Source organism: Phyllobates terribilis, unplaced genomic scaffold (genome assembly GCF_046119375.1).
Source record: "Phyllobates terribilis strain yellow unplaced genomic scaffold, ASM4611937v1 Scaffold_7__3_contigs__length_470593459, whole genome shotgun sequence".
Lineage (NCBI taxonomy): Eukaryota > Metazoa > Chordata > Amphibia > Anura > Dendrobatidae > Phyllobates > Phyllobates terribilis.
In genome coordinates, this window is record NW_027362767.1 from 134,488,810 (window position 1) to 134,632,988 (window position 144,179).

Sequence of the window (144,179 nt, forward strand, 5' to 3'; positions counted from 1 at the left end):
GATCGGGAGTGTGCACAGACCGCGCTGGAGGGCCTCGCACGGAGGATGGCCCGGGTGCAGCGAGAGACGTTGGCGGAGTGGAGCCGAGAGATGGCCCAGCAGACAAGAACTCATCAGCGGAGCACGCCACCCGAGACGAGGAGACAGACCGCCTCTGAGGATGGCGCAGGAGGACTGAAGGCCGGAGACGGCGCCGAGAAGGGAGCCGAACGAGTGGAGGCAGGTAAAGGGGACGTCTCTACCCCAAACCGGGAAACCGCGTACCTGCCCCAGCTCCCCGTCGCAGAGCCCGAAGTATCCCCTGCCGTGCCCGTCGCTGCAACGTCACCGCCGCAGACTAGGCCTCAAACGGGAGCCGCGACCCCTGTGACGTCACACGCCTCGACCCCGAGCGTGACCAAGCAGGAAATACCATCGGCCTGGTCGCAAGGCCTAGTACCCCCGGGCGCCGCAACACCAACAGCGCCCCCTACCTCCGCGGAGCCACCGGCCTGGTCGCAGGGCCAAGTAGCCCAGGGCGCCGCCATCCTTGCGGTGCCCTTCACCTTCCAGATACCCCAGGCCTGGCCGCAAGGCCCGGGCAATCCGGGCGCTAACACCACCGCGCCCATAAGACCAAGAGTGCCGCATCTGGGAGAGGACCTGTTTACCCAACACACGTGCCCGGATGGGCAGCCTTTCATCTGGCCCCAGGAATATCATGAACTGGAACGGCAGAGGAAGGCTGGGGCCATGTGTGCACCCCTGATCCCGGCTCCACAGCCCGTAAAGAGGATCTCGCCCCCGCTAGAAGAGGCCCAATTTGAGTGGGACCCCACCGGAGAAGATCTCATGGGGTTCACTCAGGAGACTCGGGCAGCTGCAGCGGAGCGTGCTGAGTGCTGCCGCCAACAACTCGAGGTCTTTGAGAGGGAGCGGAGAGAGAGGCGGGTCCGGGAACAGCAAGCTCAAATAAGGAGCGCGGAGCAGAAGAGCCGGGCCAGGAGAGACCCCCGTGCAGCGCATAGTCCCCGCACCACCGGGACTGTGATCAAGTTTAACATGCAGCATGGGTGGGGCTTCATCCGAGACCACCGCACCCCAGGCGACGTCTTCGTGACCAGGAGAGACGTTGAGTCCCACCTACCGGAGGGACACAGAGGACGTGACCTGTATATAGGGGACGAGGTCACCTTCACCCGGCACAAGTGTGCCAAAGGACCCTACGCCCTCCATGTGCATCGCCTGACGGAGGAAGAGCTGCGGTGTGAGGAGGAAGAGCAAGAGGACCCGGACAGGTCTGAAGCTAAAGGTAACCACAAAGAAAGAGCAGGAGGACGTCGTCGTTAAGTACGGCAGAGTAGAGGCTGTACATAGTTACCCGTCGGGGTACCAAAGAAACTGTTGCTGATAATATAGTCCCCGTTGGGACCAGCATGTGTGAACTGTTTACCCGTTTATCCCTTAAATCCCACTGACCGAGAACTGAGAGCGGTCATTCCTCCCTTATACCTGGCCGAGGACTGAGAGCGGCCATATCCCCTGTATATAGTTGCGCGTCCTAAAGCGCTCCCTACTGGTTTTACAGGAAAGCCACGAGTTTTTCAAGAAAAGACTGTCGCACTTTACCCGGTCACACGTTGCACAGTGACCGGAGGAGGAGCAGAGGTGACGAGAATGTTATTTATATGAAAAGTTTTCTGATATATATATGATATTTTATATGTTTTTACTATGTTGTTTATATGAAAAAATTTGTATGTTTTGTGGTGTTTTGTTCTTACAGCCCGAGGACGTGCTGTGATTTACCAGGGGGGAATGTAGCACCCTGAGGATTCGGCTGCTACAGGGGTATTGCACCTCAACCCAGAGGTGTGATATTCCACTCCCGGGTAAGGATGGAGTGTGGACCTGAGCTCGGTAGGCTGCATGCACTACACACATCCCATTTCCGAGGAGCAGACCGACGGTACTCCCACTTAGAAATGTGCAGGTACGACCGAGTCTGTTCCTGGCTGGAGTGGGAGGGGGGTGGTACATCCCAAGTAGTGTAGGGGCAGATAGGGGGAGCAGCCTGGGTAAAGATAGGAGCTCATTGGGTGCTGGTCACCTGAGCTCACACATAGAGGGAGTATTTAAGGTGGGCACCATCTAAGATCAGGGTCAGTCTGTCAGAGTCAGTAAGAAGCAGAGGTCCAGATGAGCCTGCAGAGAGAGAGTGGAGCAGAGAAGGAAAGACCCAGAGGGGGGAAAAGAAAGGACTCTGAGAACCCAAATTCAATCCCCGGGTGAAGAGTCGGCAATAGGGTACCGGATCCCAAACTGGTGGGGGCAAAAGCACACCCTAGCCAGAGACCGGAGGCCGTGGGCAGCGTCTGCCACGGCCACCCACCACATCCACCCCGAAGGCAAACCACGTGGAGGGTCAGGGAACCCAAGGCCAAGGGTCTCCCAACAGAAGGCCCGAGGGAGCTGGACCTAGGTGGATCACTAGTGGGGACGGCCAGAGGAAAGGACAGAAGGAGAGCTCAGGGTCACGCTCCGGACTTGTTTGGGGGTTTGCTGAATCCAGGACCTGGTGGACGCAGCACGGCTCGGGTGGTCACTTGAAGCTGGAGTGACCGGAACATCAGCAGTGAGTAAATACCCTAAACTGCACAACCCGACTCTGTCTTCACTTAACATCTACGCTGCACCACCACAACCCCCATCCTCTGCACCTGACCCCCTGAGGCTATACCCCACCCGTTGGGGGTTATACTACCAAAAGCTGCACCAACACCAACAGCCTCAGCGGACCCTGCTGCAGCGGCGGCCATAGTGACCGCAATACAACGGGTGGCGTAGTCGACAATAAAGAACTTAATAACATCTGTAGGACTGCCACATACAACTGAGTTTGACACCCTGGGCACGGACCGGGTCACAGCCACTCGGCGACTACAACTCCCATCTGATCCGGCTCCGGGTATTCCCCCTAAAGAATATGGCCCAGGGGGTGCGTCAATAGCACAGGGCACTATTGTGGAGGCACCGATAGCACAAAGCACTGTTGTGGAGGCACTGATAGCACAGAGCACTGTTGTGGAGGCACTGATAGCACAGGGTACTGTCGTAGAGACACTGAAAGCAGAGGGCACTGTCATGGAGGCAGTGATAGCACATGGCACTGTCGTAGAGGCACTGATAGCACAAGGCACTGTTGTGGAGGCACTGATAGCACAGGGCACTGTCATGGAGACACTGATAGCACACGTCACTGTTGTGGAGGCAGTGATAGCACAGGTAACAGTTGGGGAGACACTGTTAGCACAGGGCACTGTTGTGGAGGCATTGATAGCACAGGGAACTGTTGTGGAGGCACTGATAGCACAGGGAACTGTTGTTGAGACACTGATAGCACAGGGAACTGTCATAGAGACACTGATAGCACAAGGCACTGTTAGAAAGGGGCACTGTCATGGAGACATTGATAGCACAAGGCACTGTTGTGAAGGCACTGATAGCGCGGGGCACTGTTGTGAAGGCACTGATAGCACGGGGCACTGTTGTGGAGGCACTGAAAGCACGGAGCACTGTCATGGATACACTGATAGTACAGGGCACTGTTGTGGAGGCAGTGATAGCATAGGGCCCTGTTGTGGAGGCACTGGCAGAACGGAGCACTGTCATGGAGACACTGATAGTACAGGGCACTGTTGTGGAGACACTCATAGTACAGGGCACTGTTGTGTAGGCACTGATAGCACAAGGCACTGTTGTGGAGGCACTGATAGCACAGGGAATTGTTGTTGAGGCACTGATAGCACAAGACACTGTCGTGGAGACACTGATAGCACAGGGCATTGTCATGGAGACACTGATAGCACAGGGCACTGTTGTGGAGGTACTGATAGCACAGAGAACTGATGGGGACACACTGTTAGCACAGGGCACTGTTGTGGAGGCATTGATAGCACAGGGAACTGTTGTGGAGACACTGATAGCACAGGGTACTGTTGTGGAGGCACTGATAGCACGGAGCACTGTCATGGAGACACTGATAGTACAGGGCACTGTTGTGTAGGCTCTGATAGCACAAGGCACTGTTTTGGAGGCACTGATAGCACAGGGCACTGTTGTTGAGGCACTGATAGCACAGGGCACTGTCGTGTAGACACTGATAGCACAGGGCATTGTCATGGAGGCACTGATAGCACAGGTCATTGTCATGGAGGCATTTATAGCACAGGGCACTGTTGTGGAGACACTGATAGCACAGGGCACTGTTGTGGAGACACTGATAGCACAGGGCACTGTCGTAGAGACACTGATAGCACAAGGCACTGTTGTGGAGGCACTGATAGCACAGGGCACTGTTGTGGAGGCACTGATAGCACAAGGCACTGTTGTGGAGGCACTAATAGCACAGGGCACTATTGTGGAGAAACAGATAGCACAAGGCACTGTTGTGGAGGCACCGATAGCACAAGGCACTCTGGAGGCACTGACAGCACAGGACACTGTTGTGGAGGCACTGATAGCACAGGGCACTGTCGTGGAGACACTGATAGCACAGGGCACTGTCATGGAGGCACTGATAGCAGAGGGCACTGTCATGGAGACACTGATAGCACAGGGCACTGTTGTGGAGGCACTGATAGCACAGGGAACTGTTGTGGAGACTCTGTTAGCACAGGGCACTGTTGTGGAGGCATTGATAGCGCAGGGCACTGTTGTGGAGACACTGATAGCACAGGGCACTGTCGTAGAGACAATGATAGCACAAGGCACTGTCGTGGAGGCACTGATAGCACAGGGAACTGTTATGGAGGCACTGATAGCACAGGGCACTGTTGTGGAGGCACTGATAGCAAAGGGCACTATTGTGGAAACACTGATAGCAAAAGGCACCAATAGCACAAGACACTGTTGCAGAGGCACTGACAGCACAGAGCACTGTTGTGGAGGCACTGATAGCACAGGGCACTGTCGTGGAGACACTGATAGCACAGGGCACTGTTATGTAGGTACTGATAGCACAAGTCACTGTTGTGGAGGCACTGATAGCACAGGGGACTGCTGTGGAAACATTGATAGCACAGGGCACTGTTTTGGAGGCACTGATAGCACAGGGCACTGTTGTAGAGGCACTTATAGAACAGGGCACTGTCGTGGAGACACGGTAGCACAGGGCTCTATTGTGGAGGCACTGATAGCACGGGGCACTGTTGTGGAGTCACTTTTAGAATGGGGCACTGTCGTGGAGACACTGATAGCACAGGGCACTGTCATGTAGGTACTGATAGCACAAGGCACTGATGTGGAGGCACTGATAGCACAGGGGACTGCTGTGGAAACATTGATAGCACAGGGCACTGTTTTGGAGGCACTGATAGCACAGGGCACTGTTGTAGAGGCACTTATAGAACAGGGCACTGTCGTGGAGACACGGTAGCACAGGGCTCTATTGTGGAGGCACTGATAGCACGGGGCACTGTTGTGGAGTCACTTTTAGAACGGGCACTGTCGTGGAGACATTGATCGCACAAGGCACTGTTGTGGAGGCACTGATAGCACGGGGCACTGTTGTGGAGGCATTGATAGCACAGGGCACTGTTTTGGAGGCACTGATAGCACAGGGAACTGTTGTGGAGACACTGTTAGCACAGGGCACTGTTGTGGAGGCATTGATAGCAGAGGGCACTGTTGTGGAGGTAATGATAGAACAGGGCACTGTTGTGGAGACACTGATAGCACAAGGCACTGTTGTGGAGACACTTAGCACAGGGCACTGTTGAGGAGACACTGATAGCACAGGGCACTGTTGTAGAGGCACTGATAGCACAGGGCACTGTGGTAGAGGCACTGATAGCACAGGGCACTATCGTGGAGACAATGATAGCACAGGGCACTGTTGTGGAGTCACTGTTAGAATGGGGCACTGTCGTGGAGACATTGATAGCACAGGGCATTGTTGTGGAGGTACTGATAGCACAGGGCACTCTTGTGGAGGCACTGATAGCACAAGGCACTGTTGTGGAGGCACTGATAACACAGGGCACTGTTGTGGAGGCACTGATAGCACAGGGCACTCTCGTGGAGACACTGATAGCATAGGGCACTGTCATGGAGGCACTGATAGCAGAGGGCACTGTCATGGAGAGACTGACAGCATAGGGCACTGTTGTGGAGGCACTGATAGCACAGGGAACTGTTGTGGAGACACTGTTAGCACAGGGCACTGTTGTGGAGGCATTGATAGCACAGGGCACTGTTGTGGAGGCACTGATCGCACAGGGCACTGTTGTGGAGGCACTGATAGCACGGGGCACTATTGTGGAGACACTGATAGCACAGGGCACTATTGTTGAGACACTGATAGCACAAGGCACTGTTGTGGAGGCACCAATAGCACAAGACACTGTTGTGGAGGCACTGACAGCACAGGGCACTGTAGTGGAGGCACTGACAGCACAGGGCACTGTAGTGGAGGCACTGATAGCACAGGGCACTGTCATGGAGGCACTGATAGCACAGGGCACTGTCATAGAGGCACTGATAGCACAAGGCACTGTTGTGGAGACACTGATAGCACAGGGCACTGTCATGGAGACACTGATAGCACAGGGCACTGTTGTGGAGGCAATGATAGCACAGGGAACTGTTGTGGAGACACTGTTAGCACAGGGCACTGTTGTGGAGGCATTGATAGCACAGGGAACTGTTGTGGAGACACTGTTAGCACAGGGCACTGTTGTGGAGGCATTGATAGCAGAGGGCACTGTTGTGGAGGTACTGATAGCACAGGGCACTGCTGTGGAGACACTGTTAGCACAGGGCACTGTTGAGGAGGCACTGATAGCACAGGGGACTGCTGTGGAGGCATTGATAGCAGAGGGCACTGTTGTGGAGGTACTGATAGCACAGGGCACTGTTGTGGAGGCATTGATAGCACAGGGCACTGTTGTGGAGGCATTGATAGCAGAGGGCACTGTTGTGGAGGTACTGATAGCACAGGGCACTGTTGTGGAGGCACTGATAGCACAGGGCTCTGTTGTGGAGACATTGTTAGCACAGGGCACTGTTGTGGAGGCACTGATAGCACAGGGGACTGCTGTGGAAACACTGATAGCACAGGGCACTGTTTTGGAGGCACTGAAAGCACCGGGCACTGTTGTAGAGGCACTTATAGAACAGGGCACTGTCGTGGAGACATTGATAGCACAAGGCACTGTTGTGGAGGCATTGATAGCACAGGGCACTGTTGTGGAGGCACTGATAGCACAGGGTACTGTCGTGTAGGCATTGATAGCACAGGGCACTGTTGTGGAGACACTGATAGCACAGGGCACTGTTGTGGAGACACTGTTAGCACAGGGCACTGTTTAGGAGGCACTGATAGCACAGGGGACTGCTGTGGAAACACTGATAGCACCGGGCACTGTTGTAGAGGCACTGATAGCACGGGGCACTGTTGTGGAGTCACTTTTAGAACGGGGCACTGTCGTGGAGACATTGATAGCACAAGGCACTGTTGTGGAGGCACTGATAGCACGAGGCACTGTTGTGGAGGCATTGATAGCACAGGGCACTGTTGTGGATGCACTGATAGCACAGAGTACTGTCGTGTAGGCATTGATAGCACAAGGCACTGTTGTGGAGACACTGAAAGCACGGGGCACTGTTGTGGAGGCACTGATAGCACGGGGCACTGTTGTGGATGCACTGATAGCACAGGGTACTGTCATGTAGGCATTGATAGCACATGGCACTGTTGTGGACGCATTGATAGCACAGGGAACTGTTGTGGAAACATTGATAGCACAGGGCACTATTGTGGAGACACTGATAGCACAGGGAACTGTTGTGGAGACACTGATACCACAGGGCACTGTCGTGGAGACATTGATAGCACAAAGCACTGTTGTGGAGGCACTGATAGCACGGAGCACTGTCATGGAGACACTGATAGTACAGGGCACTATTGTGGAGGCACTGATAGCACAGGGCACTGTTGTGGAGGCACTGACAGCACGGAGCACTATCATGGAGACACTGATAGTACAGGGCACTGTTGTGGAGGCACTGATAGCACAGAGCACTGTTGTGGAGGAACTGATAGTACAGGGCACTGTCATGGAGACAGTGATAGTACAGGGCACTGTTGTGGAGGCACTGATAGCACAGGGTACTGTTGTGGAGGAACTGATAGTACAGGGCACTGTTGTGGAGGCACTGATAGCACAGGGCACTGTTGTGGAGGAACTGATAGTACAGGGCACTGTCATGGAGACACTGATAGCATGGGGCACTGTTGTGGAGGCACTGATAGCACAGGGCACTGTTGTGGAGGAACTGATAGTACAGGGCACTGTCATGGAGACACTGAGAGCATGGGGCACTGTTGTGGAGGCACTGATAGCACAGGGCACTGTTGTTGAGACACTGCTAGCACAGGGCACTGTTGTGGAGACACTGATAGCACAGGGCACTGTTGTGGAGACACTGCTTGCACAGGGCACTGTTGTGGAGACACTGACAGCACGGAGCAGTGTCATGGAGACACTGCTAGCACAGGGCACTGTTGTGGAGACACTGATAGCATGAGGCACCCAATGTCATTGCAAGATCAATAGACCAGCTCCCGCAATGTGACTAGGCGCCCATTGTGTATGAGCCACTCCACCTGATGAAATGAACCTGGGCAATGACAGATTCAGGGCAGGGGAGACTGGACCCTGAGACTGACCTGTCAATCACAAACCGGAGGCTGGAAGTGGGTGGGGAAAAGGGAGAGAGCACAGCAGAGCTGGAAGAGCAGTGCCCGCTCCGCTGCACTTGTGATCACATCTTCAAGGACGGATTTATCAAAAATGCCCCAACGAAATACTACAAACAAGATGGGACTGTAATCAGCATTAAAGGGGCTCTACACTCATGCCTTTAGTTAGGGGTTAAATGTCCTGCTGACAGGTCCTCTTTAAGGATGGAATTCTGAAAACAGCTGTAAATAGGGCACATTTTTCCCTTCTGAATACCAAGGAAAATCTTAAATTAGGGGCTGAGCAGTGATGTGCACATCAAGAGGTGATAATGTGTCCAATGGACCTGAGTAATAGTAATCCAGGCAGGGTGAGAATGAACCTACCTGTCAAGAGGAGACTGCGTCCATCAACACAAGAAGATACAATTAAGCTTCATTATTCCAGGCACGGTTCCAGAAACCCCCAGACAAAAGCCAGTTATTCTAGCTAATATTTGCACAACGTAATTTGACGTCCTCATGGCAGCTGCCGGGCTAGGAACGTGTAAAAGTAAATGATGAAAAGAGCTATTTATACAGTAAAATATCAATTTGTTACATGATCGTAAAGTAACACAAAGAGACATTCGAGACAAGTAACTGGGGAAGTCCAGTGACTGCTCGAATCTGCGTCCGTCATAGACCCGACTGTCCAGTCTGGCTGCGTGATAGGAATACGTGCGGATTTTATAAAGCCAAGAGTGCAAAATGTTTTGGATGACACCATTCATTTTACTGTATTATTTAGTGAAAAAATCCAAGTGCGCTGAAATTGTGAAAAACAAAACAAAACAAAAAAAAACTGCAATTTCGCCATTGTTTTCTTTTTATATGTTGGTTCTGAAAAAAAAAATATTAAAATTCTAAAAAATAATTGTGGCCATTTTCTGAGACCCATAACTTTTTTTATTTCATATATTGTTTTTTTTATTGGAGAGCGACGGTCACTGAAAAACTGCAAATCTGGCAATTTATGTTCGGTATTCGACGTAAGAGTTAAAGAATTTTATAACTTGAAAAACTGGACTTTTATGCCGAATATGTTGATTATTATTACTCTTTTATTTATTTTAAAACTGAGGAAATGGAGGTGATTTAAACACTTCTATATTTTTTTTATAAACTTATTTTAATTTTTTCCTTTTTTTTTCCTCGTGATCGTATCGTGATGGTTAGATGGGGATCAGTGAGCATGCGCTCTGGCGATTGTGCTATGAGAATACTGCTGTCAGAAATTGACAGCGGAATTCAAATAGTTAAGCAGCAGTGATCGTTGCAGTCATGGACAGATGCTGGTTATGTATTACCGCTGGCATCTGCCCTGTATGGAGCGGGCACAGCTCTTGAGCCCGCTCCATACACTCGCACTCTGACTGTGCTGTACATGTGCAGTAGGGTGGATGAAGGGGTTAAAAGGTGCAAGAAGGGGTTCAAACCCAAGTACAGGCGCTCAGTGCACCCCTGGCATGGACAAACATTTAAGTGCACCTTCCCACCTACTAGTTTTCTATTTGTTTCCACCATTTTCTGCCGCTATAAAGCGAGAGCTGTCAATCACAGAAGAGGGAGGGAGTGGAAATTGAGAAAAAAACGGTAGGTGGGAAGGTGCACTTAAATATTTGGCCACACCAGGGGTGCACCGAGCGCCTGGGCTTGGATTGAACAGTCATTCTGTGGTGGCAGACTCCATTAAGTTGTCAAGGTTTTGCTTGTTTCGCCTTTGTTGTATTTGGCGCAGTGACTATTGGTGATGGTTGGTTGATGCTGGTGATAGTTATCAGGGGTGAGGATTGTTGATGCTAATCATATAATTGGTGGCAGCGATGGGTCAGGATTTTTTTTGCTGGAGGTTGTTGGCGATTGTTAATGGTGGGATCTATTGACTTGGTGTGGAGTTGCTGGAGGTTGTTGGCGATTGTTATTGGTGGCACTTATTGACTTGCTATTGACTTGGAGTGGACTGTTGATTTTGCTGGAGGTTGTTGACGATTGTTAATGGTGGTATCTATTGACTTGGTGTGGACTGCTGTTTTTGCTGGAGGTTGTTGGCGATTGTTATTGGTGGCACCTATTGACTTGGAATGAACTGTTGTTTTTGCTGGAGGTTGTTGGCGATTGTTAATGGTGGTATCTATTGACTTGGTGTAGAGTGCTGTTTTTGCTGGAGGTTGTTGGCGATTGTTAATGGTGGTATCTATTGACTTGGTGTGGACTGCTGTTTTTGCTGGAGGTTGTTGGCGATTGTTATTGGTGGCACCTATTGACTTGGAATGAACTGTTGTTTTTGCTGGAGGTTGTTGGCGATTGTTAATGGTGGTATCTATTGACTTGGTGTAGAGTGCTGTTTTTGCTGGAGGTTGTTGGCGATTGTTAATGGTGGTATCTATTGACTTGGTGTGGACTGCTGTTTTTGCTGGAGGTTGTTGGCGATTGTTATTGGTGGCACCTATTGACTTGGAGTGCACTGTTGTTTTTGCTGGAGGTTGTTGGCGATTGTTAATGGTGGTATCTATTGACTTGGTGTGGACTGCTGTTTTTGCTGGAGGTTGTTGGCGATTGTTATTGGTGGCACCTATTGACTTGGAATGAACTGTTGTTTTTGCTGGAGGTTGTTGGTGATTGTTAATGATGGTATCTATTGACTTGGTGTGGACTGCTGTTTTTGCTGGTTGCTATTGCTGGTGGTAGTGGGTGTGGATTGTTTTTGCTGATGGTAGCTGGTAATGGTTATTTGCTGGTTGTAGCAGGTATGCATTATTGCTGGTGATAATTATTAGTGGGGACTGTCAGTTGGATGCTAGTTATAGTGACTGTGGAATGTTTTTTTGTCCTAAAGGTTGTTCTTGTTGATGGTGGTTAATGGTGGTGGCCATGCTGTTAATTGTTAGTTTTAGCAGCTGTTTGATGTCAGCAATTAGAGGTCGTTGACCTCTAATTTGTTTCTTTTGTTTGTTTTTTTATTAGTGGTCATTCCTGGTGATAGTTTTTGGTTCTGACCAGACACTGGTGATTGGCTTTTGTTGGTAGTAGTCACTGATTGTTGTCATACATGACTGATTGTTGACTACTTCTGCTGCTCGCTATTATTGACAGAGATGGTTATTGGTGTTGCATGTCTTTTTGTTCATTTTGTTACTGATTTTGCAGGTGGTTATTGCTAATGATGTTTATTAGTTGCTTGTTGGCTGATCAAAAATGAGGCAGTGATTGTTGCTTTAGCAGTGTCATAAATGTAATGGTAAAACAGAACCAACCTTCCAATCACCGTATTTACTCTGTGGGAGGTGCTGATGATGGAGGGGATGTCATGGCCAATATCAATGGATAGCGCATTCACTCTCCTGCTAGGAATGCTGGTGTACCTGGGACCTATAGTGCTGCCCTGCCAGATAGAATGGGTATGTGTGCTCCCAGCAGAAGTAATCAGCTCCCTGCAGTAACCAACTGGATAGTACCAGACCCTACTTGCCTCAGGCTCGATGCTGTGTCCAGCAGCTACTCCGTGGATGCAACCTAGGGTGTCCTATTTCAAGTCCAATTCCCTATATAGGTGCTAAGGATGAAGGCTGGGGTTCCTCTGGGATCTGCTAGATGGAGTGGCTAGTGCAAAGTCTGTCCGAGGTAGCCTTTTTTGGGCTGACGACCTAAGACAGTGCAAATTGGTTGTTTCTTGTTTTTGTTTTATTATTTTGTTCTTCTAAAAATGATAATACAATACCTAAAAATGCCAATAGAGTGGGCACAAGCGATATTTTAATAGAGTGCTAACCAAAAAGCGGGTGTCATTTAAAAAGGAAGAAAGACCCGTATAAAAGATTGTTTGCTATATAATAAAGATTTATATTGTTAAAATGGAAGAAGTGCAAACACAAAAACTTAGACAAGACAAATAAACACATTTACAATGTAACATTGCGCCAGTATCTGTTTCCTAAGTAAAAATTCGGGTACTGGGATACAACACTCGGTACACTGATTCAATGGAGGTGTAGTGAGTGTCGCGGATCACAGCCGGAGGGGTCACGCAGATCCCACCGTTACCACTTTGTCACAAATGACATCAGAGAGATCACACAGATTCCACCACTGCCACCAGTTGTCAAGGGAACGCACTCTGCTGCCTCCAATCGTCAGGACAATTACACAATTCCATGCGTTTGATTCGGAGGTGTATATACCATACGCTCTCTGTGAGTTCACCAATAACCGGTCTAGGAGTGCTTCCACTACTAGACCGGTTATTGGTGAACTCACAGAGAGCGTATGGTATATACACCTCCGAATCAAACGCATGGAATATACAGTAGCGAAAATAGGTATTTGATACACTGCCAATTTTCCAAGTTTTCCTACCAAACAATGAAGACGTCTGTAATTTTTATCGTAGCTACACTTCACCTGTGAGAGACAGAATCTATTGTTGAGCGAGTATGAATTGTCAACCCCTTCGGCCAGCACACTCGGGTGCTCGCCGAGTATTTGCGGCGTGCTAAGCTTCGATGAAAGTGTCGCCGCGCCTGCATGTGTCACATCTGTCATACACTTGTGACACATGCAGGGATTGCCTGTTTGTCAGGCAATCCATGCATGTGTCAAGGCTGTCTAGAGGTGAGTTGCAATGCTTCTTTCATGTGGTGTTGGTGCAGTGTTTTGGCCATTGTTGCTGTGGTTTTGTGCTTGTGGGGCTGCGTAGCCTGGAGTCATGGGGACTCAGTCTTGCAGCATGGGTGCTGTGAGGCACCAGGCCGCCATCCCTGCTGGTGCATTGTCGCTGCGGCTGTGATTGGCGCACGGCGCCGCTCCTTTAAGGCAGGAAACTTTAGGACCCACTAAGAGGTTTGGCGTGATGTGGCAGTGGGCTTCATACAGTCTGATCAGAATATTAAACCAAGAACCTCATGTTCAGTTTTATATATTTTTCTGAGAGGCATTAGATCAACGTATGTTTTTGGAGGTGCAGTCCATTCTCTTTTTTCAGACGTGAAACTTGCAGCCGCGACGAAAGTAAAAGAAATGCCGAACATGCCAAAATACTCGGCGAGCACCCGAGCGTGCTCGTTTAAAGAGTTAAACGAGCACGCTCGCTCGCTCATCACGAACAAAATCTAAAAATAAAAACCAGAAAATCACATTGCATGATTTTAACATAATTAATTTGCATTTCATTTTATTGCATGAAATACGTATTTGATGCAATAGAAAAACAGAACTTAATATTTGGTACAGAAATTTTGTTTGCAATTACAGAGGTCAGACGTTTCCTGTAGTTCTTGATCAACTTTGTACACACTGCAGCAGGGATTTTGGCCCCCTCCTCCATACAGATCTTCTCCAGATCTTTCAGGTTTCGGGGCTGTCGCTGTCGAGATGGTTTGGGGTGAGCTGGACCGCAGAGTGAAGGCAAAAGGGCCAACAAGTGCTAAGCATCTCTGGGAACTCCTTCAAGATTGTTGGAAGACCATTTCCGGTGACTACCTCTTGAAGCTCATCAAGAGAATGCCAAGAGTGTGCAAAGCAGTCATCAAAGCAAAAGGTGGCTACTTTGAAGGACCTAGAATATAAGACATATTTTCAGTTGTTTCACACTTTTTTGTTAAGTATATAATTCCACATGTGGTAATTCATAGTTTTGATGCCTTCAGTGTGAATGTACAATTTTCATAGTCATGAAAATACAGAAAAATCTTTAAATGAGAAGGTGTGTCCAAACTTTTGGTCTGTACTGTATATATATATATATATATATATATATATATATATATATACCCCGGTTCGGTCACTGCCAGCTCCACAATAACAAAAGAACTACTAGCTGCCACCACCAATCACTTATACAGGTCGATTAGACACCTGTTACAGGTAGAGTATGGCTTCAAGGGTGCGATTTACAGAGCAAGAGGAACACAGCTATTACATTTTTGTATACTTAATCCAGAAAGATAGGCAGTGTTTATTAAAAATATACAAGATGATACAAAAAGCAATACGGTATATACAGTTACATAAGATAAAAAGGAATAACGAAAGAAAATTACTAACCCTGATATCATGGAAATGGCTCAGAGCTCAGCGGAGGGACGCACTCCGATTGGAAAGCGGACAGAACCTACAGCAAGCTGTACCTTCCAGAACTGACAAATGACCCAAACCCAAATACTGCCTTTTATTAGCTCAAGGTTATGTCCACATATCTCCCCTTGATGAGCTCATGTGGGGTCTGATTGTGGGAGGTTCTCGGCCCTTCAGAATTTTATGAGATCTCCAACTTACAGGTTATCTTTGCCCCTGGAGGACCCAGTCGGTAGATATTGTTGTCATATTTTTTATCTTGGTTTTACCTTTACATAGGGATCAAACATGAGCTGGATAGCATCATCTATCGGTCTGTTATTAAGTTGGAGGGGTTAAAATGGCCCCACAGTAATTTGAGTAAATGCGCCATGTTTGTCCCTTCGCCACAACGCCAAAAATACATGTCCCATAAATATAGGATTGATGCAAACCATGATAATCCTATTTGGACCCCGGAGATGGACTGTCTAGGTGCAATTGTTCAGTTTTCCTTTGAAGAGAACAAGAGTTACCTCTGAAGGTGTAAGATTTTCCACTTCTCTGCCATTTGAACATACATATCTCAGGCTTTGTCTTTTTCCCCAGCAAATATCCTGTTTTAATCACCTGTTTAAGGTAGGGGTCTCTGCTTCAAAGGAGGCTTAAGTGTCAGAGGAGGATGGAGTGTCAGCTTCTCTCCAGTTATAATTAGTTTTCTCTCTTCCCCATATGTTCAATGTGAGGGGGACACGTCCCCTCCCTGGAGATGACTTATGGATTTTAATTTTTCTCTATGACAATGAGTAACCAGCTGCTGCAGACAGGAGAAATGTATGTGTGCGCACCTGCTCGGCTCCTGCATTGACACTATGTGCGTTGAGTTTTTAGTTCAGGCAGAGCTTGCTTTGGTCATTGACAGCCATCAATCAACAAGAAGGGAGAGACAAAATGACGCACAGCGAATTTTGGCCACGCCAATGGTGCACCTAGCAACCACATTTGCACCACTTTTTTGCACCAAAATGTAGACAAGTCACTTAGGACAGATCCTTAGTACGACATGATTTTCCTTTCCTTTGTAATTTTGTATCTTGAGTGCAGACATTTTGACATTAAGTGTACATGAAGGAAATTGCTATGCATATTAACGCTCACAGTTTTGTAACACATGTAAACCTTATGTGTCGTATTCGAGATGCGGTATAAGACATTTGGCTACACTTTAAGTCACACATCAGGTTTAAATATAAAAAGATCTATGAGATCATGAATCAGAAGGTCAGCCAAGAGTGGGATCTGCCCCGATAGGTAATTGAGTTGGTTCTATTTAAACATTCAAATTATTTCGATTTGGATTTACAGCCTGACTCCTGGTTGACCAAAGTGCTTCCCCCATCAAAACCTGAGGATATCCTACCAAATCTGCTGTAGACTGAGTATCTAATTTGCCTATCGCTGGCATTTTTCCTATTCTCGCAGCGTAAAGAATCACACCCATTTTTTTTTATAACTGAATTCCCTTCTCGTGCAGATGGTCTATCACACTCCGCACTTCTCTTCTATACAGTGCATTTATTTCCATGGAATTCAGTCTCCTGTTATCTTCCCTTCAGCCTGATTTCTAGCATGTTATTCCTGTAAGAATGCATAAATTCCATGTTGTATTAGCACAGCATCGCATGACCATCTCCTGGGAGGTCACTGGGATTACCCTTCCTTCCATAGTCTCTCATAAAAACTTACAATATCTAAGTATACAGTCTGGGAAGCTTAACTGTGATCTTCTACATTATAACTGTGTGACAAGCACTGTGCAATCATCATCATTACCTGTGATATAAGCTTCTGCCTCCTCCATCACATCACTGATGCATACCATGCAATTGCATGATACAGGCAGTTCTGGCAACCCCCTTTAGAAAACATAAAGCCATGTAATTCCCAGGGCGGTCACCATGTGATCACATGACCTAACTGAAGAGAAGTATTCCATTAATTTCCAGATAGAAAGAGACAACTAAATAAGGTAATCATGGATACTTTCCCATAGGGAAAGATGGAGCAGTGGTTAGACATCTGAACTGCCACTCCATTTTGTGATGGGGATAAAAGTGCCACATTAAGGATAAAAATTCCCTATTCTGAATATCAGTGCAGGTCCCAGCACTCAGACCCCTACAGATCAAAAAGGGGAAGGTGATAGCTTGTTTTCACCAGACAACCCCTTTAAAGTGAAGAGTTCAGGACTTGGACAGAACGTTTTCCACCAGTAATAACTCTTAAGACATGAGCACATAATAGCACTAACCCTTTTATTACTTTCCTGCACCAGACTGAACTGTTCATTTTAGGGTAGCAGAATATGAATCTTGTATACCATGAATAAGTATTCACATTGTAAAGAGGATTTATGGATCAGCCACTTCTACGTAATTGTGCTGCCTTGGGCAGTCAACGTTGGTACACTTAAATCCATAAAAGTTATTTTTCTTGACAACTGAACAAAGATGAGACACATTCTCCTATCAATCACTGTCAAAATATCAAAAATACCCGACCAAAGTGGATGAAGGAATAGAGATAGAGGACAGAATGTCCCAAATTGCCATATTCATTACGGAAGGATCATCAAAGATAAGATCAAAGCAGGAATGGGAGAGTCATTCAGAGAGCTGAGATCAATCTCTTTGTGTCCTTCAAGTCTTCTTCTGATCCAAATACAAAAAAAAGAAGTCTTCTACCAGAATACAAAGAGTGGGAATGGTAGCCGCACAGATCACACTATATCTAAAATCTTAGATCATACACCAAACCTCTTCTCGTAAGAAAAATGAACTTTTTGAGTTCGTCCCGGTCGCTTCACCACCTCACTGTGACACTTTTATGGAAAGGTAAAAAATTGAAAAAGAAATTCCATGCACCACATCTTGGAATATATCTTTATTCGCTAGTTTTCCAATTCCACTTACAAATTTCATCATCTTATTTTTCTTATATGTTCAATCATTTAAATTATTTTCTCCACTATATTACATGGTCAAAATATTCACATGTGGTCGTTGGCTATAGCTTTGTTGACTCCAGACGTCTCCCATTGTCTATTTTATCACTTTCCTTGTTACTTGCACCAACAACTTGCACTCCATGCTATAATACTTGTTTTCTTTCTTTTTTCCCTCATTTTTCTTTTTCTATCTTCTTTGCAATCTCATTATCAGTCTACTCCTCAATTTCCTCCCCTCTCCCTCACCTCTCCGACCCTTCACTCCTCCCTCTTTTTCAAGTTTTCTTGTGGGGGTTTTCTTCAGTTTCACCCTTGAACACTTGTTATGAATTTTTTTTTTCACTTGAAAAAGGCAGTAGTCCAGCATTGAAACGCGTTGTGGAAATACAAGCCATTCAATTCATCTTGGTCCTAATCTTAGATACACTGAACTGCACCGAACTGCTCATTGTGGGAGTGAGAAAAAGTGAGAAGCGGACTTGTTTTTTTTTATATGGAGGCAGTAAGGGGCATTATTAATATATTGGGGCCAGAAATGAGGGGCTATGTTAAAGGGAACTAATGGGAGATTCATGCTGCACAAAATAGGGGCAGGATGAATCGGACACTAGTTGCATTATTGCAACTGTGTATCTTTCACTTTGGACCACTGCAGTGTTTCAGGGTAAAATATACATGGCAGAAATTACACAGCCAGTATCTGATTCATGCTGCACATTTCAGGCAGTATGAATCTCCTGTCAGGTTCACTTTAATTTTTGGAGGCCATAAAGTGGGGTATTATTAATGTATGTAGGCACAAAGGGGGAATGAACAATGTGTGGGTCCACAATGGGGGATATCAATGTGTAGTGCACTATGGGGGCACTATGTAGTGGGGAGAGTGCTGTCAAGGGGTTACCACGACAGGTTGGAGCCAGGAGACCTCAGCGCTGGAGGGCTCCTGCTCCAACTCCGAGAAGAAGCACTTCTCCGTCATTTTAAATGTATTTATTTCTTCCAGCAGAACAAGGGTTAAGCAGCCAAGTTGGATTTCCCTGTGCTTACAGATGAGCTCAGTTAGCCACTCCCTTTCCCTTTATAACCTGGGCTCTGATGCTAAGTCCTTGTAAGAGCTAGCATTTGCTGCATGGCTAAGGAGAGTGAGGAGTTTTATGAGAAGAAGTTTGGGAGGAATAACTTGTGACTGTTGCCTGGTTTGTATGCGTGGTTATTCCTTATCCTTCTCCATTCTGGTTTATTCCCCCTACCTAGACACCCCGGTGTTTCCCTCTGTTATATGTGAGTGAATATTTTGTGTGCCTCGAGTTTTCTTTTTATCCCTGTATGTGTTGCTTTGTCGGGTGGGTGCACTTCGGTGCACAGTAGCGCCCCTCTTCCCCAGGTGGGGGAGGAAAACAAGCGGAGGGCTAACTCAGGAGTTAGGGTGAGGGCGGAGGCCTCAGCATCCTCACCTTCAGAGGTATCCTGGGGAATAAGGCGAGCTAGGGCGCCCCCTAGTGTAAGGGCCAGGGTAGGAGCCCCTGATCCCTGGTCACCCGACAGCTGTGTCGCGACAGGTGCTCTAAAAGTGATCAGCTGTACAGGTCTTTGTTTTACATTCGGCAGAGATCAGTCATAGCTTGAAGAAGTCATAGCAGTCTGTACCGGATGAAGAAGAGAAAATGACTTTGGAGACATCACGGTGAGCCACTGCATTTACCTGTACTGTGTACACTTATACAGTCTACGGAGCGCCTGTGTTTTAGGTCTCCTTCAGACGTCAGTTTCTCTTATATGAGTGCTGTCCGTATTTTACAGATGGCTCTCGTACCACACAAAAAGCAGGGATGCTTGTCGGATATTGATCTAAGTGTCGGATCAAACTCGCCAATTCAAGTCTATGGATCTGTGAAAAAAAATCAGCTAGCACTTGTATGCCATTCGTGTGCTGTTCATTTTTCATGTACTTTTTGATCGGAGAAGCTTAAGAAACCTATCAGTTTTTGGCTTTTTTTTTTTATTTTTCAGAAAAACAGTTTATCCCTTGTATGTGGTGTCATTGGTAATAACGGTCTTGGTGTAGCTGAATTTGTACAGTAACAGTGTCTGAATATTACCATCATACTATGTGATAGTAATATATGGTAAAGGTTTGCCAGCATTATTTTACCTTTGAATTTATTTATTTAACGGCCTTCGGCTCAATCTCGAGCCATGGTGACTTGATGCTTGAACGCGCTGCAGGAAGATTGATCTTGTGCAAGCCTAGATAGGTCCACTATGGTCTTCTCTGTCGTTATCTTGATAGTATCAAGCCATCAGGTTGATGGTCTTCTTCTTTGCCTTGTTCCTTCTATTCTTCCGACCATGATGTTCTTCTCCAGTAATTGCTCTATTCGTATGATGTGTTCAAACTAGGCACGTCGTAGCTTGGTGATCTTTGCTTCGACATGTCTGGCTTGATTTGTTCCAAAATTGATTTATTTGTTCTTTTTGCCATCCATGGTATTGCAAACATCTTTCTCCAGCACCATATTTCAAAGGCGTAGATTCTTCTTCTATCTTTTTATTTTTTTTTACTGTCCAGGTTTGGCATCCGTATATTACTACAGAAAAGACGAAACTATGTAGGAGCCATGTCTACGTCGCCAGGGAAATGTTTTTGATTTGAAGACCTTGTCCAGTGATTCATTGTTGGTTTACCCATAGCTATTTTCCTATTGACTTCCGGTTTCGTTGCTGCATCTTGAGTTATCATCGATCCAAGTAGGTTGAAGTATTTTACAACTTCTAGTCCATGGCCGTCCATCTCAAATGTGTCTTGGTCGTACCTGGCCATAATCAATAGCTTTGTCTTCTTTGTGTTCAGTGGCACTCCCATGTTCGCGCTTTCCATCCTGACACTCCGTAATAAGTCCTTCATTCCATCTAAGCTTGTTGCCATCAATGTTGTATCGTCTGCATATTTAAGATTGTTGATGATTCATCCAGCAATTTTGATTCCTTCTTCTTTTTCGGCAAGTCCAGCCTTCCTGAAAATAGCTTCTGCATATAAATTGAAGAGAAATGGTGACAGGATGCAGCCTTGTCTGACGCCTCGCTCTACTTTGAACCATGCCATGTTGCGTGCTTCTTCGTTAATGTTGTTCGTCACATCCACCCATATCCTATGTTTCTGGTGATCAACACAGTTCACAGTAAAGGACAAATTGAAAACAAATCACAGAAAAGAAAACAGCCTTACCAACACCAGGTCAGATTACCAATGCACTAGCAGGATGCAGCAGACCCCATGATAAAGGTGGGGGCAGCACAGGTGCAAAATACTGATGCAACAGTCACTCAGAAACCTACCAATTCATGGAGGTGTTGGCTGTGTAGTATTGAAAATGCACACAGATGAGGCTTGCATAGGATGTCAGTCACACAGATACGTGTGATGCACAGTGTCTGGCTTACAGCCTATTGATGATGCCGATACTATTAGATCAAGTGGGCTGTCTACCACTATATACGTGCACCCCACAAGACAGATGCCCCAATACTCCCAACCAACACTAAATGGCCTGGGTGCATCCTGCATAAAAATGAAAAATGTGCAATAAAAAGTTGAAAAATAATCTAGAAGATAAATACATTACATGAGGTATTGGTTGATATTTTGGCCAAAACAAGCGAGCTTGCTGCCCATACCAAGGGTCCTCATACTTGCGAGTCCCTATTCTAAAATTAAAAATGGCTCAAAGAAAAGGACAAATTCAAAACTAATCACAGAAAAGAAAACAGCCTTACGAACACTAGGTCAGATTACTATTGCACTAGCAGGATGCAGCAGATCCCGATGATAAAGGCGGGGGCAGCACAGGTGCAAAATACTGATGCAACAGTCACTCACTAATTTACCAATTCATAGAGGGGGTGGCTGTGTAGAATTGAAAATGCACACAGATGTGGCTTGCATAGGACGCCAGTCACACAGATACGTGTGATGCACAGAGTCTGGCTTACAGCCTATTGATGACGCCCATACTATTAGATCAGGCAGGCTGTCCAGCACTATAAACATGCACCCCACAAGACTGACGTCCCAATTCTGCACATTTTCCATTTTTCATCATAGGTGTTACATTTTTAACATGACGGACATGTTTCCTGCAGAATTGCCTATTATGAGGCAATAGCACTTTAAAAATGTCAGCGATAAATCTCCCATGCAAGGTTAATGAGATTCTCAAAAACGTATAATCTAGTTTATTTGCAGGATGCACTGTGAATGTCCGGTAGATGCCAGTCCTTACCACCAGGACCTGCAGCTATGTCGAGAAAACTGCCCTGCCAATTCATAATCGCTCATCTTTCCAATCTCTTCACTGGCTGCCATGCTTTTATCTTCTTTCCAATGTCGCACGCCGCATCATCGACCCCGTCGGAGGTCAATGTGCATTGTAAGGTCGTGGCTAGATGATGTCTAGAAATGTGCTAAGACGTTATGACACACAGTGACCACTGAGGCCTGGTCGCATATGGAAGTCTTGGTCTACAGTAAAGAGGCAGGAGATGCGGTGCCAGACGGTGGAAAGATGACTGGACGGCATTCAGTGAGGCAGTCGTAGAGGTGAGCAATGAGGTGAACATTGGTAAAGAAATAAGAACTCATACTCATCTCCACTGCCTCCAGGTCCTCTTCTTTATGTCGCTGTGCGCTGCAACTCTGGGCTCTTCATTTGGGGCCAGAACGTTCGGACGCGTTTAGGCCTCAGAGGACACTGTGCGTCATAAGGCCATGGCACATGTCATAACATCGTGACCTTACACATGAAGTGACCTCAGAAAGCCTGGAAGTGTCCATAAGTTCTGGCCTATTGTGAAGAGGTGGGAGATGCGGCGCGCAATGGAGGAAAGATGACCTGACAGTATTGAGCGATGGCGACCGTAGAGGTGAGCAATGAGATGAGCAATGGTTAAAAAAAAAAAAAACTAATACCTCTCTGGCCGCTGCCGTCAGGTCCTCTTCTTTACTCTGTTGCGCATTGCATCTCTGGTCTCTTTACTAGAGGCCAGGATTTACAGATATGTTTAGTAGCGATGAGGGCAAGTGCTCGTTACTCGAGTCCGCCTAAGGTGTTCGGGTATGCACCGAGTATCGCGGGTGCTCGAGTGACATGTTTGAGTTCCGGCATGTTTTGCGGCTGTTTGCCAGCCACAAAACAGGCGGGGATTGGCAGACATACACTGTCAATCCCCGTATCAGCCGCGAAACAAGTGGCAGCAGGGACTCAAACATGTCCCTCCAGCACCCGTGATACTTGGTGCTTACCCGAGCACCCTAGGCAAACTTGAGTAACAAGCACTTGCGCTCATCACAAATCTTTAGGCTTCGGAGGTCATAGTGAATTATAAGGTTGTGGCGCATATCTTGACCTTACTTCATGAAGTGACCACAAAGGCGTAGACAGAGCCAGAAGTCCTGACCTGTAGTGAAGAGGCCGGAAATGCGGCCTGCTACAAAGGAAAGAAGAAGAATGGACACGGACGTCCGCGCTGAGGGTTTTTTCTTTTTTTTAAATTGCTGGCCCTGTTCTAACCTGCATACAAATTGTAGCCCGTAGACTGCCTGTAGTGGAAAAAAATCATCAAGAATTATAATGGTGGTCATTAGTAGTTGTCAACCGGCATCTGTTTTCCGCATAATAAGCTGAGAATTAAGTCAATAAGATATTAACAAAAAATAATTTAAAGGTTTTTAATTTCCGGTTTCTTTATTAATTATTCATAAAAGAACAATATACTTTCCTTTTTGAAGACAGCTTGATTCTCTCGAGAGACGCTTTGGAGAATACTATCTGCCAACTTTAGGGCTGGAGTTATTACAATCACCATTTCTTTTAAAACCGCGTTCAGTCTATAGAGACTTGGATCTCTTCATCTGGTTGCTATACAGCAGATGTTTCCATTAATGTCCATGACGTAACATCGTCTGGTGATATGATTTTGGCTCCTTGCTATCTGAAGTCATTCGGTATGAGTATTTCCCACACCATTATTCTGTATACAGCCAAATAAAGAGTTGTTCTGTAAGCATTCCATGGAGCTTCCGCTGATTCATAGCGAGCGGGTCAAACAGAATTTATTTGCTCATTAATACAACTATGTAGGAGCACATAATTCTCATAAGACTCATCGGTGATTTCTGCTACTTCTTACTATGTATACTTTTTATTAAGCGAAATAGCTGGAAAATTTTTGGTGATTTCTAAAAGGGATTGTCCACTTTCTGGATAAATTTCAAAAATACTGATCTGTACTGGTCTAAGTAATTACAAATAGCCACATTTCATAGTGTAGAATTATGAAGTCAGTGGTTTGTGAAACCTGACCGACTACCAGGTACCAGATGCAGCCCTTCATCTTGGGAAACAGTGGGAGACTAGCCCCCTACTTGTGCTTTCTTTTGAAATGTAGTCTTTGACAATAAGGCACAGAAAACAGAGAGAATTAGGCAGGTAATCTAAAAATTAACGCTTTAGAACTGCAGAGATTACTACGCTATAATAAATTTATAGAAATGTGATCATATTCCATTACCCATATATTCCATTTCCCATATATTCCTTTGAAACGATCATTTTCTAACCCCAGAGGACAAACAACCAACTTGTTACTCGCCTGTCCTGACTCCGGCACCAGGTCTTGCTCCCTTTGTAATGGTCCACTCCAGGTTACTCTAGTAATCCAGCAAACACCTCCGACATCATCCAAGACCTTTTAAGGCCAGCTGATCAATGATCAGAAAAGTATAGCACGTTGCTACCAGGTGATTTTGCAGGAGTTAGGCCACGGCCCACTATCAGTATTCGGTCAGTATTTTTTCTCAGGAGTGGGAGCCAATACCAGGAGTGCAGAATTGGTGACTTGTTTCTATTGTACCGTATTTTTCGGACTATAAGAAGCACATTTTTCCTCCAAAATTTTGGAGGAAAGTGGGGGGTGCGTCTTATAGTCCGAACCTTCTATTCTATACTGTCTTGTTGCTGTGGGTGGTGGGGTTATGGGGGGGCAGCAGCGGCAGAGGAGCAGGATAAAGGAGGCAGCAGCGGCTACTGCAGCCTACACTGTCCCCGCTGCTTAAGAAAATGAATATTCACTGCTCCCCACGCCCATGCAGCGCTCGGCAGTCATTTGTGCCTGCTACTAAAGAGCATGAATATTCACCCCCTCTCCATGCCCATGGGAGTGGAGAGGGGGTGAATATTCATGCTCTTTAATAGTGGGCACAGGCAACAGCCCGGCAGCAGGAGCCGCGCTGCGGCTCCAGTGTGCGCCCGCTATCAAGGAGCATGCAGTCACTGCTCCCCACGCACAGAGTCCCAGCGTGGGGAGCAGTGACTCTTCCGGCACAGCATTTCCCTGTGTGAGCACGCATGTCAGTTACGTCATGCGCGGCTCACACAGGGAGATCTGTGCTAGCTGCAGAGGAGGACACAGCGCTGGAGGAGAGAAGAAAGGTGAGTAGGAGTGTTTATTTTTTTGTGTAATGGAGATGGAGGTGCCAGGCATACCAGGATGTGGGGGTGCCAGGCATACCAGGATGTGGGGGTGCCAGGCATACCAGGATGTGGGGGTGCCAGGCATACCAGGATGTGGGGATGCCAGGCATACCAGGATGTGGGGGTGCCAGGCATACCAGGATGTGGGGGTGTCAGGCATACCAGGATTTGGGGCTGCCAGGCATACCAGAATGTGGGGCTGCCAGGTATACCAGGATGTGGGGGTGCCATGCATACCAGGATGTGGGGGTGCCATGCATACCAGGACGAGGAGGGGCATGCATACCAGGATGAGGGGGGCCATGCATGCCAGGATGAAGGGTACCAAGCATACCAGGATGAGGGATGCCAAGCATTCCAGGATGAGGGGCGCCATGCATACCAGGATGAAGGGGGCCTTGCATACTAGGATGAGGGGTGCCATGCATACCAGGATGAGGGGTGCCAAGCATACCAGGATGAGGGGTGCCAAGCATACCAGGATGGGGGCTATTAGAACAGAATTAGGGGATATTACCTCTATAACAGTGTCAGCAGCAGACCCTCTCCCCCCTTAACAGGGCATCATTACCACAGTTTTTGCTTACATTTTTTTTCCCTATTTTCCTCCTCTAAAACCCAGGTGCGTCTTATAGTCCGAAAAATAGGGTACCTTTTCTATGATTGTTCCTCACCTGGTTTAAGCTCCCGCTCCTGAGAAAAAAAACTGATAGTGGGGCAGTGGCCTTAGTCTCATCAACCTCAAGACTGCTCCAGTCAGCTGGTTAATTATCTTCCCATGAAGTCCTACCTGCTTTTAGCAACTAACTCCCATTTCCTGACTTAGACTTGTGAATCCTCTCTCAGATTTGTTGATTCAAATGGCTAGATCATTTCTGCTATCAAGGTTCCTGATTGCATATACATCTCTGCTATTAACCATATCCCCACTGCAAGTTCCTTATTACATATACATCTCTATTAACCATATCACTGCTGCAAGTTCCTGATTGAATATACAGTAGTGTGCAAAATAATAGCCGTGTGTTCAAAAACGTGAGTTAAGCACAAAATCTTTCTACTAGTTTTTATTTCCAGCATTGGGGACATTGCACACTGTTTTCTAATTCACAACATGAAGAGAAATGTATATAATTCTTAACTACTTTACAGAAAATAACAAAAAAATGAACATTGGGATGTTCTATAAAATAGCAGTGTCGGCATTTGTCTTTACAAACTCACAATATGTACTCTCTCTTTTTTAAAGATTTAGCATTCCAGTGAATCACTAACCTAATATTTAGTTGTATAGCCACACTTTTTTTTAGAACTGCTTCACATCTATGTTGCATAGAGTCAACCAACTTCTGGTCCCTGTCAACTGTTATTCCAGCCCAGGATACTTTGACTACATCCCACAATTTTTTGGCATTTGTTGACTTTGCCTCAGAAACGGCATTTTTGATGTCACCTCACAAGTGTTTTATCAGATTAAGGTCCGGGGATTGGACTGAACACTCCATAACCTCCATTTTGTTAGACTGGAACCAAGATTTTGCTCGTTTATTGGTGTGTTTAGGGTTGTTGTCTTGTTGAAACGACCATTTTAAGGGCATATCCTCTTCAGCGTAAGGCAACATGACCTCTTCCAAGTATTTTAATATATGCAAACTGGTCCACGATCCCTGGTATGTGGTAAAGAGGTCCGGCACCATAGTAAGAGAAACATGCCCATATCATGATTCTTGCACCACCATGCTTCACTGTCTTCAGAGTGTAATGTGGCTGAATGCAGAGTTTGGGGGTCGTCTGACAAACTGTCTGCGGTTCTCGGACAAAAAGAATAATTTTACTTTCATGAGTTCACAAAATGTTTCTCCATTTCTCTTTAGGCCAGTTGATGTGTTCTTTGGAAAATTGTATCCGCTTCAGTACATGTCTTTTTTTTAACAGTGGGACTTTGCAGGGACGTTTTTGCTAAGAGATTAGCTTCACACAGGCGTCTTCTAACTGTCACAGTACTCACAGGTAACTTGAGACTGTCTGTGATCATCCTGGAGCTGATCATTTGTTGAGCCTTTGCCATTCTGGCTATTCTTCTATCCATTCGAATGGTAGTCTTCCGTTTTCTTCCACATCTCTCTGGTTTTTCTTTCTATTTTAAAGCATTGGAGATCATTTTAGCTGAACAGCCTATCATTGTCTACACTTCTTTATAAGTTTCACCCTCTACAATCAACTTTTTAATCAAAGTACGCTGTTTTTCTGAACAACCCTTATTTTTCAGCCTTTCAAGGAGAAATGCATGTACAACATGTGCTGGCTTCACCCTTAAATAAGGGCCACCTGATTCACACATTGATTGACCTCACTAATTGAACTCCACACTGCTATTATTTTGAACAAACCCCCGTACAATTAATTATTCAAATACACAGACTTAAAAACCTGAATCCTGAGTGTTGGTTTTCTTAGAATCTACTGCACCAACTGGTAAACTGTTTGACATGTGGTAATATCATTTATACCAAAAACAGTGATTAGTCTGGTTAGTCATATTGGACTGCTATTATTTTGAACACTACTGTACGTCTCTGCCCTGCTGTTAACCATATCCCTGCTGAAAGTTTTTGACTGCACACACATCGTTCTCATTAACTATAACCTTGCTGCACATTCCAGACTGCATATACTTCTCAGCTGTTCCTGCATGTGATTGCTCTCCAGCAGAATCTAGTGTGTCCAGTATCCCTTGCCCATCTGCTGTAGTAGTCCTCACCGATTCCAGTGCTGTCGTTTTCCACTGTATCATCAGTCCTCTGGTCCAAGCTGCTCAACTTGATCTATGGCTTAGAGAATCCCCCTCACCAGGTGAGCCCTTAACACAACTATTACATCAGTATAGCCATACTGGTTCTCCTTGCAGAGATCTAGGTTAAGTAGGGATTATTCCAGGCTATGCTCTCTGGTGAAAAAAGTATGCAAATTACATCTCCTCTAGAAGGATGAAAAGGGTCTTCTGGTGCTCGAAATAGGTCTATACCCTGCAAATCAATGTCTCCTTTTTAAAAAGAGCCAAACAGAAGCAGCATGAAATCGGGACAGGAGTCTTCATTATAGAAAGTTATCTTTTATCTTGAAATCTTGAAACATTGTGCCATTTTGGTGAAAATGTAGCTTGAGTAAAGAGAAGGGCAGTGGAAGAGTAATCTGTTGGGAGGCTCCTCATCACCCAACTTGGCTTAACTGACCGGCCTCTCCCTATTTGCTTCTAGGTAGAAGCCTGTCAATGAAGCCAAGTGGGGTGAAGCCAGAGGGAAGTGCCAAGGACTAATCTCTTCCTGTGCCTAGCTCTTTTTTTCCAAGTTTTGGTTTCTCCAAAATGTTGAAGTGTGGAACCTGTCTTAAAGTAATGAGGGAATCGGTCTGTATTTCCGACAGTTCAGAAAGCATGATACGGCTGAAATATGACAAGGAGTATAAGCCAAACCAGAGACAGCCATCTCTAGGCAGCTGTTTCAGATTTCTCTCTCCTGGTGAATACAGAGTAGGGTCCTGGTCCGCTGGACGGGCTAGATCTAGCTATGCCTGGTCAGCACTTTACAGCAAGTTGGTTGAAACATCAAATTCAATATTCACTCATTCACGAGACTATGACTTCATAACTCAAGTATTCTACTTCCCGAATGTAACCTGCTTTTTTTTTATATTCAACCTCTGAATCATAGATAGTAACCAGCATTATACCACATAACACTTTGTGGTTGACTAAGTAAAACAGAGGCCACCTACAAAGTGTGGTATTCTGTAGAACATTTTTGAAGTAACCTCAAGAACCGATCGTTGCACACGAGTAGCCTTCTATCACTGATACTGATGCTTATGGTCATTATTTTCGAGGTCAAAGGTGCATTAGGTCTTTTTTTCTTAACTTTCTTCCCATTTTTTTTTTATATCCATTACCATATTTTCGACCATATTTAAAATGGAGTTGATTATTTTCGTATAGATGAAATGAAAATCAGTGCTCCCAGCGTGCTTATGTAATGCGATATGTAAGAGTGGTGTTAGGAAGTTTGTGAACCCTTCGAGTTTTCGTAAAAAAAAAAAAAAAATTAAACAAACAAATCAGATAAAAAGATGTATGATTTCATTGTTTTATTGGTCAGGCAATTCGGTAATGCAATGATTTTTTGCGTTCGTGTTCTGACACTCATCATTGTTATCAGCTAATGATGTACGAATACTAAAAATACTAGCACCATAGAGCTAAACCTGGTCTAATAAAATGTTCATTTTAGGATCGGGCATTAAAACTTTTATAATAGGATTATATGGCCACTCTGACATGGATTCTCAAAGTAAGTACACCAGCCTCATCTGGTCTGAGATTTATTTGATAATTTATGACATTAATATTGGGAAAGCTGGTCCATGTTAAACAGTTTGGAAAGACTGTGAATGTAATAGGCAAGCATTGGTTAGGGCGGTGCGAGCTGTGCGGCTACACAAGGTACATCCGCTGTGCATCCAGAAAGGAGTGTCACTGAACATGATGCCCTGGGGCATCATAACTTTGAAAACTTGGTTCCAAAACTTATTATAGGGCAACTCTTCTGGATCCAGCCAGGGACATACAAACAAATTGAGGGCCCAATATCAAAGTTCTAAAATAGGGCCCCAATCTACCATTAAACAACGCATTGAGTTGAGGGGGCACAACAGGAGTAAAAAAAAGTCCCACCATCTAACCACTTAGATGCCATGGTTGCTATTCATCATGGCATCTAAGGAATTAATCTTCTGCGCGCAGAGCTCGCTCCAATCGCAGCAGTTATTGGTGTGTGCCTGCTCCGTAGAACAGCCGTCGCCTGCTCCATGCATATTGTCCTTACTTCTGCTGCACAAATATGGCACATGGGGGGGGGAGTGTCCGGGTGTTAGGTCGGGGATGGGGCTCCATACGGCTAGCTTTTTTTTCCCCCTGCGGGATTTTTCCAGCCCTACTACAGGTACTTGAAAGGTCTCTCGTTAAGTGAGAGACCTCTCAATCACCTATAGCAGCGCTGAGAAGAGCCGGCAAATGGTGGTGCCAATTTGCAGATGGTTATGAGAGGCCATACCTTATTTCAATCGACATTCCCAACACATGTACGCTCAACTCGATTGTGTTATCAAAGGAGACTGGGGATTAATCTGCTGACAAACAACTCTAGCAGTAGCTTAAGTCCCTTGAAAATTAAGGAGCGAGCATACTGAAATCCAACATGCCCCGTCCTTCTTTTCCCTGATCGCCACAATCATTAGATAGTCGTCCAGTTCCACCAGAAATCAGTGCGTTCAGCTGATGTTCCTATAAAGTGTATGAACACCTTAAGTCTTTTTTTAGCTTCTTTTATCCCAGCAATCGGTATCCTACATTCTCAGTTCTCATTGCAACCATGATTAAAATTCCTTAAAATCAGCATCTCAAGAATCTGTCATGCGCATGAGCCCATACTTCCTTCAGTAATCTGCTAACAAGATGATTTTCAGTGCCTAATTTAATGAAGGCATCTGCCTGCTTTGAATAATCCCTTTTTCTTAGTTAGTTGGGCCTGATGATAAGATGGTGGAACCTAGCAGAAAGTGTTCGGCTTCCCTACAGTGCCACCACAGGGGAAATTAAGTATTACACAGCACCCATTGAAACCGATGAGCTGACCATGTAATGCATGGACATGCTGGATCCTCCGAAATGAGACGTTTGGAGTCAAAGGTGAGGGTCCAGAATGGTGGGGGGGATTCCCCTCTAATAACTAGACTGCCCTAATAGTATATTAAAAAAAAGCTTTCATAACCCCAATAAATGTTTCAACTGTTCCGATTCCTGGGTACGGACTTGCGACTTTGCTAAGAAAGTTCCATAAGCTGAGAGCGTGGGCCTTTTAATGAGCCGGTCTGTTACTTATTAGTACCTTCACCTCTTTTATATAATGACGAGTCTGTCTCCTTCTCGTTTGTACATCATGTCCTTCTGTCCCAATACTCGTCATGGAGAAACACAGAGACATTGTGTGAAGAATAAGGCCCATGTTAATACTCTGACATATGCTCAGATGACTCACTCGGCAGTGAGCTGCAACCAGTGCCTGATCTTAGAGCGCTGCTGCTGCTGCTCCGTTGGATGTCTTCAAGTTGCTGGTCTATTTCCTTCAGACGAGTCTTCTGTTCTCGCAGCTCCTTTGTGTAACGTAAAACTTTCTCCCCCGGCGAAGTCTCCAGGTTTCCAAAGTTGAGCAGTGAAACTTCCTGAAAAGGAGGTAAAGAGATGACAGTACAATGGAGGATGTGTGTAATGAGTCACTTCAGCATCACACATACTTCCTGTAAGTGTGGGCTAGTATTCTCCAGACGTCTTCCTAGAGGAACAGCTGCGTATGGAAGCGGAGGCAGCCATGTTTATATAGAGACCCCTTAACAGCGCAGTAATAATTCCCTCCAAAATATGCAAATCTGACGTTACATGCCAGGCCGAGACCATGGCCTTCATATCTCCTACCAAGTATGGTGCGCTGCCATTAAAGGGCATGAATTATGCCATACCAACTCCAGAAGGAGCACGGTTCTGGCAATACACGAGAGATGTCCACTGAATGTTCTAACAGTCTCCCGTCCATCTCTCCTAACTCTCAACTTGGCCAAGCAGCCATGTCACTTCAATGAGGAGAGAAGAGAAAGCCACTGCCAGGCACCCCTGAAAACAAAAGGATAAGGCATTGAATCTTCAATGGTCTGATCCCTATCTCTGCCGACAACATCTATCCGGGGGGAGTCAGGACCCCCCATATACACAAAATCGGTTGGTTTGAGCGACTTTCATATAATATTAAACTATCTATACAGTGATTTAAGGGACATGGCACCCAACAAAAATCATACTAGCACTGAACCTGTTAGAGGTACAGTGCCTAAGAATAATACTTTTAATTCACACAAATATAAGAGGCTTTGGTGCCCCATTAGCGTGGCGTAGTGCTCGGTGCACTGTTACGCTGCCTTATTTTGAATGTTGAGGGCCTTCCCCTGCTTCACACTGATAGTGCTCACTTCCCAGTGCGAGCACTGTCTGAACGAAGCACGTGTGTGCGCATGCGCAATGACACTGCTGGAGCCCGGCCATACACAAGGTGTCAGTGCTAGTGCGCACAGTGTGAGCAGGCGCGTTCTTCTTGGCTCCTCTATAAAGCCACTCATTCACTACACTTCCGAGAGGCGTGTGCAGAGAGGCTCCATACAATGTATTCCCAGCATGGACATGGCAGCAGGGATGGACATGAATTAGGGTACCCACTCTAGTGAACAGTGGGTTACTAAAAGACACCTACCGATCTTATATTTGTTCTCTACAGTTTAACCAGTGAATAATGAAAGATACGTAACATTCTAATATAGTTTGTGGTGCAAACCACCTTCAGGATCTTAGGTTATTGTCGTTGATCAGAAACAATTATGTCTGGAGACTGAGATTTTTCCAGTCCAGCCGGATAACATTGGCAAAAGAAAAGAAAGCTACCCCCCACAGCCACTGCTGCTCTACCACTGGCATTGGTGTTTCCCATCTCTTCGCTCTCTTCCAAGATTCCTAGCCTGGACTTCTGCTCCTCATCACTGCCCTCCCGCTGGTACATCTGCTGCTGCCTATAGTGTATATATGCACAGATGCCAAAGATGTTCTTTTCAAACAATGTCCTGCCAACCAAAGATTCCTCAACGCTAATTGTCTGAACAATAAAGTCCTAAAGTTCCCCTTAAATACAAATGTGTTACTCCAAATTTTAATTTCTATTGGTTATGATCAAACTAGCTTCCTATTATGATCCCTTCTCTGCTGTCTGCCCTGACCATCATTGCAGGAGCTTCACCAGCTATGACCATCATTGCAGAAGCTTCACCAGCTCTGACCATCATTGCAGGAGCTTCACCAGCTCTGACAGTCATTGCAGGAGCTTCACCAGCTCTGACCATCACTGCAGGACCTTCACCAGCTCTGACCATCACTGCAGGACCTTCACCAGCTCTGACCATCACTGCAGGACCTTCACCAGCTCTGACCATTGTGAAGAGTATTGAAGATATAATCCCATGTCAATCATTGTGCCCTGTTTAGTGAGGGATTATAGAGGTCTACAATGTACAGCTGTAATTCGACACTTCTGCAGCTAAAGAAGAAGGAAGGGAGCTGAGGGACAGTGAGTGACAAAACCCCCACCAACTAGCTGTGAGCTGCTACAGGAAGTCCCCCTGGAGATCCCAGCCATGCGGCCGTCCCTTTGTGTCAGACAATTATAATTCAATACCAAGTTTTGGGAATATTATACGTCCCAGTTATTCATAACCTAGATTTTCGAGATCGGGGAATGTCACCCTGGCTTCCAGCACAGCGCATAGGGATAGAGAGATACATGGCACAGCCTTTCGGAAGCCCCTAGGGCCACTGTGTTTGGTCTCCACGCATAGCAGGGGCCCGGCTGGATCCGATGACACCGGAATCGGCTCCCTAGGACCGTCCATTAAGAAAGTATAGCCCATTTTAGTTTTTGGAGTTTTTAGCTGAGAGAGAAAAGGGGTGGAGATTTAGGTCCAGCCAGGGGGCAGGAGGGGGAGTGACCCAGAGGGGTTAAGAGCTCCAGCAGCCCTAGCTCAGTGGTCTTTTTCCTGGGAGGTCGCCACAATACATCATGTGGGAGAAGACCCGCAACAAAGGGGATCACAAGCCTCCCATGTGGCAGTCCCTCCCCCGCAAGCCAGGCCTTCCATCAGACTGGTAACTGACTCTTAATGACTGCTTATATCTTTTGTACCACTACTATTGTGTTTGCAACTCTGACCATTATGTATGTATAACCCTTATGTATATAGTGTATTGTATAGTTTGCCCTTAAGGTGATTAAATAAATAATTTAACCTTGGGATGCTCTTTTATCTCAATCCATGAAATCTCACGTCTGTTGTTAGGCCCAACAAACACGATACCGGGCTGGTTTCTGGCCCAATATAATCCCCCGGTCCTAGCTGGAATTATATCTAATAGAAACTGGTGGCAGCTCTACCAGGCCCACAAGGTTCTGCTTCACTGGGGCTAGTGAAGGGGCCTCTCAGCCTGTCAGGGGTGTGAGTGAGTGTGGTGCCACGTCAGTGACTGAGTGGACCACCTCTTCTCCCTCCCAGTGCCTTCCTGTACCTGTGTGGACAGGGGGTGTCTTTGTAGAACTGTACCAATCCGACCTTACGTGTCCCCGAGGGGGTGCGGAACATCACGTTGGTGCAAAGGACAGATCCGTATCACAGGTTCTGTCTGACGCAACTGTGACATCAGGCGGGTGGCGAGGTGTGGATCCGTCACAAGTGGAGGCAGCGGTGGGACTCTGCGGGATCTCTCTGCTGACATTCATCACAACCATCATTCACCAGCTCTGACCATCATTGCAGGAGCTTCACCAGCTCTGACAATCATTGAAGGAGCTTCACCAGCTCTGACAATCATTGCAGGAGCTTCACCAGCTCTGACAATCATTGAAGGAGCTTCACCAGCTCTGACAATCATTGAAGGAGCTTCACCAGCTCTGACCATCATTGCAGGAGCTTCACCAGCTCTGACCATCATTGCAGGAGCTTCACCAGCTCTGACCATCATTGCAGGGGGTTCACCAGCTCTGACCATCATTGCAGGAGGTTCACCAGCTCTGACCATCATTGCAGGGGGTTCACCAGCTCTGACCATCATCGCAGGGGGTTCACCAGCTCTGACCATCATTGCAGGAGGTTCACCAGCTCTGACCATCATTGCAGGGGGTTCACCAGCTCTGACCATCATTGCAGGAGCTTCACCAGCTCTGACCATCATTGCAGGAGGTTCACCAGCTCTGACCATAATTGCAAGAGCTTCACCAGCTCTGACCATCATTACGAGAGCTTAGCTTGACCAGTCCTGACCCTCTGGCTTAGACTACAGATCCACTATTTCCGGTAGACCTTATATCAGCTACATTCAGGAGGATACTGATTGCTTGTACAAATGTGACTTGCTGTTACTATACAGTAGTCCCATGGAGAAGAAGGGTGCTATATCAGACTGTCACATTTGTGTGGTCATCACTGTAGCCATACATACTTTGTAGTAACCTTTTATGCAATTATTTTATGGTCACTTCTATTTAGGGGCCCGACTTTATGGATAATTCTGTGTAGCGGACACAATGGTGTGGGCTATTCTATAATGTTATTACTGTTGCAGTCTAAGAATCTGTCTTCACTACTGCATGGACTTTACATCTGCAGGGTGGCTCATTTTCCTGCAATATAAGGGACTGCACCATTTCCCTCAAAGAGGCTCCTAACTGTCAATTAGCTGGTTAGCTGGTTCCCAAAAGCCAACCATCCGACTCGGATTCACAATAATAAATTTCTTAAAGACTGTGTTTCATCTTGCTTTCTCAGGAGGGCAGAGCTCACCTCCCTCCTGGGACACGGGACACACTTTATTGATTGACAGTTTTACTCACATCATTGTGCCGCTGGTCCAATCTATGCATTCACCGATCCTATAAGCAAAGGCCGCAGCATCGCAGGAAGTTAGCTGGAATGGAAACTAACAGCAAGGTTCAGAGCAGCATTTACAAGCTCTACTGCAAGCCGCTTGTAAGCGTTGCACATGTTCAACCACGGCTTATCTGACTGCTTATCTTGATTCTTGCCTGGCACAGAAAAATGGTACATACAGGCAGAGTACTAGATAAGGAACATGGGAATATAGGGTTTTACAAAGTAAGCAACTTTTATGAGGTCCCTTTGTGGCCATAAGTAGTTGCCCAGTATTTTCTGCGAATGTAAAGGGACTGTTGAAGTCTTATAATGTATAGCGTTTTCACCATAAGGTTTTGTACACTCGCATAAATCACCTAATTCATCACGGGAGCTCGTTCATCACCTCGTAGCGGCACTCGGAAGAACCTATGGTTTTTATTACCTTTTCCGATTTCTTTACGTGGGGAAGAAAATAAATCAGAAATTTCTGACTAATAGGTTCCTATATATGAAATAATGCTGCCTGCACCATAAATTATGAGAATATTAGAAGTCACATGAACATATAAAAGTCAGAGGCTGCCGGCCACGGGCTGTTTTTATTGAGGAGCCTAATGTCAGGCAATGATGGAATAGCTGCACCCTATAGTGTGCCCCTGCCAAACAATGCCAGCCAGTTTGCATACTATTTAGGGTCTCTCAGTGCCAGCCACAACATGCCCATCATTTTCATCAATTACCAGCTACAGTGCCAGCACCGCAGAGAGGAGGCTCAGCAACACCTACAACATAGCACCGCTTATCTCATGCATGCATAGGCTTTACTTGATGCTTCTCCACCAAAATGCAAAAACTGTAGTAAGTGTAATACATCTACCATGTGGTTTTTATAATTATAGCTGGGAAAGGGGCATATGGACTCTGCACCCCTTCTCTGGTAATGGAAAGTCATTTTGAAGACATCCTTCTAATCCACTCCCACCCCATAGCGATGCAGAATGTCTCAGAGAAGAGACGCAGTGTATTCCTCCATCATACACGTGAATAATGCTATTCAGCTCCGGGGCTAGGAAAAAGGACGACCTCCTCCTCCTCTCGTCGTCTCCCTTTACCTGAAGCCAGGAGATGTATCACATTCAGACAATCCTCCTGCAGAGCTCAATACCTCCATTCAGCAGCGAGGGGAAGCAATACACATTCTCATCCCCAGCTCTGGCTGCTGGCTTCTCTTTATAGCATTTTAGAATAATGGTCATTTACTACTTGAGGGAATGACCCACCACACCGATGGGTGATCAAGAAGCTAACCCTAACACTGAGACAACTATAGATACAAATCCCGAGCACCTGCTCACTAACCAAAGCCTCATGTTCACGGAATTATGGTACTGAAGACCCTTTCTTAGGATAGATCATGAATATCAAATAGGTGGGAGACTACCAACATTCTGCTTATATCTGAGCTGACAAAGAATAGGAGCTAAACTGCAGTACCTGAGAACGACCACTACACAGTGTACGGAGCTGTGAAATTCTGGAGGCAGTGAAATCACTGACAGTGGGATTTAACACGCACCTACCAGAAGTGCATCATTCATCCCGCAAATCGGCGCCCCTGTCAAGTTATCGCGGGACACCGATGGGTTGTTATAGCAGCCAAAGGTCTGCTCATTACCCCTGTGCCTGTCATTGTGAATCTCCTGTGAACGCCGGCTCGTGGCAGGTGTTCATAGGAGATCGTGATTTCTGCTATATATAGCAGTGCTGAAGCCCTGCTGTGTATAGCACAGGTGATCAGACAATCGCAGCTTAATGTCTTTTAAGAGGACTATTGAAGACAAATATATATATATTTTTTTTAAAAAATATGAAAAATGAAATAAAATAAAAAAGTTCAAATAACCCCCCTTTTGCCCCATTAAAAAAAAACATTGCAATAAAATACAATAACAGGCGATCAAAACATTGTATCTGGCATCAATAAAAACGTCAGCTCAGGGCACTAAAAATAAGCCCTCACCCGGCCCCAGATCCCAAAAAATGAAACTATTACTGGTCTCGGAAAATGGAGACAAAATCAACATTTTTTTACTTTTTCTTTAAATTTCCCAAAAAAGTTTCACCACCTAAATAAAAAAAAAACAACAACAAAAAAAAAACTATACATGTTTGGTATCTGCGTACTCGTATGGACCTGGGGAATCATAGTGCCAAGCCAGTTTTACCATATAGCGAACATGGTAAATAAAAAAAATAAAAAAACAAGCCCCCATATAATTATATGGACACAAAAATAAAAAAAGTAGGTCCCGTATTTTTCGGACTATAAGATGCATTTTTTTCCTCCAAAATTTTGAGGGAAAGTGGGGGGGTGCGTCTTATAGTCCGAATATATGACTGAATATGGTGGCTGTATATGTATATGGTGGCTGTGGGTGGTGGCGGGTGTGGGGGGAGCGGAGGAGGAGCGGCCACAGGAGACAGGGCGTGGAGAGCAGTGAATATTCATTTTCCTTAAAAGCGCTCACACTGTACCCACAGCGCGGCTCCTCCAGCGGCCGGCGGTCTGTGTGTCCGCTATTAAAGTCCATGAATATTCACTACAACCCACTCCCATGCGCCTTACAGTCCGGTGCGTCTTATAGTCCGAAAAATCCGGTGTGTATGCCTGTACATAGATCTTATATGGTTTTATGATAACTAAATGGGAACCCTGTTGAAGACCCCGCCGTTACCCCTGAGATAGATGGACATGTATAATAGACTGTGCTGCCGCAAGATCCATATCCATAAAGCTGCCAGTGTTTTAACAGCATACATAACCATGATACCTGATCCTCACTAATACTGCTAATATAATGAAAAGCACACAACAGTCTGGTCTTCATTATACCGCATGTAAATGATAGGAGCCAATACAAAAAATGTGCCGCTATATCAGATACCCGAATAATGTGCACGGCATGCTAGAGCTTACCACAGCAGCCGTGCAGATCCAAGCTTCTTCCACTTATACATAAAGTATGGCAGGGTGACTTCTGCCAAGCTGCTGTTATCTCCTCCGTGACCATTTCTGATAACCTCATAATGTCTGAATGAAGTGGCGGACATACCGAACCACCACACATATCACGTTCTGGGGATCGAGGGGAATCTCCGTGGTCAGATTCTCTGCCGATCTGTGAACATTCACCTATCCTTTGCTGCCAGCCAACTAAGAACCATATAGTGGCCAGAAGGATTGGCAGACTGGCTAGGTAGGTCTTCCTACTGATGGTCCTTTGATTATAAATGGACTTTAATTTTCATGCCCTATTCAGATCGGTGAAGGTCCGATTCCCAGGACAGACCCACTGATCAGCTGATTGTAGAGGTCGCTCAGGAGGTGGCACAGCGCCGTGCAATGTATGATGGAAGTAAAAGGTACTGCGAGCTCAGTCGTATTTGCTTGTGTGAGAGAACACTTGTAATCCCATTCAAAGCCATGGCATAATGTACGCACATGAGCTGCACCAAAAAAAACTCTTCTGATTGGTGCCAGTAGTTGGGTCTCCATCTTCTAGATTTTAATCCCTTCCCAACATGTGATGCACACATAGGTCACATGTTGGGTACAGGTGTCTGAAGCGGGATCAGGAGCTGCACCAGCTCCATATAAGACTGGTGCTGGCTGTTTCATACAGCTGACACCTGCCTCTAAGAGCTAGGTCATAAGACTTTGTAGAGGGGAGGGGCTATAGGCAGAGCTCCTCCTCCACACACACCTCTCTACATAGCAGATGGCAGTTGGTGCTCATAAGACACTTTGCAGAGAGAAGGGGCAATAGGCAGAGCTCCTCCTCCAAACATGCCCCTCTACATAGGAGATGGCAGTTGGTGCTCATAAGACACTTTGCAGAGGGGAGGGGCAATAGGCAGAGCTCCTCCTCCAAACACGCCTCTCTACATAGGGGATGGCAGTTGGTGCTCATAAGACACTTTGCAGAGGGGAGGGGCAATAGGCAGAGCTCCTCCTCCACACACACCTCTCTACATAGGGGATGGCAGTTGGTGCTCATAAGACACTTTGTAGAGAGAAGGGGCAATAGGCAGAGGTCCTCCTCCACACATGCCCCTCTACATAGGAGATGGCAGTTGGTGCTCATAAGACACTTTGCAGAGGGGAGGGGCAATAGGCAGAGCTCCTCCTCCAAACACGCCTCTCTACATAGGGGATGGCAGTTGGTGCTCATAAGACACTTTGCAGAGGGGAGGGGCAATAGGCAGAACTCCTCCTCCAAACACGCCTCTCTACATAGGGGATGGCAGTTGGTGCTCATAAGACACTTTGTAGAGGGGAGGGGCAATAGGCAGAGCTCCTCCTCCACACATGCCCCTCTACATAGGAGATGGTAGTTGGTGCTCATAAGACACTTTGCAGAGGGGAGGGGCAATAGGCAGAGCTCCTCCTCCAAACACGCCTCTCTACATAGGGGATGGCAGTTGGTGCTCATAAGACACTTTGTAGAGGGGAGGGGCAATAGGCAGAGCTCCTACTCCAAACACACCTCTCTATATAGCAGATGGCAGTTGGTGCTCATAAGACAATTTGCAGAGGGGAAGGGAAAATAGGCAGAGCTCCTCCTCCACACACACCTCTCTACATAGCAGATGGCAGTTGGTGCTCATAAGACACTTTGCAGAGGGGAGGGGCAATAGGCAGAGCTCCTCCTCCAAACACGCCTCTCTACATAGGGGATGGCAGCTGGTGCTCATAAGACACTTTGTAGAGGGGAGGGGCAATAGGCAGAGCTCCTCCTCCAAACACGCCTCTCTACATAGCAGATGGCAGTTGGTGCTCATAAGACTTTGTAGAGGGGAGGGGCTATAGGCAGAGTTCCTCCTCCACACATGCCCCTCTACATAGGAGATGGCAGTTGGTGCTCAGAAGACACTTTGTAGAGGGGAGGGGCAATAGGCAGAGCTCCTCCTCCAAACACGCCTCTCTACATAGGGGATGGCAGTTGGTGCTCATAAGACACTTTGCAGAGGGGAGGGGCAATAGGCAGAGCTCCTCCTCCACACACACCTCTCTACATAGGGGATGGCAGTTGGTGCTCATAAGACACTTTGTAGAGAGAAGGGGCAATAGGCAGAGCTCCTCCTCCACACATGCCCCTCTACATAGGAGATGGCAGTTGGTGCTCATAAGACACTTTGCAGAGGGGAGGGGCAATAGGCAGAGCTCCTCCTCCAAACACGCCTCTCTACATAGGGGATGGCAGTTGGTGCTCATAAGACACTTTGCAGAGGGGAGGGGCAATAGGCAGAGCTCTTCCTCCAAACACGCCTCTCTACATAGGGGATGGCAGTTGGTGCTCATAAGACACTTTGTAGAGGGGAGGGGCAATAGGCAGAGCTCCTACTCCAAACACACCTCTCTACATAGCAGATGGCAGTTGGTGCTCATAAGACACTTTGCAGAGGGGAGGGGCAATAGGCAGAGCTCCTCCTCCACACATGCCCCTCTACATAGGAGATGGCAGTTGGTGCTCATAAGACGCTTTGCAGAGGGGAGGGGCAATAGGCAGAGCTCCTCCTCCAAACACGCCTCTCTACATAGGGGATGGCAGTTGGTGCTCATAAGACACTTTGCAGAGGGGAGGGGCAATAGGCAGAGCTCCTCCTCCACACACACCTCTCTACATAGGGGATGGCAGTTGGTGCTCATAAGACACTTTGCAGAGGGGAGGGGCAATAGGCAGAGCTCCTCCTCCACACACACCTCTCTACATAGGGGATGGCAGTTGGTGCTCATAAGACACTTTGCAGAGGGGAGGGGCAATAGGCAGAGCTGCTCCTCCACACACACCTCTCTACATAGGGGATGGCAGTTGGTGCTCATAAGACACTTTGTAGAGAGAAGGGGCAATAGGCAGAGCTCCTCCTCCACACATGCCCCTCTACATAGGAGATGGCAGTTGGTGCTCATAAGACACTTTGCAGAGGGGAGGGGCAATAGGCAGAGCTCCTCCTCCAAACACGCCTCTCTACATAGGGGATGGCAGTTGGTGCTCATAAGACACTTTGCAGAGGGGAGGGGCAATAGGCAGAGCTCCTCCTCCAAACACGCCTCTCTACATAGGGGATGGCAGTTGGTGCTCATAAGACACTTTGTAGAGGGGAGGGGCAATAGGCAGAGCTGATACTCCAAACACACCTCTCTACATAGCAGATGGCAGTTGGTGCTCATAAGACACTTTGCAGAGGGGAGGGGCAATAGGCAGAGCTCCTCCTCCACACATGCCCCTCTACATAGGAGATGGCAGTTGGTGCTCATAAGACACTTTGCAGAGGGGAGGGGCAATAGGCAGAGCTCCTCCTCCAAACACGCCTCTCTACATAGGGGATGGCAGTTGGTGCTCATAAGACACTTTGTAGAGGGGAGGGGCAATAGGCAGAGCTCCTCCTCCACACATGCCCCTCTACATAGGAGATGGCAGTTGGTGCTCATAAGACACTTTGCAGAGGGGAGGGGCAATAGGCAGAGCTCCTCCTCCAAACACGCCTCTCTACATAGGGGATGGCAGTTGGTGCTCATAAGACACTTTGCAGAGGGGAGGGGCAATAGGCAGAGCTCCTCCTCCAAACACGCCTCTCTACATAGGGGATGGCAGTTGGTGCTCATAAGACACTTTGCAGAGGGGAGGGGCAATAGGCAGAGCTCCTCCTCCAAACACGCCTCTCTACATAGGGGATGGCAGTTGGTGCTCATAAGACACTTTGCAGAGGGGAGGGGCAATAGGCAGAGCTCCTCCTCCAAACACGCCTCTCTACATAGGGGATGGCAGTTGGTGCTCATAAGACACTTTGCAGAGGGGAGGGGCAATAGGCAGAGCTCCTCCTCCAAACACGCCTCTCTACATAGGGGATGGCAGTTGGTGCTCATAAGACACTTTGTAGAGGGGAGGGGCAATAGGCAGAGCTCCTACTCCAAACACACCTCTCTACATAGCAGATGGCAGTTGGTGCTCATAAGACACTTTGTAGAGGGGAGGGGCAATAGGCAGAGCTCCTCCTCCACACATGCCCCTCTACATAGGAGATGGCAGTTGGTGCTCATAAGACACTTTGCAGAGGGGAGGGGCAATAGGCAGAGCTCCTCCTCCAAACACGCCTCTCTACATAGGGGATGGCAGTTGGTGCTCATAAGACACTTTGTAGAGGGGAGGGGCAATAGGCAGAGCTCCTACTCCAAACACACCTCTCTATATAGCAGATGGCAGTTGGTGCTCATAAGACAATTTGCAGAGGGGAAGGGAAAATAGGCAGAGCTCCTCCTCCACACACACCTCTCTACATAGCAGATGGCAGTTGGTGCTCATAAGACACTTTGTAGAGGGGAGGGGCTATAGGCAGAGTTCCTCCTCCACACATGCCTCTCTACATAGAAGATGGCAGTTGGTGCTCATAAGACACTTTGTAGAGGGGAGGGGCAATAGGCAGAGCTCCTCCTCCACACACGCCTCTCTACATAGCAGATGGCAGTTGGTGCTCATAAGACTTTGTAGAGGGGAGGGGCTATAGGAAGAGCTCCTCTTCCACACACGCCCCTCTACATAGGAGATGGAAGTTGGTTCTCATAAGACACTTTGTGGAGGGGAGGGGCTATAGGCAGAGCTCCTCCTCCACACACGCCCCTCTACATAGGAGATGGCAGTTGGTGGTCATAAGGTTCTATGTAACAATCTGTCTTCACTGACTACAGATTTTACCCCAGAGAAAGAATGATCAGTACTGGCCGAGAAAAGAAAGAAGCAGATTTCTCTGATAAGATACATTACAAAGTTGCTTATTTTCATGTGTATTATTGATTACTGAAATAAAAATTAAAACAACGGTTACTCTTTAAGTCAATGGAAAAAAAAAATGTCAAGGTTTTAGGAAGAAGGGGAAAATGCAATAAAAGCCAAAAATGTCTTCAAAGGGGTTAAAAATGTTCTGATCTTTTGACTAGGCTAGGGTAATGAAGACACAATGAGCTGGAATACAAGGCTGCTACCGATGACCGTTTTATTTAAAGCTGTAAACTGCGCAGGCCCTCCGAACCGCAGAGACGTAAATCACCTCTGCTGTGCAGAGAAATCTCGCATTGCACACTATGCGGCGAGGGTTAATTGCATGTTTTTGTCATTTTTCTGAAACACTTGTATTTGCCACAAAATGACACCCATAAGACTTATATTATGGCTTTAAATATAACTTGGACGGCCAGAGCCTGGCGTGTTTACTTCCTGCAGGGAGAATTGCCTATAATTTCTATGCGAGTCAATTAGCCCCAGCGTCTGCCAGGGGACATCTGTACGGCTCAGCTTTACATGCAGGACCAGGTCTGGATCTGTGCAACTCCTGTCTGACGTATGACTCCACGGAGAAACTATGTGTGGGCATGAAGCACAACCGGCTGCTAGCTAGCGCTGCCACAACAATCCGTTCACTGTTTATATGTATCGTGACGAAATTATAGGGTCCTAAACTCCATAGACCTCTCATAAAAATTATCCTAGGAATCCATATCTGGCAGCAACTGAACTCCGCATAATAATAATATAGGGTAAAATAATAATAATAATTTACAAAAAAACATTACAAATAATAAATACTACTTATCACAAAATAATACATATTAAAAAATAATTCTTGACCAAAATTAAATATAATACAGTGGTGTGAAAAAATGTTTGCCCCCTTCCTGATTTCTTATTCTTTCGCATGTTTGTCACACTTAAATGTTTCAGTTAACAAAACAAATGTAAATATTAGACAACACAAGTAACACAAAATGCAGTTTTTAAAAGAAAGTCTTTATTATTAAGGGAAAAAGAAATCCAAACCTACAGGGCCCTGTGTGAAAAAAATGATTGCCCCACAGTCCCCTTAAAACATAAATTAACTGTGCTTTATCACATCTTTGGGAAGCTGAGTTCAATTTCCCTAGCCACACACAGGCCTGATTACTGCCACACCTGTTCTCAATCAAGAAATCACTTAAATAGGACCTGCCTGACAAAGTGAAGTAGACCAAAAGATCCTCAAAAGCTAAACATCATGCTGCAATTCAAAGAAATTTAGGAATAAATGAGAAACAAAGTAATTGAGATTTATCAGTCTGGAAAAGGTTATAAAGCCATTTCTAAAGCTTTGGGACTCCAGCGAACCACAGTGAGAGGCATCCACAAATGGAGAAAATATGGAACAGTAGTGAACCTTCCCAGGAGTGTCCAGCCGAGCAAAATTAGGTGTATGTTCCATTACATCTGACATAGAAGTAACACAGAATTTCTGAAAACAAACATCATACCAACAGTAAAATATGGTGGTGGTAGTTTGATGGTCTGGGTCTGTTTTGCTGCTTCAGGACCTGGAAGACTTGCTGTGGTAAATGGAACTATGAATTCTGCTGTCTACCAAAAAATCCTGAAGGAGAATATCCGGCCATCTGTTCGTTGTCTCAAGCTGAAGTGCACATGGGTAATGCAGCAGGACAATGATCCAAAACACACCAGCAAGTCTACCTCTGAATGGCTTAAGAAAAACAAAATTAAGACTTTGGAATGGCCTAGTCAAAGTCCTGACCTTAATCCGATTGAGATGCCGTGGCATTACCTTAAAAAGGTGGTTCATGCTCGGCAACCCTCCAATGTGGCTGAATTACAACAATTTTGGATAGATGAGCGGCCAAAATTCCTCCAGAGCGTAGTAAAAGACTCATTATCAGTTATCGCAAACTCTTGATTGCAGTTATTGCTGCTAAGAGCAGCCCAACCACTTATTAGGTTTAGGGAGCAATCACTTTTTCACACAGGGCCCTCTAGGTTTGGATTTCTTTTTCCCTTAATAATAAAGACCTTCATTGAAAAACTGCACTTTGTGTTACTTGTGTTATCTTTGCCAAATATTTAAATTTATTTTGTGATCTGAAACATTTAAGTATGACAAACATGCAAAAGAATAAGAAATCAGGACGGGGGCAAACACTTTTTTCACACCACTGTAAATACTAATACTACTACTTATAATAATACTGTATATACTCGTGTATAAGCCGACTTTTTCAGCATATATTTTATGCTAAAAAAGCGCCCCTTGAGTATATACTTACATTCCGGCTGTGGAAGGTGGGGGGGGGGTTGCGGCGGCGGAGGAGCAGTGCACAGGCAGTAGCCGGCTGCTGCAGCTACCACGCGTGCCCGCTGCTAATGAAAATTAATATTCAAACTTCTCCACGCCCATGGGAGTGGAGTGAATATTCATTTTCTTTAATAGCGCATGCAGTATCAGTCGCAGCCACTGGCTTTCAGCTGTGGCTCAGCAATCCTGTTTGCCCGCTATTAGAGAGTATGAATATTCACTCCTCCCCACTCCCATAGGTGTGGAGAAGAGTGAATATTCAATCTCTTTAGTAGCGTGCCCACAGGATCGCTGAGTCGCAGCAGGAAGCCGATGGCTGCGACTGACAGTGTGCGCTATTAAAGAAAATGAGTATTCACTCCTCTCCACTAGCTAAGACCTGGTGTGGAGAGGAGTGAATATCCCTGCAGCTCACCTCAGCATCTGAGGGCGCATGGCAGTGACGTCATGCACTGCTCAGATGCAGAGGTGAGCTGCTGGCAGCAGAACAGGACGCAGCGATGGAGCACAGTGAAGGAAGGTGAGTAGAAGTGTTTATTTTTTTCATGTGTGCAGTGATGAGGAGTCATGTATACCAAGTGCGCCTGGAGCAGTGTCAGTCATAGAGGTGAGCCTGGAGAAGCATCAGTCATAGAAGCGCTCCTGGAGCAGTGTCAGTCATAGAGGGGCTTCTGGAGCAGCGTCAGTCATAGAGGAACGCATGGAGCAGCGTCAATCATAGAGGCGCTCCTGGAGCAGCGTTAGTCATAGAGGTGCTCCTGGATCAGCGTCAGTCATAGAGGCGCCTGGAGCAGCGTCAGTCATAGAGGCGCTCGTGGAGCAGCGTCAGTCATAGAGGTGCTCCTGGAGCAGCGTCAGTCATAGAGGCGCTCCTGGAGCAGCGTCAGTCATAGAGGCGCTCTTGGAGCAGTGTCAGTCATACAGGCGCTCCTGGAGCAACGTCAGTCATAGAGGCGTGCCTGGAGCAGCGTCAGTCATAGAGGCGCTCCTGGAGCAGCATCAGTCATAGAGGCGCTCCTGGAGCAGCATCAGTCATAGAGGCGCTCCTGGAGCAGCGTCAGTCATAGAGGCGTTCCTGGAGCAGCATCAGTCATAGAGGCGCTCCTGGAGCAGCGTCAGTCATAGTGGCGCGCCTGGAACAGCGTCAGTCATAGTGGCGCGCCTGGAACAGCGTCAGTCATAGAGGAGTGCCTGGAGCAGCGTCAGTCATAGAGGCGCTCCTGGAGCAGTGTCAGTCATACAGGCGCTCCTGGAGCAGCGTCAGTCATAAAGGCGTGCCTGGAGCAGTGTCAGTCATAGAGGCGCTCCTGGAGCAGCGTCAGTCATAGTGGCGCGCCTGGAACAGCGTCAGTCATAGAGGAGTGCCTGGAGCAGCGTCAGTCATAGAGGCACGCCTGAAGCAGCGTCAGTCATAGAGGCACGCCTGAAGCAGCGTCAGTCATAGAGTCACGCGTGGAGCAAAGTCAGTCATAGAGGCGCACCTGGAGCAGCGTCAGTCATAGAGGCACGCATGGATCAGAGTCCGTCATAGAGGCACGCTTGGAGCAGCGTCAGTCATAGGAGAGCGCCTGGAGCAGCGTCAGTCATAGGAGAGTGCCTGGAGCAGTGTCAGTCATAGATGAGCGCCTGGAGCAGAGTCAGACATAGAGGCGCGCCTGGCGCAGCGTCAGTCACAAAGGAGCGCCTGGAGCAGCGTCAGTCATAGAGGAGCGTATGGAGCAGTGTCAGTCATAGAGGAGTGCCTGGAGCAGCGTCAGTCATAGAGGCGAACCTGGAGCAGTGTCAGTCATAGAGGCGAACCTGGAGCAGCGTCGGTCATAGAGGCATGCCTGGAGCAGCGTCGGTCATAGAGGTGCTCCTGGAGCAGTGTCAGTCATAGAGGCGAACCTGGAGCAGTGTCAGTCATAGAGGCGCGCCTGGATCAGTGTCAGTCATAGAGGCGAACCTGGAGCAGAGTTGGTCATAGAGGCATGCCTGGAGCAGCGTCGGTCATAGAGGCGCTCCTGGAGCAGTGTCAGTCATAGAGGCGAACCTGGAGCAGCGTCAGTCATAGAGGAGCGCCTGGAGCAGCTTCAGTCATAGAGGAATGCCTGGAGCAGCGTTAGTCATAGAGGAGCGCCTGGAGCAGCGTTAGTCATAGAGGAATGCCTGGAGCAGCGTTAGTCATAGAGGAATGCCTGGAGCAGCGTTAGTCATAGAGGAGCGCCTGGAGCAGCGTTAGTCATAGAGGAATGCCTGGAGCAGCGTAAAGGCCCCGTCACACTTAGCGACGCTGCAGCGATCCCGACAACGATACGACCTGTCAGGGATCGTTGCTGCGTCGCTATGTGGTCGCTGGTGAGCTGTCAAACAGGCAGGCTCACCAACGATCAGGGGAGCAGCGACATCGCGGAAAGAATCTTTCCACGATGTCCTGCTCCTGGTTACGAGCCTGCTGAAGCAGGAGCAGGCTGGTAACCAGGAGCAGGACATCGTGGAAAGATTCTTTCCACGATGTCACTGCTACCCTGATCGTTGGTGAGCCTGCCTGTTTGACATCTCACCAGCGACCACATAGCGACGCAGCAACGATCCCTGACAGGTCGTATCGTTGTTGGGATCGTTGCAGCGTCGCTAAGTGTGACGGGGCCTTTAGTCATAGAGGAGCGCCTGGAGCAGCGTTAGTCATAGAGGAGCGCCTGGAGCAGCGTTAGTCATAGAGGAGCGCCTGGAGCAGCGTTAGTCATAGAGGAGCGCCTGGCGCAGCGTTAGTCATAGAGGAGCGCCTGGAGCAGCGTTAGTCATAGAGGAGCGCCTGGAGCAGCGTTAGTCATAGAGGAGCGCCTGGAGCAGCGTTAGTCATAGAGGAGCGCCTGGCGCAGCGTTAGTCATAGAGGAGCGCCTGGAGCAGCGTTAGTCATAGAGGAGCGCCTGGAGCAGCGTTAGTCATAGAGGGGCGCCTGGAGCAGCGTTAGTCATAGAGGAGCGCCTGGCGTAGCGTTAGTCATAGAGGAGCGCCTGGAGCAGCGTTAGTCATAGAGGAGCGCCTGGAGCAGCGTTAGTCATAGAGAAGCGCCTGGAGCAGCGTTAGTCATAGAGGAGCGCCTGGAGCAGCGTTAGTCATAGAGGAGCGCCTGGCGCAGCGTTAGTCATAGAGAAGCGCCTGGAGCAGCGTTAGTCATAGAGGAGCACCTGGAGCAGCGTTAGTCATAGAGGAGCGCCTGGCGCAGCGTTAGTCATAGAGAAGCGCCTGGAGCAGCGTTAGTCATAGAGGAGCGCCTGGCGCAGCGTTAGTCATAGAGAAGCGCCTGGAGCAGCGTTAGTCATAGAGGAGCGCCTGGAGCAGCGTCAGTCATAGAGGAGTACCTGGCGCAGCGTTAGTCATAGAGAAGCGCCTGGAGCAGCGTTAGTCATTGAGGAGCGCCTGGCGCAGCGTTAGTCATAGAGAAGCGCCTGGAGCAGCGTTAGTCATAGAGGAGCGCCTGGAGCAGCGTTAGTCATAGAGGAGCGCCTGGCGCAGCGTTAGTCATAGAGGAGCGCCTGGAGCAGCGTTAGTCATAGAGGAGCGCCTGGAGCAGCGTTAGTCATAGAGGAGCGCCTGGAGCAGCGTTAGTCATAGAGGAGCTCCTGGCGTAGCGTTAGTCATAGAGGAGCGCCTGGAGCAGCGTTAGTCATAGAGGAGTACCTGGAGCAGCGTTAGTCATAGAGGAGCGCCTGGAGCAGCGTTAGTCATAGAGGAGCGCCTGGCGCAGCGTTAGTCATAGAGAAGCGCCTGGAGCAGCGTTAGTCATAGAGGAGCGCCTGGCGTAGCGTTAGTCATAGAGGAGCGCCTGGAGCAGCGTTAGTCATAGAGAAGCGCCTGGAGCAGCGTTAGTCATAGAGGAGCGCCTGGAGCAGCGTTAGTCATAGAGGAGCGCCTGGCGCAGCGTTAGTCATAGAGAAGCGCCTGGAGCAGCGTTAGTCATAGAGGAGCGCCTGGAGCAGCGTTAGTCATAGAGGAGCGCCTGGAGCAGCGTTAGTCATAGAGAAGCGCCTGGAGCAGCGTTAGTTATAGAGGAGCGCCTGGCGCAGCGTTAGTCATAGAGAAGCGCCTGGAGCAGCGTTAGTCATAGAGGAGCGCCTGGAGCAGCGTCAGTCATAGAGGAGTACCTGGCGCAGCGTTAGTCATAGAGAAGCGCCTGGAGCAGCGTTAGTCATAGAGGAGCGCCTGGCGCAGCGTTGGTCATAGAGAAGCGCCTGGAGCAGCGTTAGTCATAGAGGAGCGCCTGGAGCAGCGTTAGTCATAGAGGAGCGCCTGGAGCAGCGTTAGTCATAGAGGAGCGCCTGGAGCAGCGTTAGTCATAGAGGAGCGCCTGGAGCAGCGTTAGTCATAGAGGAGCGCCTGGAGCAGCGTTAGTCATAGAGGAGCGCCTGGAGCAGCGTTAGTCATAGAGAAGCGCCTGGAGCAGCGTTAGTCATAGAGGAGCGCCTGGAGCAGCGTTAGTCATAGAGGAGCGCCTGGCGCAGCGTTAGTCATAGAGAAGCGCCTGGAGCAGCGTTAGTCATAGAGGAGCGCCTGGAGCAGCGTTAGTCATAGAGGAGCGCCTGGCGCAGTGTTAGTCATAGAGAAGCGCCTGGAGCAGCGTTAGTCATAGCGGAGCGCCTGGCGCAGCGTTAGTCATAGAGAAGCGCCTGGAGCAGCGTTAGTCATAGAGGAGCGCCTGGAGCAGCGTCAGTCATAGAGGAGTACCTGGCGCAGCGTTAGTCATAGAGAAGCGCCTGGAGCAGCGTTAGTCATAGAGGAGCGCCTGGCGCAGCGTTAGTCATAGAGAAGCGCCTGGAGAAGCGTTAGTCATAGAGGAGCGCCTGGAGCAGCGTTAGTCATAGAGGAGCGCCTGGCGCAGCGTTAGTCATAGAGGAGCGCCTGGCGCAGCGTTAGTCATAGAGAAGCGCCTGGAGCAGCGTTAGTCATAGAGGAGCGCCTGGAGCAGCGTTAGTCATAGAGGAGCGCCTGGCGTAGCGTTAGTCATAGAGGAGCGCCTGGAGCAGCGTTAGTCATAGAGGAGCGCCTGGAGCAGCGTTAGTCATAGAGAAGCGCCTGGAGCAGCGTTAGTCATAGAGGAGCGCCTGGAGCAGCGTTAGTCATAGAGGAGCGCCTGGCGCAGCGTTAGTCATAGAGAAGCGCCTGGAGCAGCGTTAGTCATAGAGGAGCGCCTGGAGCAGCGTTAGTCATAGAGGAGCGCCTGGCGCAGCGTTAGTCATAGAGAAGCGCCTGGAGCAGCGCTAGTTATAGAGGAGCGCCTGGCGCAGCGTTAGTCATAGAGAAGCGCCTGGAGCAGCGTTAGTCATAGAGGAGCGCCTGGAGCAGCGTCAGTCATAGAGGAGTACCTGGCGCAGCGTTAGTCATAGAGAAGCGCCTGGAGCAGCATTAGTCATAGAGGAGCGCCTGGCGCAGCGTTAGTCATAGAGAAGCACCTGGAGCAGCGTTAGTCATAGAGGAGCGCCTGGAGCAGCGTTAGTCATAGAGGAGCGCCTGGCGCAGCGTTAGTCATAGAGGAGCGCCTGGAGCAGCGTTAGTCATAGAGGAGCGCCTGGAGCAGCGTTAGTCATAGAGGAGCGCCTGGAGCAGCGTTAGTCATAGAGAAGCGCCTGGAGCAGCGTTAGTCATAGAGGAGCGCCTGGAGCAGCGTTAGACATAGAGGAGCGCCTGGCGCAGCGTTAGTCATAGAGAAGCGCCTGGAGCAGCGTTAGTCATAGAGGAGCGCCTGGAGCAGCGTTAGTCATAGAGGAGCGCCTGGCGCAGCGTTAGTCATAGAGAAGCGCCTGGAGCAGCGTTAGTCATAGAGGAGCGCCTGGCGCAGCGTTAGTCATAGAGAAGCGCCTGGAGCAGCGTTAGTCATAGAGGAGCGCCTGGAGCAGCGTCAGTCATAGAGGAGTACCTGGCGCAGCGTTAGTCACAGAGAAGCGCCTGGAGCAGCGTTAGTCATAGAGGAGCGCCTGGCGCAGCGTTAGTCATAGAGAAGCGCCTGGAGCAGCGTTAGTCATAGAGGAGCGCCTGGAGCAGCGTTAGTCATAGAGGAGCGCCTGGCGCAGCGTTAGTCATAGAGGAGCGCCTGGCGCAGCGTTAGTCATAGAGAAGCGCCTGGAGCAGCGTTAGTCATAGAGGAGCGCCTGGAGCAGCGTTAGTCATAGAGGAGCGCCTCGCGTAGAGTTAGTCATAGAGGAGCGCCTGGAGCAGCGTTAGTCATAGAGGAGCGCCTGGAGCAGCGTTAGTCATAGAGAAGCGCCTGGAGCAGCGTTAGTCATAGAGGAGCGCCTGGAGCAGCGTTAGTCATAGAGGAGCGCCTGGCGCAGCGTTAGTCATAGAGGAGCGCCTGGAGCAGCGTTAGTCATAGAGGAGCGCCTGGAGCAGCGTTAGTCATAGAGGAGCGCCTGGCGCAGCGTTAGTCATAGAGAAGCGCCTGGAGCAGCGTTAGTCATAGAGGAGCGCCTGGCGCAGCGTTAGTCATAGAGAAGCGCCTGGAGCAGCGTTAGTCATAGAGGAGCGCCTGGAGCAGCGTTAGTCATAGAGGAGCGCCTGGAGCAGCGTTAGTCATAGAGGAGCGCCTGGAGCAGCGTCAGTCATAGAGGAGTACCTGGCGCAGCGTTAGTCATAGAGAAGCGCCTGGAGCAGCGTTAGTCATAGAGGAGCGCCTGGCGCAGCGTTAGTCATAGAGAAGCGCCTGGAGCAGCGTTAGTCATAGAGGAGCGCCTGGAGCAGCGTTAGTCATAGAGGAGCGCCTGGCGCAGCGTTAGTCATAGAGGAGCGCCTGGAGCAGCGTTAGTCATAGAGGAGCGCCTGGAGCAGCGTTAGTCATAGAGGAGCGCCTGGCGCAGCGTGAGTTATAGAGGAGCGCCTGGCGCAGCGTCAGTGATCGTTCAGTACATAGTGAGTTGTGGCTATTACCATTACTCCCGCCGCTGCTTGGATCTCTGTTTTAGCTTCAGCCAGCAGTGTGCATCATCACTATAGTTAATGAAACCTCTACCTTGGCACTGCCTCAGAGCTCACTAATTGGCTATGGTGGTTATGCACACTGTCAAGGTGACGTCACTACTGCAGCCAAAAGACTGAAACTCAAGCAGCGGCAGGGAGCTCGGCTGGACCAGGGAAGGGTTATTTTAGGTGCTTTAAAAGTGGAATACCTTTTTAATGGATTATTCCCAAATATGAAGTGATCTCCTATCCTTAGGGTAAGGAACAACTTATGGATTGCTCTAGGTCCCACCGCTGGGGCTTTGCTGTGATCACAAGAATGGAGCTCTGGAACCAGAACCAAGCTCTTCTTCAACCATTTCCGCCAGTCCCATAGACAATGAATGGAGCGGCTGTTGCGCATGTGCACTTCCACGCTGCAAAGCTCCACTCTAAAATGGGACCTAAATTGTGTAAAGCCCCAAAATATCCTTGACTTATAATAATTGGTTATTGCTTATATGAAGCTCAACACCAAATTTAATGTTGCATTCTTGACAGAACATAGTTTACCTGTTTGGACTCACGGACCACCGTCTCCGGTTCATGATCACTAGTCACAACAGGGTCTTTACCGCTGTGATACATTTGAAGTTCTGCTTCTATCTCAGCCAGCTTATCCAAGTCCTGGGGTTCTGGAGTATACCCTTCACTGGGCACAAGCCAGAGAGAAACGTTGGCCTACAAAACAAATATTCATTCATATATACAATTTAAAAATATTAAGGGGGTGATAAAACAATTACAGAAGATATACTGACTCCCATAAACCGCCCCCGGTCCCAGTGCTGCCACAAAGATAGTCTAGTAAATCAGCGCCATAGTCTTTTCCTTTGTGTAGTACAATAAACTATATGACAGTCCTACGACACTGATGACTCGCTCAGTGCCTGCACCCTCTATTTCAATATGGGGCCTTGTAGTGAGGGTTTGTGGACTGGTGAAGGCGAGCTGGCAGCTGATATTTAAGGAGAAGTGGTCGTGGATTGAAATATTTCCCCAAAATTCCTCTGCAACACATGACCTGTTATGTTTCTTTCTCGGGTGGTTGGTCCGCTACACACACAGCTCTGCTGCAGACACACACAGCTCTGCTACATAAACACAGCTGCTACACAGAACTCTGCTACATACACAACACTTACACACACACAGCTCTGCCACTTACACATACAACTGTAATACACACAGCTCTGCTGCAGAGACACACAGTTCTGTCATACACAGCTCTGCTTCATATACACACAACACTAATACACAGCTCTGCTGCAGGCACAACTTTTCTACATGCACACAACACTGCTACATCAATGCATACACAGATTAGTTACAGAACACTCAGTGTCATGCCAGTGACTCTGACGGTTTGTAACCGCCGTCCTACTCACTGCATGCACTGCTCTGTTCCTCCCAGTGTCAAACCATCTCACTGAGCTGCCTCAGCACTGCTATATCCTCCTGTTCTTGGAGAGTTTCCACCTGGCTATAGGGCGGCCAGACTGTGCAGGAATATAAAACCACTGTGTCCGGCAGAGTTTTGCTTCCCTGGCCTATTCCCTTCCAGCAGGGGACATATTAGGCTGCTCCTCCCTCCACGCCTTGCCTGAGCTTAGGTTCTAATTTGAAGTCTGTCACTAGTTCCCTGCTTTATGGTTTTGATTATCCTGTTAACGACCCGGCTTGTTTATTCGTTTTGTATAATCTCTCAGTTTCTAATCCTGGCTTCATATTTTGAGCCTGTGCTGCCCGCCCTGACCTCGGACTTTCTGACCACGTCTCTGTCTTCACCCTTGGTGCCTTGTATTCTGCCTTGACCCGTTGGTCAGCTGCTGCAGGTCAGGGCACTGCCCTGGAGTGGCACCTGGAGGCTACCCTAACGGCCGAAGCCTATCTTCACATCAGAGGCTCTATGAACACCACGTAGTCACCAAGTTATGCCCTTCCAGGGTAAGCCCGGCCTGTGGCGCAGTGAGTCCACACCCATCGCTGGCACACTCATCTCAGGTATATTACCAAAAACATACATGGCTCAGCTATAATATACACTCACCTGGATGGTCTTTCATCCAGCATCCGTGCAGCTTTAGTGTTGTGCAGGTTTCTCTCCTGCCCTGCAATGATCAGACTGATCAGTATGGGGCAGGAGAACAGAGAGCAGTTCTCTCAGTGATTGGGAAGGACGCTATATCTGTGTTTTCCTCCATCATAGGAAGCTGCCTTTGATGCACACACTTTCTTAGCAAGATTTTTTCTGGCTAAAAAATGCATCTGATAATCCAAAAAATACTATACTTCTTGATGCTGTCATCCTTATACCTCAATGGTCTCCACAACAGCTGTGGATGACTGAACAGGGGTGCCAGTGCCGACATCACATGGTGGAATCATTGATCCTTACTGATTATGATGATTTGGATCTGCTTTAGTCGTAATCAGGCACTTAATAAAAATGATAGCGCTTACCATGTCGTAGTCATCACTGCAGCCATCTTGCATATCCCCCAACAGCTGCTCCAGTCGCAGCTTTTCGTCATCCATGAGAAGGACATGTGACCCCGCGTCCTTCGCTAGCTGTAATAGAAACAGTCAGATCTCATTAGTGCCCGGCTCCATCCGAATGACCAGGCACGGCGCTGCCAAACATAACAAGCTTTTACATCACATTTAACAGCACTGCTAACCAGATTAGCTTCCCGACAACTTAGATCAGGGCGCGTAATCACTGAGCCGCTCCACAAACACTTCTGACACACAGGACGCCATTCTATTACATTTCTCTGAGAAGTCTAAGGCTCGTGGTAATAATAGAGGCCATATTCTGAAAACTCCATGACCTCAAAGGGGAAAGACTAATTATAGGGAGTAGTTTGTTTTCTATAGAAGACTCCGGCCACATTACCAACGTGATATATGCAACATGACCAGTAAGTTATATATGGCACAAGGGCCAAACAAGTAGAAAGGAACAACAAGCGGAGGAAATACAAGTTCCCGGGCAGGACACTTTGCTCTGTTGGCGGTTTAGGATACTGGTGCCTTTATGTCAGGCATGCCTAAGGGATCCCCGTAGGTAAAGGTGCAACTGATACTTCTGCAACCCCTATAGCATACATGTCAAACTCTGGCCCGTGAGTCAAATCAGGCCCTCAGGGTGGTGTTATTTGACCAGAAACCCCCCTACTCATTGGATGACTATGTGGGGCCCATTATACTGTATGTAGGACTATGTGGGCCCATTATACTGTATGGAGGACTATGTGAGGCCCATTATACTGTATGGAGGACTATGTGAGGCCCATTATACTGTATGGAGGACTATGTGGGGCCCATTATAATGTATGGAGGACTATGTGGGGCCCATTATACTGTATGGAGGACTATGTGGGGCCCATTATTCTGTATGGAGGACTAAGTGGGGCCCATTATACTGTATGGAGGACTATGTGGGGCCCATTATACTGTATAGAGGACTGTATGGGGCCCATTATACTGTACGGAGGACTATGTGGGGCCCATTATACTGTATAGAGGACTATGTGGGGCCCATTATTCTGTAGGGAGGGCTATGTGGGCCCATTATACTGTATGGAAGACTATGTGGGGCCATTATTCTGTATGGAGGACTATGTGAGGCCATTATACTGTATGGAGGACTATGTGAGGCCCATTATTCTGTATGGAGGACTAAGTGGGGCCCATTATACTGTATGGAGGACTATGTGGGGCCCATTATACTGTATAGAGGACTATGTGGGGCCCATTATACTGTACGGAGGACTATGTGGGGCCCATTATTCTGTATGGAGGACTATGTGGGGCCATTATACTGTACGGAGGACTATGTGGGGCCCATTATACTGTATGGAGGACTATGTGGGGCCATTATACTGTATGGAGGACTGTGTGGGGCCCATTATACTGTATGGAGGACTATGTGGGCCCATTATTCTGTATGGAGGACTATGTGGGCCCATTATTCTGTATGAAGGACTATGTGGGGCCCATTATACTGTATGGAGGACTATGTGGGGCCCATTATACTGTATGGAGGACTATGTGGGGCCATTATACTATATGGAGGACTATGTGGGGCCCATTATTCTGTATGGAGGACTATGTGGGCCCATTATTCTGTATGAAGGACTATGTGGGGCCCATTATACTGTATGGAGGAATATGTGGGGCCATTATTCTGTATGGAGGACTATGTGGGACCATTATTCTGTATGGAGGGCTATGTGGGGCCCATTATACTGTATGGAGGACTATGTGGGGCCATTATACTGCATGGAGAACTATGTGGGGCCCATTATACTGTATGGAGCACTATGTGGGGCCATTATTCCCGTATGGAGAACTATGTGGGGCCCATTATTCTGTATGGAGGACTATGTGGGACCATTATTCTGTATGGAGGACTATGTGGGGTCCATTATTCTGTATGGAGGACTATGTGGGTCATTATTCTGTATGGAGGACTATGTGGGACCATTATTCTGTATGGAGGACTATGTGGGGCCCATTATTCTGTATGGAGGACTATGTGGGGCCCATTATTCTGTATGGAGGACTATGTGGGGCATTACACTGTATGGAGGACTATGTGGGACCATTATACTGTATGGAGGACTATGTGGGTCATTATTCTGTATGGAGGACTATGTGGGTCATTATTCTGTATGGAGGACTATGTGGGACCATTATACTGTATGGAGGACTATGTGGGTCATTATTCTGTATGGAGGACTATGTGGAGCCCATTATACTGTATGGAGGACTATGTGGGCTCATTATACTGTATGGAGGACTATGTGGGGCCATTATTCTGTATGGAGGACTATGTGGGGCCATTATACTGTATGGAGAACTATGTGGGGCCCATTATACTGTATGGAGGACTATGTGGGCCCATTATACTGTATGGAGGACTATGTGGGCCCATTATACTGTATGGAAGACTATGTGAGGCCCAGTATACTCTTTGGATGACTATGTGGGGCCCATTATACTGTATGGAGGACTATGTGGGCCATTATACTGCATGGAGGACTATGTGGGGCCATTATTCTGTATGGAGGACTATGTGGGGCCCATTATACTGTATGGAGGACTATGTGGGCCATTATACTGCATGGAGGACTATGTGGGGCCATTATTCTGTATAGAGGACTATGTGGTGCCCATTATACTGTATGGAGAACTATGTGGGGCCCATTATACTGTATGGAGAACTATGTGGGGCCCATTATACTGTATGGAGGAATATGTGGGGCCCATTATTCTGTATGGAGGACTATGTGGGACCATTATTCTGTATGGAGGACTATGTGGGGCCCATTATTCTGTATGGAGGACTATGTGGGGCATTATACTGTATGGAGGACTATGTGGGCCCATTATACTGTATGGAGGACTATGTGGGGCCATTATTCTGTATGGAGGACTGTGTGGGCTCATTATTTTGTATGGAGGACTATGTGAGGCCCATTATACTCTTTGGATGACTATGTGGGGCCCATTATACTGTATGGAGGACTATGTGGGGCCATTATACTGTATGGAGGACTATGTGGGGCCCATTATATTGTATGGAGCACTATGTGGGGACCATTATTCTGTATGGAGGACTATTTGGGGCCATTATACTGTATGGAGGACTAAGGGTGGTGTTATTTGACCAGAAACACCAGAACCACCACCCCTACTCTTTGGATGACTATGTGGGGCCCATTATACTGTATGAAGGACTATGTGGGGCCCATTATTCTGTATGGAGGACTATGTGGGGCCCATTATACTGTATGGAGGACTATATGGGACCATTATACTGTATGAAGGACTATGTGCGTCATTATTCTGTATGGAGGACTATGTGGGCTCATTATACTGTATGGAGGACTATGTGGGGCCATTATTCTGTATGAAGGACTATGTGGGGCCCATTATTCTGTATGGAGGACTATGTGGGGCCCATTATTCTGTATGGAGGACTATGTGGGGCCATTATACTGTATGGAGGACTATGTAGGGCCCATTATACAGTATGGAGAACTATGTGGGCCCATTATAATGTAAGGAGAACCATGTGGGGACCATTATACTGTATGGAGGACTATGTGGGGCCATTATTCTGTATGGAGGACTATGTGGGGCCATTATTCTGTATGGAGGACTATGTGGGCCCATTATTCTGTATGGAGGACTATGTGGGGCCATTATTCTGTATGGAGGACTATGTGGGGCCCATTATACAGTATGGAGAACTATGTGGGCCCATTATATTGTAAGGAGAACTATGTGGGGACCATTATACTGTATGGAGGACTATGTGGGCCCATTATACTGTATGGAGGACTATGTGGGCCCATTATACTGTATGGAAGACTATGTGAGGCCCATTATACTCTTTGAATGACTATGTGGGGCCCATTATACTGTATGGAGGACTATGTGGAGCCCATTATTCTGTATGGAGAACTATGTGGGCCTATTATACTGTATGTAGGACTATGTGGGCCCATTATACTGTATGGAGGACTATGTGGGCCCATTATACTGTATGGAGAACTATGTGGGCCTATTATACTGTATGGAGAACTATGTGGGGCCCATTATTCTGTATGAAGGACTATGTGAGGCCCATTATTCTGTATGGAGGAGTATACGGGGCCCATTATACTATATGGAGGACTATGGGGGGCCCATTATTCTGTATGGAGGACCATGTGGGGCTCATTATTCTGTATGGAGGACTATGTGGGGCCCATTATTCTGTATGGAGGACTATGGGGAGCCCATTATACTGTATGGAGGACTATGTGGGGCCCATTATACTGTATGAAGGATTATGTGGGGCCCATTATTCTGTATGGAGGACTATGTGGGCCCATTATTCTGTATGGAGGGCTATGTGGGGCCCATTATAGTGTATGTAGCACTATGTGAGGCCATTATACTGTATGGAGGACTATGTGGGGCCCATTCTGTATGGAGGACTATTGGGGCCTATTATTCTGTATGGAGGACTATGGGGGGTCCATTATTCTGTATGGAGGACTATGTGGGGCCCATTATTCTGTATGGAGGACTATGTCGGGCCCATTATACTGTATGGAGGACTATGTGGGGCCATTATACTGTATGTAGCACTATGTGAGGCCATTATTCTGTATGGAGGACTATGTGGGGCCATTATTCTGTATGGAGGACTATGGGGGCCTACTATTCTGTATGGAGGACTGTGTGGGGTCATTATACTGTATACTGGTCGGCCTGCGACTTTGTCCAAGTTTTTCATTTTGGCCCTCTGTGTGTTTGAGGTTGACATCCTTGCCCTATAATTAACAATTGGGAAAAGTAAACAATAGAATAAACCACTAAAAAATGTCATATTTCCCTGCCCCTTACTGTATGGTAGAGCCTTGTGCACCATGTAAGGTGGGACCTGATGCAGGTATATATGGATGTATTACTTCTAGAGCGAGGGTATCTCCTCCCTATAACACAGGGATAAGTCAAATCCAAGGAATGACAAATCTTGACCGCACAAATAAAATCGACCAAAACATACTGAAGCAGTTCTTGACGCAGTACGTTTTCATGTTCATTGTTTCATACATACGGCTTTAAAGAGGACCTGTAACGGTGGCTCTTATTTTATTCCTGCTACTCCACTAAATATTTAATTTTTTTGTTTTCTTAAAATCTTCCATACAGTTCCAGATATATGGCCCTTTTTATGTTATTTTTATATTCATATTTTTAATTGCTGATATCAGTGGAAAATGTAAAGGATAAAAAGGTAATATGTGTCTTGTTTCTCAGATTTTATTTTTTTTAGGACCATGAAGGGTCACTAAAAGACATTTTAAATTGTATTTCCCTCTGCAATTATTTTATGTATTGGACAAGTGGGGGTGGGGTTGTAGCAATTTGACTTGAAGAAACTTTTTATTTTTTTCATTTTCTTTATGAATTTATTTTTTTATTTATTTTTACATAAAAGACCTTAGGGGACATTTCCACATTTAGATGCATTTAATGTAATTGCCGATTTGTCTAGAATATGGAGCCGGCGTATTATCCCCAGTAACGGGGCGCATTCAGCCTCCTGCCTGCTCTCCAAAGCGGAGGGGGTTCTGGTAAGACTCGGCAGCTCCTGCTCCGTCCCGGTGATCACACGATCGCTAGGACGGGAGGAGAACGTGCTGTTCTGGCTTCCTAACCTGTATACACAAGCCCTGGTTATATGCCATGCATGCAGCGATCACACCATCTTCTCTATGGGGAGTGCGGCTGTCTATAACACTGCACCACGATCACCGTGCATGTGCTGACTCTGCGAGGACTCGCACAGCAGAGATACAGCTGGACCAGACCAACACCCTGCAAGTAGGTAAGAGAGCTGCAGTATACAAGGTGGGCCAAGCTAGCCAGCCCCCATATCACCGAGTCGTTTGCACAAGATCATGCTTATTGGGCCACATTCATAGTAAAACTGTCTTTTTACAATGCATAGGAGAGAGGGGGCCTCATGGCACAGGTCAGCAATGTTAGTGAAGTAGGTGTCGGTCGGACAAGCGGCACATGTATCTATTAGATATTTATGGCACACCCTGTGAATATCTCTGAGATGGGATTATCGCTTTACGCTACTTGTTATTAGTAATGTTATAGCAGGTAAGCAAATCTTCATCTTTTCCTGTGTCTGATGTTCTGGCAATCTCTGAACAATCAATTAAAATAATATCCACAGTCAAACATCTAACTAAAGGGATGTTCTCACCTCTTCTTGTTCCAGCGCCCGGCTCTCTGTCTTCATCCTGCCTTGGCCAGTTCTTGGTTACCACGATATCATATCCGTCTCAGACAGCAGGGTACTGCCTGAGTACTCGGGTAGTTGGCACACAAGCATCTACGGACGACCATGTGACAAACCCAGCTCCGCTATTTTACTAGGACTATGATATTTAATTGGTCTGCTTTGTCTTGGATCCTGTGAAAAACCCTCTACCACATCACTAGGTACTTTGTTACTCCACTAGCTAGCTCTGCCTTGGACATGGTAATAAACCCTGCTTTTCTACATCGCTGGGTACTCTGCTACCGCTGCAAGCTTTGCATTGGACTCTATGACAAACTCAACTCTGCTATACTGCCGCCAGCTCTGCGACTCTGTGACAAATTTAGCTCTGCCATCTAGCCAAATGAACTCTTCCGTATATCGCTGTTCAACTTGGCTCTGCCCTATCAGCTCCTCATCACTGAGTCTCCTCTGCTTCGAGTTTTATGCCTCCCATTTGCACCTCCTGTTGCTGTTCTACCACCTCAGCTTCCGCGTTTCCATCTGAATCTTTCTGCTGCACCAAAGTCATCTGTGCATGCTGAATCATAACTGCTCATCCGGACAAGGGCTTCAAGGGTCTACCTTACCAGGTGACACATAACAGAGCGCCCCCCACAGGAGAAATAAATCATTATACATCATAATCAAAAAAATATTGAACAGAATATAGAATAAATTTGCAAGTAAAATTGAAATGTACAGTTAAAAGTGATACAAACAACATATAAGTAGTCAATACATCGCTCACATACCTCAATGTTCCTTTGGACGAAATTGACTTTTTTATGGTCTCTGTTTTTCCTCTTTCTGTGATCTGATCTTTCACTGCAGCTTAATAAGTCACTGGTTTCAATGCCAGAATCATTAGCTAAAATCACAGATGCCAAGATGCCTGGAATGACAATGTAAGTACATTCTGAATGGCAAACACATTTCGGCAATGCAAAGTCTATTCAACAAAGACCTGTCCTTTGCCAATAAATCTGTATATTTTTTTACCTGGTATAAATGCTACCGTTCTCCTGAATTCGGCGTTGCTTTTCTTTTGCTCCTGCGCCTCTCCATTCCTGAGATATGGCCATCTCTTCCCTGTATAGATTTAGTTAGGTGGGCGCAACCCATAGAGAAGAGTTAAAGACCACGCCCACTTAACTAACAAGGCAAAATTTACATACAGGGAAGAGGGGGCCATATCTGAGGATCGGAGAGGCGCAGGAACAAAAGAAAAACAACGTCAGATTCAGGAGAGAGGCAGCTTTTACACCAGGTAAAAAAATGAAATATTTATGGCAAGTGATAGGTCACCTTTAAATTACATTAAACATGACCAAGCTTATTACTAATATCCCCAGAACAAATGTGCAACGAATTGTATGTGACAATTACACTTGTATGTACTTTTTTTTCATAGTCTTCATCCAAACAATGTGGGGCAGCATTACTGGGGCTAGAGCAATGGAGGGCTTTTATATAAAGGTAGGAGCGATCACAGACAGTAGAACTGTATATGGGCCCCTCTTATCCAATAACTCATAGTTAATGATCCCAGTTACCTTGAGAGTCTTCTAGGTCCTCATTACAGTCTTCGGGTGGAGGTTGAGTGGAAAACAAAGGAGAAAACATTTTCTCGAAGATAATGATATCTGCAGAATAAAATAAAAACGTTTTAGAATTTTGATATTTGTAAATGACCAATATTGATACCGGTCTCAGTCTTGTCCTTACCAAAAACAAAAGTAATTCAATTAGAATACGAGAAATGGACAATGGGAATGAAATGAAATATTAACTGCAATGGATTTGGGATTATTAAAATGTTCATCAAGGGGCGAAAATGCGAAAATGATGATCTCTTTAATGAGCCCACTAGTTGGTTAGAGAATATAATTTAATAAGATTTAAATATAATAGCACCGGCGCTGGAAAATCAACCTATTCAAAGGTTTGGTGACATATATGAAAGGGGCTGGGTCTGTTTAATAGCTAAGCCAGCCCCCTTCATTGTCTATGCACAGCTTCCATGCTCTTTCCACAATCTCACAGGGTCTCTGTCAGCACAGAATGACTGTTCAAACCTAGTAGAGGCGCTCGGTGCATAATGGCAGGGCCAATCATTTATACACACCTTCCGACCTGCTTGGTTTCCATCCATCTCCGCCCTTCTCTGGCTCTATGAAATCTGGGTGGTCAATCAAATAAGGGGGGAGGTTAGAGATAGAGGGAAAATGAGCAGGTGGGAAAATGTATATAAATAATTGGCCCCGCTATGAAGAACTGAGCAGCGGGACTTAGTTCAAACAGTTATCCTGTGCTGACAGAGTCCCTTTCAACCGCACAGATTCATTCACTCCCACCATACAACACAAGAGATGCTCTTGCAAGTCACTTAACCGTCTGCTCACTCTCGTTTTTCCTTCTCCTAGTTCAGAGATGTCAAACTCAAACATACAGAGGGCCAAAATGAAAAACTTGGACAAAGTTGCAGGCCAACCAATATACAGTATAAGGGGCCCCAAACAGTCCTCCATACAGAATAATGGGGCCCGCATAGTCCTCCAAACAGTATAATGGCCCCACATAGGGGTGGTGGTTCTAGTGTCACGGGCAAAACATAATCACCCTGTGGACCAGAGTTTGACATGTATGTCCTAGTTGCAGGACATATCTCACCTAACCCCAGCCCTTCCCTGATACACTCAGAAACCCTGCGCATCTCATTAATATTCCTTGCATGCCTTCTGTCTCCTTTAGATGTTCCCTCTGGAACTCACGGTCAGTGTGTAACAAATGCTCCTACATCCATGACTTTTTCCTTTCTAACTCCCTTAATCTTCTGGCTCTTATTCAAACCTGGATCCAACAGTCGGACATCACTGCTGCTGCTGCTCTCTGGTATGGTGGCCTACATTATTCACATACCCCCAGACCTGAGAACAGACCAGGTGGAGGTGTTGGTCTGCTCCTTTCAAAAAAAATGTGCTTTTCAGGTTATCATCCCCAGTACCTCACTGTTACAAACTGACCTGGGTTGGAGTAGTGATACTGCAACCACTAGGGGCATCAACTGTCGGTAGCATAGTCAGGGAAGCTAGGAATTCGGTACACAGGAAAGCAGTATTATCTTGAAGGGTTTAGCAGGTACAGTAGTCATGGAAGCCAGGAATTCGGCACACAGGAAAGCAGTATTATCTTTGTAGGAAGCAGCAGGAGGAGGAGGAGCTTGACTAGAGGCTAGGAGCTCAATAATCTCACAAGGAGGGAGGTGCCAGGCAAGGTTTAAGTAGGGTGTTCAATCAGGATGAAGCCAATCAGGTACAGCATAGGGTGGAGCTACTCAGCAACAATACAGGTACTAGATTTTAGGTTAGCCAGGAAATCACCAGCGAGCTGAATAGCTCAGTGGAAAGAGCTGTCGCCTGATGCACAAGAGGTGCTGGGTTCGAGTCTTGACACTCAATTATCTTCCCTTTTTTTATGTCTATACTGTCAGATTTTTCCATCCCATCTCCTTCAGGCGGTCATTTTCCTGGAGCCCATCGCATTAGAAAGTATGGAAGGTGCAGGGCTCCGGCTTTCACAAAATGTCTGCGGAGCCCCCGCACCACCGAACACCCCATACTACAAGCATGGGGCCCGCAGCCATCTGCCGGAAGGCAGAAGCTTCCGGCAGCAGTGATCTACCGACTCCTGCCTCCGAATACCCCGCCCTGCCTCGACCTTGCCACCTGGGACCCCGCTCCACCAAGGCCTCGGCCCCCAGGTAAGCTGATTATAACACGCACCAGTTTATAAAAAAAACAATTTTTTTCCTATTCTCCTGACCAAAATTTGGGGTGCTTCTTATGAACTGTTGCGTCTTATAATCAGCAAAATATGGTACTTGTCTGCGGCTTCCAGTAACTCTGCTGCCTGTCAGAGGTCTTCAGGACTCCAACTGGTTGACTGTGTGTATTCAGACTATCTAGTCACTCCGGCGATATTTCTGCTACCTGTTCCCGGTCTTCTAGGACCTCTGCTGCTTGTCCGGCGGTTTTCAGGACATCTCCTAGCCACTTGTGGCTTCCATGGTACTTAGTCTTTGTTACTCCAGAGTTTTGTCTGCGGTCTCCAGGACCCCTTTAAGACTTTCAATTTGCCTCTACATGTCCGCCTGGAGCTTCCATGAAGTCTCCTGTCTGCTTGCGGCTTCCAGGAACCTTCTAAGACTTTTAGTTTACCTCTAGTAACTCTGTTGTTTCGTACGTGCAACACCCATCTACTGCACCCAGACCTTGGGCTTAGAGGATCCACCTGGGGGGAGGGGTCCTTTGAGGGGGATACTGTCACGCACCTACCCCTGTCCACTAGACTTTCTTGTGCTCCAGGTCGAGCTTTGCAAGTATGCCATCGCGCTCCTATGTGCTGTATTTCCTAGGCCTATATAAGGTCTCCCAAGACATACACCTGTGTCGTGGTATTGTATTAAGATTTTCTAGTAACGCTTTCAGTTTGTCTGTGCACAGCTCCTGTCCACAAGCTCCAGGCTGTCTCCTGGTCACATGTGGTTTCTAGTCCCTGTGTTACTTGTCTACGGCCTCCAGTAACCATGCTCCCCGTCAGTGGTCTTCAGGACTTCACTTGTTTTCCTGCGGCTTCCATGGTATTCTATCTAGTCAATTCAGACATCTGTCTGCTACCTGTTCCTGGTCTTCTTTGACCTCTGCTGCGTGTCCAGAAGCTTTCAGGACGTCTCCAAGCCGCCTGCAGCATCCATAGCATTTAGACTTTTTTGTTACTCTGGAGTTTTGTTTGCTACCTATCTGTGGTCTTCATTACCCCTTTAAAGCTTTCAGTTTGCCTCTACGTGTCCGTCTGCGGCTTCCATGACATCTCCTGTCTGCTTGCGGCTTCCAGGACCCTTTTAAGACTTTTAGTTTGCCTCCAGTAACTCTGCTTCTGTCTGCAACACCCCCCTGCTGCACCAACGCCCACACGGTCCTTGGGCTTAGAGGAGCCACCTCACCTAGTGTGCTCGCTTTCTGTAATAGCGCCTGTCCGTTCCTGAGATATGGCTTCTCCTTCTTTAGATATGAATCTACACTTGTTAGCCAAGCAGATGTGCTCTTCATGAAGATGCCCACAAGGTGCCAATGACCATGCCCCTTGGCTAACAAGACAAGAGTTACATACTAGGAAGAGGGGGCCATGTCTCAAGAACAGAGGGGCGAAGGAACAAAAGAAAAACCATGCCGGATTCAGAAGAACAGCGACTCTTTGACCAGTTAAGAAAAATTACATACTTATGGCAAGTGACAGGTCTCCTTAAAATCTAAAAGAATGAATATTAGGGAATATATGTTATATTCAGTTTTGGAGGAGACCCGCATTCCCGCAGCATCGGCAGGTAACATACTGTACACCGGCCTCGGTCAGGAACGTATGGAATGTTGTTTTGGTGTACTGATAACGATCGACATTAAGGGAGCACAATGGAGCACTCATTTCAGTCACCCGACTCCAATTTTCAGGACCCAAACTCATTTTGAAGGTTTTTCTATAAGGATAAAGTCAAATCTGGCAGCTTAAAGGTCTTTACAAGGAATCTTGAATAAAAGAAAAAAAAAAAAAAAAAAAAAAGGAAATGCAAACCAAAAAAATGATTTCACAAAAGCGAGATCCACAATGTCAGTAGAATGAATTCCCATACGAGCCCGGCAGCCTTGCTCCCGCCTGGTAGGACGCCAAGGCTGGCTCCACTACAGAAAACCCTGCTTACATGTTATCTGCTCTACCAGTCTGCCAGGAGCTGGGGGAAAATTTGGACTGCTCATCCGAAACTGGGAATATAGGGTTACAGATTAATTAAACTGAAGTTAACCCTTTTAGGTGATCCAGCCACGTCTAATAAGGTGGGGGAAATTTTGTTGCAATTACCAGGCTCATAATTTTTTTTTCTGAAAAGCAGATAAAATGTTCAACTTTTCTACTTCATATTCATCCATTGTCCCCAAATTATTCCATTCATGTTTGAAAATGTTAAAATGGAAAATGTTCTATATTAGTTAACGTCCCCCCGGAGGATGCGATACGTCCCCCCGGAGGATGATCCTCCCCCTCCCCTCAATGCGAGATATATCCCCTCCGGTGGATGAAAGAAAAGTCCCCTCCCGCGGACGTGAGATATGTCCCCTCCGGCAGACGTGAGAAAAGTCCCCTCCGGCGGACGCGAGATAAGTCCCCTCCGGTGGACGCGAGATATGTCCCCTCCGGCGGACGTGAGATATATCCCGAGGCAGACGTGAGAAAAGTCCCCTCCGGCGGACGCGAGATATGTCCCCTCCGGCGGACGCGATATAAGTCCCCTCCGGCGGACGCGAGATAAGTCTCCTCCGGCGGACGCGAGATATGTCCCCTCCCCTCAATGCGAGATATATCCCATCCGGCGGATGCGAGATAAGTCCCCTCCGGCGGACGCGAGATAAGTCCCCTCCGGCAGACGCGAGATAAGTCTCCTCCGGCGGACGCGAGATATGTCCCCTCCGGCGGACGTGAGATATATCCCCTCCGGCAGACGTGAAAAAAGTCCCCTCCGGCGGACGCGAGATATGTCCCCTCCGGCAGACGCGAGATAAGTCTCCTCCGGCGGACGCGAGATATGTCCCCTCCGGCGGACGTGAGATATATCCCCTCCGGCAGACGTGAGAAAAGTCCCCTCTGGCGGACGCGAGATATGTCCCCTCCGGCGGACGCGAGATATGTCCCCTCCGGCGGACGCGAGATATGTCCCCTCCGGCGGACGCGAGATAAGTCCCCTCCGGCGGACGCGAGATAAGTCTCCTCCGGCGGACGCGAGATATGTCCCCTCCCCTCAATGCGAGATATATCCCATCCGGCGGATGCGAGATAAGTCCCCTCCGGCGGACGCGAGATAAGTCCCCTCCGGCATTCGCGAGATAAGTCTCCTCCGGCGGACGCGAGATATGTCCCCTCCGGCGGACGTGAGATATATCCCCTCCGGCAGACGTGAAAAAAGTCCCCTCCCGCGGACGCGAGATATGTCCCCTCCGGCAGACGCGAGATAAGTCTCCTCCGGCGGACGCGAGATATGTCCCCTCCGGCGGACGTGAGATATATCCCCTCCGGCAGACGTGAGAAAAGTCCCCTCCGGCGGACGCGAGATATGTCCCCTCCGGCGGACGCGAGATATGTCCCCTCCGGCGGACGCGAGATATGTCCCCTCCGGCGGACGCGAGATAAGTCTCCTCCGGCGGACGCGAGATATGTCCCCTCCCCTCAATGCGAGATATATCCCCTCCGGCAGATGCGAGATAAGTCCCCTCCGGCGGATGCGAGATAAGTCCCCTCCGGCAGACGCGAGATAAGTCTCCTCCGGCGGACGCGAGATATGTCCCCTCCCCTCAATGCGAGATATAGCCCCTCCGGCGGATGCTAGATAAGTCTCCTCCGGCGGACATGAGATAAGTCCCCTCCGGAGGACGCGAGATAAGTCCCCTCCGGCGGACGCAAGATAAGTCCCCTCCGGCGGATGCGAGATAAGTCCCCTCTGGCAGACGCGAGATATGTCCCCTCCCCTCAATGCGAGATATAGCCCCTCCGGCGGATGCGAGATAAGTCCCCTCCGGCGGACACGAGATAAGTCCCCTCCGGCGGACACGAGATAAGTCCCCTCCGGCGGACACGAGATAAGTCCCCTCCGGCGGACGTGAGATATATCCCCTCTGGCAGACGTGAGAAAAGTCCCCTCCGGCGGACGCGAGATATGTCCCCTCCGGCGGACGTGATATATATCCCCTCCGGCAGACGTGAGAAAAGTCCCCTCCGGCGGACGCGAGATATGTCCCCTCCAGCGGACGTGAGATATGTCCCCTCCGGCGGACGCGAGATATGTCCCCTCCGGCGGACGCGAGATAAGTCCCCTCCGGCGGACGCGAGATAAGTCTCCTCCGGCGGACGCGAGATATGTCCCCTCCCCTCAATGCGAGATATATTCCCTCCGGCAGATGCGAGATAAGTCACCTCCGGCGGACGGGAGATAAGTCCCCTCCGGCGGATGCGAGATAAGTCCCCTCCGGCAGACGCGAGATAAGTCTCCTCCAGCGGACGCGAGATATGTCCCCTCCCCTCAATGCGAGATATAGCCCCTCCGGCGGATGCGAGATAAGTCCCCTCCAGCGGACATGAGATAAGTCCCCTCCGGAGGACGCGAGATAAGTCCCCTCCGGCGGACGCGAGATATGTCCCCTCCAGCGGACGTGAGATATGTCCCCTCCAGCGGACGTGAGATATGTCCCCTCCGGCGGACGCGAGATATATACCCTCTGGAGGACGCGAGATATGTCCCCTCCGGAGGATGAGATTTGTCCCCCTCGGAGGATGAAATACTATGTCCCCCCCGCGGAGGATGCGGTATGTCCCCCCGGGATATGATGTGATATGTCCCCCCGGGAGTCCTGTTATCAGTAATAATGCACTCAGTCAGCACTCACAGGTGACGTCTAATCTTATCATTCACAGCAAGGGAGGCATTATGCTACATGTAGTATACATCAATGGACAGCACGGGGAATGGCTGATATGGGGGGGCATAGTGGATGGTAGAGAGATGCATTGTGTAAGGCAGTGGACAGCATAAAGGATAGCAAAGGCATGCAAAGTAGAAGGCAGTGGGGGACAAAGTGGATGTCAAAGGGAGGAATTGTGGATGGCAGTGTGGGGGCATAGTGGATGGTAGTGAAGGGGCATAGCGGATGGCAGTGAGGGGGCATAGTGGATGGTAGAGAGAAATCTTGTGGATGACTATGGGGGCATAGTTAATGTTAGTGGTAAACACTGTGAAGGGAAGAGGGGGCATTATGAGTGGCAGCTAGCCCATAACCTCTGTCATCTGTTATGTTCTCACTGCCATCCACAATGCTTCCCTCTGGAATGGTAGAAGGGGTGTTATGGATAGCAGCAGGGAGCATTACGGATGGCAATGGAGAACAAAAATGGTGGCGACAGACATAAGTGTCGTTGTTCCAGAAAGACCAGGACCCACACAAACAATTGACCCTATATCACGGTTGAGTAAATGATGCGTATAAGCTGTAAGATGGCAGCTGGACAGATTCTGTACGGGAGATAAGTGTCATCGAGGTGGTTAGCCTCAGTAATGTGAAGCCCGGTAAAGCAGGCCCCAGCACAGATTGTGCTGAGAGGGATTTTAATGGGCCATAATTTTGGGTCCAGGTTTAGAAACGGCCAGAAGAGCTAGGTGGGACTGGCCGTGACCATATCTTAAGTTCCAGTCTTTGAATGTATTATTTAAAGGAGCTCAGCTGCCTCAGAAGGTGTCTGGGAGTAGAGGTGGAAACACCTCTGTTGGGTTGGTCAGTAGCAGATAAGACTGGCTAAGGGTGGTGACCATTGTAAATGGGTGAGCCCATACATTAGAGAGACGGTTTTATTTTATGTTGTACCGTTTTGCAGATGAAAGGCTGTTTGTTTTCATTTGAAGATTTATGAAGTGCAATAAATCTTCCTATTTGACTAAGAGCCTTGCTGCTTGTACCTACCTGATCCGCAGCCAAAGAGTGGAATCCTTACAAAGCTTTTACAGATGATGCAGGGAAGGCCATGGTGGACAGGACCAGATAGGGGAAAGACATAATGAGAAACTCCCCAGGTCCAGCACTGTTTATAGACCCCTGAGACTTTGCGACGTTGGAACATGTGGGCATTACATAAGGATTGTTCTATAGTCAGTGCTATAATTCGGGCGCTCTGTGGCAGTATTATTAAGCACCGTGTAGCAGTGTTATTTGGCGGCATCATTTTGTGCATTGTATAATCTGTGACCATATTCGTGACCTGACATTGTGATGCAAGACGTTACCAGAATATGAAATCTGCTACCTTTACAGGAATTTGTGACTTGTACAAGGAATGCACAAAACAGGCATGTAAAAAATGCAGTTATCAGGTGTGAGGCCAAAAGTCCGAGTACATCGTGTGCCAATTATCTGCAGAGAACCTGCAAGCGGAACTGCAGCGTCTGGATGTGCACAGGCTAATGGTACTAATAGTACATTTACACTGCAGAATTATTTTGGGGAAAAAAGAATAATTCCAATAAGATTCATCAGCGAGTGATCACAGCTCAGCATTACTGGCGTCTGGTCACTATGTAAGCTGAGACTGCCATCTCCTGGGCTTAATGTGGAACTGTCATATGTAACCTGAGTATGTGAGCATGTGGTGGGATAGCGGTATAGGCTGCAAATGTTGTAATCCCAAATGGCCAATTATGTCTAGTGCGGCTCAATACAAAGAAGGACGACCGCAATGTAAGTGGATGGAGTCATTGTCACTGCCATCATCCCAACCGAAGCTTGCAGAAAGACACTCGATTAGGATGCGCGATCTGCGATCTTTATAGAGAAATTATCTGTCCCGTGTGATCGGCGCTCTCTACAGGTCATTTATCTATCCCGTGTGATCGGCGCTCTCTACAGGTCATTTATCTGTCCCGTGTGATCGGCGCTCTCTACAGGTCATTTATCTGTCCCGTGTGATCGGCGCTCTCTACAGGTCATTCATCTATCTCGTGTGATCGGCGCTCTCTACAGGTCATTTATCTGTCCCGTGTGATCGGCGCTCTCTACAGGTCATTTATCTGTCCCGTGTGATCAGCGCTCTTTACAGGTCATTTATCTGTCCCGTGTGATCGGCGCTCTCTACAGTTCATTTATCTGTCCCGTGTGATCGGCACTCTCAACAGGTCATTTATCTATCCCGTGTGATCGGCGCTCTCTACAGGTCATTTATCAGTCCCGTGTGATCGGCGCTCTCTACAGTTCATTTATCTATCCCGTGTGATCGGCGCTCTCTACAGGTCATTTATCAGTCCCGTGTGATCGGCGCTCTCTACAGGTCATTTATCTGTCCCGTGTGATCGGCGCTCTCTACAGGTCATTTATCTGTGGCGTGTGATCGGCGCTCTCTATAGGTCACTTATCTGTCCCGTGTGATCGGCGCTCTCTACAGGTCATTTATCTGTCCCGTGTGATCGGCACTCTCTACAGGTCATTTATCTGTCCCGTGTGAACGGCGCTCTCTACAGGTCATTTATCTGTGGCGTGTGATCGGTGCTCTCTACAGGTCATTTATCTGTCCCGTGTGATCGGTGCTCTCTACAGGTCATTTATCTATCTCGTGTGATCGGCGCTCTCTACAGGTCATTTATCTGTCCCGTGTGAACGGCGCTCTCTACAGGTCATTTATCTGTCCCGTGTGATCGGTGCTCTCTACAGGTCATTTATCTATCTCGTGTGATCGGTGCTCTCTACAGGTCATTTATCTGTCCCGTGTGAACGGCGCTCTCTACAGGTCATTTATCTGTCCCGTGTGATCGGTGCTCTCTATAGGTCACTTATCTGTCCCGTGTGATCGGCGCTCTCTACAGGTCATTTATCTATCTCGTGTGATCGGCGCTCTCTACAGGTCATTTATCTGTCCCGTGTGAACGGCGCTCTCTACAGGTCATTTATCTGTCCCGTGTGATCGGTGCTCTCTACAGGTCATTTATCTATCTCGTGTGATCGGTGCTCTCTACAGGTCATTTATCTGTCCCGTGTGAACGGCGCTCTCTACAGGTCATTTATCTGTCCCGTGTGATCGGTGCTCTCTATAGGTCACTTATCTGTCCCGTGTGATCGGCGCTCTCTACAGGTCATTTATCTGTCCCGTGTGATCGGCGCTCTCTACAGGTCATTTATCTGTCCCGTGTGATCGGCGCTCTCTACAGGTCATTTATCTGTCCTGTGTGATCGGCGCTCTTTACAGGTCATTTATCTGTCCTGTGTGATCGGCGCTCTTTACAGGTCATTTGTCTGTCCCGTGTGATCGGCGCTCTTTACAGGTCATTTATCTGTCCCGTGTGATCGGCACTCTTTAAAGGTCATTTATCTATCCCGTGTGATCGGCGCTCTCTACAGGTCATTTATCTGTCCCGTGTGATCGGCGCTCTCTACAGGTCATTTATCTGTCCCGTGTGATCGGCGCTCTCTACAGGTCATTTATCTATCTAGTGTGATCGGCGCTCTCTACAGGTCATTTGTCTGTCCCGTGTGATCGGCGCTCTTTACAGGTCATTTATCTGTCCCGTGTGATCGGCACTCTTTAAAGGTCATTTATCTGTCCCGTGTGATCGGCACTCTTTACAGGTCATTTATCTGTCCCATGTGATCGGCGCTCTCTATAGGTCATTTATCTGTCCCGTGTGATCAGCAATCTTTACAGGTCATTTATCTGTCCTGTGTGATAGGCGCTCTCTACAGTTCATTTATCTGTCTCGTGTGATCGGCGCTCTCTACAGGTCATTTATCTATCCCGTGTGATCGGCGCTCTCTACAGGTCATTTATCTGTCCCGTGTGATCGGCGTTCTTTACAGGTCATTTATTTGTCCCGTGTGATCGGCGCTCTCTACAGGTCATTTATCTGTCCCGTGTGATCAGCGCTCTTTACAGGTCATTTGTCTGTCCCGTGTGATCGGCGCTCTTTACAGGTCATTTATCTGTCCCGTGTGATCGGCACTCTTTACAGGTCATTTATCTGTCCCGTGTGATCGGCGCTCTTTACAGGTCATTTATCTGTCCCATGTGATCGGCGCTCTCTATAAGTCATTTATCTGTCCCGTGTGATCAGCGCTCTCTACAGTTCATTTATCTGTCCCGTGTGATCAGCGCTCTTTACAGGTCATTTGTCTGTCCCGTGTGATCGGCGCTCTTTACAGGTCATTTATCTGTCCCGTGTGATCAGCGCTCTCTACAGTTCATTTATCTGTCCCGTGTGATCAGCGCTCTTTACAGGTCATTTGTCTGTCCCGTGTGATCGGCGCTCTTTACAGGTCATTTATCTGTCCCGTGTGATCGGCACTCTTTACAGGTCATTTATCTGTCCCGTGTGATCGGCGCTCTTTACAGGTCATTTATCTGTCCCATGTGATCGGCGCTCTCTATAAGTCATTTATCTGTCCCGTGTGATCAGCAATATTTACAGGTCATTTATCTGTCCCGTGTGATCGGCGCTCTCTACAGTTCATTTATCTGTCCCGTGTGATCGGCACTCTCTACAGTTCATTTATCTGTCCCGTGTGATCGGCGCTCTCTACAGTTCATTTATCTGTCCCGTGTGATCGGCGCTCTTTACAGGTCATTTATCTGTCCCATGTGATCGGCGCTCTCTATAAGTCATTTATCTGTCCCGTGTGATCAGCAATATTTACAGGTCATTTATCTGTCCCGTGTGATCGGCGCTCTCTACAGTTCATTTATCTGTCCCGTGTGATCGGCACTCTCTACAGTTCATTTATCTGTCCCGTGTGATCGGCGCTCTCAACAGGTCATTTATCTATCCCGTGTGATCGGCGCTCTCTACAGGTCATTTATCTATCCCGTGTGATCGGCGCTCTCAACAGGTCATTTATCTATCCCATGTGATCGGCGCTCTCTACAGGTCATTTATCTATCCCGTGTGATCGGCGCTCTCTACAGGTCATTTATCTGTGCCGTGTGATCGGCGCTCTTAAATCATTTATCAGCTCTGTGTGATCTGCTCTCTTAAATCATTTATCAGACCCGTGTGATCTGCTCTCTTAAATCATTTATCAGACCCGTGTGATCCAAGCTTTTTACAAGCAAGCTATCTATACATGCGATCGGCGCTCTTTGCAGGTAATTTTTCTTCCTATGTGATTGGCAATTTTTATCGGTACTCATTCATCCTGAGAAAGGAGATTCAGAATTGCCGTCATGAAACGGAACAAGAGCCACGCATGCACACCATCTATTCGTCCACTATGGGACTGCCGTACATAACCAGAGTCAACATGCATGTGACCGATCTACTGAGACAAGGCACCCAGCGGTCAGACACCTCTGATCAGAAAGTTATCCCTCATCCTATGGACCTGTGATAACTTTCAATGTTGGTGATAACTCTTTAAGTGCTTTCAGATCTCTGGCTATGACAGGTCTTAGTCAGAAATCTAGAGAAAGTAGCCCCATTACCACCGGCCGATACCCCAGACAGCATTGCCTGCACTCTGCATGACCTCCAACAATGTAGAAACAGTGGATGGTCAGGACAACCCCACCCATGTAGATATTGACCTTACCGTAGAGAGCGTGCCCCCATCCCAAGCCTGGAGCATTTATGTTTCAGAAATCCATGGTGCTGTAATCAAGTTTACAAAGAGCTGTGAAATAAAAGTGCCTGTCATCTCCGACATGCACCACGGAAAAGCCAGAAAACTTTCCACAGTTTTTGGCAAGTGTCCATGCCTAGAGGGAACGCATTCATGAAATGAACCCAACATTGCTGAGTATTCAGAAAGAAAAGGTCTTCGGGGCGAGCAAGAAACGCCACTGCAGGGGGTGAGGGGCCGACGTTCCTCCAGTGCTCATGCTGTGAAATATTTGCACTGCATTTTGTCACCTTTACTTTTAAAGAGAAGTGGGCAAAGCCCTCCATCTACCAGGACTCACTGAAAATGTACTACTACTCCAAAAATACCCAAAGTTCTCCTTCCAAAGCCTCATATTCTGTATATCAGCTCTCCAGTGGGCTCTGAAGTGCACCCACTTTAGGTAGCCACATATAAGTCAACGCCCAACTTTATTCCATCTTCAGAAATGGGTATTGTCGGATAGTCCTTGTAAATAGAAGCAACTTTGCAATTTACTGCTTATTACATTTGATAGCCATTCTTGGGATATTAACACTTTTGCTTACAGCTTGTTGCCTTGGAGACCAACCACCACTGCTAGACAGCAGAACATGTGGAGTGCTTACAAGCTCGTTTACATTGAGCTTATATGCACTGTTCTGAAGCTGACCAGGATCAATGGAGGGCGCTGTTACCTCCTAATCCAGGCCAGCTGCAGAGCAGGGCTTACAAGTTAGCCAGCAACGGTGGTCGGTCTCCTAGGCAACGAGCTATAAACAAAAGAAAGAAGTGAATATCTCGAAATTTTAATCAGCAGTAAATTGCAAAAGTGCTTGTTTTTACGAGCTCTATCTGACAATATCCATTTATGAAAGGTGAGAATAGCCCTTTAATGATCTGTAATGTGTCACAGGTCAGGTGCAAGTGTGTGGAGTTCCATACGCCAGGGTGCTGGCTGTGTTATACAGCCGACATGTGACTTTAAGACAAAGACGAAAAGAGGAGTTTAAGCATTAAAAAATATATTTATAATAAAAAAAAATAAATCCACCCCTCTTTTCCCAATCTGAACATAAAGAAATAAAAATTGATAAATAAAAATAAGCATACTTGGTCTCAACAAATCCGTAGAAGTCCAATGTATCACATAGAAAATCAAATCATGAATACTGCAAATGCCATTCCTGAGTCAGTCCTCCGCTCCACAAAAGCTTATATATAACCCAAAGAAAAAAAACAAGCCCTCTCAGGTGTCAGAAAATGTAACACAAAACAATTATTATTCCTTTTTTTTTTTTTTAACAAAGTTCTGAAATTTTTAAAACCACTAAAATAAACTGTACAAGTTCAGCATCGCTGTAATCACATTGGTGGGTGATACTGAGTCATGTGGGGGTGTAACAGGACCCTCTCCCTTGGCCAGCGCTGTGCGGATCTGCCCCTAAATTTCACAACACCTTCTGCATATATTGTTAAATAGATATTTGAGACCAGATGAGGCTGATGTATTTATTTAGAAAATTCATGTCAGAATCACTGCATTATCCTGGTATTAAAAAATGGGCATTTTATCAGTCTGACTGTTTAAAACAAACAATTTATGAGTCCAGTTTTATCCAGAGGAATGTAGAGACATGGGTTGACACGGTAAGGACCCCAGCTTCATCAGGTGTAAGATACCTAAGTAATAATTTAAGCCATTTATATTGTGAAATCTGGGGACTATAATCGGTGTGAACTGATCAATGATCTCTGGCTGTTGGACTGGAGCCCTGAGAAAAGCCTCCTTGCTCTCGGCATCTACAGCTCTTCATTTGATTAGCCGGACAGGTGAAACATCTCTCGCAACATTCATGTCACACCAGGCTAGCTAATTAATAGAAGAGCCGCGGATGGCGTCGGGTAAAAGGGCAGTTCTAGCGGCCACAGACTAGTGACTTAGCTGCTGGACAAGGTGCTGTGAATCAATCCGCACCAATTCACCTGGCGACAGAGATCCTATTTATTTGATTAAACAAAGATCTTTTTTATGACTTCATTCAGGAGTGCGGCTCCACCCAGGAGCGCGGCTCAACCCTGGAGTGCGGCTCCACCCCAGAGCGCGGCTCAACCCTGGAGCACGGCTCAACCCTGGAGTGCGGCTCCACCCCGGAGCGCGGCTCAACCCTGGAGCGCGGCTCAACCCTGGAGCGCGGCTCCACCCCGGAGCGCGGCTCAACCCTGGAGTGCGGCTCAACCCTAGAGCGTGGCTCAACCCTGGAATGCGGCTGCACACGGGAGCATGGCTGCACACAGGAGCACAGTTGCACACAGGAGCACAGTTGCACACAGGGGCGCGGCTCCAAGCAGGGGTGTGGCTATCAATCACACCCACACTTTCATTGGAGATCCCAAAGCTTCTGGGACTTTTTGCCAATGACAAATATACAGCAATATGGGGTTAAAATGAATACAATGTTCTCTGCCTTAATTCGACTTTGCCCCTTTCTGTCATTCAACCATATAAAATCTCCAAAAAGCTGAGATCTGGGCTGCTGTATGCAGGCGGACTGTGCAAGCCGTGAATGGTGTCACTGACATACAAAGCTCCACACAACTAATCAGTGGAATTACGGATTGACGGTCCATTGCTATGAATAGGAAAAAAATATGCTGATCGTTGGGGGTCCAAATACTGGGACCCCCACTGATCTGAAAGTGGGACTCTGAAGTGGCCTATCTGAAAAGATCAATGTTGGACCATGCGCTCAGCCTTCTCCTTTCAGCTTGGACTGTGGGCATGGTTTAATACCGCATGACTTACCTTCAGGGTCATCCAACTGTGGAGTCAGCGCCAGAAATTTGTTAGTATTTACGTTCTCCTCATGGCTGCGTGCTGTCGACTGCTGTGACACAAGCTGGGCAAGAACAAATATGACATCAGAAAAGCGCTTAAGGTTTCATAGACCACATTAATATATGGATTTTTCTTTAAAAAAAAAAGAAAAAAAGATGTATCACCAATCAGTCGGCTTCTTCAGGGGTTCAGTTGGATTCTGTATGGAAATTGAGGCAGATCAGCCCAATTGAATGAGTTTAATCCTTGTTTGGATATGTGGCACTGCAAACTGTACATCTGCAGTGAAAATCAAAATGATTTCTTCCACAGATCTTTCAGTAAAACTTACAAGCAGCAAATCTGACACATGCGAACAACCTCTTACAGAGCAGTATACATAAAGGTGCGAAATATAGTTGGGATACCTCTTGAAACTTTGTACCAAGGGGCCATGTTGTTCTACAAAATGTTTGGTTTGGCTTTTTATGTTACATTACAAACTTGTGATTATGTTCTGTTAAGGATGTAAATACTTTTATGCCCAAAAATTACAAAAGTATTCTCGGAGTGATACCTTTATTGGCTAACCAAAAAAATATATATATATGCAAGCTTTCAGAGCACACAGGCTCCTTCTTCAGGCAATATTACAAATGAAACAATATAACTTTGCATTGTACATCATGTTCTGTTAAGAAAAATGTTGAAAAAGCAATTGAGCCCCTGAGGAAGCTGGCAGACCGGGGAAACACGTGAAGATCTTGTACCCTAAATGCACTGCTGACCTTATACCTAGATTTGGTATAACTGGGTTTATTCACCATGAATTATTGCTAAGCTTTGAGTTCACTACTTTTTATATATTTTCTAGCTTGACACTACATTACTTTCCTGTTTCTAATCACTTGTATAGGGATCGCGTTTCCCCAGATATGCATGTAGGGACCATTCGACTGTTGCAGCTAGGCATTATGCAACTTAAGATTTGTTATAATGCTCTTTACTGGATGTGCTATCTCCCCCATTTTTGCCAGTGTGCCATTTTGCATGGGTCAAAATGTTGTATAACCTCCATACACATTAGTTTTATGGCTCTTCTTTGCATTTTTTTTTTTATCTCCAGGAACTATTTTCTATAAACTGGTGCCTAGAAACAATGTTGTGTAAAGTGGTAATATTACGTCTTTTTCTCGCAAGTCCATGCATCTTTGATTCCACAACATTATCCTGATGGCTTTAGATGCAGCTGATTGACATTGGCATGCAGTTAACGAGTCTATTATTAACAGATACACCCAGATTCTTCTCTACAAGTCATGATTCTCCCTCTTCCTCCCCTACATTTTGAAGCATGGCCCATTTAATATATCTGCTAAGAATACAGTTGCGAGACCCTTTTAACACTAGTGTTTTGCTTAGTGACTGATATCTGCAGGATGGCCGGCCTATGGAAAGAGGTATTGCCACGCCGGCTGTCAGCAAACTTGGGAGTGATGAAAGAAGGGATGTCCAACACACGTCCTTTCATTTTAATTTTTTTTTATCAGGCGAGGAAGGAAATACATCTATTTTTCCCATTATTATTTATTTATTTTTTTTATGAGCACAAATTGCAATAAAATAGTGGCTTGCGAAATTATTCACCCCCTTGGCTTTTTACCTATTTTGTTACATTATAATCTGTATTTAAATATTTTGTAATCTGCTTTGCGTGTGAGACATCAGCACTAAATAGTCGAAGTTGGTAAAGCGAGAAAAATATAGGAATAAATTAAGTTTATGGGATCAAATAACTAAAAATTGTCACGTGCATATAAATCCACCCCTTTTGCTATGAAGCCCTTAAAAATTCTGGTGCAAGCAATTACCTTCATAAGCCACATGCTTAGTGAAAGGACGCCCCCATGTGCAAGCTAAGTGTCACACGGTCTGTCAGTATATACACTTTACCTTTTCTGATAGGCCACAGAGGCTGCAACACCATTAATAAGAGGCACCACTAACCAAACAACACCATGAAGACCAAGGAGATCTCCAAACAACACCATGAAGACCAAGGAGATCTCCAAACAACACCATGAAGACCAAGCAGATCTCCAAACAACACCATGAAGACCAAGGAGATCTCCAAACAACACCATGAAGACCAAGGAGATCTCCAAACAACACCATGAAGACCAAGCAGATCTCCAAACAACACCATGAAGACCAAGGAGATCTCCAAACAACACCATGAAGACCAAGGAGATCTCCAAACAACACCATGAAGACCAAGCAGATCTCCAAACAACACCATGAAGACCAAGGAGATCTCCAAACAACACCATGAAGACCAAGGAGATCTCCAAACAACACCATGAAGACCAAGGAGATCTCCAAAAACTCCATGAAGACCAAGGAGATCTCCAAACAACACCATGAAGACCAAGGAGATCTCCAAACAACACCATGAAGACCAAGGAGATCTCCAAAAACACCATGAAGACCAAGGAGATCTCCAAAAACACCATGAAGACCAAGGAGATCTCCAAACAACACCATGAAGACCAAGGAGATCTCCAAACAAGTTAGTAAAAACACGGCACTCCTGGATAAGTCGGTGCTTGGATATGGTCCCAACCCAAATGCATAAATAGAAAGAATCTGGCACTCAAATGGGGGTTGTTGTGAAATCAGATGAAAAATGTATCACATTGTCCAAATTGTGTGTACAATATGTGACGTTTCGGTCATACATAGACCTTTTTCAAACATACAAACCAAGGGCCGACCTCCGAGTCGTGAGAGAAAATGCAAGGCAGTGTAGCTAGGTAATGCGACCTCTGTCCAGATCTCCAAACAAGTCAGGGACAAAGTTGTGAGAAGTACACATCAAGGTTGGGTTATAAAAAAATATCTCAATCTCGGATGATCCCCCGGAGGACCATCAAATCCATGATCATCAAATGGAAAGAAAATGGTACCACAACAAACCTGCCAAGAGAGGGCTGCCCACCAAAACTCTCAGCCCGGGCAAGGAGGGTATTAATAAGAGGGGCAGCACAGAGATCAAAGGTAACCCTGAAGGAGCTGCTGAGTTCCCAAGCAGAGACTGGAGTCTCTGACCATACGACCACAATAAGCCGTATACTCCATAGAGGTGGCCTTTATGGAAGAGTGGGCAGAAAAAAGCCTTTAGTTACACAAAAAATGTACGGCTTGTTTTGAGTTTTCTAAAAGACATGTGGGAGACTCCCCAAATGTATGGAGGAAGGTGCTAGGGTCAGATGAGACTAACATTTAACTTTTTGGCCACCAAAGTAAATGCTTTGTCTGGCACCAAACCAACACAGCTCATCACCACAAGAACACTATTCCCACAGTGAAACATGGTGGTGGCAGCATCATGCTGTGTGGATGTTTTTCGACAGCAGAAGGCAGGGAAAATGGTCCGAGTCGAGGGGAAGATGGATTTATTTTGGAGACTTTGAGAAGGACTAGAGTTGGCACAAGTCGATTTGCAGGAACCGGTCCATCAGCAGATGGTGGACCGGAGCTGTGAGAACCACCTCTTACCTCTCGGTATCCATGGCTCGCCTCTTAATTATCTGGCCTGGTGCAACCTCACATGTGCATCCGATGCAACAATGATGTCGTGTCAGGCCAGATAATCAAAAAAAGAGAGGTGGATGTTGGGGAACATGAGGAGGGTCTCGGGGCTCCCGTCCAGCAGCCACAGATCACTGATGAGGCCGATGGTCCGGGTCCTGAGAATCGATTCGCACCAATTCTAGACAAGATGTGCTCGATATCCCTTCTTGTATCATGCCAAAGTCACTGGTGTTTCTTCAGCGTGTCAAGAGATTTTCTTACCAATTCAGCGCAATGACCTGATCCTGATTTTTCTACTGACTCGTGTGGTGGGAGGTCTTCATTGCAGGCTTGTGCAATTCTGATGAGACCATTAATAAGTTGGGCAGTAGTTGTGAGGTAATAGTGCTAGAAATCTCCTGTACAAAAATGAGAGCCCCCCTGTACAGTATCACTATGTGCCTCATCCTGAGTAATGGGGCACAACTGCATCTTTAAATGTCCCCACCCCAAGCAATCAGGGCTCTTGCTGGGTCAGAGTTGATGTGTGTTCCCCTATCCTTGCTTTCCAGACCCCTGACTTTGCCAGTGTACCCTCTGCTTTAGCGGTACAGGCGCACACTTTACTACCTGGAGTTCTTCCCACAGTTGTTTTCGGATCTCCAGACCATGAGCTTTAACCTCCCTTTCCTTTGCCATCTTCTTCAGTAAGATTTCATCCAGAGCTTTCATCTTCTTAATGGCTTTTTCCAGTTTGGGGTCAACATTGTCTTCTGTACGTGGAGACTGCTGAGGGGGACCTGCCAAAAAGTCAAAACGATGTCAAAGGCTCATACAAACCCCCCTTCCGGTAGTGAAATCTGGTGCCCATGTTGCCCGTTTTTGATAGTGACACACAATAATGCGAGCCACCAGCCTTTCTCCAAGATCTTGTAGTCCAATATCTCTGCTGCTATGCAGTGCCCCATTCAGGACTTTCTCATTAAAGGGCTACGCCAACTAAAAACCTTTTTTACCGATCCACTGGACAGATCATAAATGTTAGATCGGTTGGGTCCATCATTAGTTTCTAGACCAGGGGTTGAGCATGCATGTAACGCTTGTTGCGTGCACACCAGTGCTCAATACAAGCACCTATAGAGGTGTGAAGACAGCCATATTGGCGACTAGTGGGGGACTACAGATGGCCGTACACCTGAGATAGGTGTTCTGAACCCAGAAGAGGCGAAGTCTCATGTGTAAGGGGGGCGACCAAGTCTCCTCAATCCGTAATGGGGTTGTCCAGGCTAATGATATTGATGACCTATCTTTAGGACACGTCATTAATATCAGATCAGCTGAGATCCAGTGGCCGCCAGATGGCTCTTCTTTTGATTAACCGGTGTGGCATGGTGTCTCATATCAGACAGGCCGCAGCAATGACGTTGTAAGGCCAGCTAATCAAAAGAGGAGCCGGAGATGCCATCACCATCAAATAAGACCTGGTTCTCAGGCCTCCTGTCCCAGTGGGGTGTAAGTTTATGGTGGTTTGGGGGGAAATAGCTATTGGCCCACAGATCATTCAATGAAGCCCATGTTGCTCCTGGAGCCGACAGTGATCTCCACATATAATTAGTTCAGTCCCGGTGGTTGAAACAATTCCTTTTCCTTCGGATCACAGACATTTTGATGTGGTCTACCGAAAAAGCATCTCTGTGCCACATATAAAGATATGGCCATGTGCTGCCCATATGTCCTCCCCATCAGACTGACTGCAGATCGTTAGTATCAAAGCCCGACTTCTGAGAAGTGGCCGCCAAGCGTCTTATTACAATATGTCTCATAGACTATTTGATCACAACTGTTAACATTATTTTTCATTTCCAGGCCAAACGGCCGTACTTTGCTGCAAGCCTCATTGTGATGAAGGTTTAGTGGACACTTATTCATGGAATTGTTATCAAGTGTGATGGTGAAGGCGATCAAAGCCGTCGTCACTATCTGGATGGATAGGTCACACGGCGCAGACAGATGTCCTAGGAGACTCCAGACCAGACCCTCCTAATTACCTTCTGCACATCCGTCACCGCCTTTCTTGGCAGCAGAATTGTCGAGTAATTCATCTTTACATTCTTCATTCACAAAACTGGGAACTAAAGGCAAAACACACCACAGTTCAATATTCATTTAACTTACAAAGCTCTTAAAGGGATAGGCCAGCCCTTAAAGGGAGGTAGCTCTGCTACCAGCGTGCTGGATGCCCAGGGGTTACAGCTGGAAGATGAGCCTTTTTGTAGTGAGCCAATGGATAGACAGACAGATAAACAATGATAGATAAAGATATAGAGTTCAGATAGATAATAAAATTAAGTAGTGTACAATACTCTCACGCCCCCTCCCCCACTCTACCACCTCAGCCACGATCCTCTTCCAGGACACCTCTTGTGGTTTATGAGTTACCGGCAGCCCAAAATGTGTCACATTTCTTAAGAGGCCTGGACCTTTTTAAGCCTCCTGTATGAAGTGTGGATCCTATAAATTATCCCCCAAAGTGTCTACCTGGATCCTGCAGTTGGCCGCTCATCCTATCTCGCACACTGGTCCTTGTAGAGCTCCTTGAGGTCTTCTGATCGCCCGGGTCTTCAGGAGATGGTGCAGGAGAAAACTCTGGTTCATCATCTGAAGTCTGCGTAAGATCCCACTGCTTATCGGGAGACATTGGAGGATCCTATTACTATACCTCCTGATAAAACTAACGAATGTGACCACCTTAACCTTAAAAGTGGCATCACGGACTGATAGCAATAGATAAAAAACACCTTGATGAATGAGAATGGACTCTGAAACGCGTGGGTGATTTTGGAAAGGTGAAAGCTATTTGGCATGCTCCATCACGTGGCACATAGCAAAGGTGATGCTTCTGGGGCATGCACTGCGACGCAGAACGCAAAGTGCCTGTAGTTACACAGGACTCGGAGTGCCGCATGCACAAAGTGAAATACTCCCATGACCTCTCACCTGCGACGCTCCCGGTTCTGGGGTCAACACTTCCAAACACAGAGACGAGTTCACTTTTTGTTTATCCACTTGGAACAAGCGACTTCCAGGACGGGAACGAGACGCGGTGGCAGGTCTGGAAATGTCCTCCAAGCTTCCCTTCATGATATCCATCTTCATTAGAAAAAGACCTAAGAGCTCGGACCTGAAGCGGAAAAAACATCCTATAAAGTCCAACACCTCACCTTAAGATACATACAGATCTGCTACCCCCTAAAACATACGGCTGCTCACGTTCTTCCACCAAACTCCAGGTCACAACTCTGTAGGGGCTTCTTCCCTGTCCCTAACGCTAAGGGCACCCTAGCTATCCATGCTCCCCAGATTAGTTCTGATGGTGAAGATGTAGGGGCCATGTACCTTGATGAACTCCTGAATCAGCCTTATATCTGTCCCCCTCCCCCACCCAGGGAAGTGGGGAGGAATATATATATACATACAAGGAAGGACCTACAGGGATAAATGAAAATACCGATGATACAAATATGCACTCACAGACAACAGAGGGGAACACAAGGGAGAAAAGGAGGGAAAACTAAACAGGAGAGGACGAGGAATTGCACACAGCCGAAACACCAAGCAACAGTCACAGAACAACTCTCCAAAACTGACTCCTCCGCTCCTCACCAGGCAGTGTGAAACTAACGCTGGCAATCCAGATTGCCAGAGGCGAGTATATATAGGAGAGGGGAGTGGCCAATACTGAACAGCTGAGATCATCCAAGCTGGGAAGCTACAGAGACTCCAAGCTGAACAGATTAACCCCTGCACTGCTAACAGAAATCTGCACCGTTTAATAGGAAGGAGAAATGTTTCTGATCAGTGCAGGAGTAGGTGAAATCAGACGCTGTGGTCTTCTGGCCCCTCTCTGTCGTCGTAAACCCGTGACACATACCCTGCATGACTGTATGGAAATTGGGCACCGGGCGCAGTTATGGGGGACAGAAAAAGGGCCTTCCCCAAACAGTTCCCACAAGTTAAAAGCTACAATTGTCCACAATGTCTTGTGCTGAAGCACTGAGATTTCCCTTTGCTAGAACAAAGAGGCAAACTCCGGAAAAACAAGCCCAGCTTTATCCCTTCTCCACCAAACTGTACAGCGGCACAATGCAGTCAGGTGAATAACGTTCTCCTGGAATCACCAGACCCAGACTCCTCCATCAGATACCAGCTAGAGGAGTGTGATCCGTCACTGCACAGAACAAATCTCCACTGCTCCAGAGTCCAGTGGTGGCGACTTTACATCACTAGATCTGACGCTCGGCATTGTGCTTGGTGATGTACGGCTGCATGCAGCTGCTTGGCTATGAAGCTCCTGGCGGGGGCGCAGTGCTTGTGCTGATGTTATACCAGAGGAGTTCTGGACTCTGCAGTTATGGAGTCAGCCGAGCGTTGGTGACTTTTCTGCCCTCTGCTCCTCAGCACTCGGCCCATGGGGTCTCCACTTCATGGCTGAGTGGCTGCGTTTTTTTCCCACTTCTCAATAATTTCACTCGCAGATGATGGGGAAGATTTAGGAGGAAGAAATGTATTTTTTAGTTTCTTTAGGGAACTTGAACCTTCGATCGTCCAGTCGTTCGTCCTATATACTGCATTAGACCAGAGTATAGCAGTGTATAGTGCAAGTCCCGGACTTCTTTAAACCTCAGCCTAGAGCTAAGCTTCATAGGAGGACAAGATGGCAGTGAAAGGAGCCTTCATCCAGGCCCCCCGGATGTCACAGTAACCCATCACCACCCCGCGATCGCATCATAGGGAGCCAGTAATCCCGACCACCAGCACATTCCATGTTAACGCTGCTGTCAGAGATTGACAGCAGCGTTACCATCCACGTCCAGAGCTCATCTCCAGCCGTGTCTGTTAGAGACTGATACCAGCAATGTACAATGTAATAGAGCCGGTATCTGCTCCTGGGCCCTCTCCAGACACCATCACCCCTACAATCAAGGACATGCTATTGCATTAATGATAATAAAAAAAATGTATAAATATATTTGGTTTCAAAATTTTAAAACTAATATTTAATATTTTATCAAAATATAAAATGAATGAACCCGATCAGCAAATGTCGTAAAGAGAAAAAAAAATCTATTTTTTTAGTGGTTGCATGTCTCTATAATAATATTATTATTACTAAAAATAAATTAATTAACTTAAAAAATAACTAAAGCAAATCAAATGCTGTAAATGTCCCATGTCCCCCAGATGTTACTAATAATCACACTGCGGCCCTCACACGGCTCCGTGGACGGAAAAATAAAGTCACGATTCTCTGAAAATGGCGACATAATCAGAAATTATTATTTTTAATAAATTTATAATTTTTTTCCACCACTTAAATAAAACCCCTACATGTCTGGTACGGCCCCGGAGAATCACACCGCCTGGTGGTCTTTACCCCACTATGAGCGCCGGTGTGAACAACACCCAAAAAAAACAATAGCGGGGCGGCATTTTTCCCCCTTTTCACCGAACTCTCGATTTTTCCCTGTTTTTAAGCTAATTATTAGGGAAAATTTACAACTTGTCCTGCAAAGCGCAAAGGCGAGTGGAAGGGAAAATGTACAAGGTAGTATGGGTCCTGGAAGAGGGGAGGGAAACAAGGGGTTAAGTAGTTGCAGGGTGACGCCCCCTGATAAGCTGTGTGTCTGGAGGGGGCAGGGCCGCGATAATGATGGCGGCTCGGACACCACACGCCGCCGGTAGACGGACACGGGCCGCCGCCTCCCGCTCACCCGCCTCGTAGCTCCTCGTAGCTCTATTAGTTCCAGGCGTCCTTTGTTGCTAGGTTACCGTCAATACTGTGCGCGGAAGAATACCACGTGACCAGTCACAGTAGCCGGAGAGGATCAAGCTTAGCAAACGCGTTTCAGAATTCACCTACTTGGCCGTTTTTCTATAAGCGATATGTAAGAAATCATTTACATACCATCTAATAAATAAGAAAAAATGCCCTCAGATATTCCCTGACGGAGATATGATGGGAACGGAGGGCGTTACTTACCACAACCGGCCTTGTAGCGTCTACCAATCAGAGCGCAGCTTTCATTTTTTCACACTGCTCTGGGAGAATGAAAGCTTAGCTCCTATTGGTTGCTGGGGGCCACAAGGACAGTGTTAGGGAATTTGGAGGTCTTACACGACTAGAGACGTTTACGCCAGATTAGTTAAGGCTGTTATTCACATGCAGCATTTTTGCTGCATTTTTTTATGCAAATTAAAAGCTGTTTTTTTTTTACAGCCCCAGAAAAAGCTATAAGACTTCAGAGATCACCTGCAGACACTTGTTTTTTTTTTCCTGTCTGAATTGCATTTTTTTAAATCCGCAGCGTGGCAATTCATTAGATTTTTTTCAGCCATAGAAAGCGGAGAAAAAAGACGCAATAAACTAACTTTATTAAACATGTCTTGTAGACAGAGTGCACGTGTAATCTGCACCGAAAAGTGCTGCCAAACCGGCGTCCTGACGGCAGCGCTGCTACTGCCAGGAGAGCAGGTTGTGGCTGCTGAAAAAAAAACACTGCGTGTGAACACAGCCTAAATCTCTCTCATGCTACGACCCATTTAACCCTTCAGTGACCTGGGAATTGTCTTTTACAGGCCAAGTTGTAGTTTTGGACGGCGCCATTCATTTTACCATATAAAGTACTTGTAAGGCCGGTTTCACACGTCCGTATATTTCCGGTACCAGAGATATCCGTGTGTGTCAACCGTGTGCCGCATCAGGATCACATGTACCGGCGTCTGGGAATCAGTGTACACTTAGCGCTGTTCCCAAGCATCGGGTGCTGAACGCTGCCCTCATCATGGTTCCTGCTGTCGCTGCGATCAGCACCAGCGGGGACAATGATGAAAGTAGTAGTAGTAGTGTATGCTCCTGCAGTGTCCACCTGTAAAAATAAGAATAAAATAAAAAATCCATATACCCACCTAATTGTCCCCACTGTAATCCACCCAACAGCTCAGCAGAGGAGCTGTTGGAGAGTATATGGATTTTTTATTTTATTCTTATTTTTACAGGTGGATACTGCAGGAGCAGACACTACTACTACTCTCATCATTGTCCCTGCTGGTGCTGATCGCATCGACGGCAGGAACCATGATGAGGGCAGCGTTCAGCACCCGGCTCTTGGGAACAGCATGTGTGGCGCCCCTGAGGGTTCGGTCACCACAGAGGTACTGCATCTCACCCAGAGGTGTGGTATCTCACTCTCAGGTAAGGAAGAAGTATGGCTCAGGACCCTAACACTGCATCCACTACACCACATTTCCGGGGGACAGGGCGACAATGCTCCTATGGGAGAGCACAACTGTCCCTGATCCCTGGCTGGAGTGGGGAGGAACCACTTAGAGAGGGGGAACTATGTAGTGGATGGGTGGAGGACGTAGATACTGGGAGCACAGTGGTAAGAGGTATAAAAGTAGGAACCATCTTAGATCAGTGTTCAGTCAGTGAGAAGTGACAGGAGCAGAGGCTCTGTATGGGCTCTGCTCCAGAGGCGGGCCTAGTAAGGAGGCCTGAGTCTGGAAAGGAGAGGGGAGCAGGAGAGGCTCCAGGACGAGGAGAGAAGGGACCCCAGGGGTATGGGCCGTGCAGCAAGCCACCCTTACCGCTGCCAGGAGGTAGGGGGGTCAGGCAAGAAGAAGGGAACCGGATCCCTCAACCAGCAGAGACTACAGGGCCCAACTGGGAACCGGAGGCTGCAGCACTTCAAGTACAGCAAGCCATCCACACCAGCCACCAGGAAGGTAGCCACATAGGGCCAGGGGATGGAACATACGTCGCCCGCCAAGGCCCGAGGACACTGGACAGAGGTGCCGCTAGGTGTGAGATACAAGGAGAGAGGCCAGAGAGGACACACTGAAGGGGGTCCTGCTAAATGCTCCAGAGATACCTGAGGGTCGACCGAGCCCCTTACTGTGTGAGCACAGGACGCCGTGGGCTCTTACACTGGCCCTGTAAGTGGAATTGCTTAACCGTGAGTAAAAGATCTGGGACTGCATCATCTGGACTCTGTGATTCTTCCTACACCGCGACACCCTGCACTATCACCACCATCATCCACTCACTCTTCCTGTGGGGAGTTACACTACCTTGCTGCGCATGTCACCAGCTTCAGTGGACTGCTCCGCAGCAGCGGTTACCAATGACCGCAATCCACAGGTGGTGTAGTCGGACTATTTAAACCAAATACACAGACTGCCCTGGTTTGACCGCCCTGGGTCACGGACCGGGTCGCCGCCACGGTGACTACTACCCCCAACATCTACAAGGCCCGGCTCCAGGTGTCCCCCAAGGCCCAGGGGGCGCGTCACATGAACTGTACACTGATTTCCAGGCGCTGCTACGTGTCACACTGATAATACACGGATCTTATCCGTGTGTGTTCAGCGTGAGACACTTTTGTGGACCGTGCATCCGCAAAAAAAACAGACACGTCAGTGTGTGGAGCACACGGACACGCGGTCCATGGAAATACACTGACCTGCGCAGGCACATAGATCTGAATGGGTCTGCGTGTGTCAGTCTCTCCGGTACATGTGAAAACTGTCACCACTTGTACCGGAGATACTGACGTGTGAAATAGGTGTAAAACAGAGGGGAAATTCTTAGAGGGAGTGTAAAAAAAAAAATCCTGTTTTGCCATTGTTGTTTGGGGTTTTGTTTTACGGTGTTCAGTGTAGCAGCCATGCAGCCAATCAATGAGACGCCATGAACCGTTCTGTTTTTTGGGAGGGTCGGGGGCTTTGTTTTGCTGTCCCCCTCTTATGTACCTGTTCGCACTGTCATTTGCACTGAAGCAGGCGGCTTTTATTCACAAATACTTTGGCATCAAACCTGGACGGATTGATGAAGTGTAAATGACTTGCTGCTTAATATGTGTTAATTAAAGGGGGTTTCACGAGAATAAAATTCACTTTAATCAATAGATCTTGGAATAATAATTTCCACAATTGGATGTGTTTAAATAAAATGTTCCTGTGCTGAGATAATCTTATAAATGTGCCCCTGCTGTGTACTGTGTAATGGCTGTGTCTGACCGTACAGGAACATGGTCTGATCATACCACATCTCCTGGGCAGGGGAGGAAGAAAAAGAGTACACAGACAGGACAGCAGGGGGTCACAGCTGATTCTTTCTGTGAGGTAAAATATGTTTAAAAACAAGCAGAGGAATGTTTTACCTCACAGAAAGCTGCATCTCCGATCCCGTGCTGTCCTGTGTGTGTACTCTCTTACTTCTTCCCTTGCCCAGGAGCTGTGGTAAGAGAGTATACAGACAGGACAGTACAGGATCACAGCTGATTTTTTTTCTGTGAGGTAAAACATTTCCCTGCCTGTTTTTAAACATATTTTACCTCACAAAAAAATAAAAAACAGTTGTGATATCTCTATATTCTCTTTTGCCTCCTCCCCTGCCTAGGAGCTGTGGCAGACACAGCCATTACACAGTACACAGCAGGTGCACATTTATAAGATTATCTCAGCACAGGAATATATACACTGCTCAAAAAAATAAAGGCAACACTCAAATAACACATCCTAGATCTGAATGAATGAAATATTCTCATTGAATACTTTGTTCTGTACAAAGCTGAATGTGCTGACAACAAAATCACACAAAAATCATCAATGGAAATAAAATTTATTAACCAATGGAGGCCTGGATTTGGAGTCACCCCCAAAATTAAAGTGGAAAAACACACTACAGGCTGATCCAACTTTGATGTAATGTCCTTAAAACAAGTCACAATGAGGCTGAGTATTGTGTGTGGTCTCCACGTGCCTGTATGACCTCCCTACAACGCCTGGGCATGCTCCTGATGAGGCTCAGTATTGTGTGTGGCCTCCACGTGCCTGTATGACCTCCCTACAACGCCTGGGCATGCTCCTGATGAGGCTCAGTATTGTGTGTGGCCTCCACGTGCCTGTATGACCTCCCTACGCCTGGGCATGCTCCTGATGAGGCTCAGTATTGTGTGTGGCCTCCACGTGCCTGTATGACCTCCCTACAACGCCTGGGCATGCTCCTGATGAGGCTGAGTATTGTGTGTGGCCTCCACGTGCCTGTATGACCTCCCTACAACTCCTGGGCATGCTCCTGATGAGGTTGCGGATGGTCTCCTGTGGGATCTCCTCCCAAACCTGGACTAAAGCATCCGCCAACTCCTGGACAGTCTGTGGTGCAACGTGACGTTGGTGGATGGAGCGAGACATGATGTCCCAGATGTGCTCAATCGGATTCAGGTCTGGGGAACGGGCAGCCAGTCCATAGCTTCAATGCCTTCATCTTGCAGGAACTGCTGACACACTCCAGCCACATGAGGTCTGGCATTGTCCTGCATTAGGAGGAACCCAGGGACAACCGCACCAGCATATGGTCTCACAAGGGGTCTGAGGATCTCATCTTGGTACCTAATGGCAGTCAGGCTACCTCTGGCGAGCACATGGAGGGCTGTGCGGCCCTCCAAAGAAATGCCACCCCACACCATTACTGACCCACTGCCAAACCGGTCATGCTGAAGGATGTTGCAGGCAGCAGATCGCTCTCCACGGCGTCTCCAGACTCTGTCACGTCTGTCACATGTGCTCAGTGTGAACTTGCTTTCATCTGTGAAGAGCACAGGGCGCCAGTGGCGACTTTGCCAATCCTGGTGTTCTGTGGCAAATGCCAAGCGTCCTGCACGGTGTTGGGCTGTGAGCACAACCCCCATCTGTGGACGTCGGGCCCTCATACCACCCTCATGGAGTCGGTTTCTAACCATTTGTGCAGACACATGCACATTTGTGGCCTGCTGGAGGTCATTTTGCAGGGCTCTGGCAGTACTCCTCCTGTTCCTCCTTGCACAAAGGCGGAGGTAGTGGTCCTGCTGCTGGGTTGTTGCCCTCCTACGGCCCCCTCCACATCTCCTGGTGTACTGGCCTGTCTCCTGGTAGCGCCTCCAGCCTCTGGACACTACGCTGACAGACACAGCAAACCTTCTTGCCACAGCTCGCATTGATGTGCCATCCTGGATGAGCTGCTCTACCTGAGCAACTTCTGTGGGTTGCAGAGTCCGTCTCATGCTACTACAAGTGTGAAAGCACAACCAACATTCAAAAGTGCCCAAAACATCAGCCAGAAAGCATTGGTACTGAGATGTGGTGTGTGGTCCCCACCTGCAGAACCACTCCTTTATTGAGGGTGTCTTGATAATTGCCAATAATTTCCATCTGTTGTCTATTCCATTTGCACAACAGCATGTGAAATTAATTGTCAATCAGTGTTGCTTCCTAAGTGGACAGTTTGATTTCACAGAAGTTTGATTTACTTGTGGTTATATTCTGTTGTTTAAGTGTTCCCTTTATTTTTTTGAGCAGTGTATATATATATATATATATATATATATATATATATATATATATTTCCACATCCAATTGTGGAACTTATTATTCCAATATCTATTGATTAAATGTACTTTGTTCTTCACAGCTTAGTGTTGCGATACATTTTGAAGCTGTGTAATTAGTAATCGGCCCGTGCTGTTAATGCAATGGGCAGCTCGTTAATAGAGGAAACATCTCCCTTACGCTCCCTTGAACTTTAAAATACCATATAGACCTCAGGAGTCAATATCAGACTTTATTTTTGTCACTAAAGCAATGTCCTTGTATGGACTAACAAATGTTCAGAACGTTAATAAAAAATAGACGGGGTCCTCCATTTGTACAGCCGTCTTGTTCAATGGTTTCCTCAGGGACCCGACACCATCGGTCAGGAGGGCGAAACGTCACAGATGTACTGCAGTAATAGCAGTGTGCCGCCATCTGGTCTGGGGGGTCCATATGGCATCACTATGACCAGTCTAGACCTCTATAGAGGAGGAATGGCCAGACTAAAGTGAAACGCAGAAGCAACACGTCCAGGCGCTCTAGAAATATAATTAGAACTGCGATAGTCCTTAAAGGGGCGGTTCTCGTCATATTAAATAGGTGAAATTGAAAAAAAAAAAACAAGCAACTTTGCTATTTAATTTCTTATTAAAAATCCTCTCTGAAGAACGGTGGGCTTTTTAATACGGATTATGGCTCATTGCCTAATCTCCGATCACCTCTGCAGTCAAAAGGTGGCCTGTTTTCTAGGCGTGGAGTGCGCACTCACATACCTTATACTGTGCAAGCCCCTGATATTGTCCACGGCATATCTCCAATGCCACAGGTCCGGCCGGTCAACCATCAGGAGCGCAGCCGTGCCGCTGGCCCGGACGGTCAACCATCAGGAGCGCAGCCGTGCCGCTGGCCCGGACGGTCAACCATCAGGAGCGCAGCCGTGCCGCTGGCCCGGACGGTCAACCATCAGGAGCGCAGCCGTGCCGCTGGCCCGGACGGTCAACCATCAGGAGCGCAGCCGTGCCGCTGGCCCGGACGGTCAACCATCAGGAGCGCAGCCGTGCCGCTGGCCCGGACGGTCAACCATCAGGAGCGCAGCCGTGCCGCTGGCCCGGACGGTCAACCATCAGGAGCGCAGCCGAGCCGCTGGCCCGGACGGTCAACCATCAGGAGCGCAGCCGTGCCGCTGGCCCGGACGGTCAACCATCAGGTGCATGTGTAACAGAAGCTATATATTTAGGGCCAAAGATGGGAAATCTTCCCCCAAGCAGGAGGGGTGAGGGGACTTAATCTAAACCCTAAATATCCGGCTTGTACATCGATCCATAATATGACCCCATACAGCAACTCTCAGAATTTCTAAAAAATTCCAAAATTTAACATAACCACCTCTGTAGTAAAAATAAGGACTGAGAGTTAGATCAGGAACCACTGAAGAAAAATGTTATTTTCTATTTTTTGGAGAGGTGATATACAAATAGATTATGGCTGGTTTTGGTAGTTGGGTTTAGAATTGGAATTATTTTATTTGAGAAGTTTAATCTTCCGCTTTTGCTTCCATTTCGTCAGCGTCGTCATCTCCGTCCACCTCTGCGTTCTCTTTCTCCAGTCGCTCCAGTTGTCTGGCGAGTTCTGTTTCATCTGTGTCGGTGACCACCTTGGGCTAAACAGAAAGCAAGATGGTAATGTTACACCCCACCCACCAGTAATGACACTGACACACACACACACACACACACACACACACACACACACACACACACAAGCTACACAGCTGCGGTGGTCGGTCTCTTAGGCAATGAGCAATAAACAAAAGAAAAGTAGTAATTCAAATTTGCAGCTGTTCTTGAAATATTAATAGAGTTCTTGTTTTTACTAGCGCGCGTCATCCCACGGGGCCGCCCACCGGACTCTTGCGATCTCATACAATTCAGCTTAATGTACTTCTGAGAACCCTACTGAGCTCAGACGCAGGGAACAGCTCACCTCCATTTGGACATTAAACACTCCTCGTTTCTCCTCGATACGCTCTTTGATGACAGACATCGCTTGATTCAGCACAGATAAGCCTTCCGTCCTCTCCAGGGTGGTGGTCGTCATCACGTACCGAGGGGGCGCGATCAGATTAATCTGCACAGACGACACATCATGTTCATTAGGGTTGAGGGTGGTCCGATGTTCAGGTTTCCGAGTGTTAGAACTACTGCAACCACACAGACACCAGTCATGTGTCCAAGACTGCAATTCTAGTCAGTCTTACCCATAAATCTGGGATTTGGGAGATATTCTGCATGGGAAGCTGTGCCTCTAGAGCAGGCTTGGGCAAGGGGGTCACATCCAGTCCGGCCCGCGGAAAGACTGAAACAGTGGCCCACAGGCCACACCATGCCCTCCTCCGCCTGCCGTCCATCCACCACCCACTGTCACCTCTCTCCACATCCTCTGGATACAGACAGTGGTGAATACATTGGTGGAGGAGGAGCCGCCGACCCCTTTTCCACCAATCAGCATGCGAGGCAGCAGATGCGATGAGGTCATTTCATCACGTCAGCTGTGCACTGCTGAGAGTCAGTACATCGGAGACAGGAGCAGAGCGCCAGGGGTCCGGGAGCGAGGTATGTGGTGTTTTTTTTTCATGTGCATGGGATATTTGTATGTATATAGGAGCACGCACTGTACATAGGAAGGCTGTGCGAGGCACGCGCTTTATATAGGGAGGCTACGTGAGTATATGGGGGTGGACTTCAGCATACTTAATTCTGCTCAATATTAAATGATACAATTGATATTAATAATTATAATTAATATGGTAATAATAATATTGAGCAGAATTAATTTCAGCCTATCGGTTCAGTCCTCCACAGCGGTCACGGTCTCTCATTTGACCCCTCGGGAGAATTAATTGCCCACCCGTGCTCTAGAGAATACATGTCAGGATTTTTATCATGTCAGGTTTGTAGGATCAAACAGACAAAAAAAAAAAACCCATATGAAAAATGGAGGTATATGGACGTCCCATGCATCTAAGAGAGGAGCCTCATCCAATTAGCCAGCCTGGCACCAAGTCACATGGGGATTACACTGCAATGGCGACGTCACACCAGGGCGGCCAATCAGAAGAGGAGCTAGGGGCACAGACAGGTAAAAGGTGGTCCATAGGGCTCCAATCTAGTTGCCATGGACCACTGACCTGGCTGATGGACCAGGGTCCTGAGAATCAATTTGCCATCTATATGGGTATGCTAATATGGCTCTGAAAAACTCAGATGTAAAAACATAACCCCGAGCGTGTTCCTGTTCTATGTGCGAGGCCTCAGACTTGGCTTCATCTTGACTGTCCTCATTATGAGAGTCAATGGGGTCCGTCGGGCGACAGATGAGCGCCGCGTCGCTTTCTCTTGATTACATGGCTGCCTTACCTTGATTGGCATATTTTCTGTTGAGCAGCCAAGTCCCGCTCTCAGGGCCTCCTTGACGGCATCAATACCTTCATAGCCGTAGCATGCGACTTCAATGTCTTACAAGGAAAAACCAAAACAATAGAAATCATAAGACCAGAATATTCCAACATTAGGAGACGATAAGAGGACGGACCCCTCAGTTATGTATCAGGACTATTAGGGTCTCTTTCTGCTTTCTACAAAAGGTAAACTAATGACGAGGGCAGTCGGCAGTCATTACCTGCTCGGATCTTCACAGCCTGTGGGGTAAGACGCCTGTTAATATTGTCAATGAGAACTCGCCTCTCCTCTTCTGTTAGATCCAAGTCGTCCAGAACTGAGGGGTCCCTGGAGAAAACACAACAAATGCCGAATTTGGAGAGAAAGTCGTGCTCTGTACTGATCTGCATGTGTGTACAGGCGCCTCTTCCCTATGGTGACCAGTAGCAAGGTGTCAATCACAGCTGACAGGGGGGGGAGGTAGAGGCAAGTGGGCGAGGAAGAGGCGTAGAGACAAGGTAAAGGCGAGGGGGTGAGGTGGGGTTGAGGTAGAGGCTAGGGGGCAAGGTGGGGTTGAGGAAGAGGCAAGAAAGAGGTAAAGTAAAAGCGAGGAGGCGAGGTGGGGTTGAGAAAGATGCGTAGAGGCGAGAAAAAAAGGCGTAAAAGGTGAAGTAGAGGTGAGGAAGAAGCAAAGGGGCGAGGAAGAGGCATAGAGTCGAGGTAGAGGCAAGGGGGCGTTGTGGGGGTGAGAAAGAAGCATAAAAAGGTAAGAGAGGCGAAGGGGCGAGGAAGAAGCGTTGAGGCGAGGAGGAAGCGTAAAAGGCAGAGGCAAGGGTACATCACTGATGCATGTACAGGACTCCGGTGTGTCTAGAGTAATCTTCAATCTCCCAATTAACCAAAAGGCAGAATATTTTGTACGAGGGGAGCAGACCTGTCCCTGCTTTCATCCCCCGTGTACCTTTATACTTACGAAACAGCGTGCTTGAAGGCGTCGTAGGCTCCGTATCCCGGCCTCTTGTATCTATCGTCAAACACCCAGGCTGTTCTCTGAAACAAACTCTCCAGCTGTTCATCCTTCACGTATTCCAGCACCTCGGCCACGTGGCGCAGAATGCTGTAGACCTGGCGGGAGAGGAGCGTGGAAAGCAATGCACCCAGCTGCACAGAGGAGGCACCAGGCGCAGATCATGCAGAATAAGGCATCTTTGGGGAAATTCATTTAAAGGGTTTTCAGAAGAAATAAACCCTACTCATCGGCTGCAGAATTTTTAATCCGCTTTATTCGCCCTCCCCAGGTCCCACGCTGAGTCTCTGCCGCTGCTCCCGGTGACTGTTGGGGTATGCACACACAAGGTCTTTCGAGACTTGCATATGTTTATACTTTTCTGCGCAAGGTTTTCAAGCGGACCCGTCTGAGAAAAGACATTGTCTGCACATACCTTTAATGCCTGCAGTGCTTTAGTCTATCAGTGAGCTCAGCGGCTCTGTCTAAGTAGACGGAACGAGCCGCTAAACTCACTGATTGGCTGCAGCCAACAATAAGACACTGAGAAAAGCGGAAGAGACTCAGCATTGCATTCGGGGAGAGTGAGAAAAGAAAGTTTGCTTGATTTTTACCTCAAAAATGGGAAACCCTTTTAAATGCATGTATTTTTTACCAGTTTGGATCTTTTGGCTTCTACATCTTCTACACTGTGTGCAGAATTATTAGGCAAATGCGTATTTTGATGACATGATACTTTTTCTACATGTTGTCCTACTCCAAGCTGCATAGGCTTGAGAGCCAACTACCAATTATGTAAATCTGGTGATGGGCATCTCTGTAATGAGGAGGGGTGTTGTCTAATGACATTAACACCCTATATAAGGTGTGCTTAATTATTAGGCAACTTCCTTTCCTTTGGCAAAATGGGTCAGAAGAGAGATTTGACGGGCTCTGAAAAGTCCAAAATTGTGAGATGTCTTACAGAGGGAGGCAGCAGTCTTGAAATTTCCAAACTTTTGAATCGTGATCACCGAACAATCAAGCGTTTCATGGCAAATAGCCAACAGGGTCGCAAGAAGCGTGGTGGCCAAAAAAGGCGCAAAATAACTGCCCATGAATTGAAGAAAATCAAGCGTGAAGCTGCCAAGATGCCATTCGCCACCAGTTTTACCATATTTCAGAGCTGCAACGTTACTGGAGTATCAAAAAGCACAAGGTGTGCGATACTCAGGGACATGGCCAAGGTAAGGAAGGCTGAAAAACGACCACCTATGAACAAGAAACATAAGATAAAACGTCAAGAATGGGCCAAGAAATACCTTAAGACTGATTTTTCAAAGGTTTTATGGACTGATGAAATGAGAGTGACTCTTGATGGGCCAGATGGATGGGCCAGAGGCTGGATCAGTAAAGGGCAGAGAGCTCCACCCCGACTCAGACGCCAGCAAGGTGGAGGTGGGGTACTGGTATGGGCTGGTATCATCAAAGATGAACTTGTGGGACATTTTCGGGTTGAGGATGGAGTGAAGCTCAACTCCCAGACCTACTGCCAGTTTCTGGAAGACAACTTCTTCAAGCAGTGGTACAGGAAGAAGTCAGTATCGTTCAAGAATAACATGATTTTCATTCAGGACAATGCTCCATCACATGCATCCAACTACTCCACAGCGTGGCTGACCAGTAAAGGTCTAAAAGAAGAAAAAAATAATGACATGGCCCCCTTGTTCACCTGATCTGAACCCCATAGAAAACCTGTGGTCCATCATAAAATGTGAGATCTACAGGGAGGGAAAACAGTACACCTCTCGGAACAGTGTCTGGGAGGCTGTGGTGGCTGCTGCACGCAATGTTGATCGAAAACAGATCAAGCAACTGACAGAATCTGTGGATGGAAGGCTGCTGAGAGTCATCATAAAGAAAGGTGGCTATATTCATCACTAATTTTTTTGTTTTTGCATGTCAAAAATGTTTATTTCTAAATATTGTGCACTGATATTGGTTTACCTGGTGAAAATAAACAAGTGAGATGGGATTATATTTGGTTTTTATTAAGTTGCCTAATAATTCTGCACAGTAATAGTTACCTGCACACACAGATATCCTCCTAAGATAGCCAAATCTAAAAAAAAAACCCACTCCAACTTCCAAAAATATTAAGCTTGGATATTTATGAGTCTTTTGGGTTAATTGAGAACATAGTTATTGATCAATAATAACAATAATCCTCTAAAATACAACTTGCCTAATAATTCTGCACACAGTATATATCACAGGACATAGCAGACCCAGAATGAGTTACCAGTGAATCAGTCAGTGACTTGGTCTGACAAGCTAACCTCTCCTCCCCTGAGCTATCCTATAAGCCAGACCTGGGTAAACTGCAGCCCGAAGGCCACATCCGGCCCGAGACAGCCAAAGGGCTAAAACGGTGGCCCACGGGCTGCACCATGTCCTCCCCCCGCCCACCGTCGCCACCCACTGAAACTGCTATCTGCATCCTCCGTATGCAGACAGTAGTGAATTCATCGGTGGAGGACCGGCCGCCGACTTCTTCTTCCACCAATCATTGAGTGAGACAGCAGACACCATTTAATCGGGTTGCTGCTGAGACTCAATGCACCAGAGACAAGGAGCAGACCGCCGGGGGAACGGGAGCAAGGCGAGTATGTGGTGGGGTTTTTTTTTTTCATGTGTACGGGATATTTGTACGTATATATGGAGGTCATGTGGGGGCTCACACTGTACATAGGGGGCCATGTGGGCAGGCTCATTGTATACAGGGGGTTGTGTGCGCTCATACAGTATATATGGGTGCTGTGTGTGGGATCATACTGTATATAGGGGGATGTCAGCATACTTAATTCTGCTCAATATTAAGTGACATTACAATTAATATAAATAATTATAGTATGTTAAAATTAATATTGAGCAGAATTAATTTCAGCCTATTGGTTTGGCCTCCAAAACAATCACGGTCTGTAATGTGGCCTTAATTGCCCACCTCTGATCTAAGCTGATTTATGACACCTCAAAGCTCAAGTGCGGTTCTCCTTTACTGCTGGAACTATTGGCCCTACATCAGATCACTATGCAGTGCTGATCAGACAGGAAGCGCAGCTCTGGAGTTTAATACTACGAGGCTGTCGCCTCCATACGCCCTGTCCATAGCGGAGTTCTGAGACTAGTTTTATATGGGTGCCGACCAACATGTCTGCAGCTAGAAGTGTTGGCAGGGACCACGCCATACAATAGTAATTGTACTTTTACAAAAGTGTTGACCTCAAGGTGACAGGTCACAAATTTTGTCCCCCTCTAATCGCAGAGAACAGAGCGGAGAGCAGGGAGCGCCGCCCGCCTCCAGAGCAGGGGGCAGGGAGCGCCGCCCGCCTCCAGAGCAGGGGGCAGGGAGCGCCGCCCGCCTCCAGAGCAGGGGGCAGGGAGCGCCGCCCGCCTCCAGAGCAGGGGGCAGGGAGCGCCGCCCGCCTCCCAAGACTTTTTTTTTTTGCCTATCAGCAGTCTTGGAGGAGAGAACAGAGCCAAGTGCAATGAGTGAAGGCTGCAGCCCCCAGACCACAACAGATCAACCCTTCACATTTCTCCACCACGTTAAATGTTTTCTAAACCTTTCATCACAACATGGTGGTCTCGTCTTCTAACTCACGGTTTTGGACTTGGTGAATTTATCTTCACATTTTAGTGCTTCCTCTGGAGAAACTCTTCTTTTGGACAAATCGATGTATCCTGGAAAATGCAGAATACGTCACCAAACAAATAGTCTTAGGATCGCCAATGTATCTTCTAATTTGCAGCAGGACAAGTCTGCAGCCGCCTGTCACCCACATTGGACGAAATCCACACCAGAAATTGCCAGGAAACCTGCAGCATTTGCCCCCATCACCCACCTTTATCTTTATCCACCCTGATGACGACCACGCACTCGTTCCTGCCGATGCGGATGAGCTTGTTGATGGAGCGGATGCGCCTCCTGGAGAGCTCGCTGAGCAGGATCATGCCCTCGATGTTGTTGTACTCCAGGAGGCTGACATAGGCCCCCATCTCCGCGATGGAGCGGACGTTCACCATCACCACATCGTCAACTTCCGGAAACTTGTGCTGGTAAAACCGACAACTTAACCCAGGCATCCTGCAAGCCCGAAACCACAGATCAGTGCGTGTGTGCAACACACCGTAGGGATGTAATGGCCTCCGACCGTCCTTCAGAAGACCCTAAACATCTCCACAATGTGGGTTACAGGCGTTAGCCAACCCATTACCTCCATTTATAAAAACAGGTGATCAATGAAGATTTTTGGCACTCACGATAGTTCTCTCAGTCTTCATTGGAGGACACAGGCTGTGTTCCCCAACGGAACAACCGAAAAATGTATTACAAGGACCACCAATCACAAGAACGGGGGTCCGTGTCCCATATGTGAGGTCACACCTGTATGCAGACTACTGCTCCATTCACACACACACACACACACACACACACACACACACAAGACCCCAGTGTCGTAATTATTGCGGGGCCAGCAGCGATCGGACATTCATCATCTATCCGCAGGCTGGAGAAGACAGCAGTGTGGCCGGCGAGTGAGGGTCTCGTGATGACCGAGTTTTAGAAAGCGCAGGACCCTTTGCTTACTCATACGTCCTGCAGAAAAAAGGCTGCTGCAATGTGTTGGTCGTTCCAGATTGCTGATTGGCCCTGCTGCAGCCGCTGGGGGTCTTATCTCTGACATGTATGGGGGCCTTATTTCAGATGCAGGACTAAGGCCGGATTCACACACCCGCGTTTCGCAATCCGAGTACTTACCACGATGCATGGATTCACTGTGGGTCTCCACAGTCTCATATCTGACCCGCGGACGGTCTGTGCGTTGTGATCCATACTCTGTGTGGCTCTGGCCTCGAGGAGAGTCTTTTTGCTGAGTTTTAGTAACGCTCCAAATACTTAGCAAAGAGACTCAGTGTGAAGAGGGTCGACTGATTATATAGCAAGTCACTCGGCTCCACTTATATAGAGCAATCACATCCCTCTTTACAAGGGGCGAACAATCATTTTTAGATCCGCATGAAAGAAGTGATCAGCCAATGAATGGCAGTCTCTCATCTGATCGCTAGACATGTTTACAGAGGACAATACAAGATGCACATCAGCTCGAATAAAGGGCCTTTAACGGAACCTGACATTAAGTTTTTGCTATTTAATCTGAGAGCAGCATAATCTAGAGCTAGAGACCCTGATTCCAGGGATGCATAATTTACTAGGCTGTGTTATAGTTTCAATACAATCAGTGGTTTATCAGCAGGAGATTATCTCCGCAGGACTAAGTCTAAGGTGAAGAGCAGTCCAGCTAATCTGTGTAAACCCCGCCCCCACCACTGATTGGCAGCATGCTGACAGTGTACACAGAAAGCAGCCAGTGGTGTGGGCGGGGTTATACACAGCTCAGCATTTGAGCACTGCTACATCTACAGCAGAGAAAACAGGGATTGTATCAAAACTGCAGCAAACAGCTCAGTAAGTGACATACTACTGGAATCAGGGTGTCTGTCCCTACATCATGCTGCTCTCAGATATCATAGCAAAAACCTGCTGACAGAGATAGTAAGTTTGGAAAAAAAAACTTTAAACGATTAGTCTCCAACATCCACTTGGATGAGGGCCTTTAAATAGATTTCTATAAGAAATCGTTACAATAAATTGCCGTGGCCTCGCCAGCAGCGGCAGACCCCAGCCGTGGCCTCGCCAGCAGCGGCAGACCCCAGCCGTGGCCTCGCCAGCAGCGGCAGACCCCAGCCGTGGCCTCGCCAGCAGCGGCAGGTCGTACTATACCCTATAGGACGGCACTTTCATCCATTTGTGCGCAGTGCGGTCACTTATTGGGGATCATGGTGCTTGATGTGAATGGGGCAATGGAGGAATGCACTCCTCTCATGCACTATATGGCAGCAGTGCACTGTACACTGGATACAACAGGCCAGCCCTACAGCACCAGCTCCAAACCCTCCATCACACAAGCCCTCCACGACCTTGTACCTTTGGTAACACAGAAGTAAACACCTACTTGTCTTATACCGCCCGTGGCCGGTGCTCCGTGATCAGATCGGTGTCTGGGCCCCAATCGGCTTCCTGTAGCACACGCCGCACTATTTCATCAGCATGCGTTCCGGCAAACTGTAACAGCGCATGCGCCCCCTCCAAAGTGGAAACTATAGAGACCGAAAACAAGATAGAACGTCCACGGCGACGAATTACGACGGCCATCTTGGTTGTGGCAAACTGGGCCTTACTGTTAATGGGGTTCAAAAATAGAACCATAACGCATTAATACTGTTAGTATTAGTGTATGGGGTATGAGGGATATTAAAAAAGGGAATAATGAGTAAAAATAAGTAGCAGACGACAAGTCACGTGATCGTTGGAGCTTCCCGTCCGACCCTCTGCCACACCAGCGTCACATGACCAGAGCTAGAACCCCGTGATAGCGGCTAGTGACAGCAGAGGAGGCTGAGCGGCGCTGAGGACAAGATGTCGGGCAAAGACAGGATCGAGGTGTTCCCCTCCCGGATGTATGTACATAGTATATATATTATCAGTCTGTCCCGGTGCGTGTGCGGACTGTGCGGCCACAGCCTGATGGTATCACCAATAATGAGGCCTTAAAGGGGGTTTCCATCTCCGGAAAATGCCTGTGTCTGACCATCACCTGACATTAATGCGTCTTATAAGGACACAGGATTTTTTCTTGTTTCATTTTATTTTCTCCTTCTTTTAGTCTCCCAAGACATGTAACGTCTTAATATCTCTGTCCATCTGTATGAAGACTTGCTTTTTCTGGGGGGCGTTGTTATCGGACACTATTTTTGGGTCACGCACGACTTTTGATTGCTTTTTATTTCGGAGGTCCAGACTTATGGCCTTTACCCCCCCCCCGGGTTAATTAATTTTGGTTTGGCATTTTTACTTTATGTGATACCAAATATTGTTCATATTTAGATTATTTTTTATTTATTGTTATATCTTTTAATATATTTAACTGGTAAAACGTGAGATGATTAGAATATATTTTTGCATTATTTTTAATTTAAATTTTACATATTATTTATTTTACTCACTAATATAGCGCCATTAATTTCACAGCACTGTACAGATACTGTCATCACTGTCCCCATTGGGGCTCACAATGTAGATTCCCTATCAGTATGTCTTTGGAGTGTCTGTGTGTGTATGTATGTATGTATGTATGTATATATATATATATATATATATATATATATATATATATATTTTTAGCATTACACTGTATTTATTTTTTAGTTCCCTCAGGGGACTTGAACCTTTGACCGTCTGTACTATATACAGTGATAGTGCAGTATTGTGGTACATAGGAGAGATCACAATGCCATATGAAGTGGCCACTGATGGGCTTCACATATGGCAGAATTGGGGGCCTTCCCAGCCCCAGGTCCATCACGTGGTGTTGGACCCTATAGGTGCCGGAGCTGTATGCTGCCTGCATGTTGTGATGTACCTGCCTGTCATACATTGAAGGGTTTATACAGCTGGGATCAGAGCAGCTTTTTGGTGGGGAGTAATGTGGGACCCTTTCTAACCGTAGGTATTTGATTGGGGGGATCTGACTTGCAGCCCCCTTCCTTTTGATCAATGATCGTTTAGATAGTGTCACTTTAAAAGTAAGTGCCCCTCTTTAGTTCTATGACCTGTGTGTAAGGTATCTGTATCATGCAGTGTCAGTCTCCCCTCCCCCCTCATCCGCTGTGTATTTTACCGTATACAGCAGTTGTGTTCACTGTCAACATCCTCCATTGTGTGGTCCATGGAGATCAGCGGCGTCCTCTGCTCTGGATCGCCGCTTGTTCAACTCCTTCCTTGTTTTGATGCTGGAGCACAAGACCAGAAAGAAATCACATTTTCCTACCGGACACATGCGACGCTTGTGATCCAATGTCTCTTGCCTTAAAGGGGTCCTCTGATTTAAAAATTGACCCTTTATTATGTCTCATAAACTTTTCTGCCTTTTTAAAAGAATGATGAGATATCTCTGAAAATGCCCCCCCCCCCCAAATGGGTCTCCTAGAATCCCCCTCAGTATAATGACCTAATGGGTGTTATGATGCCAAGGTGCTGGGTGCCCTTACTATCTGTTTGATATTAGTGTTATTCTGGTTGCCCCTATGGATGTGCCAGATGCGCCCCCTGTCACCAGCTGTGGTGAGGACCGGCCTGACAGGGGGTGCGGACTTGTCTTTAGGGTAATGTGATGTAAACAGAAGATGTGTGTAGAGCAAACAAGCCTGCGGGCGTTCTGGATCCAGCCGGGCACCAGACGACCTCTCCGGCAGAACGGACCAGCAGAAGGCAGATGAGGAGCTGCCGGGGAAGAAATGCGGCATGATCCTATACTGGGAGTGTACTGAGACGTCTCTGCCCCACCATCAGGATTGTAAGTAGCTGTTCACATTACCAGTGGCCGTGCACATTCCCAGCTCCGCCATGAAATTGTTTCCATATCCCAGCCGGCAGGATATCCTAAAAAGATCCATTCATAGCGACAACTCGTAATGTGACTCTGCGGTGCGCCTGCCCCCCCCCCTGCGTGCCTGTGCGCCTGCCCCCCCCCTGCGTGCCTGTGCGCCTGCCCCCCCCCTGCGTGCCTGGGCGCCTGCCCCCTTCCCCCCTGCGTGCCTGGGCGCCTGCCCCCTTCCCCCCTGCGTGCCTGGGCGCCTGCCCCCTTCCCCCCTGCGTGCCTGGGCGCCTGCCCCCTTCCCCCCTGCGTGCCTGGGCGCCTGGGCGCCTGCCCCCTTCCCCCCTGCGTGCCTGGGCGCCTGCCCCCTTCCCCCCTGCGTGCCTGGGCGCCTGCCCCCTTCCCCCCTGCGTGCCTGGGCGCCTGCCCCCTTCCCCCCTGCGTGCCTGGGCGCCTGCCCCCTTCCCCCCTGCGTGCCTGGGCGCCTGCCCCCTTCCCCCCTGCGTGCCTGGGCGCCTGCCCCCTTCCCCCCTGCGTGCCTGGGCGCCTGCCCCCTTCCCCCCTGCGTGCCTGGGCGCCTGCCCCCTTCCCCCCTGCGTGCCTGGGCGCCTGCCCCCTTCCCCCCTGCGTGCCTGGGCGCCTGCCCTCTTCCCCCCTGCCTGCCTGGGCGCCTTCCCCCCTGCCTGCCTGGGCGCCTGCCCCCTTCCCCCCTGCGTGCCTGGGCGCCTGCCCCCTTCCCCCCTGCCTGCCTGGGCGCCTGCCCCCTTCCCCCCCTGCGTGCCTGGGCGCCTGCCCCCTTCCCCCCTGCGTGCCTGGGTGCCTGCCCCCCCCCCCCCCTGCGTGCCTGGGCGCCTGCCGCCCCCCCCCCCCTGCGTGCCTGTGCGCCTGCTGCCCCCCCCCTGCGTGCCTGGGCGCCTGCCCCTGCCCCCCCCCCCCCCCTGCGTGCCTGGGCGCCTGCCCCTGCCCCCCTGCGTGCCTGTGCGCCTGCCCCCTTCCCCCCCCTGCGTGCCTGGGCGCCTGCCCCCTTCCCCCCCCTGCGTGCCTGGGCGCCTGCCCCCTTCCCCCCCCCTGCGTGCCTGGGCGCCTGCCCCCTTCCCCCCCCCTGCGTGCCTGGGCGCCTGCCCCCTTCCCCCCCCCTGCGTGCCTGGGCGCCTGCTGCCCCCCCCCCTGCGTGCCTGGGCGCCTGCTGCCCCCCCCCCCCTGCGTGCCTGGGCGCCTGCTGCCCCCCCCCCCCTGCGTGCCTGTGCGCCTGCTGCCCCCCCCCCCTGCGTGCCTGTGCGCCTGCTGCCCCCCCCCCTGCGTGCCTGGGCGCCTGCCCCCTCCCCCCCTGCGTGCCTGGGCGCCTGCCCCTGCCCCCCCCCCTGCGTGCCTGGGCGCCTGCCCCTGCCCCCCTGCGTGCCTGTGCGCCTGCCCCCTTCCCCCCCCTGCGTGCCTGGGCGCCTGCCCCCTTCCCCCCCCCCCCTGCGTGCCTGGGCGCCTGCCCCCTTCCCCCCCCCCCCTGCGTGCCTGGGCGCCTGCCCCCTTCCCCCCCCCCCCTGCGTGCCTGGGCGCCTGCCCCCTTCCCCCCCCCCCCTGCGTGCCTGGGCGCCTGCCCCCTTCCCCCCCCCCCCTGCGTGCCTGGGCGCCTGCCCCCTTCCCCCCCCCCCCTGCGTGCCTGGGCGCCTGCCCCCTTCCCCCCCCCTGCGTGCCTGGGCGCCTGCCCCCTTCCCCCCCCCCTGCGTGCCTGGGCGCCTGCCCCCCCCCCCCCCCCCTGCGTGCCTGGGCGCCTGCCCCCTTCCCCCCCTGCGTGCCTGGGCGCCTGCCCCCTTCCCCCCCCTGCGTGCCTGGGCGCCTGCCCCCTTCCCCCCCCTGCGTGCCTGGGCGCCTGCCCCCTTCCCCCCCCCTGCGTGCCTGGGCGCCTGCCCCCTTCCCCCCCCCTGCGTGCCTGGGCGCCTGCCCCCTTCCCCCCCCCTGCGTGCCTGGGCGCCTGCTGCCCCCCCCCCTGCGTGCCTGGGCGCCTGCTGCCCCCCCCCCCCTGCGTGCCTGGGCGCCTGCTGCCCCCCCCCCCCTGCGTGCCTGTGCGCCTGCTGCCCCCCCCCCCTGCGTGCCTGTGCGCCTGCTGCCCCCCCCCTGCGTGCCTGGGCGCCTGCCCCCTCCCCCCCTGCGTGCCTGGGCGCCTGCCCCTGCCCCCCCCCTGCGTGCCTGGGCGCCTGCCCCTGCCCCCCTGCGTGCCTGTGCGCCTGCCCCCTTCCCCCCCCTGCGTGCCTGGGCGCCTGCCCCCTTCCCCCCCCCCCCTGCGTGCCTGGGCGCCTGCCCCCTTCCCCCCCCCCCCTGCGTGCCTGGGCGCCTGCCCCCTTCCCCCCCCCCCCTGCGTGCCTGGGCGCCTGCCCCCTTCCCCCCCCCCCCTGCGTGCCTGGGCGCCTGCCCCCTTCCCCCCCCCCCTGCGTGCCTGGGCGCCTGCCCCCTTCCCCCCCCCCCCTGCGTGCCTGGGCGCCTGCCCCCTTCCCCCCCCCTGCGTGCCTGGGCGCCTGCCCCCTTCCCCCCCCCCTGCGTGCCTGGGCGCCTGCCCCCCCCCCCCCCCCCTGCGTGCCTGGGCGCCTGCCCCCTTCCCCCCCTGCGTGCCTGGGCGCCTGCCCCCTTCCCCCCCTGGGCGCCTGCCCCCTTCCCCCCTGCCTGCCTGGGCGCCTGCCTCCTTCCCCCCTGCCTGCCTGGGCGCCTGCCCCCCTGCCTGCCTGGGCGCCTTCCCCCCTGCGTGCCTGAGCGCCTGCCCCCTTCCCCCCCTGCCTGCCTGGGCGCCTGCCCCCTTCCCCCCTGCGTGCCTGGGCGCCTGCCCCCTTCCCCCCTGCGTGCCTGGGCGCCTGCCCCCTTCCCCCCTGCGTGCCTGGGCGCCTGCCCCCTTCCCCCCTGCGTGCCTGGGCGCCTGCCCCCTTCCCCCCTGCGTGCCTGGGCGCCTGCCGCCCCCCCCCCCTGCGTGCCTGGGCGCCTGCCGCCCCCCCCCCCCTGCGTGCCTGGGCGCCTGACGCCCCCCCCCCCCTGCGTGGCTGGGCGCCTGCCCCCCCCCCTCCCCCTGGGCGCCTACCCCCCCCCCTGCGTGCCTGGGCGCCTGCTGCCCCCCCCCCCTGCGTGCCTGGGCGCCTGCCCCCTCCCCCCCCCTGCGTGCCTGGGCGCCTGCCCCCTCCCCCCCCCTGCGTGCCTGGGCGCCTGCCCCCTCCCCCCCCCTGCGTGCCTGGGCGCCTGCCCCCTTCCCCCCCCTGCGTGCCTGGGCGCCTGCCCCCTTCCCCCCCCTGCGTGCCTGGGCGCCTGCCCCCCCCCCCCCCCTGCGTGCCTGGGCACCTGCCCTGCCCCCCCTGCGTGCCTGGGCGCCTGCCCCCTCCCTCCCCCCCTGCGTGCCTGGGCGCCTGCCCCCTCCCTCCCCCCCCCCCTGCGTGCCTGGGCGCCTGCCCCCTCCCCCCCTGCGTGCCTGGGCGCCTGCCCCCTCCCCCCCTGCGTGCCTGCAGGCACTCCTGAGGCTTGGTCATTCTCCTGATGAGGGGGCAGATGACCCCGTGGGGGATCTCCTCCCAGATATTGGTGGATCATGGACTGTGGCACTACATGGCCGCGTCAGATACACTGGGATGTGATCCCATTCAGGTCTGGGAAACATGGAGGTCCGTTATTGGTATCGATCTAAGAATTGCCTAAACTCTGCCCACATGTGGCCTGATAATGTCCTGCACCAGGTCTGACACAGGTGCTGGGATGATCTCCTCAGAGCCAGGCCCCTGACCATGGTGACGGCAGCGCGGAGCAGCTGACAGGTTCCCTTTTAACTCTTTGAGCAGTGCTATTTTTGATTTAGTAACTCATCCGATTGGCCTCCATGTATCGCTGTCTGTACAGACAGATGTAGTTTCCTGAGAAGCTTTAAAGGGGTGGTCCGGTGTAGAATGACAGGTCTGCTGTCACTTGCATTGAGCGAGGCTGCGCCCACTAGACGGCTTCTGCCCAGCAGTATGTATATCGCATACATCGCCGCGCACAGTGTATGTGATGGGAAGATTCACAAGTGTGCAGTCGGAGTAACCGCAGACTTGTCATTATAGACCGGACAGCCCCTGTAAGTGATTGCTCTGTATGTGCTAGAGATAATCGTAGCTTGTGTACGTGGAGGAGCCTCACAGTGCACGCCTGGTCTCCATATCCAGCAGTCAGGTGGAAGTTACTAGGGTCCATGTAATCCTGCAAGTCTCACTATGACTATTGGGCCTAATACTAGACTCACACTGTCCATTCTGTGCAGAAGACTTTAAAGCAATCTCATTATGACAGACAGGTGTACAATGACAGATAACACCTCTATATGCAGTAGATAAGAGGATCCACCAGTCACAATGGGTGATGTCACAGCTCACCACCTCCTCCTCCTGTACAAAGACTGATAACACCTCTATATACAGTAGATAACACAGGATCCACCATTCACAATAGGTGATGTCACAGCTCCCCTCCTGTACAATGACAGATAACACCTCTGTATACAGTAGATAAGAAGATCCACCAATCACAATAGGTGATGTCACAGCTCACCACCTCCCCCTCCTGTACATTTGTCCCAGCATGTCTACAAAGATCTCCAGTACAGCTCGGTCAGCCTGTCTCTTGCTGCCTATGTCCATGTGGCTGCTCGAAAGTACAAGAAGTACGAGCCAATTACTGGGCTTAGTGGCCAGTGTGACTGTTGTAAGAGTTCAGATTTCTTTTTTTATGGATAAAACACATTAAATATAAAAACCTGATCAGTATACTCATCTTTTGGTTACACATGTAACCTCTGATAGAAGTACAATCCTAGGAACATAACGTGACCCGTCAGTTCAGTGACTTCATTCTAGTGTCTCTTCAAATTTACATGATGGGTAATTTTCTGGTGCTCTGGACCATTCTCCTGTCTCAAGAACTGGGGTCTTCTAAGCCCCTCTCGTTTCTCATCCTGCCCGGTCCAGCTAATTTCAGTGGATACGTGACAGCACATGTGACTTTCTCCATTGACTTCTAAGGGGGCTCCAAAAACAACAGAGCACACTTACAGTGGTGTGAAAAAGTGTTTGCCCCCCTCCCGATTTTTTTTATTCTTTTGCATGTTTGTCACATTTAAATGTTTCAGATCACAAAACCAATGTAAATATTAGACAAAGATAACACAAGTAACCACAAAATGCAGTTTTTAAATGAAGGTCTTTATTAGTAAGGGAAAAAGAAATCTAAACCTACAGGATCCTGTGTGAAAAAGTGATTGCTCCCTAAACCTAATAACTGGTTGGGCCGCCCTTAGCAGTAACAACTGCAATCAAGTGTTTGCGATAACTGGCAATGAGTCTTTTACAACGCTGTGGAGGAATTTTGGCCGCTCATCTATGCAAAATTGTGGTAATTCAGCCACATTGAAGGGTTTCAGAGCATGAACCACCTTTTTAAGGTCCGGCCACAGCATCTCAATTGGATTTAGGACTTTGACTAGGCCACTCCAAAGTCTTAATTTTGTTTTTCCTAAGCCATTCAGAGGTGGACTTTCTGGTGTGTTCTGTATCATTGTCCTGCTGCATAACCCAAGTGCGCTTCAGCTTGAAGTCATGAACAGATGGCCGGACATTCTCCTTCAGGATTTTTTGGTAGACAGCAGAATTCATGGTTCCATTTACCACAGCAAGTCTTCCAGGTCCTGAAGCAGCAAAACAGCCCCAGACCACCACACTACCACCACCATATTTTACTGTTGGTATATTGTTCCTTTTCTGAAAGGCTGTGTTACTTCTACGCCAGATGTAATGGGACATGCACCTTCCCAAAAGATCAACTTTTGTCTCGTCAGTCCACAGACTATTCTCTCAAAAGTCTTGGTAATCATCAAGATGTTTTCTGGCGAAGCTGACATGAGCCTTTATGTTGTTTTTGCCCAGCAGTGGTTTTCGCCTTGGCATGTCATTTTTGCCCAATCTCTTTATTTTGGTGCAGTCATGAATACTGACCTTAACTGAGGCAAGTGAGGCCTGCAGTACTTTGGATGTTGTGGGGTCTTTTGTGACCTCTTGCATGAGTCGTTGCTGCGCTCTTGGGGTAATTTTGGTTGGCTGGCCCCTCCTGGGAAGGTTCACCACTGTTCCATGTTTTCGCCTCTCACTGTGATTTGCTGGAGGAGTCCCAAAGCGTTAGAAATGGCTTTATAACCTTTTCCGGACTGATAGATCTCAATTACTTTGTTTCTTATTTGTTCCTGAACTTCTTTGGATTGCAGCATGATGTTTAGCTTTTGAGGATCTATTGGTCTACTTTCCTTTGTGAGGCTGATCCTATTTAAGTGATTTCTTGATTGAGAACAGGTGTGTCAGTAATCAGGCCTGTGTGTGGCTAGGGAAATTGAACTCCACTTCCCAAAGATGTGATAAACCACAGATAATTTATGTTTTTGGGAGGGGGGCAATCACTTTTTCATACAGGGCCCTGTAGGTTTGGATTTCTTTTTTCCTTAATAATAAAGACCTTCATTTAAAAACTGCATTTTGTGATCACACAAGTAATCTTTGTTTTGTTATCTGAAACATTTAAGTGACAAACATTCAAAAGAATAAGAAATCAGGAAGGGGGCAAACACTTTTCACACCACTGTACGTGCCGATCTTTGTAATTACATGACCAGTTTTGCAAAATGTATAGAAAGCAGTGTAGTGAAGGGGAATCATGAAATGTAAGGAATATTTTTTCTAAGATTTGCCCCTTATGTTGTACTGACCCCATTGGCCCTCATGGCTGTCATGTCACGTGAAGCTTACCTTGTTGCCCTCCCCTAGCGCTTACCCTATCAGTATGTCAGTCAGTCAGATTGAGGAACTGATGTAGGAAGTGCCTCTTATCGAAACCATGTCCCTCCATGGCAGGAATAGTCTGTCTGTCGCTAACATCATGTACTTCTGTATCTGAAACAGAATCTTTCCAAATCTGAACTTTTTATTCTCCTAACCTATCTAAGCCTGGTAGTTCCTTTTTCGTAGGTAGTGCTGCCATAACTCCGCAGAATGCTCTTGTGTTGTATGTCACTGAGATCTTTCCTTCACTCCCTGTGTCCTATCACTCGCTCATGTCACCTGCACCTCAAAAACATCACAATAATCCGGCCTTTCCTCACCTTCTTACTGTCGCTCTGACTCCTTTTTGTCTGGAATACTGCAACTCTCTACTAATCAGTTATGCTATCACTAAGCACTGTCCTCTCCAACCTATCCTGAATGCAGCCTCCTATTTCTGTCCAGCTGCGGCATCGATGCTTCCACCCTGTGCCAGTCATTGCATTGGTTACCCATCTGCTAAAGATTACAATATAAACTGATCACTATCACTCACAAAATCCGCCACAGTGCTGCACCACCCTACATCTCTTCCCTAATTTCTGTCTCCACCCTACACATTCTCTCCACAGAGCTACGCCACCCTACATCTCCTCCTCATCTGTCTACCACCTTACCCATTCTCTCCATAGTGCGGCACTGCCCTACATCTCCTCTATCACCCTATCCATTCTCCACATTGCCTCAGCACCCTACATCTCCCCTCATCTGTCTTCCACAGTACTGCACCGCTCTCATCCCTTTTCTATCATTCTACCGATTCTTCACAGTGCTGCACCGCCCTACATCTCCTTCCTCTTCTTTGTCTACCACCTTATCCCTTATCTCCACAGTGCTGCACCATTCTTCATCTCCTCCCTCTTCTGTATTTAACATCTTACCCATTCTCCACAGTGCTGCACTGTCCTACATCTCCTTTATCACCCTATCCATTCTCCACATTGCCTCAGCGGCCTACATCTCCTCATCTGTCTACGACCCTACTGTCCTCTCCACAGTACTGCACCGCTCTACATCTCCTCCCTCTTCTCTGTCTACCACCCCACCCATTCTCAACACAGTGCTGCACCATCCTACATATCCTCATCTGTCTACCACCCTACTGTCTTCTCCACAGTCCTGCACCAACCTACATATCTTCCTTTATCTGTGTATATCACCCTACCTGTACTCTCCACAGTGCTGCATCACTCTACATCTTCTTCCTCATCTCATTTGTTTTTACCACCTTACCCGTGCTCTCCGCAGTGCTGCACCACCCTACATCTCCTCCCTCATCTGTCTTCCACCCTACCTGAGCTCTCGATGATCTCTATTCTGCTTATGACATAGGATGAACATCCTCCGTAATTTGAACCTCCTACTCCTGTATTCAAGACTTGTTTTGTGCTGCGCCAGTTCTCTGGAATGCACTATCCAAGACAATGTGGTTCCCAATATCTACAGTTTTAATTATGTTCTAAAAACACATTTGCCCTTTAGGCTGGCCTGTCACATTACCTCCCTAATGTAACTGTCCTTCGTTCTCCCTTTCTACCCTTTCCTCCTAATCTGGTCCTTTCTGCCATCTGTTTCCCCAACACTCCCTGCACTCAGCAGCACTTTGTATCTGTACTTACCCAGTGATTGCTGGGATTCCTAGTGGTTGGGCACACATTCATTTAGCAGGTCAGTGATGGTCTAAATTTCCATAATTTTGTTTTTGTTTTTCTGCAGGGCTCAGACCATCATGAAGGCCCGTTTGAAAGGTGCCCAAACTGGACGCAACCTGCTGAAGAAAAAGTCTGATGCCTTAACCATGCGCTTCCGACAGATCCTTAAGAAAATTATAGAGGTGAGGTCCGGCTGCATCTGAGAGGAGGACACACAACCCACAATGCAATGCTCTTCTGGCATCTCACAACTAACGAGACCCAGACATGGCGGCAGTCTCCTGATATTAGAGACTAGTCGGCCATATCTCTGTTCTGCAGGGGACAGAGGATGGTCATTAGATCCCTGCACTGATCATAGGTATCACTGCACTTCATGGAAGAAGCACATGAGCGCCTGGCGACTTCTTATTCATATATGTCTTATCAAAGAAAAGAGAATAGGGGTGGTGGAGAGTGACACAAGTTTTGTCATTTTAGCTGTTTACCAGAACATATTGAAGATACAGTTATATAATCAATATGAGCTTAAAGTGCCGACTCTCAGCTTTACTTTGAGGCTATTCACATCCTAATTGTAGTGAGGGTTTAGGAATTACAGCTCTGTAGCTCCCCCTTTTTAAAGGGACCAAAAGTAATTGGACAGTTATCTCACATGTTCTTTATTGGTCTGCATCAGCTATTCCCTAGTTAATCTATAATCAATTAAGCAGGTAAAAGGTCTGAAGCTGATTCCAGGTGTGACATTTGCATTTGGAATCTGTTGCTGTGAACACACAACATGCGGACAAAGGAGCTGTGAATGGAAGAGAAGCAGACCATTAGGCTTAAAAAAAGAAGAAATCCATCAGAGAGATGGCAGAAATGTTAGGAGTGGCCAAATCAACAGCTTGTTACATTCTGCAAAAAAAAAGTGCACTGCTGAGATTGGGGACTCTAAAAGGTCTGGATGTCCACCAAAGACAACAGTGGTGGATGATCGCAAAATACTTTCCATGGTGAAGAAAACCCCTTTCACAACATCGACCCAAGTGAAGAACACTCTCCAGGAGGTCTGTGTTTCAGAGTCTATGGATAGGGGTATACGTCCCTCTGTGTAGGAGCTCACATACGACACCGCTGCATACACAATGTACAGACTAGAATCTGGCACTCATAATGCAAGCTGAAATCGTGATTCATTTAGGACACTGCAATCCTCCGTCCTATAGAGGTCTCTCCTATCATGACGTTTGCTGTCCATACCCACGCCAAGCAGCGGAAAAAAGCTGTATTACCAGGCTATGTAAACTGGCACTGTGTGGTGCTCCCTGCATGCACATCGTCTGGGCTATTACCCCTGCACTCTATCACTTAGGTCTTTCCCTTCAGCAATCCGGTAAGACACTTGCATTTTTTCGGTTGATGACCTGTTCTGCCTGTATTTCCACTATACCTCTTCCTGGTACTTTCTCCTCCAACTTTTTATTCTTCCATCCCTACATGTCCTGAGTTCTATCAGTGACTGGTATGGTCATCTGCACTAATGTGCTTCTATCTCTCTGATGTCTGATTTTGTGAATATCTTCTTGGTTATTCTTTGTGCTTTGGTCATTAGTAGCTACAACCTGTATTTATGGCATCACATAAACTATACTTTGATTAATATCGCTATTCGTGCTTAAACTCGCGTATGTCTGTAATACGGCTTACCCGTATATCTACGCCATTTACTTACAGAAGGGTCACCATAAGATGCAAACCATTAGTCAGTCTTAAAAATAGAAAGACCAGATAAGAATTTGAAAAAAAAAACATCTAAAGAAGGCGTCCAGATGTGGAAAAGCAAAACGAAGATCAATCTGTACCAGAATCATGGGAAGAAGAAAGTATGGAGAAGGCTTGGAACGGCTCATAATCCAAAGAACAGCACACCCTCTGTAAAACATGGTGGAGGCCGTGTGATGGTATGGGCATGCATGGCTTCCATTGGCACCAGGTCACTAGTTGCTATTGATGATGTGAATCCTGTGTGTACAGGGTGATACTTTCTGCTCAGATTCAATCAAATGCCGCAAGGCTGATTGGACAGCGCTTCCCAATACAGATTGACAATGACCCAAAACATACTGAGAAAGCAAAGATGCAGAGTATTCTGCAATGGCTGAGTCATCACCAGATCTCAGCCCGATCAAGCAGCATTTCACATGCTTAAAGGGGTATTCCGAGCTCCAAGATCCTATCCCAATATGTAGTAGGTATAATAATATTAGCAATTACCTCCAATTAGAAATGTAGTACAGTCCTTCTGATTCGCTATGTTACCATATGCAGGGCATTGCTGTAGCATGTATATGCAGCGCCTCCTCTTCCTTGGGGTAGGACTCCAATCTCACCGTAGGTAACTGTTTCACCTGTGGAGCTTATTCAGGGGCTTTCTATTAATATGACGTTTTGTAGATAAGCCATAAATGTCTGATGTTAGAATACACTACTAGGTTTTCTAATGATTGATGGAAGCAGTAGAATCTTACAATGTGGCCTTCGGACCTGGAAAGTTTGTGCACCCCTGACTACCTTTCTGGTTTCTGAAAACCCCTGACTCTTAGTTGCAGTTTGTTAAAACAACTGTTCTTTACTCACCGTCCCCGAGTCCAGTGTTAATTCTCCGCCGCTTCTCCAGGTGTCTGTTGTCTGCAATGTTGACGTCGCGTGAAGTGCTGCAACCAACAAGTGAGTTCAGTGGATCTGCCCCTTGTTGACTGCAGACAATAACCGAATCTGGAAAACCCCTGTAAGAGAGTGTGGTGAATATGAATTGGGTGATTTCTATCTCCAGAATTGACTTTAACTTTTCTCATTGACATTTGTGTTGTAGACCAAGATGCTAATGGGGGAGGTAATGAGGGAGGCCGCCTTCTCACTCGCTGAAGCCAAGTTCACCGCAGGAGATTTCAGGTGAGCAGCAAAAATGATAGTCGCATCGCTATAGTGTCATACAAGGATTGGATGCAGCACAAGATGCACTATAGGGGAAGGTATTGGGGTATACCTCTTAATCATTGAATCATGGAATTCTCCTACAGTTCCATAGCCCCCAATGTATAGCATTTAAATCCACAGCCCCCCAATGTATAACATCCAGCCCTATAGCCCCCCAATGTATAATATCCGGCTCCACAGCCTCCCAATGTATAACATTCATCCCCACAGTCCCCCAATGTATAAAATCCAACCTCATTGCCTCCTGGTTTATAACCTCCAACCCCTTAGACCACTGGTGTATAACATCCAGCCCCATAGTCGTCCAGTGTATAATATTTAACCCCATTGCCTCCTCGGTGTATAACATCCAACCCCTTAGCCCCCCAATGTATGACATCCAACCCTATTGCTCCCCGGTGTATAACATCTGGCCCCATTGCCTCCCTGGTGTATAACATTCGGCCCCTTATCCCCCCTGGTATATAATATTCGGCCCCATTGCCGCCCTGGGGTGTGCCGTTCCGGCCCCGTTGCCGCCCTGGGACGTGCCGTTCCGGCCCCGTTGCCGCCCTGGGACGTGCCGTTCCGGCCCCGTTGCCGCCCTGGGGCGTGCCGTTCCGGCCCCGTTGCCGCCCTGGGGCGTGCCGTTCCGGCCCCGTTGCCGCCCTGGGGCGTGCCGTTCCGGCCTCACTAATATGAGCGCGGTCCTGTAATAGGGGCCACTGGGGTAACTAGCCAGTTTGACATTTCTTCCCCCATCACCTGTGAGTCGTATTAATGAGAAGTGGAAGGAGCCGCAGCAACTCAGCCACAAAGTGAAGACCCCGTAACGTTACAGAGCAGGGGGCCGAGTGCTGAGGAGCAGAGGGCAGAAAAGTCGCCAACACTGCTGACTCCATATTGAATTAGATACATGGCTCCGCAGACTATCACACATAAGATTAGATACACAGACTGGATTACACATGACAGGCTCAGATGCGTAGCTCAGCGGACTGAATCACAGGTAAGGTTAGAGGCACTGACTGTATCGCACATGATAGGATTAGATACACAGCTCAGCAGACTATCATGTGTGATGCAGTCTGTTGAGCCATGCATCTAATTTTATAATGTGTGATACTGTTCATCCTCCCTTATCCTTGTCCAATCGCCCAGAAGTGGAGGAGCGGAGTGACATCACACCCACATGATCAGACTCCGCCCACTTTTACTGCAGTCATAAAGTGAGCTAGCTGTACACTAGGTTTTCATGGCAAATTTCAGCAGCTGCTCCCCCTAGTGTTTAACAGTGGAAAATATCAAAACTTTTTACAGTATTTTTTCCAATTTTTATCCCATTAAAAAAAGTAAATTTATATATTTTTTTTTTTCATTTAAAACATTAATATATTTTTTATGACACATTGTAAACAGATTCAGCTCTGGTTAATCTAGTTTTTCTCTGCCACAGCACAACGGTTATCCAGAATGTGAATAAAGCCCAAGTTAAAGTTCGAGCAAAGAAGGACAATGTAGCAGGTAATGATCGATTCCCAGCATCAGGAGGGGGCTCAGGTATACCCCCGGAATCACTAAGAGGCGCAAGGGGGGGGCGAGCATCATTGCAGGCCCAGGCTGATCACTATGGCAGAGTGTGTTTTCCTCTATAGAGCCCACCTTCTCTATGAAGCCCACCTTTTTACCTAGTTAATTCTCCTCTTTCCCATTTAGGTCTGACATCACGTGATTAAAAACTGACTAGCTGATTCCTTCTCAGCTCTATGTAGAAATAGGAGGTCAATTTTCCCTGCATGAATCATCCCCTTCTTCAACTCCTGACCCAGCTCCCCCCCCCCCCGCAAGAGACTTAGCATTGATGTAGAATTGTAGTTCTAATGATGACTCATGCAGGAAAAAATTACCTCATTCTATATGGTGCTTAGAAGGATTCAGCCGGTCAGTGTTTAATCACATGATGGCATAGACCTAATGGAAAAGAGAAGAATTGGCTGAGTAGAAAGGCAAAATGAGCAGTTGTAAGTACACAGGGCTATATGATATGACTGCAATGTATTAGCAGGATAAAAACTTTGATGGGAGGAGGAGGAGGAGGATGGCTTCGGTAATCTGAGCAGGAGAGACTGAGCGGAGCTTGTGTGCCCACATTTATGTGTGGTCATAAAGCGCACAGAAAATCAGTGTAGTTGCGTCTTATAGTCCAAAATATATGATAAATGCGTGTATTTGGGGTTAAAAAATATTTTTCCAATTGGGTTTCACTAAAAATTTTGCTCGGTTTGGTTTTTACAGTCTTTGCTTTCCTGCACACTCCACTTTGATGTGGTCATGAATGAGCTGAGAGGAGCTAAGAAGGCCGATAAGAGCTCCATACGCTACATTCAGACCATCAGAACGAGCTCACTGATGAATTATCAGTTACTTCATTTTGCAACAAAAAATGCTATAAAAGGCAAAATTGTTAACAAAACCCAATTTAAAAAAAAAAAAAAAAAAGATTTTTAGCCCAAAATACATTAAAATAACCCCTTCACGACATATGCCGTACATTTACATCATATATTGTGTCCCTTACTGTGATGCGGGCTCGCATGCCAAGCCTGCATCTTCACCGGCAGATGATGGCTGGTATAATCAGCCATCATGTGCCTTTAACAGCCGCAGGTGGAGAGGAGCTCTTCCCGCAGCTGTTAACCAGTTAAATGCTGCTGTCAATCTGTGACAGTGGCATTTCACAAGCACCAGCACAGGGGTGAGTCATTCCACGTGCCCATCGGTGCTCCCGTAATGTGATCGTGGGGCACCGATAGATTGCCATGACAGCTGTGTTAATGTACTGAGGTGATCGTAGATGTGCCATCACTGACTGTTCTTCCGTCTTCCAGGTGTGACCTTACCCGTGTTTGAACATTATCAAGAAGGGGGCGATAGTGAGTATAAGATGAATTCTTTTTCTCTGTACACTTATTAGCAATACAGCCTCCGTTATTTTCATAGTCTACCTCGACACATCGATAAACACTTTCCTGATCCTTTGTATCCTATCAGGTTACGAATTAACGGGTCTGGCGAGAGGTGGAGAACAGCTCGCTAAACTGAAGAGGAATTATGCAAAGGCGGTGGAGCTGCTGGTGGAGCTGGCCTCATTGCAGGTATGGCTGGGTGCCCATAGGTGTACAGGATAGACCTCAAGCTGCCATGTTTCCTCTACCAGTGTCACGGGTGTGACAGTCGCCCTACAGTTGGTTGCAGGAGATACCTTCGTTTGGCATTACTAACACCTTAGATCTGTCTCACTCTAGGACCCAGCAGCTACTTCCCTCCTGCTCTAATTGACAATGAGGCCTGGGTGTTTAAATACTTCCTGGTTGCTACTCAGGTGCCGGTGATATTCACATGACCCCTTGTAAAGGCTTGGAACAAGTGCAGTTCATACTTCCTCTCTGGTGCTAAGAGGCCATGTGTGCCATCTCTCTGAAGTCTAGTCACGCTAAGCTACTTCCCCTGTGTCTGTCTCCCCTTGCTGTCTTTAGTTGTCAGTGGGGATTGACTAGCGCTCACCCCCCCCCCTTCCCTATCTAGGGCCAAGCGCTAAGGAAATACAGGGATAGGTTCCTGTGCGGCAATTGGTTAGGAACCAATATAGGGACGGTAGGGGTAGACAGGGTGATTGTAGATCACTTCCCCCTTTCCCTAGTGTCTGGGCTCCCTTCCCTCATCCCTTTGTGTCACACTTTCTTTCCTACACTGTGCGTGACAACCAGATATTATAGGAAGAGGTATTTCCATCATATGTTGTGATGAAATATTGCTAGGATATGCCATCACTTATTGTCGGGGTCGTAGCGACATTCCACTCGTCCTCCAGTCACTCCAAATTAAGGCTATGAGCATGGGTCAACCATTCAAAGAATGAGTCAGACAACAAGCTGGTTCAAACTCAGAGCATGCTCAGAAGGCTACTGGCAAGCCACGATCTCAGCAATGTTCTGCCTTTATTTCCACATGCACAAACTTAAATACACTACATAATGGGGAGGGGAAAGGGAGTGTTCGGGGCGGGGTAAGCCATAAATGGAGTGTTCGGGGCGGGGTAAGCCATAAATGGAGTGTTCGGGGCGGGGTAAGCCATAAATGGAGTGTTCGGGGCGGGGTAAGCCATAAATGTCTAGTATCCAGCCACTCCTGATTGGTCCACGACTCCTTAACTCAGTCTCTGGGCAGACAACAATCAGTTGATGTTTTGGTTTCATTTCTCTGAAACAGGTGCTTGGCTGATACTGGCGCCATCTTAGCATAAGTTTCGATCTAAGTAACACGTAGCAAGGAAAGCTTATTGTTATAAGACACAAAATGGTGGTTAGTACATAAGCAAAGCGTATAAAAGTGGAAATATATATAGTCTTTCTTACCCTGACATTATGATCTGTGGGGTCCCAGAGGTTGGACCCCCACTGATCACTGAATGATGACATATCCTAGAATAAACAATAACCTCAGAGCGAAGGGTTCGCAGCACTGATTTAGATCCACCTCCCTCCTTGTAAATGGGCGAAACGTTCGGATTATGGCAGGGGGTATTTTCAGGCTGTTATCTGCTGCCCGTGGTGCAACAGAGCTCCCGAGACATCCTCGAGACAGCAGGGAACAGCACGAAGGAGGGGCGGAACAGCACGAAGGAGGGGCGGAACAGCACGAAGGAGGGGCGGAACAGCACGAAGGAGGGGCGTACCATCACCCCTTACTGATGTTGCCAAATCACAGTATGTAAGATTTGTTTTACGAGCGCTCAGGAAATAAATCCAGCACGGCCTTGTATGGTGCACTCAGGACTTCTCTTTAATCAACACAGAGCCCAGGGTTAAGTAGTGTCACAAACATAGGAAAGTTCCCTACAAAATATGCAGCCAATAGGATCTTTAGGGGCGAGAGTAGAAATGTGAAACTTCCCCACCGAGCAGTGTTATTTGTTCACCTAAGAAGATGGAGACCACAGTCTGTTTTATACTGCCATCTTACCGTGCCCTAAACCTGACAGATCTGATATCCTGCAGCACAGAAGTATTCAATTCCAAAGTACCAGAGGAATGGACAATGCTGGGGACCATAATCCCAAAAATAATATGGGGAACTCCCAATACAACTAGAGAACACAAATACAAATAATGGCGTGTGTGAACCCCAAGATGAGTGCAGAAATAGTGTAGAGGCCTATTTACACTAAAAATTATATTTTTATTGTGAAGCTCAAAATTTATGAATGGGCAACAATCACATGTAGTAAAAAAGCAGTAAAGCAGGTCAGTTGGTGCGGACACAAAAATGTGACAACACGAGAGACACATTAATATTGTAAGTACTGGGGCAGCAGACAAAGAGTCATTACACAGAAGTGTCATAGACGGCTGACAACAAATAGCGATCCATGGAAACAAATATACTTGTATGATCTCAAAATGGCCACTAGATGGCACCCGAGTACAAATGTGACCAGACGCATATACAGTATAGGGTCCAGCAACACCGCAGTGGAGTACAGAAGATATATAGGGTCCAGCGACACCTCAATGGAGTACAGAAGATATATAGGGTCCAGCGACACTTCAATGGAGTACAGAACATATATAGGGTCCAGCGACACCGCAATGGAGTACAGAAGATATATAGGGTCCAGCGACACCTCAATGGAGTACAGAAGATATATAGGGTCCAGCGACACCGCAATGGAGTACAGAAGATATATAGGGTCCAGCGACACCGCAATGGAGTACAGAAGATATATAGGGTCCAGCGACACCGCAGTGGAGTACAAAAGATATATAGGGTCCAGCGACACCGCAGTGGAGTACAGAAGATATATAGGGTCCAGCGACACCGCAGTGGAGTACAGAAGATATATAGGGTCCAGCGACACCGCAGTGGAGTACAGAAGATATATAGGGTCCAGCGACACCGCAGTGGAGTACAGAAGATATATAGGGTCCAGCGACACCGCAATGGAGTACAGAAGATATATAGGGTCCAGCGACACCGCAATGGAGTACAGAAGATATATAGGGTCCAGCGACACCGCAATGGAGTACAGAACATATATAGGGTCCAGCGACAACAATACAGAAGAACACAGAATGGCAAGTGTAAATCAAGACAAATGGTATAGATCATCCATAGCAACAACATCATGGGGAAAGTGACCCGTGCTTCCCAATAAAATGCTCTGTGCCTGTGTGTCAATTGCCCCAACGCAAAATTCACGTGGTCTTCCGCGGGGGTCTTACAGAGGTATTGCAGGATGTTAGATCAGCGATCAGCCAAATGAAAGTATAGAGACTAAGTAAGGGGAAAAAAAAGCGTAAAATTCACCATTAAAAGTGCTGTTTTATCAAAAAATAAAAAATAAAAGTGCATGTTTGGTATCGTCCTGAACGACCCTAGCTATAAAACTGATCCACAACCTGTCACGCCAGGTGTGGGAAAGACTTAGTGCAACACAGAGGGAAGAGGAAAAGGGAGCCCAGACACTAGGGATAGAGGGAAGTGGAGACCTCATAGTCTGATCTGGCGTCACCCTGTCTCGCCTATCGTCCCTATATTGCCTCCTCAGCAATCGCCGCACGCGTGCCTCGCCCTGTCTTTCCCTGGCGTATGGATAAGGCTAGGGATGGAAGGAGATGAGCACTAGTCAACCTACGCTAAACTCTAAAGACAACAAGGGTAGACAAAACAGGAAATGGCTTAGCTTTGGATGAACTCCAAATATGCACACGGCCTCAAGCTCCAGAGAGGACAAAGTACTGCTCCTGCTAAGCTTCACAAGTAGAAATGGATGTAGCCGGCGACTCCCTGTCAGACACACCAGGTATATATACACTCAGGCCAGGGAGCTAATTACCAGAGGGAGGTGGTCTTAAAGATAGCCTTTTCTCTAAGAAACTATCTGCAATGCCAAATATAGAGATCTCCTGCAACCCACTGCAATGCGACTGTCTGTCACCTCTGACACACCCTTGACACAACCCATATGATTAACACCGTAAAAAAAGATGAGAAAATTGTAGCTTTTTCAATATACTGACATAGCATTTTTTGTATCACTGAAAACGTCATCTGATCCTGCAAGCAATGCTGTCCGTCCGCTGTAAATATTTTCTTTCTGCAGCCCACTTAACCGTTAGAGTTTGAAACCCTAGCTTTGTAAGATGGGAATACCTTTTTAAAGTGAGTCTATGCACAAAATGACTGTTCATACATAGCACTGATGCCGGTGCACCCTTTGCGTGTTTGAGCAGTCCAGTAACCAAGCACTGATGCAGATGCACCCTTGGTGTGGCCAAACAGTCCAGTAACAAAGCACTGATGCAGGTGCACCCTTTGTGTGGCCGAGCAGTCCAGTAACCAAGCACTGATGCAGGTGCACCCTTGGTGTGGCCGAGAAGTCCTGTAACCAAGCACTGATGCAGGTGCACCCTTGGTGTGGCCGAGCAGTCCAGTAACCAAGCACTGATGCAGGTGCACCCTTGGTGTGGCCGAGCAGTCCAGTAACCAAGCACTGATGCAGGTGCACCCTTGGTGTGGCCGAGCAGTCTAGTAACCAAGCACTGATGCAGGTGTACCCTTGGTGTGGCCGAGCAGTCCAGTAACCAAGCACTGATGCAAGTGTACCCTTGGTGTGGCTGAGCAGTCCAGTAACCAAGCACTGATGCAGATGTATCCTTGGTGTGGCTGAGCAGTCCAGTAACCAAGCACTGATGCAGGTGCACCCTTGGTGTGGCCGAGATGTTCAGTTACACTTTTCCACCTACTTGTTTCCCATCTATCTCCACCCTTCCCTTGCCTCTTGTAAAGCCAGAGCCATCAATGGAGGAAGAGAGGGAATGGAGACAAATAATGTAAAACAATTAGTTGGGAAGGTGCACTGAAATGTTTGGCCACACCAAAAGTGCACCGAGCGTCCGTGCTTGGTTTGAACTGTAATTTTGTGCTGACAGACTCCTTTTAACCTGGTGGAGGTCTTACATTTTGTATGTAACTTTCACCTTGCAATGTAGAACTAATACAGCCACTAACAAGGTCTGCAACAACGGTCTCCAGCAATCCACTTTAAATCCATTTCGTATGTACTGTACACTTCAGTATGCAGATTCAAGTTTCTAATTCGGAGTTGTGGTTTGTTCTATAAAGTTTTGTTCACTTACAGTGGATACGGAAAGTATTCAGACCCCTTTAAATTTTTCACTCTTTGTTTCATTGCAGCCATTTGGTAAATTCTAAAAAGTTCATTTTTCCTCATTAAAGTACACGCTGCACCCCATCTTGACTGAAAAAAAAAAAAAAGAAATCTAGAAATTTTTGCAAATGTATTGAAAAAGAAAAACTGAAATATCACATGGTCATAAGTATTCAGACCCTTTGCTCAGTATTGAGTAGAAGCCCCCTTTTGAGCTAGTCCAGCCATGAGTCTTCTTGGGAATGATGTAACAAGTTTTTCACACCTGGATTTGGGGATCCTCTGCCATTCTTCCTTGCAGATCCTCTCCAGTTCCGTCAGGTTGGATGGTGAACGTTGGTGGACAGCCATTTTCAGGTCTCTCCAGAGATGCTCAATTGGGTTTAGGTCAGGGCTCTGGCTGGGCCGGTCAAGAATGGTCACAGAGTTGTTCTGAAGCCACTCCTTTGCTATTTTAGCTGTGTGCTTAGGGTCATTGTCTTGTTGGAAGGTGAACCTTCGGCCAAGTCTGAGGTCCAGAGCACTCTGGAAGAGGTTTTCATCCAGGATATCTCTGTACTTGGCCGCATTCATGTTTCCTTCATTTGCAACCAGTTTTCCTGTCCCTGCAGCTGAAAAACACCCCCATAGCATGATGCTGCCACCACCATGTTTCACTGTTGGGATTGTATTGGGCAGGGGATGAGCAGTGCCTGGTTTTCTCCACACATACCGCTTGGAATTATCACCAAAAAGTTCTATCTTCGTCTCATCAGACCAGAGAATCTTATTTCTCATAGTCTGGGAGTCCTTCATGTGTTTTTCAGCAAACTCTATGCGGGTTTTCATATGTTTTGCACTGAGCAGAGGCTTCCGTCGGGCCACTCTGCCATAAAGGCTCGACTGGTGGAGGGCTGCAGTGATAGTTGACTTTGTGGAACTTTCTCTCATCTCCCTACTGCATCTCTGGAGCTCAGCCACAGTGATCTTGGGGTTCTTCTTTACCTCTCTCACCAAGGCTCTTCTCCCATGATTGCTCAGTTTGGCTGGACGGCCAGGTCTAGGAAGACTTCTGGTGGTCCCAAACTTCTTCCATTTAAGGATTATGGAGGCCACTGTGCTCTTAGGAACCTTGAGTAATGTAGAAATTCTTTTGTAACCTTGGCCAGATCTGTGCCTTGCCACAATTCTGTCTCTGAGCTCCTTGGGCAGTTCCTTTGAGCTCATGATTCTCATTTGGTCTGACATGCACTGTGAGCTGTGAGGTCTTATATAGACAGGTATGTGCCTTTCCAAATCAAGTCCTATCAGTTTAATTAAACACAGCTGGACTCCAATGAAGGAGTAGAACCATCTCAAGGAGGATCACAAGGAAGTGGACAGCTTGTGACTTAAATATGAGTGTCTGAGCAAAGGATCTGAATACTTATGGCCATGTGATATTTCAGGTTTTCTTTTTTAATAAATTTGCAAAAACTTCTACAATTCTGTTTTTTTTCAGTCAAGATGGGGTGCAGCGTGTACTTTAATGAGAAAAAAAATGAACTTTTTACAATTTACCAAATGGCTGCAATGAAACAAAGAGTGAAAAATGTAAAGGGGTCTGAATACTTTCCGTACCCACTGTATATGCTAAACACGTGCCGTTCATTTCAAAGTGAGGAAGGCTAGGAGGAGACTTGCATTACTGCAGCCATTTACTTTCTCCCTGCCGACGTCAGATGCATTATCAAATGGAGAGAATAAAAGTAGCTATTGTTTCATTTTTATTTTTTTCCATAAGTAATGATATTAAAAATTTCTTATGTCTTAATAATGAAAGGCCTCATTGTTCATTTACAATCTTTTCTCCCCTACCCATCTTCTGCACTGAAGATTTACTTTGAACTCCCTGACCAAATGTGTCCTGTGCTGAAGGGAGACAAAGGTAGCGAGAAATACAAAGATTCAGCTGCTGCCTTTTAATGAGTGTTTTTTCAGTGCTGGAGTCACAGCTACCCTGCGCAGTACTGTTGAATTATGTGCTCCATGCTGCTGCTTCTCAACATGTACTAAACAGAGATAGGAGAGCAGGTATCTCTCATTTCTGTATGTGCTGCTGTCTATAGGAGGCGGCGAGTCTCTTCACACATCTCTGTGCTGGTTCATTTAGCTGTCGCCTATATATCCACTGGGAGCAGAACTCTCTCCCTCTCCCAGCATGAAAAAACCTATGTCGGAGTTGTAGAACTTTCCATTTATATGCGATTAATCTTTGTTTCCATGAAAAGCGGGAAAGCTCCTTAAGATGTGTAACCTATCCCCTTGTTCTTTCCCCTTGTTCTCTCGCAGACTTCATTTGTCACTTTGGATGAAGCCATTAAAATCACAAACCGTCGTGTTAACGCCATAGAGCACGGTAAGGAAAGCAAAACCTGTTTTATTGGGTTTTTTTTTCTGCTCCCCTCCTCCATACTTTGGTTTGTTAGTAAATGCTTGGTTCACCCTGTCCGATCCCATGTGGTTGGTATGGGTGCTAAGTGTCAGTGATTATTTATTTATTGTGCGTTTCTTATATAGCGCCATTAATTCCACAGCACTTTACTGACATTATGGGCACTGTCCCCATTGGGGCTCACAATCTACATTCCCTATCAGTATGTCTTTGGAGTGTGGGAGGAAACCAGAGAACCCAGAGGAAACCCATACAAACTCCTTGCAGATGTTGTCCTTGGTGGGATGGGATTTGAACCCTGGACCCCAGAGGCGCGCCCGCCGAGAGGGGTCTCTCCATGAGGCATGCCCAGCGAGGTGTAATAAAGCTGCCATCCGAGCGAAAGTAGCTTCTGTGATGGAAACTAGCCCTGATGATAACCGTTGACCCTCTCAGATGTTGCTTTCATTCTTGTAGGAGGTTAGGAGCAGAGGTGGTGGGGTCAGTGTCGCACCCTTCCCTGCACCCATGGGATGCTGACTGACTGTCTTGGCAGTTCTGAGCCCTCATATTACTGCTCGTATGAAGCCCAGCATGTGGCTTGGCTTCATTGGAGACTGGTAATTATACAGTAGACTGCAATAATACGCTATTACAATATTGCTATCACAGCTTCAAGTCCCCTAACTGGACTAATAAAAGAAATAAAAGAAAAAAACAAAGTAAAAAAAAAAAGAACTTTAAAATATTTTTAAAGAAAAAATTCCCCCCACCCAAATAAAAAAAATAAATTATATATATATATATATATATATATATATATATATAGTTTAGAGCCTGTAATGCAAATATCAAAGTCTAAAAATTTTAAAAAATTAACAGATTTTGGCATCAGAGTTCAGAATTGTCTGATAATATATAGAATTATTTATCCCGTACAGTGAAAGCCAAAATTGAAAAAAAAAATGTAAATGGCAGCATCAGTTTTTGGGTTGTTTTGTGATATCGCCTCTCAAAAAATGAAATAAAACAATAAGCCATGGGGGCTTATTATTTTACCCGGCTTCTGACATGCCATAGGTTCTGCACTGTTGCATCTGAGGAGAGCCAAGTACGACCAATCAGAAATGATGGGGCTGATCACTCAATTGAGCACTTCTGCCCCTTCTTTTTAGAAATTAGTGGGGTCTCCGCATCTGCACCCCACTACATCGGAATATAAGTTTGGTAAAAAACCTTCAAGGAGCGGAATCCTAATGTGGAAAAGTGGCATAAGGATATTCACACGGGGAAAATGCGATTTCCAATGATGATGATGATATCTGTTTTTCTTTTCCCTCCCTAGTAATTATTCCTAGAATTGAGCGCACCTTGTCTTACATCATTACTGAACTGGACGAGCGCGAGAGAGAAGAGTTCTACAGGTACAAGCAACTTCTGCTGTCGGCGTCACGTGGATACAACTTTCTGCTCAAAGTTTGTTTAAAAAAAAAATGCTTTACTCACCCTCCCCAGGTCCAGCTCTCCTGCTGCTCCCTGTGTCTGTTATTGTCTGCAGCACTGATGTTGACAGCTCTTCGGCTAGTCAGTGAGCTCAGGCAGAGCTGTCCTATTGGAGGCAGCGCTGTAGACAACTCTCCGGGAGCAGCGGGTGGAGACTCTGTGCTGGACCTGGGAAGGGGAAGTAATGCAGAGGCTGGTATTCTTTTGTTTTTTGAAACAATCTGTTGCTGGGTACAGGGGTTTTCTGAAAATGGAAAACCCCTTTAAGTGCACAGTCATGGGTTTTATTACTACTGCACCCCAGCTGTTCCCAAAAATAGAAGACCACAATTGCAGTTATGTTTTTCCCTCAGTTAGGACCGAAATGATTGAAGATTTTCCACCTGAATTTATCATTCTCATCCACTTGCTGAGAATAATCTCCATGCAGAAATTGACCTGCGGTGCAAATTTTCTTTATTTTTTAGAGCTCATTTCATCTTCACCTTGCTTAGCTTTTAGCAATAACAGTGATTTTGACCAGGGGTGCTCAAACTTTTACATGGCACTGTAAATTGGAGGGAATAAAACACCATAGCCCACTATGTTCTTGTCTATAATTCAGATTAAAAAAGATCCAGGAGAAGAAGAAAATTATCAAAGAAAAAGCGGAAAAGGAGCGCGCGGCGTGGGCTGATTCCAGAAGCTCGGAACCGGCCAATCTCCTGGCTGAAGATCGCGATGAAGACCTTCTGTTCGACTAGTCGGGGGGACGGAGTGGAACACATCATTGTAATATAATATCATGTATTGTGCGGACCACCCTTGTATGTCACAACAGCACTGTGCGCAGAGTATGGAGGAGTGGTCCTCAGTGCAATGTTAGTTGTAGCTCTATCCTAAAATGTGTAGACTCCTCCATGAGCCTTTTTTAACTTATTTTGCTTTTTTCTGAATTGTGATTGTTCCTTGTATGACAGTAAATCAGTGTAGGCATGTACAGTCACCGGGATCATTGTCCAGTTCATTCATTGACTCGCCAAATTGATCACGTCAAGTGGCATCTAGCTGGGAAGTGGGTCTTCAATGGGTTGCGTAAAATTAGGCCTCATTCAGACATCCGTTTTTTGCACCCTTGAGGTTAGTTCCTTTTTATGGAGCTGTGCTCATGTCTGCAAAAATAGAAAAACTGTGTTCCTTTATTGATCAAACTCACCCAGTCACATCACAGCTAGCACATGGGTCACATCTGAGGGTTGTCCATGGTTTAATGGGTAGCAAAGGCTTGTTATGTTTTCTTATTGTTATATACAACCCCTGGCAAAAATTATGGAATCACGGGGCTCGGAGGATGTTCATTCAGTTGTTTAATGTTGTTGAAAAAAATCAGATCACAGACCTGGCACAAAACTAAAGTAATTTCAAATGGCAACTTTAGGGCTTTAAGAAACACTAAAAGAAATCAAGATAAAAAATGTGGTACTCAGTAAGGGTAATTTTTTTCAGACCAAGCAGAGGGAAAAAATTATGGAATTACTCAATTCTGAGGGAAAAAATATGGAATCACCCTGTAAATTTTCATTTCCAAAACTAACACCTGCATCAAATTAGATCTGCTCGTTAGTCTGCATCTAAAAAGGAGTGATCACACCTTGGAGAGCTGTTGCACCAAGTGGACTGACATGAATCATGGCTCCAACATGAGAGATGTCACTTGAAACAAAGGAGAGAATTATCAAACTCTTAAAAGAAGGTAAATCATCATGCAAAGTTGCAAAAGATGTTGGTTGTTCACAGTCAGTTGTGTCTAAAATCTGGACCAAATACAAACAACATGGGAAGGTTGTTAAAGGCAATCATGCTGGTAGACCAAGGAAGACATCAAAGCGTCAAGACCGGAAACTTAATTCAATATGTCTCCAAAACAGGAAAGGCACAACAAAACAAATGAGGAACGAATGGGAGGAAACTGGAGTCAATGTCTGTGAATGAACTATAAGAAACCACCTAAAGAAAATGGGATTTACGTACAGAAAAGCTAAACATAAGCCATCATTAACACCTAAACAGAAAAAACAAGGTTACAATGGGCTAAGGAAAAGCAATCGTGGACTGTGGATGAAAGTCATATTCAGTGATGAATCGTGAATCTGCATTGGGCAAGGTGATGATGCTGGAACTTTTGTTCGGTGCCATTCCTATGAGATTTATAAAGATGACTGCATGAAGAGAACATGCACATTTCCACAGTCATTGATGATATGGGGCTGCATGTCAGGTAAAGGCACTGGGGAGATGGCTGTCATTACATCTTCAATAAATGCCCAAGTTTACATTGATATTTTGGACAGTTTTCTTATCCCATCAATTGAAAGGATGTTTGCGGATGATGACATCATTTTTCAAGATGATAATGGATTCTGCCATAGAGCAAAAACTGTGAAAACATTCCTTGAAAGAAGACACATAAGGTCAATGTCATGACCTGCAAATAGTCTGGATCTCAATCCAATTGAAAATCTTTGATGGAAGTTGAAGAAAATGGTCCATGACAAGGCTCCAACCTGCAAAGCTGATCTGGCAACAGCAATCAGAGAAAGTTGGAGCCAGATTGATGAAGAGTACTGTTTGTCACTCATTAAGTCCATGCCTCAGAGACTGCAAGCCAGGGCTGTGGAGTCGGAGTTAGTTTTGGTTGGAGTCGGAGTCGGTAGAAATGTACCGACTCCGACTCCAGCTTTAAAAAAAATGTATTAATATTTCATAATTGAACTTTCATATGAATTTTATAAATGTTACTCAAATATATATGTTCTATCAAACTATGAACAACAGTGATAAGCAGTTCTGCTGGAGATAGAGACATTAATTACTTCTTGTGTGTCACTGTTCTCCACTGCCCTTATCTAATCTTATACTTGGTTAACCTCATGCTGCCCCAACCCCTCTACTTACAATGTATGAAACTGAAAGTGAAAATGTGTTGCAAATTCTTAGTAGTAAAGCTCCTCCTCTAGACTAGATGTTTACTAGGTGTGCGTCTTTCAAGCATCTCACAGCTGCTACTCAGAAGAGGAAGACTGTAAGAAGTATTATCCTTTCAACAAACTTTGCATCAGTTAACTGTGAGTACATGAGGAATAACCGTATTACTGACCACTATATCAGTTGTACGACCTGGCAATAATTTTGTGCAATTGTTTTTAGGAAAAACAATTGTCATTTGGATTGTGAATGCTGAATTAAAAACCTGAGAATGTCAAAGAAGCGTCACATTAAATCAGCTGTATTTGAACATTTCACCATCACTCAAGATAGAAAACATTATGTCTGTCAGTGTATGACAAATGATCCAGACGAAAACAAATGCTGTGAAGCCAAGATCAGTGCATAGTCAGGCAAAGATAAAAATGCTTCTACCAGAGCTTCTAATCTAAAGAGACATTTACAGCGCTTTCATCCAGAAGTACTGAAAGCAGTGGATGAGAGACTGCATCCAAACCAATGAACCAGTGCCCAGCTCTTCCAGCCAAACAAAGGAGCAGAGAACTTTGCAGCCATCAGTTGCAAGATATTTTGTCAGTGACAAAGTTACTATGACAATGACAGTAGATACATTTAAAAAACAGATCATAGAGCTTGTTGTAAAGGATAGTGTGCCCATTTCATTATTTTCATGACCAGCTTTTATGTGTCTGAATGGGGAAATGGCCCGCAAGCTTGGTGTTTCTCTGGAGAGAGAGAGTATTAGAAAATTAGTAATCGAAGAAGCTTTTAAACAAAAGGAAGAACTTAAAAAAACTCTCAAGGGACTCTTTCTGTTTCTTAAAATGGATGCCTGCACACGTCACAGAGTGAACTATTTTGCCATCTATGTCTGATTTGTTTGTGACAAAAATGAAATGGTTACCAAGACATTGGCAGTAAAAGACACCAAAGCTCATCACACCAGTGAGTTTCTCCAGGTCTTGGAAAAGGTTCTGCAAGACTATGAACTTAAAAAAGAGCAAGTTCTTTCTGTCGTAACTGACAATGCTTCAAATATGATAAGTACTATTAAGCTAATGAATAAGAGTAATGATGGTGACCAGCAGCTAGAAGAACATTCTGGGTCCACAGACACAGAAATGTTTGAAATAGAGGAACACAGTATTGTAACTGAGGAGCAAACTGAAGTTGCCTCAGATGAACAGCAACATGATAGTTTAGATGATCTTGTTGAAACTGTGTCAATCCGTTCTTTCATTCATCACATGCGCTGTGTTGTGCATACGCTACAGCTGGCTATAAGAGACAGTCTGCAAGAAGGACATGCTGCTGCACTGATTGGCAAGGTGAGAAAATTGGCTACTGTTGCCAGAACCCCTAAAGTTGACTCAATTTTGAAGAGACGTGCTGGAAAAGGGGCAATTATTGATCAAGGCACACGATGGGGCAGTACTTACTTAAAGATTCAGCGCTTGGTTGAACTGAAAACCTTTCTTGTAGACATGGCTAACCCTCAACTGACGCTAAATGAAAGTCCGTGGAATCAGGTGACTGAGCTGGAAAAATTGCTAGAGCACCCATGTACAGTGACTAAAAAATGACAAGCAGAGGACTTAACTCCAGGTATTTTCTTAAAGGAGTGGAAGAACCTGATGTCTCGCTTGTCCCAAAGAGGAGGGTTAATTGCAAGTGGCATTGCTACATCAATGGAGAGAGGAGCTACTATTACAAAATACCATTCTTTTGGCAGCTGTTTATGTAGACCCAATGCATCGGATTCTTCTAGATGATCAACAGCTAACTAAAGGAAAAGAAGCTCTGTTTGAAATAGCAGTAAGGATGAAAGGGTTGCAGAACAGTCAGGAGGAACAAGAAGAATTTGGTCGTCCTGCCACATCTTCACCCTCATCATCAACTGATGAAGAATTTAATTGTGAAAAATATTTGGATCACAAGGACCGTGCAAAGCTTTCCCGCATAGAAGAAGAGTCATCCCCATCAAAGAACACAGCCAGTACATTTCAGCAGAATTTTTCATGTGCACTAAAAGAAATTGAGAAATTTGACCGTTCATCAAAAATAATGCCCGAATGTTGCCCGAGTGGTTACTGCTTTGCCACCAACCCAAGTTAGTGTAGAGAGGTTGTTCTCTGCTCTCAAAATAATTAGATCAGATTTGAGGGCATCCATGAAGGAGGATCTGACAGAGGCAATACTTTTTCTGAGGACAAATTTATAGATTTCTTCTTATTAACTGCATAAGTGTTTATTGCATATTTACTTACAAGAGTTTATAAAAGTTTATAAAAGTTATTTGCTATATTCTAATTGTATTCTAATAAATATAGTTTTAGCTCTAAGTGGTCTGATTACTTATATGATGGTGAGAAACTGAATAAGCACGATGTTAATATTTTACAACAGTAAATTTATTGTTACGAATTGGCCATTTATGAAGGAGTCGGAGTCGGAACCTGATAAAATCCAGGAGTCGGAGTCACAACTGGGGCTTACCGACTCCACAGCCCTGCTGCAACCTGTTATTAAAGCCAGAGGTGGTCCAACAAAATATTAGTGATGTATTGGAGTGTTTTTTTGTGTGTTTGTTTTTCATGATTCCATAATTTTTTCCTCAGAATTGAGTCCGAAAAAAATTACCCTTACGGAGTACCACATTTTTAATCTTTATTTCTTTTAGTGTTTCTTAAAGCCCTAAAGTTGCCATTTGAAATGACTTTAGTTTTGTGCCATGTCTGTGATCTGCTTTTTATCAAAAACATTAAACAACTGAATGAACATCCTCCGAGCACGGTGATTCCATAATTTTTGCCAGGGGTTGTATATTGTGCCACATGAACTAATTCTCACATTTTAGTATGTCTGCTTGCTTTTAGAATAAACTAACATAAACCCTGCTGTAAATAAATAAAAAGCAAAAGTGCATTTAAATAAAAAGGGGTTCTTATCAACACTGTTTTTGATCAAAAATAGCATGAAAGCTATCCCACAACGGCAAGGTGAACCCATTCGGGATAGTCCTACTCTGTCTAATATTAAAAACCTTACCTTGTGTCAAAGTTGTCCTCAGTGTGTGAATAAGGGCAGACAAAGGCACGGGTCCCGAACTGTGGACAGCAGCCTAGGGAAGCTTTAAATGTATTATCCAGCTCTAGGAAGGGAGGCCACACCCTGGTTTGCACAGAATGCAAAAAAATGCCAAGAAAAAAACAAAATTTAAGTTGGTAAACATGCAGCACATAAATTCATTTTCACAATGGCCAGAAATCAGAAAAAAAAAATTAGACCGAGTAGGACTATCCCGAATGGGTTCACCTTGTCGTGGTGGGATAGCTTTCATGCTATTTTTCATCAAAAACAGTGTTACTAAGAACCCTATTTTATTTAAATGCACTTTTGCTTTTTATTTATTTACAGCAGGGTTTATGTTCATTTTACTTCTTGTAGTTTTTTTCTGATTTATGGCCATTGTGAACACGCGTTTATGTGCTATATGTATACCAACTTAAACCAAGCTCAAATTTTGTGTTTTTGCTTTTAGAATAGGGAAAAATCCGCTGCATTTTCTGGTGCCAGCACGGTGTGAGAGGTTTCTTCAAATCTCATCCACAATTTGCAAAATATAGCAGCAGCATAACTGGATAGGATCTGCGGGTCTGAGATATGCAGATTGTCAATTTATTCTGCTCATGTACGTGCAAATTTAACCCTTTGCAGCGAAAACCCAACCCTTCTTCGCAATGCTACCTACAACAAGTATATACTATACTTACAAAATTGAGGCAGTTCATAAATTGATCAAATTGTGTCAGCTCATCTGCAGCCAACAAGATGATGTCTGCAGACAGAAACCTACAATACACTGGCATCTTTCTCCTGGCCATCGGGCTACAAATCCAAATAGCAGGATCCAGCTCTAATTAAAAACAGACAGGAGGAGGTCTCAGCCAATATGGAGGCCATCACTAGCCCAAACTGTACAATGCAACAAACTAAATTGACGAGCACTTTGTAGAAAAATGAGAAGTGTAGAGGATGCTGTGACGGATGCACAATTTCCACTACACTGAGTGGGTGAAGGTATATGTGAACATCAACATATGTAGATTCTGCTTATACATTTGAGGCATATAGCATATATTAGGCAAATTGATAAATCTGCCGACAACAAGGCAACATCTGTAGCTGGGAGCCTAAACTAAACAGATTTATCTCCTGGGCCGAGTCCTACAAATTTAAAGGGTGGGTAGGCACCTATACGTTCCCGTATGGGCCAATACTGTGGCACCCCGAGGGTATTTTCCTATTCTATTCTTTTTGAGTGCTTCAAAGCTCGTCATCTTAGGCATTCTCCTCTAGATACACTAGCGTCAGCAGGGGAGGCATCAAAACCAGAGCCCTGTTTCCCTTGTGTGATTCTTATGAGAGGATAGACTTCTATAAGAATCTCATATGTACCCATTACAGAAGACGATGAAGGTGGTTTCCACCAGCAAAGTTGTGCCACGTTTTTGGGTCATAGACCTCTACTATCACAATGTTTTGTTTTTGTTGAATTATGGGCATTGTCAGGACAACACCGGCAGGATCATACAATATGCCACCAATTTACCAGGGATTCGGCACACGCACGATCCCCATTACTCACTACGTAGCTATCAGCAAGCGAGCAGTGAGCGTATGGCATACACACCTCCAAATTCCAGCGCATGGAATATGTGTACATGCCCCGTACGATCACTGCCAGCTTCATGATAACCCAATTAAGATTGTTCGCTTCCACCACCAATCAGTTTAGTTTTTTAAAAGATATAAAGTCCAATACAGGCCTGACTGGACGCTTTCTTTCTGGTAGCGTATATGGCTTTGGGGGAGGAACGATTACAGAATAGAGGAAACAGAGCTATTAAATGTTATATTTAATTCAAAGGGAGGCAGTGTTTATTAAAAAAAATATACAAAAGATTTTACCAAGGGGGACAGGACAATACAGCATATACAGTTACACAAAATAAAAGGGATTAACAGAAGAAACTTACTAGACCGATCACAGAGACGATTCAGGTTAGCTGGAGGGAAGCACTCCCAATTCTGGCCGTTATGGAACGGAACCCCTGCTTACACAAATATGTATCTCCCGGCATGAGTATAGATCAATATTCGGCTTGATCTTTTATGCCAAAGGGGGGCTCTGCCCACACACTCCCATGTGATGGCTTCACGTGGGCTGGTCTCCGCCCTTCATGGTTTTATTAAATTTCTCATTTCAGCGATATCTCCTAGCAAGTGATGCCATATTTTTTATTGCAATTTTACCTTTACTTAGAGACCACACATGACCTGACTGCTGTCTGTTATCTTTGTGTTCTTGCATTACAGCTCACCGGGTGGGCTCACCAATACGGAAACATGTGCATATTGTTCTTTAGTTAACCCTGCCGCTAAAAATGTGTCCCATCACAATCAGAATTATAGAACTTCCGATATTCCATATCTCATTTCGGTGCCTACGAGTCTGCCTAATGCAGCTGGGAACATCCTGGCTATTTTACAGAGTGTAATAGATTCCCTTTGAAGTTTTAACGAGAAGTTTCCTACTTACTCAGGTGTCTATTCATCACCCATGTCTCTCCATTTGGTATGGTAATTACCCTAGATAATAGAGTTTGCCACCTCTTGTGTCTACTGTCATTTGCATAGAGACAGCTCCTTAGATTGCGAGCTCTTGCTCCTTTGACAAATGGTATAGGGGAGGAGGGACGAGTGAGAGGAATTTCAGAGGGAGAGAGATATTTATAATAATTTCTTTGACATCTTTGAGGTAGCGTAGGGGCCGATTTACAGATTGCCCCTTAAGCCTACCTTGCGACCCACCCTTCCTGGATCCCATAATATCCTCTCTTTCAGGGGTTCGGAGATGGGCTTCTCCGGGGGGCTACTCGGTGTCACCGGACAGGTGTTGGACTCCTGGCTTGAGGCTGGCAGAAGTGACACTGGGGCCCCAACCCCACCTTTGACAGCGACTAGGTAGGCTGTCTTCCTAGGGGATAACCACCTTTTCCTGTTAGTCTGACAAGCTGTGGACCCAACTCGCTCACCACTCTGACTGGGGACCCAACTTTCCAATCACCCTGACCGGTTCGGGGTACATTTCTCCCACCCCTCTGACAGGCTTTGAGTACCTTCTTCCCATACTCCTGACAGACAGTGGTACACACATTTCCCTCACCCTGCTTGGTTGTGGGGCCTACCTTCCCACCCCTCATTGTTACCTTGGGAGCCGGGCTAACTATGGGGCAGCTGCCACTGGCCAAGTCAATGTTCCTGGTCAGCTGCACGGGACCACCTTCCTTATGATACCGGTATTTCTCGCCATCCTTTCTCATTACCTCTGGAGCCGTGCTCGTCATGGGGCAGCTACCACCAACCATGTCACTGTCCGTCCTGACACTGGTGAGCTGCACGGGTTGACCTGCTCCCATCGCCCATAGCACTTATACTGGCTTGTTTTAGGGGATCCTCCGCAGCATCACTCCGCGGTGTGAGGTGGCTGAGTTCCCCTTTAATTTACAAAAATCGATCAATAACGCGGGTAGCCTAGAAACCTTTTTACAATAAATACCCATTAAAAAATAACCTTTAATATTGGCGTTTAAAACTATTAAGAGTCTCACAACAAATACTTAGTAACAAGAAAAAGACCTAAAATACAGGCATGTGATCCGAACCTGTTTATATAAATCACCCCAATCTATTATTCACTCTGTGAGGGTGTCTTAAAAATCCATTAATACAACCCAGGAATACCTAATAACAGAAGACTGGACGTATCCAGATAGGATCACCATAGCACAATACATAAAGGGAATAGTACACTTTTGTCCTCAAAGCATAGAAAAAGACACTCTATAATAACAATGGGGCACCATAGATCCCCTAATTAAGTTGATACATCCACCTCACTAAGAGGAATTAATAATCCTAATTGGTATTTTAAAGGATATATCTCCAGGACACAGCATATAAGGCCTCACAGGCCTCCCCGATTAGGGGGCCTGACAATAAAGTGCATTGCAAATTCCCTTATAGCAGCATTTTATCAGGGATAATTAACCCCCTGCAGTAATATTCCCCACAGGAATACCTATGTAGCCTTCACAATGAGCCAAGCCTTATTAAAAAATAAGACCTATATAGACCTCCCCGGTATTCAAATCACTATTCATTAGTTCATGAGATGATTTAAATCCAAAAACAATAGATGAGGAAACAACTTATCTTAAAGACGTGGATCTCTGTTTCCCCATAAGGTAAAGGCTTCCAAGTGTTTAATCAGATCAGGGATGTTTAACTCCCTCTATATTTTCTCAACGCGTTTCCCCGTTCAGTCAAAGGTTCATCAGGAGAAAAGTGTTTGCTTCAGCATGATAAGCACTGATACGATGTCCTGCTGATAAAATGCATTTTATCAGCAGGACATATATAGAGAGAATTAAACATCCCTGATCTGACTAAAACACTTGGAAGCCTTTACCTGATGGGGAAACAGAGATCCACGTCATTAAGATAAGTTGTTTCCTCATCTATTGTTTTTTGGATTTAAATCATGTCATGAACTAATGAATAGTGATTTGAATACCGGGGAGGTCTATATAGGTCTTATTTTTTAATAAGGCTTGGCTTATTGTGAAGGCTACATAGGTATTCCTGTGGGGAATATTACTGCAGGGGGTTAGTTATCTATATATATAATTGTCTTATCCCGTCTGTCTGTCTGTCTAGGAAATCCCGCGTCGCTCATTGGTCCGGCAGCGGCCAATCAGCGTCGCGGGATTTCTGAAAAAAGATGGCGGCCGTTAGCGGGTCATCTGCGGGACGGAGCTGAGCGGCGATGCAGCCGGGAGATGAGCGCCGCGAGGCGTTCATCTCCCGGCCGGCAACAGCAGAAGGAACCCGACCGCCGGACCCATCTGCGGGACGGAGATGCAGCCGGGAGATGAGCGGCGCGAGGCACTCATCTCCCGGCCGGTATCAGCGGAAGGACCGCCGGCGCCGCTGACCTCCATGCGGAAGGGAAGACCGGGGAGCGGCACTGCGGGTCGGGATACTTCTGCTGCGAGCCGCCATCTTGGTAATGATAAATCATATCCAGGGATGGCCACACTTCAGCAGCCCCCACCCTTGGGACCTTCTGTTAAAACGTCAACTAGATAGTTTCCCCCCATCCAGGCTCCTGTAAGATAAGAAGCCTACTTAACACTTGAATGCTAGGAGCTTCAAAGACTTCGAGAGGAAACACAGCCAGCAGGGGGGGGTGCTTCGTCTATCTGTACCTGACCATTTGTCCCATAGGACTAGTTTCTTTGTCTGTCACAAGCATGGAGGCATAAGATATAGAAACATGAATAGTACACGCATGTTGCGCGGGATGGGCCAATAAAAAAATATCACGGTGTCCCGGAGCCATTGCGCACACAAGCCTCCGCGGTAGACGTTTGTACGTGCTCTGGAAGCCAAGATATAGCGCTGAGCCATTCCTGAGGACCGTATGGTATCATAATTGATATCAAAAGGTCGGTTACGGCGGCCCGAATCCGTGGGAACCCCTGTGGGTATCATGAGACCATCCCAGAAGAAGTTATTGGGTTCCATAGAATTTGGGCTTCTGATCGAAGTTAGACCTGAGGGTGGAGACTGAGTCAGCTGACCTCACCAGCAGTGGGCGGGACAGGGCAGGTAAGATAGCAGGACAGACAAGAGACAAGTCAGTCTTGACCCAAGAGTGGTGTGCTGAACATCTGAGCACCAGCTGAGGCCACCAAGGGGAGGAGCAGTTTGACCATGCGGTGGTAGGCCTCAGCCTGTAACAAAGAACCGTGCCTGCGATCGCAGAATCCTCTCCCTGCGTCACAAGAAAATCAAGAAACCGGTAACTGATATGCTGTGGTGATTCTGTGTGTTGTATTCCATTGTTGTATAGTTTAGCCTGACCTTATACCTGTGTATATTTAGTTGTATATCGTGTATCTAGTGTATTATTATAATCAATTACCTCAAGTAATTGTGGGCCTGCCTTTTATTCTGCATAACGAACGCACGTCCGTGTGAGCTCGGCTCAAGCCAAAAACGCTACCCAGGGTTGGTTCCTGACCCGATATAGGCCCATTCACGGACTGGGCGTATATCTAAAATAGGGACTGGTGGCAGCATACCAACTGGGGATTGGGGAAGGCTGGTAGTGACGGTCGGAGGTTCAGATATATATATTCCTGGCGCGGCCAAGGAAGATATATATACCGCCCTCACTACAGAGGGCCCCGATACCCAGTAGGTTACAGGACAGTCTCCCTGGCGACCGCTTATCCTAGGTGCAGTTCCTTGACTGACCTGAGGCTAAGAGGGCGCTAGCGAGTTGTGCTGTGTAGTGACGTTGAAGGGATAACACACTACCGTGTTCCCTGCGCTGGTTGCAGCTACCTGGCACTACTTTCTCTAGGTGCAGTACCTTGACTGACCTGAGAGGTAAGGGGGCGCCAGAGAGCTGCACCCACCGGCCGGCTTTCATCACAGTTATCTATATATATAATTGTCTTATCCCGTCTGTCTGTCTGTCTAGGAAATCCCGCGTCGCTCATTGGTCCGGCAGCGGCCAATCAGCGTCGCGGGATTTCTGAAAAAAGATGGCGGCCGTTAGCGGGTCATCTGCGGGACGGAGCTGAGCGGCGATGCAGCCGGGAGATGAGCGCCGCGAGGCGTTCATCTCCCGGCCGGCAACAGCAGAAGGAACCCGACCGCCGGACCCATCTGCGGGACGGAGATGCAGCCGGGAGATGAGCGGCGCGAGGCACTCATCTCCCGGCCGGTATCAGCGGAAGGACCGCCGGCGCCGCTGACCTCCATGCGGAAGGGAAGACCGGGGAGCGGCACTGCGGGTCGGGATACTTCTGCTGCGAGCGCCCGCTATGTCCCGGGTTCTCGCAGCGTAAGTACCCGCACAGGCAGCGCCCCTCCCCGGTCCTCACCAAGACGATTCGATGATTGGTCGCGGTCTTCGGACCCGACCAATCACTGATCTTAGCGCAAAACTTAAACACCGCTGTGCTGATTGGTCTCTGACGCTGCCCGCGACCAATCACGGATTTGGGCGCCACATTTAAATATCGGCCGCGAACAATCAGCACAGTGGTGTTTAAATGTGGAGCCAAGATCGGTGATTGGTCGCGGCCGATATTTAAATTTGGCGCCCAAATCGGTGATTGGTCGCAGGCAGCGTCCGCGACCAATCAGCACAGTAGTGTTTAACTTTGGCCGCAAGATCAGTGATTGGTCGCGGGTCAAGTCCGCGACCAATCAACGATTTGTGCGGCACATTTAAATAGCGGCCGCGACCAATTGGACCCGCAGCGCCGGTCCTCCCTTCACGCCCTAGCCGCATGGATGTCAGCGGCGCTGCCTGTGCGGATACTTCCGCTGCGAGAACCCGCGACATGAGCGGGCGCTCGCAGCAGAAGTATCCCGACCCGCAGCGCCGCTCCCCGGTCCTACCTTCACACCCTAGCCGCTGATGTCCCCACAGTATCTGCATGGTGTTACAAAGGTCCGGACATTTGTGTTAAAAATCGCTGATTGGTTGCTGGCACTGCCCGCGACCAATCACCGATTTGGGCGCCAAATTTAAATATCGGCCGCGACCAATCAGCACAGCGGTGTTTAAATCTGGAGCCAAGATCGGTGATTGGTCGCGGCCGATATTTAAATTTGGCGCCCAAATCGGTGATTGGTCGCGGG

General features: G+C 47.6%; 3 protein-coding genes across 5 annotated transcripts; 1 reads left to right on the forward strand and 2 right to left on the reverse strand.

The window, feature by feature from the left end:
* Positions 1-29,473: 29,473 nt before the first annotated feature.
* On the reverse strand, positions 29,474-88,349 carry FSIP1 (fibrous sheath interacting protein 1). 2 transcript variants are annotated; one of them, XM_073639202.1, is made up of 11 exons: positions 88,251-88,349; positions 85,477-85,660; positions 85,018-85,159; positions 84,528-84,611; positions 83,110-83,279; positions 78,895-78,988; positions 63,438-63,527; positions 62,637-62,776; positions 55,503-55,610; positions 53,553-53,720; positions 29,474-31,621 (listed from the first exon to the last, which is right to left on the reverse strand). In XM_073639202.1, exons 2-11 carry the CDS (start codon positions 85,633-85,635, stop codon positions 31,406-31,408), a joined length of 1,371 nt encoding a protein of 456 aa, XP_073495303.1. In that variant the 5' UTR covers positions 85,636-85,660; positions 88,251-88,349; the 3' UTR covers positions 29,474-31,405. The 2 variants fall into 2 exon arrangements, with proteins under 2 accessions (XP_073495303.1, XP_073495302.1); XM_073639201.1 differs by having other exon boundaries at positions 85,018-85,162.
* A 6,957-nt stretch (positions 88,350-95,306) lies between these two features.
* Positions 95,307-104,544, reverse strand: EIF2S1 (eukaryotic translation initiation factor 2 subunit alpha). The gene is made up of 8 exons (XM_073639203.1): positions 104,388-104,544; positions 102,216-102,457; positions 101,975-102,054; positions 98,299-98,450; positions 97,567-97,673; positions 97,305-97,402; positions 95,872-96,015; positions 95,307-95,548 (listed from the first exon to the last, which is right to left on the reverse strand). Exons 2-8 carry the CDS (start codon positions 102,454-102,456, stop codon positions 95,423-95,425), a joined length of 948 nt encoding a protein of 315 aa, XP_073495304.1. The 5' UTR covers position 102,457; positions 104,388-104,544; the 3' UTR covers positions 95,307-95,422.
* Positions 104,545-104,738: 194 nt separating this feature from the next.
* ATP6V1D (ATPase H+ transporting V1 subunit D) lies at positions 104,739-131,391 on the forward strand. 2 transcript variants are annotated; one of them, XM_073639204.1, is made up of 9 exons: positions 104,739-104,892; positions 115,385-115,502; positions 118,178-118,257; positions 119,738-119,805; positions 121,170-121,214; positions 121,333-121,436; positions 128,822-128,888; positions 130,249-130,327; positions 131,011-131,391. In XM_073639204.1, exons 1-9 carry the CDS (start codon positions 104,852-104,854, stop codon positions 131,147-131,149), a joined length of 741 nt encoding a protein of 246 aa, XP_073495305.1. In that variant the 5' UTR covers positions 104,739-104,851; the 3' UTR covers positions 131,150-131,391. The 2 variants fall into 2 exon arrangements, with proteins under 2 accessions (XP_073495305.1, XP_073495306.1); XM_073639205.1 differs by lacking the exon at positions 104,739-104,892 and adding an exon at positions 106,668-106,787.
* The last annotated feature ends 12,788 nt before the right edge of the window (positions 131,392-144,179 follow it).

Excerpts from the sequence above, each read along its gene's own strand:
- FSIP1 (XM_073639201.1), bottom strand. The coding sequence starts at position 85,635 with ATGAAGATGGATATCATGAAGGGAAGCTTGGAGGACATTTCCAGACCT. Across the intron at positions 85,163-85,476 it reads CAGAACCGGGAGCGTCGCAG|CAGTGGGATCTTACGCAGAC; the intron begins GTGAGAGGTCAT and ends TCTCCCGATAAG. Across the intron at positions 84,612-85,017 it reads CGGCCAACTGCAGGATCCAG|TTCCCAGTTTTGTGAATGAA; the intron begins GTAGACACTTTG and ends TTTTGCCTTTAG.
- EIF2S1 (XM_073639203.1), bottom strand. The coding sequence starts at position 102,456 with ATGCCTGGGTTAAGTTGTCGGTTTTACCAGCACAAGTTTCCGGAAGTT. Across the intron at positions 102,055-102,215 it reads CAGGGTGGATAAAGATAAAG|GATACATCGATTTGTCCAAA; the intron begins GTGGGTGATGGG and ends TGCATTTTCCAG. Across the intron at positions 97,674-98,298 it reads GCCTTCAAGCACGCTGTTTC|GGACCCCTCAGTTCTGGACG; the intron begins GTAAGTATAAAG and ends TGTTTTCTCCAG.
- ATP6V1D (XM_073639204.1), top strand. The coding sequence starts at position 104,852 with ATGTCGGGCAAAGACAGGATCGAGGTGTTCCCCTCCCGGAT. Across the intron at positions 104,893-115,384 it reads GAGGTGTTCCCCTCCCGGAT|GGCTCAGACCATCATGAAGG; the intron begins GTATGTACATAG and ends GTTTTTCTGCAG. Across the intron at positions 119,806-121,169 it reads AAAGAAGGACAATGTAGCAG|GTGTGACCTTACCCGTGTTT; the intron begins GTAATGATCGAT and ends TCCGTCTTCCAG.